This window comes from Aedes albopictus, chromosome 2 (assembly GCF_035046485.1).
Source record: "Aedes albopictus strain Foshan chromosome 2, AalbF5, whole genome shotgun sequence".
NCBI classification, from domain to species: domain Eukaryota; kingdom Metazoa; phylum Arthropoda; class Insecta; order Diptera; family Culicidae; genus Aedes; species Aedes albopictus.
The window spans coordinates 254,222,720-254,366,898 of record NC_085137.1 but is presented as its reverse complement, the minus strand read 5'-3'; the positions used below and the strand labels follow the sequence as shown (position 1 = coordinate 254,366,898).

Here is a 144,179-nt window from a genome sequence, read left to right as displayed (position 1 = left end):
ATCCTCCATCCCTCCTAGGACCGTGACATACTTAAGGCGAAACTGGAAGCATTTTCTCATTTTTTTGGTTTTTGATTTTTTATTAAATAACGAAGCAATATTTTCAAAATCGGTTTTCGTGCACATGTAGAGTATGGCTCAAGGTATCTTCTGAATTTTTTTGAGGTGAAAAATGTTTTCCATTTTTGCAGAAACCATTTTTTTGTGAAATTTTGTTCAAAAATGGTTTCTGCAAAAACGAAAAATATTTTCCACTACAAAAAAAAATCAGAAGATACCTTGATCTATACTCTACATGAGCACGAAAACCGATTTTGAAAATATTGCTTCGTTATTTAATAAAAAATCAAAAACCAAAAAGTGAGGAAATGCTTCCAGTTTCGCCTTAATGGATGGTCCCCAAGCAGGATTCCGTGCCGAACGATCCTGTGTGAACTATTTATATTGTCACACTCCGTATCATACTGGAGCAAATCAATGAATTCCAAGAACCTCTCTACCTGGTGTTCATTGATTACATTGAAAAAGCTTTCGACCGCCTCAGTTACAAAAACATGTGATGAGTCCTAAGGCGCAAGCGTGTCCCTGAGAAAATCATCGGCCTCATTGAAGCACAGTACAGGACATTTTCGTACTGAGTACTGCATAACGGTGTCTTGTCCGATCTCATCCGGGTCGTTGCTGGAGTGAGGCAAGGATGTGTATTATCACCGCAACAGCTTCTTATCTTACCGTGGAGCACCTAAATGACTTCGAACTGGCTGATGACGTTACTCTCTTATCTCAACGGAGGTCTGATATGCAGAGTAAGCTTGATGATCTTGCTGATCGCTCCTCGGCGGCAGATCTTCAACGTCAACAAGACCAAATCGTTGGATGTAAACAGGTTAACCCTTCCAGATTTACGGTAGCTGGGCAAGTAGTGGAGAATGATGAAAGCCTTCAATATTTTGGAAGCCCAATGGCGGCCAATGGTGGCCCCAAGATCGACATACGTGCACGGAACAAGAAGGCGATGGCTGCCTTTGTGAGTGTAAGAAATATATAGAAAAACAATCAGATTAGTCGACGCACCAAAATCCAAATGTTCTCGAGCGTGAAATCTGGGCTGCTGTACGCCAGTGAAACTTGATGTGTGTCAATAAAGAACACTCAACGGCTGCAGGTCTTCATCAAAAGATGCCTGTGGTATATTTTCATGCATGGCGCCTAGACTGGCCCAAATACAAAAATGTCAAAAACATCAACGGGGCACCCTCTAGAATCGTGCCTTTGGATGAGAAGAACAATCTGTGAAAGATTCAGCTAAATCGGTTGAAAACTGAGCTGGCGCAAATGAGTTGGAGGTTTGTATGGGATATTCAGTCCAAATGTATGGGAAATTGGATGACCTCTAGTCTCTCATACACCACACCGGTTTGGTGAGTTCTATTTGGCTCAGAGTTGAAAGAATGGTAGTTGATACCCCGAAGAACAACTTTGTGGAAGATCATATCATGATAAAAACTACTTTAGGTGCGGTTTCGGCCAACGAACGCAGGATAAGGACATCTTCCCCCGTTTACTCTCGGTTGTTATATGCAGCACGTGTTTGTCGGTCGTAGCTTGCGTACTACATCATAGACAGCTATGTAATTCTCCAGTGTCTCGATACACATCCACTTGTGTGAGCAATGGAAATGAAGGACAACATAGCCGCCTATGATGTAGTGCGCAAGTTTCGAACGGAAAACACGTGCTGCATATAACAACCAAGTGTAAACTGGGGAAGATGTCCTCATCCTGCTTTCGTTGGCTGAAACCGCAACTAAATTTAGTTTAATCGCAATATGGTCTTCTACAAAGTTGTTCATTAGGGTATCAACTACCATTCTTTCAATTCTGAGCCAAATAGAACTCACCAAACCGGTGTGGTGTATGAGAGACTGGAGGTCATCCAATTTCCCATATATTTGGACTGAATATCCCATACAAACCTTCAACTCATTTGCGCCAGCTCAGTTTTCAACCGATTTAGCTGAATCTTTCACAGATTGTTCTTCTCATCCAAAGGCACGATTCTAGGGGGTGCCCCGTGAATTTTGAAAACTTTTTTTTCGCGTCATACAAATGTGGGCCGGTCTAATGGCGCCCTCACAATTAAATCTCCAACAAGGAGCTCCATCGTCGATGTCATCAAAAGCCGATAGCTACAGAAATTCGGGAGCGAAAGTGCAGGTGGGTCGGGCACACTCTACGCGGGGGCGGAAACGGAATCTGCAAGCAAGCGTTATATTGAAACCCAGCAGGACATCGCAGCAGAGGCAGACCCAGAGGGTTATGGCGGCGCAGCCTAAACAACGAAATCAAGCAAGTCGACAGAAATTTGACGTGGCCACAGGTCAAGGCGATGGCTGGCAATCGCCCAGGATGGAAATCTTTCAATTTGGCCCTCTGCACCACCGTGGGTGCCCAGGACTGCAAGTAAGCAGTAAACAAGAATACAGTCCCAAACCGCTGTTATGAGGGTTGCCTTCTTCCCGTCCGAACCAAAGTACAAAGACTCTTAGACGAGAGTAACGCAATCCTCCAATGGTCGAAAACTGTGCTGGCCACGTCCTTGCGACAGCTGATGGATGGGAAAGGAAGATTAGAACTCCAAAGGATAGGTAATGGTAAGTTTTCAGGCGCACAACATATTATTCTGCCCTTACTGCGCTAACCGGAGCAATAGTGCAGTTGACTTTGTGTTTCTCCGAGATTATCAGCAATCCTACTTTAACCTCAACTGCGAGGCTAAATAAGGGTGGGGTTATCAGTATGTTGTCTATTAGCTTTAATTATAACCTATATGGCTCTTCGCATTATGCGTTCTGCACAGTGTCCTCTGTGTATCTTCGCCTCTGGTGTTCTTCAATCAATACGCAATTGGTTTTTATCGCTGCTCTTTTTTTCTTGTGTTGTGATTGTAATTTGATTGTAGTTTGATCTTGCCTAGTTTGGGTAGTGGCTATGGTTATGACAGCTCAGATCAATCTTCAGCATAAAGAACAGCTTTGGCTCAAGAACCTTACTTTTGTAGGTGGAATTTCTATGTAGATGTCTTAGCTTTAATTAATACCTATATGGTTTCACATTTTGCGTTTTACCCGATGTTTGTTGGCGGCCGGCCGATCAGGCTAAGGCCGGGGTGGCCTCTGCTGTACATAGTAGCCGCCTCCATTCCACTCGGTCCATGGCTTTTTGTCTCCAGTTCCGCACTCTGCGTAGGGTCCTCAGATCGTCCTCCACTTGGTCGACCCACCTAGCTCGCTGCGCTCCACGTCTTCTTGTACCGGTCGGATGACTCTCGAGAACCATTTTAGTCGGGTTGCTATCCGACATCCTGATGACGTGACCCGCCCACCGTAGCCTCCCGATTTTCGCGGTATGGACGATGGTTGGTTCTCTCAGCAGCTGATGCAGCTCGTAGTTCATTCGCCTTCTCCAAGTCCCGTCTTCCATCTGCACTCCGCCGTAGATGATACGCAACACCTTCCGTTCGAAAACTCCAAGGGCGCGTTGGTCCTCTGCACGTAGGGTCCATGTTTCGTGCCCATAGAAGACGACCGGTCTAATCAGCATTTTGTAGATGGTTAACTTCGTGTTACGGCGAACTTTATTCGATCGTAGAGTTCAGCGGAGTCCAAAGTAAGAACGATTTCCTGCCACAATGCGCCTCTGAATTTCTCTGCTGGTGTCGTTGTCGGCGGTCACCAGTGAGCCCAAGTACACGAATTCTTCAACCGCCTCGATTTCATCACCGTCGATATAAATTCGGGGTGGCGGGCGCGGTGATTCCTCCCTGGAGCCCTTTGCCATCATGTACTTTGTCTTCGACACATTAATGACTAATCCGATTCGCCTGGCTTTACTCTTTAGTCGGATGTATCTTCCGCCATCGTCTCAAATTTACGAGCAATAATATCAATATCATCAGCGAAACCAAGCAGCTGAACGGACTTCGTGAAAATTGTTCCACTCGTGTTTATCCCCGCTCTCCTAATTACACCCTCTAAGGCAATGTTGAACAGCATGCACGAAAGACCATCACCTTGTCGTAACCCTCTGCAAGATTCGAAGGGACTCGAGAGTGTCCCTGATACTCGAACTACGCACATCACTCGATCCATCGTCGCCTTGATCAATCATATCAGTTTATCCGGGAATCCGTATTCGTGCATAATCTGCCATAGCTGTTCTTGATCGATTGTATCATACACCGATTTGAAATCGATGAACAAGTGATGTGTGGGCACGTTATATTCGCGGCATTCCTGCAACACCTGGCGGATGGCGAACATCTGGTCCGTTGTAGCGCATTCACCCAGCTGATATTGCCCCACGAACTCTCTTGCAATCGGTGATAGACAGCGGCATAAAATTTGAGAGAGTATCTTGTAAGCAGCGCTCAGTAGTGTGATCGCGCGGTAGTTTCCGCAATCCAACTTGTCGCCCTGTTTGTAGATGGGACACACGATACCTTCCATCCATTCCTCCGGTAATACTTCCTCCTCCCAAATCTTGGTAATGACCCAGTGTAGTGCTCTTACCAGTGTTTCTCCACCGTATTTTAGAAGCTCGCTTGCTAGTTAATCTGCTCCAGCGCCAGCGGCTTTGTTGTTTTTCAACCGGCCAACCTCCTCCTCAATCTCTTGGAGGTCAGGGGCCGGAAGTCTTTCGTCCTGTGCACATACTCCAAGATCTGTTACCACGCCACCTTCGGTACTTACAACGTCGCCATTGAGGTGCTCATCCTAATGCTGCCGCCACCTCTCGACCACCTCACGCTCGCTCGTGAGAATATTCCCGTGATTATCTCGGCACATGTCGGCTTGTGGCACAAAGCCTCTGCGCGAGCGGTTCAGCTTCTCGTAGAACTTTCGTGTGTCTTTAGCGCGGTACAGCTCTTCCATCGCTTCGCGATCTGTTCATCCTGCTTGCGCTTTTTCATCCGGAAGACTGAGTTCTGCCTGTTCCGCGCCTGTCTGTAACGTACCTCATTCGCTCTCGTACGGTGTTGCAGCATTTTCGCCCATGCTGCATTCTTCTCGTTTTTTAACTGGTCACATTCGCCGTCGTACCAGTCGTTTCTGTGATTCGGAGTCGCGAAGCCTAGTGCTGTAGCCGAGGTACTACCTATGGCGGATCGGATGTCCCTCCAGCCATCGTCAAGTGTAGCTGCGCCAAGCTGCTCTTCCGTTGGTAGGGCCACTGCTAACTGCTGCGCGTAGTCTTGAGCCACTTCTACGTTACGAAGTTGCTCGATGTTGAGCCGCGGCGTTCGACTTCGACGCGTGGTGATAACAGTCGAAAGTTTTGAGCGCATGCATACAGCGGTATGTGCGAACGTTGGTTATATCCGAGAAGCATTTACCGTCGATTAGAACGTGGTCGATTTGGTTTTCTGTTTGATGGTCGGGTGATCTCCAGGTGGCTTTGTGGATATCTTTGCGGGGGAAGAAGATGCTTCGGACTACCATACCACGGGAGGCTGCAAAGTTTACGCATCGCTGGCCGTTATCATTCGATACGGCGTGCAGGCTGTTTCGCCCGATTACCGGTCTGTACATTTCCTCCCTTCCTACCTGCGCGTTCATGTCGCCGACAACGATTTTCACGTCACGCGGCGAGCAACCATCGTATGTTTGCTCTAACTGCGCATAGAACGCTTCTTTCTCGTCATCGGGCCTCCCTTCGTGTGGACGTTGATGATGCTGTAATTGAAGAAACGGCCCTTAACTCTCAACATGCACATCCTTGCGTTGATCGGCTGCCACCCGATCACACGTTGTCGCATTTTGCCCAACACTATAAATCCTGTTCCCAGTTCATTGGTGGTGCCACAGCTTTGGTAGAAGGTAGCCGCTCGATGCCCGCTTTTCCACACTTTCTGTCCAGTCCAACAAAGTTCCTGCAACGCCACGATGTCGAAGTTGCGGTGATGTAGTTCGTCGTAAATTATCCTGTCACATCCTGCGAAACCTAGTGACTTGCAATTCCATGTTCCAAGTTTCCAATCGTAGTCCTTATTTCGTCGCGTGGGTCTTTGCCGATTGTATCGAGTCGTATTTTCTCCTATGTTATTCGTAATGGGGATTTTTACGGGTGGCTTATTGGGCCTACGCCAACACTCCTGTCTCGCCGGAGGGCCATCGTACCAATTCTGTTTAACGTCCCAACCAACACTGGGACGACCACGCTGATGGGGCTACCACCTTGGATCTAGCTGGGCGTGGTGCAGCGTTTCTTACTCAGCCGCTGGATGCCAGAACAGACGCTGTTTGAGCCGCACCTCCTTGGTGAACAGACGCTCGGATCGTACCTCCTCAATTTAGCTGAAGTCAGAATGACAACAGTGCCCAGGCTGCACTACCAGCAAAGCACACAACTCTTAGCTGGCGGTCTTTGTCATCGCTTGACCCGTGGAAGCATGAGGTAGGAACTTGTGAGGACCAGAGCTTTATTGGACGCTCTCCTTATCGACTCACCGTTTTGCAGCCCATGTTTGCTACTTTCAGTAAAAGTGAAATGTCAATCTCGCGTGTCATGCCTCGAGCAGCAATTAACTTCCTCTGATGGTTTCCTGGAATCCTTATTCGATACACACATGTGTGGATATTATATCTTCGGATGTACCTGATAGAATGTGCACTAAATCGCTTTGCTCCTTTTAAATCTCCAAAGTGTGAATACTTTAAACATGTTTTGATAAAATTGCTTGTTTGCAGCACTGCCTTTCCCAAATCTTGGTAGAATTACAGTGCCGATTCGTTCGTTGGCTGCTCGTTAGATGGGCTGTCTCGATGGTTGGATGTTCACTGGTTGTGGCAAAATCCAACTAAAAGCACTGTCAATGTCAAAATCGATGTCAAAATGAGTTTGACGTCTGACCGCCGTCGCATCGCACTTCTTATATAAAAGACGTTTGTGCAAGTCTGCGAGTGTTTCGTGACATATTTCTCGTCACTTGCGTGTGTCTAAAGCATTTTGATCAGTTGTCAGTTGCCCCAACGAACAGACACGATTCGCTAATCGGGGCGCAGTCGTGACCCAACCAACGAATCCAGACTGTATACTGTCAAGTTTATTCCGGAAGTGGATCGATGCATTATAGCATAGCATAGCAAAGCATAGCATAGCATAGCCGACCGTACACATCCTGGGGTGGCTGTCGATAGAGAAGTTTAATGCGCCAGAAAAGTTGCCTGGGACTTGTCAAACATTTCATTTAACAAACTCCCGACACCTGGCCAGGTCCTTACGATCAGCGGGGATGGGGAGGAAATGTTTAAGAACTTGGCCCACTTCATAGATATCTGGAGTTGGAAATTGGATAGGATTGCCCCACGTTGGGCGCCAAATGTTACCGTTTCTGGTACGGCTCTCTTAGCCCTCGAGGAAACTCACCGGAACCCAGAGGGGGCACCGGTCAAAACCCCAGGCTGCTGGTCTGACCACGGCAGCCGGCGGGGTGGGCTCGAAAGGCCTCTTTTGGTCCTCGAGTCCCAGGGTCGTATAATGAGGACGTGGGGAAATTTTCGGACCTTATTATCTGATAGATTTGGGGGTTAGTTTAAGAAAAGTCTATTAACTCACTCTAATCCGGACTGGTGAAAGCGGTCGTCGGGTGATGCTGGTTTTCAGGCGGGTGAGGACGGTGGCCCTGCAACGGCGGTTGCCGTAAACGGGAGGCGAACGGATGAAATCGGCCAGGGGTGGCCGTCGAAGAAACCCGGCCACGTGGGCCGACGGTGTGAACCGGCGGCGGCGAGGGCTGGCGGCGAGTGGCCAACGAGGGAGCTCGGCAACGGAGATTGACGGTGGGCAGCGAGGAGAGCCACGTGGGCCGATTCGGATCGGCGACGGTGGAGGCCGGTGGTTGGAATTGGCGCCGGCGACAGCCGGTGGCGAGTGGCCAACTAGGAAGCACGGCGACGGAGATCGACAATGGGCGGCGTGGCGTGTCTGCGGCTGTGGCTAGCCAGGGAGGCGGGTTACGAGGCCAGCGGCAGGGCTAGCGATGGCGGCCGAGGACGTAGGTGGCCGGTAATGGCAAACGAAGATTGTCCAGGGGCCACTGGATAGTACCGTGAGCTAAGCTGGGCTGGCCAGACGGTGGTTCGGATTTGGAGCCAACAGCGTTCCGCGCGGCTCCGGGCGTTCTTGGAGAGGGACGTTAGATCCCCCCGAGCCACGTGTTACCAGAATGGCCGATCACTCAAGCTCCGGGGTCCACAAAGGCGAACACTGCACCACAAATTCAAAAGGCTCACTACGATGGACCACTAACGGCTTTTGGTAGTTGCTGGATACGGGATAGGTCCAGAAAAACTGGCTCTGACGGGGTCCGAAACAACCTTCGGAAAGCAGCTAATTACTTGGCTTCAACAAAAAACAACTCTTGCCAAACTTTCGTTGTTGCCGGTTTCGTGGCTCAAACACAAGAGAGCCCCTGTTCTCGTCGATTCCACCTCCCTAGCTCGGAGACGGTCCATTTTCGCCGCTGTTCCTTGCCCACCACATCCGTTGACTTTCTTACTGACAGAACGTCACCCATCAATCACCTCCCCAGCCACCTATTGGGGATTTTTGTGTGGCTACCCACTTTGGTAGCGTGTGGGGAGTAATAGGGTTCTCAAACATCACCCTTCTTCCAACGCGACAATAAGGCGGTGAAAATCGCTTGCATTTTTATTTTTTATTTATTTATTTATTTATTTATTTCTTTTCGGAAACCGACGTAGACTAGTACATTATACATATACATATTTTTTCTTATTTCTAAGTAATATAATTACGAAATACATTGAAAAATATATTTAAAATAAAAAAAAAATTAAATTTAGTAGTGTTTTGTTTTTTAAGTGTTCCTATTTCTAATGGTACGAAAATATGTTTTCAAATTTTGCCTAGACATGGTAAAGTCAATCGTTTCGCAATGTTTATTATAAGCAACCATCATGCGATTTATAGGCCCAAATTTGGCGTAGTTTGTTCGGTGGTGGTTACTTGTGAAAATATTTCGACTTCTTAATTGCCGAGTAGGTATATAAAAATTTAGTTTTGATAAGATTTCAGGCGAGTCTATACGATGCGAAACGATATCGTTTACGAATGAAATCATTGCGATTTCACGCCGCTCTTGCAGAGTTTGTATGTCAATAAGCATGCAGTGTGCTTTGTAAGACGGAAGTGGAAATGATGTCCAGCCTAATTACGATAATCAAGTCGCACAAATTTCATAGGTAGTACAGCCATAGACCACAGTTGTGAGGATTGCCTCCTTCCCGTCGGATACCAAAACACAAAGATTGGAGACTTCTCTCTGACTTCTCAACAAGACTGACGCAATCCTCCAACAGTCTGGAGTTGTTCTGGCCTCGTTCATGCGACTGCTGAGGAATATGAAAGGATGGAAAGGAGACACCTAAAGAAAGATGTAGAAAGTTCTACGACCTCTCGGGCCTAGGTGTCAAGGGGATATGGGTGTTGTTCTAGGTGTTGTTAGTGAAAGGGAACCCCAAAGGATGCGGTTGGTCAACGTTCAGGTACACCATTATTAGACTGCTCCGAAATAGTTATCTGCCCAATACGTCTTGGTTTCCTCGTCATCTTAATGGCATTTATTTGTATTACTTGATTTTTCGGTTGAGAATCTGAAATATTACATAATATTAACATTGACGCCTAATAAGCTACATATTAGTGATACGCTCGCCACAGTTACATATTTTTACAATATAATTTGTATCATACAATAAATTTACCTGAATCCTGCTGAAATAAAATATTGATTAGTAGCAAAATTGAAACAAAAATATTACATAAACATCAAAAAAGTGCATCAAACTTTGATCTTGGAATATTTGTAAACTACTGCCTGATTACTTTAGGCAGGAAAATTTCAAGATCAAAATTTGATTTGGTAGATCTTACGCCGCAACGCACCATTCTGAGGTGATCTACCCGCGTTACGGGAGTCCGGAAGTGGATCGATGCATTATGAAGATAAAACCTATCAAATGAAATGATTAGATCGCTTTGGAGAGCATCACATGTCAAGCAACATGGTTACCAAAATGGAAAGTCCACTGTGATTCTTTTACACAATATTGTTTACCATATTGAGAAAACATTCACTCAAAAGCAGTTTTGTTTTGGTGTTTTCTTGGATTTTCAGGGTACTTTTGAACACGTACCTTTCGATTGCGTATTGAAAGCCGTATGGATTTTCATGTTTATCTTACGAAAACGAAGCCACAGCTTGAATTTTCGAAAGCACAAATTTGAGGAACCAAACATCGCACCGAGCTGAAAAGTTAATCGATTGTTCACCCGCTGGTGGTGACCAATCGATCAACTTTTCAGCTTAGTACGATACTTGGTTCTTCAGATTTGTGCTTTTGAAAATTCAAGATGTGGCTTCGTTCTATATTCACCTTAAATGATTTCCAATTGGATTTATAAAATGCTCAAAACCCGACATCTTTTCTCAGCATTACGTCAAGCAGCGATTAGGAAACTTAGTATTTGTGGATGCCCCCATGCAGGAGTTTTGTTTGCCACTTTTAAAGAATCTCGGGGCAGAAACGCAATTGAGATAACTCAATGTGGTTTTCCTACTTATGGTTTTGTCCACGATAAGCCTCAACAGGCTGCTTCATGTGTATATCTGAGCTGAGAATCCGACTATGAAACTTCGTATCATTTGATATGTAACTATCCAGTTTTTATGCAACTGCGTTCCGCAACATGATTAAGTGAAACTGACCTAAGAAGCCTAAATCTTCAGGATGTTCTGTTGTCCTGAACCCGTTGTGGTATGAGCGGAATGTGTTGCGTACCATCTACGGCGGAGTGCAGATGGAAGACGAGACTTGGAGAAGGCAAATGAACCACGAGCTGCATCAGCTGCTGAGAGAACCAACCATCGTCCACACCGCGAGAATCGGAAGGCTACGGTGGGTGGGTTACGCCATCAGGATGTTGGATAGCAACTCGATTAGAATGTTTCTCGAGAGCCATCCGGTCGGCACAGGAAGACGTGGCGTGCGCTGCGACCCTTCGCAGAGTGCGGAATTATAGACGCACAGCTATGGACCGAGTCGAATGGAGACGACTCCTACGTACAGCAAAAGACAATTAGGCCTTAGTCTAACCGATAAGGTATAATGCAACGGTATATTTTGGTTTAAAACCGGAGATGATAAAGATGCCTCGACGAAATCGGTCGTGGATGTTCCGGAGAGGTCTTATCGGTTGATTTGATACAGCAATCAGTCTATCTTTTCAGGCTCAATCTTTCGAAATCATGAAAATTAATACGTCGAACATCATGTTTGGTTGAAAACTAGAATGTACCCAAAGCGGCTCTCGTGGAACCTGTCACGGTAATCCGGGGGATGGGTCAACTTCTAAAAATCTGGTCGCAATTTTGTTTCTTGTTTTTTTATTTAAAAAAATACCGCTAAAAATCGATGGCTACCCTCCTGATCCCAATACATTCCGGAATACGTTGTACCAAACAATTGTCCGTAAAGCGATCATTTCAACAAAATCTTTTTTCATTCAAATGTTGTTAATTTTTTTATACGTCAATCAAAAAGCTAAAATTTCGACCAATCATAAACTATGTAAAGGACATACTCGATAGGATCCCGACTTCTGGCACCTACTTTTGCCCACACCAGCGCACCCGAATTTATTATTTTAAGCTTATTACAAGAGCGCAAGAACAAAATAAAAATTACACTATCGTATAAAGTTTATTTCTTGAGATTTGTGTATCTGAAGTTTTGGTTCAATATTTGGGAATTTCAGGACAGTTTCCCTTAAAGCTGCATTGGTAAAAATTTGAGCGGGATTGGATAAGATTACTAAAAGTTATATCCACTTATCCGCGAGCGGTAATGGCGGCGGCGGGCATATCCAACCGGTTCGGATTTTGACGTTTCTTGGGGGAAAGTCAAAACAGTTTCATTCTCCTCCTCACCTCTTCACCCACCGTTCGGTGGCGCCAACCGATTGCGATCCCCAAGAAACGTCAGAATTCGAATCGGTTGGTTATGCCCGCCGCCGCCATTACCGCTCGCGGATAAGTGGATAGGGGAACTTACGTGTTCTCGGCAGTTTTGTTCTCTTCGTCATGGTTTTTTTTTTAAACCTGTTGCAGTAGGACTCAGAGTTGGTCTCAAATCCTTCCCAACCAAGCTGAGTTATAAGCCCAAATTTCAAGCAACTCGGCCCACGAAAACCCCTCATGACGAAGAGAACAAACCTGCCGATAATACCCATCGTCGCCCAAGAACTTTTAGTAAAACTTGATCGTTCATCGTTCAAAATTTCAATACTTCATATCCCAAAGAATAGGGTAAAAGCTCCCTTAGTGGAGGTAGTACCAATAGTGGTGGTAGTGGCAATTTAGCACTATCTCGACCAAAAAGCTTGCAAATGGCATTTTTAATAGATGCATCATACCTAATTAATAACATTAATTCAGTTTTGTGTTCAGGATTTGGCGGAAAACCTATGTTAAATAATTATTTTCCTTAACTTTTTTGCTCCTTTGTGGTAGTGTTCCTATAGTGGTGGGTCCCATAAGAATTCAATGGGATGCGCCACTATAGGAACCAATGTTAAATTTTACCTCCATAATAGGAACCATGTACCTATAGTTGGTGCAAGTAAATTATTGACAAAAACTGAAATAAACAATGGTTTTCACATTTTTTCCAGCAAATTTAAGTGAAAAACTACCGATTAACGTTTTCAGACTTTTTATTTTGTGGTCTTATCAATTTTATTCAATTATTTTAGAACAAGGAGATACTAATAGCACCACTATTGGTACATTTACCCTAGTAGATAAAATATTTTCAAACTTTCTTAACCCGTATCGGCCTGAGTCAGCGCATATGAACTAAAAATGTTGCCGTTCAGCGAATACACAACGGATTTGAATAATTTTTTGGCAGTGCACTCGTTCATATGCCTAGTTTGTAAAAGTGGAAAGAGAACGTCGGAATGGTCCCTATGGCAGGAGTTATTCCGGTGGGTTACTGGGTCAGATTAATATAAAAAGGGCTGTTTTTCGGTACACAGAGTGTTTTCCATTATGATTCGCTATTAAACTCACTATATTTTCACTACAACTTATACCTCTGCAACCAAACATTGTTTCCACACAGTTTTTGATCGTTTAGGAACTACCGGATGTGGCCACCGGACATAATCTCCGGAGGAACCTGCCACCTACTGTATACTGGGGTACACAACCATAGATAACCCATTTTTTGCAGCTCTATGTATTGACTTTAGCGGTATAGTGTCTTAGAAGATTTTGTTCCATATACTGAACTCTTTATTTTGGTATTTTCACTTTTGTGATTAATCCACCTAAAAGTGCTACAGAATTTCACTTTTTTTCAAAAATGATATAGAATGTTGGAGTCTTCTGCAAAGTTGTAGAAAAATGTATTGTTGGAAAGTTTGCCGAACAAACTATTACCTTATTTGCTTAATTATAAGAGATATGTGTCGTTTTTTTTTGTGAACGACTTTGTTATGAAATACACCTCCTTCTGCTTTTTTATCATCGGAATAACGCTCCAGGTGGAACAGAGCCTGCATCTCAACTTGAGAAGCATGCCAACGCTAGTATTTACAGCTGAGATTCCTTCGAAATTTACTGCTGTGATTCGTTCAAGGATTTCTACGAGGAATACTACAAAAATGTTCTTAGAATTTATTAGAAATTATTCTGGTAAAAACCATTAGGAACTTTTGCTGGGATTACGCAGGTATCTCTCGCTGTAGATCATCCTGGAGTTCTTTCAGCTGAAAATGCTTGAGAAACCCCAGCAGTTATTTCTGGAGAAGTCCTAGCAGTCTGTTGCTATTCTAAGACATAATTCGGAAGGAATTCTTGGAGAAATCTCTGGAGACATAGCAATCGGATTCTCTATAGATAAATCTCTGGAGGAATCCTTGTAAGAATATGTAAAGGAACTATTGCAGACACCTTTGAAGCAATCCCAACAAGAATATTTAAAATAATCCCATCAGGCATTTGTTGAAGAATTCCAAGATAATGTTTTCACAAATTTCTCTTGGATTGTCTCCGGAATGCCTGTTGGGTTCCTCTAGGAATTGCTACTGGGACTGCCGATACCATCCAGGATTCTTTCAGGGAGTCCACTTGAAGTTCCTCCCGGAATTCTTCCTGTGATTTGTCAAGTGATTTCTCCAAGTATTTTTTCATAAATTCCTCCACGGATTTTTCTAAAAAAATCCTGCAATAGCTCTTCCAGTGATTTCTCTATAGATACTTTCAGAAATTGCTCTCGAAGTTCCCTCATAAATTCCGCCTATAGCTCCAATGATTCCTTGACAATTTATTCTTCAGATTGCTCCTGCAATTTTTGCAAGGATACTTTCAAAACCTCTTCTGGCATTTTCACTAAAATTTCTTGCTGAGATTCCTCCAACGATATCAGTATGGATTTCTTTAGAAACTAAGTACCCCTACTAGGAATCCTCTTCAGATTATTTTGGGAACTACTGTTGGGATTGCTACTGGACTGCTGCTGAGATTCTTCTATAAATTGCAGACTGGAATCCTCCAGGATTTTTTCTGAGTTTCCCACCTGAAGGAAATCAACCAGGAATTCCTTGAAAATTCTCAACATTTAGCGATGCTGAAAATGCATGAAATTTCTCAAGAATTCGAAAAAAATATCAATAGGAGTTCCTGAAGGAATCTCAACAGTAATGACAGGAATACAATAAGAAATTCCTAGAGTTATCTTTCACAAATTCTCTAAAGGATTCGTAGCAGACATTTCTGAAAGAATTACAAGAGATTCTCTTGAAAAATCCCAGGAAGAATTTTCAGAGACACTCTAATAGGCTTCCCAAATCTTTTGAGAAATCCTCTTGGAATTGCTCTAGAAATGTCTGATGGATTCTCCTGGAAATATCTGGAATTTGTCCATGGATTTCTCCTAGGATTCCTCCGCAAATTGCTCCGGTCATCCTTTTAAGGATTTTCCCAATAATTTCTCTCGGAATAACCTTAGAAATTCCTGCACAGATTCATTCATGAACTTCTACCAGGATTTCTCCAAGTATTCTTGCTGAGAATTCTCAAGCACTTCTAGATGGTATTTCTGCAGTTTTCGCTCTTGGGCATCCTCCTGAAGTATTTCTAGCAGGAATTGCTTGAAGAATTCCAGCATCACTTCTTGTAGGATTCCCACCACGAAAGCCTGGAAAAGCCACAGACAGTACCATTTCAGGACCACTTTCAACAGGAATTCTCAAAGAAATTTGAAAAGGATTTCCAGAATACGAAGATAAATTCACATAAAAATCACTAGAGGAGTTCGACAAAAACCCCCGGGTGAGTTTGTGAAGAAATTATTTAATAATTTCAAAAGAAATTCCTGTAGGAATCATATGAAGTAATCTTGGCGGAAACTCAGCACGCATTCTTGAGTAATCTCCATGGTGAATTTTTGGAGGTACCTTTTAAACATTCCTGTAGCAATCACAGAAGGAACTTCTGCAGGAATCACTCACTCACTCATGTATCCTGAGCACCTCTGGGGGTACATAGGGCCAACATAAAGGATCTCCATCCTGGGCTGCTGCTGGCTTCAGCCTTGACCTGGACCCAGGTCAGGTTCGCCTTCTTTGATTTCCTTGTTGAGGTTTTGTCGCCACGGGCCCCTGGGTCTGTCTCTGCTGCGATGACCTGCCGGATTCCAATTCAGCGCTTGCTTGCAGAACGGTGAGTCGATAAGCAGAGCGTCCAATATAGCTCTGGTCCTCACAAGTTCCTACCTCATGCTTCCACGGGTCAAGCGATGACAAAGACCGCCAGCTAAGAGTTGTGTGCTTAGCTGGTAGTGCAGCCTGGGCACTGTTGTCCTTCTGACTTCAGCTAGATTGAGGAGGTACGATCCGAGTGTCTGTTCACCAAGGAGGTGCGGCTCAAACAGCGTCTGTTCTGGCATCCAGCGGCTGAGTAAGAAACGCTGCACCACGCCCAGCTAGATCCAAGGTGGTAGTCCCATCAGCGTGGTCGTCCCAGTGTTGGTTGGGACGTTAAACAGAACTGGCACGATGGCCCTCCGGCGAGACAGGAGTGTTGGCGTAGGTCCAATAAGCCACCCGTAAAAATCCCCATTGCGAATAACATAGGAGAAAATACGACTCGATACAATCGACAAAGACCCACGCGACGAAATAAGGACTACGATTGGAAACTTGGAACATGGAATTGCAAGTCACTAGGTTTCGCAGGATGTGACAGGATAATCTACGACGAACTACATCCCCACAACTTCGACATCGTGGCGTTGCAGGAACTTTGTTGGACTGGACAGAAAGTGTGGAAAAGCGGGCATCGGGCGGCTACCTTCTACCAAAGCTGTGGCACCACCAATGAACTAGGAACAGGATTTATAGTGTTGGGAAAGATGCGACAACGTGTGATCGGGTGGCAGCCGATCAACGCAAGGATGTGCATGTTGAGAGTTAAGGGCCGTTTCTTCAGCTACAGCATCATCAACGTCCACTGCCCACACGAAGGGAGACCCGATGACGAGAAAGAAGCGTTCTACGCGCATTTAGAGCAAACATACGATGGTTGCTCGCCGCGTGACGTGAAAATCGTTGTCGGCGACATGAACGCGCAGGTAGGGAGGGAGGAAATGTACAGACCGGTAATCGGACGAAACAGCCTGCACGCCGTATCGAATGATAACGGCCAGCGATGCGTAAACTTTGCAGCCTCCCGTGGTATGGTAGTCCGAAGCACCTTCTTCCCCCGCAAAGATATCCACAAAGCCACCTGGAGATCACCTGACCAACAAACAGAAAACCAAATCGACCACGTTCTAATCGACGGTAAATTCTTCTCAGATATAACCAACGTCCGCACATTGTAATTACCGGCTAGCCCCACGGCTATACCCTCTCAGGGTCGGCGGCTGCTTACTCAGGTGGACTCACTTACCTTTACCCAACGGAACCAACGATACAAAAGACTGACCCAGTACGAGAGAAACCAAGGACGTTCTCCATGAAATGACGTGGCACAAAACAATACAAATAAGCTTAAACATATTTATTATCTTAACTTTTTACATAGAGAAAAGGGGGGGGGGGGGGTTCGTTGCGGCCGATCTGGAACATTTGGTCTTGGTAGGGCGTTTAAACTTCATGCGAGAGGGAGAGAGAGGTATCGCTTCACATTTAGGGGTTACTTGCCATGTGTTTCACCGTCTTCGGACTACCTTCCGGTTGCACTCCCGATCGATGCGAATCAGCTGGTTGCCTGGCCAGAACAATGATCGGCCAGCTGGGCTTGGAACTCTTCACCGCGAATGAAACCTGGCGTCCTGCTCTCCAAACCACGTGGGACGTTTTGGGGGTATGAGATGCCCACCTGGCCTAACGGCGGATTGATGGGGCTTGATCGGTCGTAGTCCTGAGGTCCTTGTACCACTGGGCGCGTGAGGGGTTGGCTGCTCTAATCCCGATGTCAGGAAGGCTTGATATTGTTGGCTATAGCGTAGTCGGACAGTCCTGTGCTTCGGGCCACGTGCGGTGTTGGGGTTCTACTTATCCAGCGGCGTTTGAAGGACTAACTTTCACTGGCCAAGGGGGTCTACGATGACTGGTCAACCGACGTCTGAGCACTCGCGGACGGGACGGGCAACACATCGGATATTGAGCGATAGTGAGCGGGGTAAACCAGCCGGACCTCACTACCGCCCGCACCTCAATGACTGCGGTTACCGGTACCCGTGGCGTGTGGCACAACGATGGCTCAGCTCGTTGGTCACCAGTGCACAGCTCGCCGGTCAGTTTCCACCAGTCTTCCTGGGCCAGTTCGGTGCACCGAGTGTCTGGAGGTTCGTCGTCACAGTCCCGGGGAAAAACTCGTTGATCGGTTCACAACTTCCTTACACCGACAGCTTCTCAACTTCGGATCACGCTTTTTAGAAATAATTCTCTTTGCTACCACGCGAACTTCTTTTTTCGACTCGATTGGTCCCGGTAAGTGCGAACTGCTTGACCGCTAATTCTTTTCTGCCTGTTACCTCGTACCAGTACACTCTCTTCCCCCTCTCTCTCTTCCTTTCTTTCCTACTCTCCTCTCATATCTCCCTTCCGGAACCATTGACAGCTGCCCAGGTGTACCAAGTTCTTAGAATCAGAGTGTCAGTCAGTGAGAGATGTGAATCGTTCAATTCACCATGGTCGTAGTAAGGGGGTGGATGTTAGAGACAGGGGGCCTAAATTTATCGTTTAGTTGTTTTCCCTCATCTTACACAAAATGCCACGTACATAAAAACTCCTATCCAAAAAATCTACCTATCATCTCGCCTATCATTGCGACTTATTGGTCTCTTTCGAGTGGGTGTGGTATATTGTTTCCGCTTTGGGTGGTAACAATCATCCCTCCTCCAATGGAAAAATTGTCGAGCTAGAGTTTTTAGATCGGCAATTTTTCTCTAAATTCATCCATTCCTGAATCGAAGTTTTCGCGTGGTGGTTGCTTTAGGTAAGTGATTCTCCGGATCAATAGGTTGTATTATTTTTTTTTTTTTTTATTTTATTATAGATACTGCGTCTGGATTGGTGGTGTTTATTTTATCGGTGCTGTTACTATGCTTCAACGATGCTCATTGATTAGGTTGCTGTGAATATATTAACGCATTCCTTTATCCTTTTTCGTTCAATTACTTTTCCTTATTCTAGTTATTCCTATTACATATATAATAACATTCATCATCTCAAACTTTTGGGTACCCTTCCCTCATTCATAAACCATTCATTCCAATATCCATTCACACATTGCTACTTAATCTAACATAAAACTACTTTATCTAGGAGACCGTGTATATCTCCTGAGATAGTATCGATTAGAAGATTATTTACTCTTCTAATCCATTGCAGAGGCTTAAAACTGTAATGCCTCTTCTGAGTGTTTTTTTTGAAAACTGTTCGCCTTTCTTAATGAAAGGGAAAGTTTTTCATCTTTCTGCTATCTGTGACCAGATTCACTTTCTTCAAAATGATCGGTCCCTCATATTCCCTTTTATGTGGGAAAGATGTGAGCCATCCCTCTAGCTGTCAGAACTGTATCTGGTTGTCCGACAGGGCGGTTCGAGAAAAAAATATTGTAACGAACATGGGATCAAAACAAAAACCGATTAAAACACCACCACGGTTTTGTGTGGATAAAAGTATGCAGCGCAGGATTGGAAAATGGTGAAAATTAGGAGAACGGCCTATTTTGTTGGAAGGAAAACTTATTGCTGCCGGATTAGTCGCTGAGAAAACCTGATACTTGTGATTTGTTCTAGTTTGGAGATCTGAATGAGTCCTTGGAAGGAGGAAACGATGGCACCAAACGCTCGAAGTTCGCTTGTGCTGATTCTAAAGTCAATGACCCCTCGGGTTGGCATCACCACCGCAGAAGTCAATGCCCTCCGTCGAGATTGTTTATGGAGTGGGAGTTTACTTTTATGCTGGCTTGAGATGGGTTGCCGGCCATACGCCCAACGATTTTCCATCTAAGTCGGCGATTTCGTAAGACGAGGTCCCTATTTTCCGGATTACTTTAGCTGGTAGGTATTGTGGCCCATATTTGGCATTGTAGTCTTCTAAGGCACTAGACTGCTTCATGTTACGTCTGTATATCATTTGCCCAGCCTGTAACGATTTGCCGTGAGCACGGTGGCGCAGATCGTAGCGCTTAGCGCTTTCTTGGTGGGCCTTTTCCAGCTTAGCCTTAATGACTTTTTGGATTTCGCCAAATAGTTCAGCTTGATGTTTTCCCCGCTCTTCAGGGGAGATTTGAGGATTATTCTCACCGAGACGGTGGTCGGATCCCATCAAGAACATTTCATGTCCGTGTGTTACAAAAAATGGGGTGAAATCTGTTGCGGAGTGCTCAGACGTATTTAAGACGGTTTCTACCTCCGACAACTTTGTATCCCAGAGTTTCTGATCACTTTTTACGTAGGTTCGTATGGCGGCATTGACTGTTCTGTTGACCCGCTCGACAGGGTTAGCCTGTGAGTGGTATTTAGAATTCAGCCAATGCCGGATATCGAACCTAGTACAAAGTGAACGAAACTCATGGGACAGGAAACATGATGCATTATCCGTAATTAGCACTTCGGGCACTGAATTACGATAAAACCATTGGTCTCGCAGCGCCTTGCATAGACCTTTGCTATCAATTTTCCGAAATGGAACAAGCATGATCCATTTACTAAACAAGTCAACCACGGAAAGGATGTATTGGTTCTGGTTGCGACTTCTCGGGAGAGGGCCGATGAAATCTAGGGCGATTATCTGCCACGGGTGTGTGGTAATACGTTGCTCTCCCATCTGTGGGGCAAGGGCAATATTGGGGGCTTTTGTCTCCTTGCATATTACGCATTTTCCCACGTATTCCCTAACATCTAGCACCATCCGTGGCCAGAAATATCTTAACCGAATTCGACTTAGGGTTCGATCTGTCCCTGGGTGCATCGAGTTATCGTGACACTCGCGCATTATGTCGCCCCGTTCCTCTGGATGGGGAAGGATTTTCCAATCGAACCGATCATCGTGCGGTTCACTCGTGTTCGCCACGTATTTGTACAATACCCCATCGCGAACTTGAAAATCGACATATTCGTCTGGGTGTTCGGATACTTTTTCTAATAGATCTTCGTAAGTAGCCAAAGCTACATCGGTAGAGTGTGGGTTCGATTTAGAAGAATCCGAAGGTACTTTTGAGATATCTAGGCCACCGTTCGCCCCCACAGTGGCTACACTGCGAGAAAGTGCATCGGCCACCACATTGTCCTTTCCACGACGATGACGTATAGTCATGTCGTAATGTTGTAACTCTAAACACCAACGACTACATCTGGATGACGTTTTCCACTTCGCAGTCATTATGTGGGTTAGAGCTGAGGAATCCGTGATGACCGTGAAGTGGGATCCCTCAATATATCCCCGGAAAGCATCGATGGATAAGAGAACGGCCAATGCTTCCTTTTCGCACGCGTGGTAATTCCTTTGGGGAGTTGTCAGCTTGTTCGAAAAGAAAGCAATGACCCTCTCAAATCCTTCTTGGATTTGGGTTAGAATTCCCGCGACTGCGACGTCGCTTGCATCAGTCTGTAATGTGAACTCCTTTGAAAAGTCTGGAGAAGCGAGAACTGGTGCCGAGATAAGTTTCTCTTTAAGTAGGTTGAACGAGTCTTCAGCAGCCTCATTCCATCCCAGGATCTTGGACTTGGTTTTTAGCAAGTCCGTTAGGGCGGATGTAATTCCGCTGAAGTCCTCTATGAAACGGCGATAGTAATTTGCCATTCCTAGGAACCTTCTTAATTTAGTGACCGTCGTAGGCCGTTCATAATCCACTATGGATCGGATTTTATCCGGATTGGCTCTTAGGCCATCTGTTGACAAAAGGTATCCTAGGAACGGCAATTCACTAACGCCGAATCTAGATTTCTCGAGGTTAATAGAAAGGTTCGCTTCTGCCAGACGTCTCGCTACTTCCTGAAGGAGCTGCACGTGACGCTCGAACGTCTCCGATACAATGACTATGTCGTCAAGGTATACGAAGACGTTCGGTTCCAATTCACCATGTCCTAAAACTCTATCCATGAGTCGGGACAGGGTTGCTGGACTGTTCACTAATCCGAACGGCAACCTGGTGAATTGGAACATACCCTTGCCCTGGATACTAAATGCTGTGTATCGTCGGGAAGCTTTCTCCAACGGGATTTGGAGAAAGGCTTCTGATAAATCTATGGTACTCAGATATTTAGCTCTGGGTAGCTGACCGAGTATACGGCCTGGATGGGGCAAGGGATAAGCGTCACGTACAGTCCTTTCATTTATTTTGCGGGCGTCTAGGCAGAGTCGAACCTTTCCGGTGGGTTTAATTACCGGTACTACGTTCGAACACCAATCGGAGTTTGCCCTCTCAATTATGCCGATGGACATCATTCTTTCTAATTCCTCCGCCACTTTCTGCTGTATTTTTGGAGAAAGGGTGTAAGGATATTGGCGTACCGGGGCTTTGCCCCTAAATTCCTCGGCTATTTCTATTCGGTGCTCAATTAGAGGCGTAATAGTTAACCTGTCGGGCTGGGCGGTCAGGAACAGCTTTTTAGTTTCCGCAAGCTGATTACGTTCGGCTTCCGTGTATGAATTCTGGTCATGTTCGCCTGTCGAAGGAATGCCCACTTCCACGGTGGCGCAGTCCTTGACGGTGGGCCAGATTTGGAACTTCTGCCAAAAATCCATTCCAAGTATGCATTCGACTGAAAGCGTTCTCACCACCAGCGTGGGAATTATTTTGATGCGCCCTGAAAAGTTGAACGGAATGGAAAGTTGGCCCAGAACTTCTAGTTCCGACCCATTCGCAGACCTTACGACTACCGCTTGACTAGCAGGTCGCAGTTTTTGGTTGTTAAGTTTGTGGTATACGCTTTCGCTTATCAACGTCAGCTGACTTCCCGAGTCTAAAAGGCCCTTGGAGGGTCGGCCGTAGATTTTAATTTTGGCGTAAGGTCGGTTGTCGTGAGTGTCACCAATACAAATGTTGAGAACCTGGGACTCATCACTCGAATATAACTCTTCCCGAACTGGTTCCCAAAACTCGGCAAGGGTTATCCCTTTCGGGACTGGATTTACGCGTTGGGGCTCGACGGTCGGCGTTTTTGGGCCGTCTGCAAGCCGTTTTTTTGGCAGTATGGGCAGTTCTGGGTTTCAAAACCTTTGAACCCGCAAACCATACAAATAGAGCCTCGGTAATTCCTACATTGCTCTAATGCGTGGTTTGTCTGCCGACAATATAGGCACTCGTAACTCCGCGGAGGCCTATGTGCTTCAATAAGCGTCGCCAAAGTCCTCGTCGGTTTGGACGGACCCTCTTTTGGATCCTGTTCTTTCGACTTATTTGGTTGAGGAGGATGAGGAGCAGGCTTCTTGTTCTCCGTTTCATCCTTTTTCTTCGGGTAAGCTTCTTTGGCCCTTTGGTTAAAATTGGATCCCTGACTTTGACCTGGTTTAAAGGGTGGCCTGCTATTCTGCCCTTTAAAATCACCTCTCCCCGGTTTCGACTCTGAAATCGCATTCGCGGATTTTTCATTTCCGAAAACCTTCGCAAATAAAGAAAAATTGGAAGCGTCAATCATGTGTCCCGCTTCTAACAAATCCGGTAGACTAAGAATCGGCTTCCAGAGAAGCGTCTTCTTGTAATCCGCTCTCATATTCCTTTTCAGGATATCGAGTTGTTCATGATCACTCATGGGGACAATCATGGATCGAAACATACTCTCCATGTCATAATAATATTCCTGAAATGTCTCATTCCTTTGTTGGCGCCTTTGGTAAACCCTAGTGCGAACCAATGAATCGAGCTCGGGATGTGCAAACGTTTTTCGGAGTTCACTGACCAAATGTAGCCAGTTGACAAGCCGTCCCGATGCGCGCATTGTCATGTACCAGTTTAGGGCTGGACCCGTAAATAAATGGAACGCCGAATCAAATAACTCGGCTTCGGACGTTCGCTTCGATAGGGCTAACTGGGACACAAGGACCAGAAACTCATTCAGTTTGAGCCCCTGATCGGTCCCAGCGTACTTGTCTAGCTTCCACTTCGATACCGGTAACGATTTGTGGCCATATTGACCCCGAATAGGTTCCGCAGCACTCACGTACTGATGTGAGACCGGAGCATGGCCTTGATAAGGCTGATTGGGGAGAGTCTGAGGAATTTGAACACTCCTCGCACCCGGAAGGATCGCTGTGCTCACAGTCGGTCCCGGCAGAGGGTGAAAACTCTCCGATGAAGGCACCGGGCTTCTCCAAGGGTAGCCGATAGATGGCCATCCTTGATTGCTGTGTCCCGGCTCCCCCTGTATAGCAGGAGCGCTGCTCAAAAATGCGGTAGTTGGCCCAACGTAAGGGACGTGTCCCTCAGGCGTGTACCCCACACCGTATGGGTGGGAATACACAGATGTCGTGACACGTGGGAACGGGTTTGTGGTTGTAGTCGACGTTTGAAACTGAATCGTCGGGTATGCTACTGGGACTCTGTGATTAATACCAGCAGCAATTGTGGTGATTACTGAATTGTTCGGAATTGTACCACGAAGGCTAGAAACGCTCAATGAACTTTGGACACATGAGAACGGTTGTGAAAAGGTATTCGAAAGGACTGGGGCTGCAGCACTAAATTCTGGGTTGGCTGACCTTTGGGGCAAGGTCCAACCCGAGCTTCCGACCTGCGGTACCGAATGCTTGGGTATTGTCCCCGTATAAGTAGTACGGTTCGGAAGCGAAGAAGTAACCATAGAAGTCTCATTTATTGAACCCGAATCAATTGGTAAGGTTGAGTGTAGCTCCTTAAATCTCCGAAGCAGATACAGTTCATGCTCCAGAGTTAGCAGTGCTTCTTTTATATTTGTCGACCCTGCCGCCTGCAAGTTCCCTTCCAACAATCCTAATCTTCTTAAGGATTCCGTAATATCCGTGTCATTTCCTGATAATGATTCCTGTTCGTTTAAACCTGAGTTTGATGATATTTCCTCAGGGTTCCTACCTACCATTGGTGCTGCCGAGCCTTCCGTGCTCCTAAACAACCTGTCTAATCCTGCATCCTCATGTTCGGCTAGCGAAACTGCCCGTTTCCCGTAGAAGCATTCGTTCAAACGAGCTAAAACTGCTTCTTGCAAGTTGATTACTTCTACTTTCCCTTCTACTGTCGCATGTTTTTCGAGGAGAATCAATCTATTTCCTAGGTGCAACAATCTAGATTGGTACCTAGGTGGTACTGCTTTTCCTGATAATCTAATTGTACCGTCTACTTCCGCAAACTTGTTCCTGCACACCTCGCATTCTTCGGTGGGATCGCGCCTGAAATCTAGGAATGGCTCATCAACTGTCCTTTCAGCTTTCAGCGCTTCGCGAAGAGCCCGTCTCTTTCTCGCCATCGCCTCGTTATCGCTGAAAACGATTTTCCTCACCTCCAGCTCATAATCAAGTTCATCCTCGGCTAAGTGATCCACCCTAATATCATAGAATAGTTCCCGGAGCTTCTTCGCAACTAAATTTTGACCAAATGCCATTTTCCTTTAATCTTCCGCTCGATTCGCCAAACAAAAGTTCACTTTCAAATTCAAAACATTACCTAATCCTATGGTATAGATTCAATTCAATTTCGTATTTCTAAATTCATATTCAATTCAAGTAATCCTATTCAATTCAATTCCATAAATATAATATTAAATTCACTTAATTTACCTTAATCAATGCAGTTCAATGAAAAAAAAGCACATATTTGGAAAAAATAAACCCGATAATCAAAATAGTAGTATCTAGAATCACTGTGTTTTACCAAAATGGATCAAACGGATCTTCACTCTTACCCTAGGGGCGGGACAGTGCCTAATACCGGCGCTAATACTGCCTAATAAATATTAGTTTCGTAATCTTTACTCTCCACCGAAACATTTTTTGTGTAGTATGTCATGAGTTTTCATGCAACAACTAACTGTCACAAAAAAAAACAAGAGGATGAAACTCGGTTTGTCTGCGTTCTTTCTTTCGTTTGTTTAATTGAAAATATTAATTTCCATTGTTTGTTTTAGTTAGTCAAATACCATGAGCTTCAACTATCACCAACGATGATGAACCTTTTGAATACCCATGGCACCGTGCTGAGAGAAATAAAGTAGATGGCTCCATTGGATGGGATGAACAAGTTTCTATGCTGGTTCTAGATCATGATGCTCATGAAAAAGATGTGTTTCTGATGATAACCCTGGGCGTGTTGGCGGAATAATGTATTTCTGTTGTTGTAAACTTCGAAGTTTATTGAATACAAATAAACTCAATTTGGAAATTGACACTAGTCCCTTGGTTGTGTGTTGTGTGATGCATTTCTCATTTTCATTCATATCTCTGGTTGCACTCAAAGAAGGTTACGTGCTGATTAGAATTAGATTGAAAGATATTTGGCATCCTATTTAGCAGTAACAGATCTGTGAGTATTTCTATTTACGACATTCTGCACTCTAATGCCGTTTTCTCTTTGAATGCCACTGTTAGCTCCAGACTGTGAGTCCAAATGATTTTTGAACAACGAATGAACCATATGTCCTACATACATAACATAACATTACATTGTAGTGTTTGTCCTTTTATACGCATGAACTTTGTGAGTTGCTATTGTGAGGACTTTACTGTTTGGTGGTCGTGTCTGCCAGCGAGATCTTAGTTGATCCTTCCGGAGTGAGAAGGACGAAATGGTAGCGATATCTAACCATTTCTTTCGCAGAAAGTCCTATTTCTGATTGAATATGTTTCCCATACAGTGGTGAAAGCTAAACGGCTTCTTTTTGTCACATCTTGATGTTGTCATTGCGAATCAATCAAGCTCGATTGTCATGGTTTACTTGATTAAAAATTGGTATGGCTTTGGGATTAATATTTCCTAATACTGCTAATACCGCTAATCAATATTAGAGCTGTCCCGCCCCTAGCTCTTACCTTATTACATTCACTTCGACGATAAACCACAAAACATTCACGATGAACGGAGGAAGGAATCGTGAGTCTCCCGGAGCAAGCAGTAAAAATGTTCTTGGAACAAGGATATTTTTAGTTGGATCGCCAATTGTAATTACCGGCTAGCCCCACGGCTATACCCTCTCAGGGTCGGCGGCTGCTTACTCAGGTGGACTCACTTACCTTTACCCAACGGAACCAACGATACAAAAGACTGACCCAGTACGAGAGAAACCAAGGACGTTCTCCATGAAATGACGTGGCACAAAACAATACAAATAAGCTTAAACATATTTATTATCTTAACTTTTTACATAGAGAAAAGGGGGGGGGGGGTTCGTTGCGGCCGATCCGGAACATTTGGTCTTGGTAGGGCGTTTAAACTTCATGCGAGAGGGAGAGAGAGGTATCGCTTCACATTTAGGGGTTACTTGCCATGTGTTTCACCGTCTTCGGACTACCTTCCGGTTGCACTCCCGATCGATGCGAATCAGCTGGTTGCCTGGCCAGAACAATGATCGGCCAGCTGGGCTTGGAACTCTTCACCGCGAATGAAACCTGGCGTCCTGCTCTCCAAACCACGTGGGACGTTTTGGGGGTATGAGATGCCCACCTGGCCTAACGGCGGATTGATGGGGCTTGATCGGTCGTAGTCCTGAGGTCCTTGTACCACTGGGCGCGTGAGGGGTTGGCTGCTCTAATCCCGATGTCAGGAAGGCTTGATATTGTTGGCTATAGCGTAGTCGGACAGTCCTGTGCTTCGGGCCACGTGCGGTGTTGGGGTTCTACTTATCCAGCGGCGTTTGAAGGACTAACTTTCACTGGCCAAGGGGGTCTACGATGACTGGTCAACCGACGTCTGAGCACTCGCGGACGGGACGGGCAACACATCGGATATTGAGCGATAGTGAGCGGGGTAAACCAGCCGGACCTCACTACCGCCCGCACCTCAATGACTGCGGTTACCGGTACCCGTGGCGTGTGGCACAACGATGGCTCAGCTCGTTGGTCACCAGTGCACAGCTCGCCGGTCAGTTTCCACCAGTCTTCCTGGGCCAGTTCGGTGCACCGAGTGTCTGGAGGTTCGTCGTCACAGTCCCGGGGAAAAACTCGTTGATCGGTTCACAACTTCCTTACACCGACAGCTTCTCAACTTCGGATCACGCTTTTTAGAAATAATTCTCTTTGCTACCACGCGAACTTCTTTTTTCGACTCGATTGGTCCCGGTAAGTGCGAACTGCTTGACCGCTAATTCTTTTCTGCCTGTTACCTCGTACCAGTACACTCTCTTCCCCCTCTCTCTCTTCCTTTCTTTCCTACTCTCCTCTCATATCTCCCTTCCGGAACCATTGACAGCTGCCCAGGTGTACCAAGTTCTTAGAATCAGAGTGTCAGTCAGTGAGAGATGTGAATCGTTCAATTCACCATGGTCGTAGTAAGGGGGTGGATGTTAGAGACAGGGGGCCTAAATTTATCGTTTAGTTGTTTTCCCTCATCTTACACAAAATGCCACGTACATAAAAACTCCTATCCAAAAAATCTACCTATCATCTCGCCTATCATTGCGACTTATTGGTCTCTTTCGAGTGGGTGTGGTATATTGTTTCCGCTTTGGGTGGTAACAACATACCGCAGTGCGAATATAGATTCGGATCACTACTTAGTCGCTGTATGCATGCGCTCAAAACTTTCGACAGTTATCACTACGCGTCGAAGTCGAACGCCGCGGCTCAACATCGAGCAGCTGCGTAACGTAGAAGTGGCTCAAGACTACGCGCAGCAGTCAACAGTGGCCCTACCAACGGAAGAGCAGCTTGGTGCAGCTACACTTGAAGATGGCTGGAGGGACATCCGATCCACCATAGGTAGTACCTCGGCTACGAATGTGAACAGTTGAAAAACGAGAAGAATGCAGCATGGGCGAGAAAGCTGCAACACCGTACGAGAGCGAATGAGGCACGTTACAGAAAGGTGCGGAACAGGCAGAACTCAGTCTTCCGGATGGAGAAGCGCCAGCAGGATGAACGAGATCGCGAAGCGATGGAAGTGCTGTACCGCGCTAAGGACACACGAAAGTTCTACGAGAAGCTGAACCGCTCGCGCAGAGGCTTTGTGCCACAAGCCGACATGTGCCGAGATAACCACGGGAATATTCTCACGAGCGAGCGTGAGGTGGTCGAGAGGTGGCGGCAGCATTACGATGAGCACCTCAATGGTGACGTTGCAAGTACCGAAGGTGGCGTGGTAGCAGATCTAGGAGTATGTGCACAGGACGAAAGACTTCCGGCCCCTGACCTTCAAGAGATTGAGGAGGAGGTTGGCCGGTTGAAAAACAACAAGGCCGCTGGAGCAGATCAACTACCAAGCGAGCTTCTAAAATACGGTGGAGAAGCACTAGTGAGAGCACTACACTGGGTCATTACCAAGATTTGGGAGGAGGAAGTATTACCGGAGGAATGGATGGAAGGTATCGTGTGTCCCATCTACAAAAAGGGCGACAAGTTGGATTGCGGGAACTACCGCGCGATCACACTACTGAGCGCTGCCTACAAGATACTCTCTCAAATTTTATGCCGCCGTCTATCACCGATTGCAAGAGAGTTTGTGGGGCAATATCAGGCTGGATTTATGGGTGAACGCGCTACAACGGACCAGATGTTCGCCATCCGCCAGGTGTTGCAGAAATGCCGCGAATACAACGTGCCCACACATCACTTGTTCATCGATTTCAAATCGGCGTATGATACAATCGATCGAGAACAGCTATGGCAGATTATGCACGAATACGGATTCCCGGATAAACTGATACGGTTGATCAAGGCGACGATGGATCGAGTGATGTGCGTAGTTCGAGTATCAGGGACACTCTCGAGTCCCTTCGAATCTCGCAGAGGGTTACGGCAAGGTGATGGTCTTTCGTGCTTGCTGTTCAACATTGCTTTGGAGGGTGTAATAAGAAGAGCGGGGATAAACACGAGTGGAACGATTTTCACGAAGTCCGTTCAGCTGCTTGGTTTCGCCGATGATATTGATATTATTGCTCGTAAATTTGAGACGATGGCGGAAACGTACATCCGACTAAAGAGTGAAGCCAAGCGAATCGGATTAGTCATTAATGTGTCGAAGACAAAGTACATGATGGCAAAGGGCTCCAGGGAGGAATCACCGCGCCCGCCACCCCGAATTCATATCGACGGTGATGAAATCGAGGCGGTTGAAGAATTCGTGTACTTGGGCTCACTGGTGACCGACGACAACGACACCAGCAGAGAAATTCAGAGGCGCATTGTGTTAGGAAATCGTGCTTACTTTGGACTGCGCAGAACTCTACGATCGAACAAAGTTCGCCGTAACACGAAGTTAACCATCTACAAAACGCTGATTAGACCGGTCGTCCTCTATGGGCACGAAACATGGACCCTACGTGCAGAGGACCAACGCGCCCTTGGAGTTTTCGAACGGAAGGTGTTGCGTACCATCTACGGCGGAGTGCAGATGGAAGACGGGACTTGGAGAAGGCGAATAAACCACGAGCTGCATCAGCTGCTAAGAGAACCAACCATCGTCCATACCGCGAAAATCGGGAGGCTACGGTGGGCGGGTCACGTCATCAGGATGTCGGATAGCAACCCGACTAAAATGGTTCTCGAGAGTCATCCGACCGGTACAAGAAGACGTGGAGCGCAGCGAGCTAGGTGGGTCGACCAAGTGGAGGACGATCTGCGGACCCTACGCAGAGTGCGGAACTGGAGACAAACAGCCATGGACCGAGTGGAATGGAGGCGGCTCCTATGTACAGCAGAGGCCACTCCGGCCTTAGCCTGACTGGTAAGGTAAGTTGCAGATTTCGTCTCCATTCTTTCGTGATGTGTGGTCGACTTCCTCCATTTACGTTCTCGAATTTCTGCTGATATCGGTTTCCAGTGACATCGTCGATGGAGCTCAGTACTCGAAGTCCAATTGTGAGGTCACCAGGCCCGAATTATAAACTGCAGACATCGGTTGATGAAAATCTGTAGCTTTTGTATGGTCTCTGCTGACACGCACCACGTTTCGCTGGCGTGCAACAACATAGATTTCACATTAGAATTGAAAATTCGAGTTTTGATGCGTTGACTGATCTGATTGGATCTCCATATATTTCATAGATTCGGAAAAGCAGTCCTAGCCGTCTTGATCCGTGTTGACAGCCAACGATTTGGTCTTGCTGACGTTGATGGTATACCTGCCGTAGAGGAGCGTTCGGTCTGGTCGTCGAGCTTATTCTGCATGTTAGAGCGTTGTTGGTCTAGTATGCTCCATTGCAATGGACTGTCAAACTAGCCTACGATTTTATACACGGTCAATTGCCCCCACCATGATCTTGTCGATTACGATGAGAAACAGTAGCGGTGATAGTACCAAACTACCCGGACGGGGTCCGACAAAGCTCCGTTATGCAGGACTCTGCATGTAAAAGCCTCGTACTGCGCTTCCATGAGGTTGACGATTTTATTCGAAACTCCTTTGCGTCTCAGGGCGCCCCAGAGATTTTCGTGGCTCAGACGACTTAAAGCTTTTTTGTACATAATGAACACCAAAAAAAGGGACTCTTGGAATTTGTTAACCTGCTCCAGTATAATACGGAGCGTGACAATATAGTTAACACAAGATCTTCCGGCACGGAACCCTCTTACTGCCGCCGGAGAGCCGCGTCTATTTTCTCCTGTATCCGATACAGGATAACTTTGGCACAGAACTTTGAGAACAACACACAATGGATCAATGCAGAAATCACGGTAGGTATCCTAGAGGAATGCCTGAAGGAACTCTTGGAGAAATCCGCCGAAAATGTCAAGAGGAACTCTTGGGAAAATGAAGAAATCTTTGGATAACGTCTCAAGGAATTCCTGCTGAAATGCTGAAATTATTGCTGAGATTGCTCCAGAAGTATGTCCACATTATCAAATACAAATCCATTCTGTGATTTCTCCAAGGATATCTACAGATATTTCCAATGATTTTTCCAGATTTCTCTCTTTAGGAATTTCGCTTGAAATACTACTGGATATCCCTGAAGGAATCACAGCAAGAAATTTTAAAGAAATATCTGGATTAACAGCAGCACTTTTGTAGGAATCTCAGTTGCAAATACATAGGACAAGGGACTTGCCCTCTCCTTCATCCCGCTTTTCTTAGTATTCAAAAATAATTAATCAAAAAAGAAAAGGCTGCCTACGCTAGTGGTTGTTATTGCAAGGGGAATTCTTTCAATAAATTCCGGAGGAGACCTTATCATTCCAGGTATTTCTATTATATTCAATCCATGATTCCACCAGGGATTTCTCCAAGGACTCATTAAGTAAATCTATTTACATTTTCTAGTTGAGATGCAGGCGTTATTCCGATGATAAAAAAGCAGAAGGAGGTGTGTTTAATAACAAAGAACAACTTTGTAGAGCACACGAAAATTACCAAAAATCCCCAGAAAAAGATATAACGAAAAAAGTATTTTGAGGGGTCGTTCACAAAAAACGACATATATCTCTTATGATGAAGCAAATAAGGAAATAGTTTGTTCGGCAAACTTTCCAACAATACATTTTTCTACAACTTTACAGAAGCCTCCAACACTCTATCTTCATTTTTGAAAAAAGTGAAATTCTGTAGCACTTTTAGGTGGATTAATCACAAAAGTGAAAATACCAAAATAAAGAGTTCAGTATATGGAACAAAATCTTCTAAGACACTATACCGCTAAAATCAATACATAGAGCTGCAAAAAATGGGTTATGGTTGTGTACCCCAGTATACAGTAGGTGGCAGGTTCCTCCGGAGATTATGTCCGGTGGCCACATCCGGTAGTTCCTAAACGATCAAAAACTGTGTGGAAACAATGTTTGGTTGCAGAGGTATAAGTTGTAGTGAAAATATAGTGAGTTTAATAGCGAATCATAATGGAAAACACTCTGTGTACCGAAAAACAGCCCTTTTTATATTAATCTGACCCAGTAACCCACCGGAATAACTCCGGCCATAGGGACCATTCCGACGTTCTCTGTCCACTTTTACAAACTAGACATATGAACGAGTGCACTGTCAAAAAATTATTCAAATCTGTTGTGTATTCGCTGAACGGCGACATTTTTAGTTCATATGCGCTGAGCTGACTCAGGCCGATACGGGTTAAGAGAACACTTCTAGATTGAGTTTAAATAAGGGCGAAAGTAACATGAGAGAGTTCTCTTCATCGACTCTCTCTTCTTGAAATTAAAGTGACAAGATGCAAGTATTGTTGAACTTTTTGGTCATAAATCGCTAGGTTGCGATGCAATCTAGCGTCTAAGTGTAAGAGAGTTCGATTGAATTTGCATCTTGTCACTTTAATTTGCAGAAGAGCAAGTCGATGAAGAGAACTCTCTCATGTTACTTTCGCCCTTATTTAAACTCAATCTAGACTTAAAGATTTAATTCGCAATCTTGTTAGTTTATTCACTGCAAAAAAAAATGTAAAATCTGCTTATTTCGTTGACGTTGTTAATACAATGGTAACTTAGGGTACACTTTTTCACAGATTTGATTTACGTGTAAAAAAATATAAGCAAACAAGGATGGAAGAAAATCACTTCTAACGATAAATGATACACGATACGGACAATCAAAGATAGCCGCTGCTCATGCGGTAGCATGATGCGACACCCTCGCACTGTGCCCGCATCACAGAGCAATCAAAGCATCTGATGCACGCTTTATCGCGGGATCTATCGTTATCGGATCATGTTACAAGTCACGATAAACTTCATTCATCACGATTAATGCCACTTATGCACCCGGAACCCGAATTCATGACCAGGAATATTACACTCATATACATATCGTGAAGTTTCAGCAATAAGAATGCACAAAAAGTGATTGATAACCGAAATTTATCATTTCGGCTTCATGATAACGATCGCATCGCGGCCGCACATGCCGAGCGATTCATTATTCGCGGAGCATGGTTTGTTATGAATGCTTGACGACAAAATTCTATCGTTGTTGCTATGATCGCGCGATGCCTTCCAACCGCGACACATTTGGCCGGGGTTCTGCTAAACCGAACTAAGCGCCAAAATGTTTATTCCGAGATAATTAAGCTTCAAGTTCAACCACTCAGAAATAAACAACAGCTAAGATTATTTGAAACTTTTTCGCACACATGTAACTTACAAGCCTTTATTAACCATCAGAGATGAAGAAAACATGTAAATTATTTAAAATCATTGATATAATACCATTTAATTTCTCAGTACTTTGCACTCAGTTCACTCTGGCTGAACAAAAACATTGGAATATGGTTTATAGTTCAGTGTGGCTGACTGTGTTTCTTTGTTTCAGAGAAAACCAGTCGGAATGTGATAAAAAATCTCGATTTTTCAGTGTCTATGAAGTTGAAATCGATATCACTCACAATCCTTTACATGAATCTGAGAGGACGCGTAGTATGGTAGCACAAAGGTCTCAAAATAGTGTGAAATGTAAACGGCGGAAGCCCTCCCAGCTCAGCCCTTCCCATCTATGTTTTTTTTTATAGGCGGTGCATGTGCAGGCACAGAACAAGAGTGATTATGTCAAATGATGTCCTTGCATGTCCTGAGGTCCTGAGATGTGAAAATGGAGCAATTTGTGTACTTCAAATTTATACTGGTCGAAGAAAACCATGAAAATGATCTGCCAAAGTGAACTAAGACAAAAAAAAATTCGAAAATATTAAAGAGATTCGAACTTGGGTTCTTTAAGTGATAACCAAGCACGTTACCTCTAGGTCATTTTTCTTAGCTGAAGGTCAGTTGTTAAGTCTGAATCAAGTTCTAAACATTCTTCTCTAGCATGGTTTTCGTGAAAACGCCATTTTTCGATCAGCCAAAGCGAACCAAGTGTTTGATTTTTTTTCAAGCTTTATTATTCTTATTCGCCTTGTTGTTCAAAGACGGCTCCTGGGTTAAATAATCAGTATGAGGTGTATCAACATAACGCATGTATTCAAAGCCAGTTCATCTTTGTATTGCTGAGAATAAATTGATTTTTAAATGCAGTGGATTTGGTTCGGTATGGCTGACTGTGATTTGGAAAAATGGCGATCAACGCCATCGAAATCCAAATCGATCCTCTAACACCCGTATTTTTGATTACGTGTTAAATTCTCTCACAGATTGTTACTATGAGTCGGTTAGAAGTTAGAAATCTGACAGCGATGAGGAAAACATGAAATGTTCATCATTTGGACCAAAACTAAAATATTTCGCTGATTCTAAGGAATGGTTTACAGTTCACTCTGGTTGGATGCAATTTTATTTTTTTTATGTTCTGCCAAACAGAAATTTTGAATTTACTCCACGAAGAGCTGTCAGAATTACTGGATTTTTACACGAAAAGAAGATCATCATATTCTTCATCTAATGGTTAAGAAAACTCAATTTTTCAAAAAATGGTCTTTGGTTCGGTTTAGCAGAACCCCGACCATTTGGGATTCTATCATGATCACTAGATTTCCATCCTTGTAAGCAAATATATGAAAATTGTTTGATACACGGTATCTTTGTAACGAATCTGCATAATGCTTGGTCACTTGGGAGTCATAAACTTGATCCAATTTATGATCAATTGATGACATCTCAGAAAATTGATGAAAATGGATGAAATGCCAGCAAAAATAAGTTGTCGGGGGTTGATGCCGCGTAGGTTAATTATGTTATTTATTTGGAAATAGGCTATAAATAATAAATATTAAAAATCACTGTAGGGGTTGTGTGCTAGTGCCTATAGTGGACCCCTTCAGAAAAACTCAACTATAAATGCCCAAATGAACTGTTTCCAGGCAACTTCCACCGGGGGAACATAAATTACATTGCTACACAGCAGTTCTTGGCAAACAAATGATCCAGTGGCTGTAACAATCGGTTATTTCGGCACCAACATTTCAAAAGGGCGTAACTGCATTTTGAAACAAACCCCTCTTTCACATCTGTGGATCGTATTTCAATGCCGCCATGCAAATCACCGCCAGTATAGGAAAGAAGAGCAATTTCTCTGTCTAGTAAAGTTTGTGAATTTCGTGGGAAACTTAAAATATGACCCACAGATGTGAAAGAGTGGTTTGTTTCAAAACGCAGTTACGCCCTTTTGAAATGTTGGTGCCGATTTTAACTATTTAATGAATGTAAACACTTAAAAGGGTCCACTATACGCACACTCAGGGAGGGTCCACTATAGGCACCGTCGGCGGCGTGACAGGTAACATGGAATCAAATGGGGGTCCACTATAGGCGCCAAGATATTTGTAAATAAATCCTATAATGGACCCTGGTGGTGTCCATTATAGGCAACATCGATGCGTATTTTCAAATGCGTATTTCACTGGAACAATTTATTAACGTTGTATGTTTGACGGTCTTAACATAAAGAGGGGACGTGAAACTTGTTCAAAAAATCCGCTTTGGAAAAATTCACTGCCTTAACATAGCTAAAAAGGCAAAAAGGCACAGAAGTAAATTTCGATGGCTTAGGGGGTCGACTACTAGTACCCAAATCCTAATTCATAGATTCTATCACTAGAATTTTAAACGTAACACGCAACACCATTTCTCATATCATCGTCACATTATTTCATCACACTCAACGGATTGACCTATATTGCTCAGATGTCCTAAGGTTTAATGAACTGTACTCATTCATCCTTATGATAGAATATTAACAATAACATCATTGCCAAAAACCAATCCATCTTTCGAAATTTACGGTATGGATCATTGCCAAATACTATTGCACTCGATTCATCAAATCGAACAATTTTCTACTCCATCGAATCCGATAGGCTGCCGTGCCAACACTCCTATAGTAAGATCGCGCCGGGCAATGAGATACTTAGCTAGAACAGCTCATTTCTACCGTTGATCGTCTCCCCATTCGTCGAGGAGGTCGCGCGTTCGCCACGTGATGATAGCCGGTGCTTTGTGGTTTAAAATTATAAAACAACTCCGTCTCATTTCCGCTAGCATAAATCAAAAATTCTGCGTCGTCCTATCCGGTCCCAAAAATAGCCTCGTCGTCGCTGGTCGAGCTCATCGAAGGATAGCACTTCTCGCGTGTTCACACATAATAATTTAATTCACGAATATCTCTATTGTCACCCAATTGGGCCCCGAAAATCATCAATTTTGTCCTGCAAGCGTAAGCTTGTGAAAATTTAGCAACCATGCAGTTCGGGTTTTGCGCCAGAAACAATGCAAACGCATGCGTACCGAGTTTTGAATAGAAAATAACGACTGACATTACGCTCAATGCAAAGTCATAGAACAAATGCTAAATGATTGATATTTACAAAAGACACTTCAAGAATATAAATATTTGCTTTGAAAAATTATATAATAACTCGCAATTTAAAATACACAACAAACAAATTGTTGTTAAATAGAAACAGGTAACTCCTTTATATTTGTACTAAGTATTGGTAATTGGTACTATATTATGCCCTCCAAACATTGTTACGGCTTTGATGATCCTACCTACACACTGTAACCGTTCACCGACTTTGCTCGAGAAGTTTCTTAAAACTCGGTGGCTTTTGCGCCACTCTCGCGAACGAGAGACCACCCGTTCATTTGAAAGTTTGCCCGACTAATTCGACGACTCTTACCTCAAGGTCTTCCTCGAACGGCCGATGACTGAATTAAAATCCCTAAACGCGTCGAATCTACTATACAAAACGAAGGAACTGAACAATAACGGAAACTTACGTAACGAAACGGAATTGAAAACAACTACCAAACTATTAAATGATGCTGAAATGAATTTATTTAACGGTTATTCTAAACAAAAATTAAAGTATCAAAAAAAAAAACAATAGAAACAAGTACATAGAGCAAAGCAATTGAATTCATTTGAATGTATATTGTCTTTCACAAAAATGAGCGTCAAAATGAATTATGTATGTGTGTGTTTGTTTTATGTGTGTGTGATCATGACCATGGTCAACGTACCTGCGCAGGTTTTAGGCCGCTGACGGTTCTCTCTTCGTGGCCAATCGACGACGACGGTGGGCTCATCCGATTGTTCGCCGAATCAACGATGCGGAGGGGGTGTCGGCGGTCCGGAACTCTGCCTGATCGTACGTTGGCCGCACGCAGGTAGGCCGGAAGAAATCCCAACTCTCCGTTTGACTGCCAGTAATTTGGCGGGCGAGGAAGAGCACCAGTAGAGCAAAGGGAAATAAGCTTGAAGCCCAAAATAAAAAGCGTCTTTGGACGCTTTAAAACAACAAATAAGCGCACAGGAAACAGAGTGTTTGCCCCTGGCGAAAAAATCCAATATTTCGGACACTCTACAAGACTTAAAACTGGCAGCTCACTTCTGTTCACCAGCCGACTGTAACTAAAAGTCATGGAGTCAGTCGAAATCTCTAGTCAAGTAAATTTCCTGGTATTGAAGCAGTCGTCTATTCAATTTACAAACTATTATATACAAATGCGCCAAATTCAAATTGCACATGGCCGTAAAAACTATTTTGCGCCATCGAAAAAAAACCCTATAAGATACGTTACATGAATCGTCATTAGCTTAGCCTAGACACAAACAAAATTCAATATATTCAAATGAACCAACAATTTACTTTAACTGAATTCAAACTTTATTTTACTTAAACAAAATAAAAACGTCAAAACGTTACAACACCTACCATGGCGGTCGTCCATATAAAAATGATTAGGTTCTCATACAAAAAATCTTACTAGGGGCAGGGGATGTCGAAAAATCGTGAAAATTGTATTGCGTAATAAATAAAAGGACAACCTCTATCATCATGACTACATAAGCATGAGCATGATTGCTCCTCTGTTATTGCAAGGACATTTACACAAAGAATAAACAGATGATGCCTGGGACTAGCCTCCTCCTCATTGTGTAAATGCTGGCATCCCAATACTTTTCAATAAGCAATACCAGCGCCGGCCGCGTCCAAATGCAGGCTAACTGAGGATAGCGTTTATCGAAATGCGCGGCACAAGAGGCATACGCAGGACTGCCAGATTCCAAGAAACAGAACTAGCTGTATAACAGTTTCTTAAGCTGAAGTTGGCCTAAGAGTGGTTTGTTCCACTCTTGTACAACAAAAATGTTTGTTGGGTTGGCCGCCCGAGGGAAGATAATTGAGTTACAGGCGCCATGGAGAAGTAACATTCCACCTGACTCATGTCCTTTCAGGCCACGGTTGCTTCCGACAGTATCTACATCGTTTTGGTCATGCGGTTTATCCAGAATGTCCGGTTTGCGCAGCTTTAGACGAAACGGCGGAACACGTTTTGATACTGTGCTCGTGTTTTCGCACAATGCGTGAACCGCATGCTTACCACATGCCGGGAGGACACAACTCCGGACAATCTTGTCCAGAGGATGACTGCCGTTTCAATGGCTACCACCCACATCGTCTTTGAACTACAGAGGAGGTGGCGCGTGGACTCAAAGAATGCTTAGTGCATACGCGATACAAGAGATGGTCCAAGGGTTCGGAGTCGGCTACATAGGTCATACCGGTGCCCTGCGGTCGAAATCGAGCCTTACAGCGATTATATGGCCGCGGGGAGAACATCCTGGTAGGGCTGCAAAACGGTGAGTCGATAAGCAGAGCGTCCAACATAGCTCTGGTCCTCACAAGTTCCTACCTCATGCTTCCACGGGTCAAGCGATGACAAAGACCGCCAGCTAAGAGTTGTGTGCATAGCTGGTAGTGCAGCCTGGACACTGTTGTCCTTCTGACTTCAGCTAGATTGAGGAGGTACGACCCGAGCATCTGTTCGCCAAAGAGGAGCTGCTCAAACAGCGTCTGTTCTGGCATCCAGTGGCTGAGTAAGAAACGCTGCAGCACGCCCAGCTAGATCCAAAGTGTTAGCCAGCGTGGTCGTACCAGTGTTGGTTGGGACGTTAAACAGAACTGGCACGATGTCCCTCCGGCGAGACAGGAGTGTTGGCGTAGGCCCAATAAACTCCCCGTAAAAATCCCCATTGCGAATAACATAGGAGAAAATACGACTCGATACAATCGGCAAAGACCCACGCGACGAAATAACGACTACGATTGGAAACTTGGAACATGGAATTGCAAGTCACTAGGTTTCGCAGGATGTGACAGGATAATTTACGACGAACTACATCCCCGCAACTTCGACATCGTGGCGTTGCAGGAACTTTGTTGGACTGGACAGAAGGTGTGGAAAAGCGGGCATCGAGCGGCTACCTTCTACCAAAGCTGTGGCACCACCAATGAACTGGGAACAGGATTTATAGTATTGGGCAAGATGCGACAACGTGTTACGGGTGGCCGCCGATCAACGCAAGGATGTGCATGTTAAGAGTTAAGGGTCATTTCTTCAACTACAGCATCATCAACGTCCACTGCCCACACGAAGGGAGACCTGACGAGAAAGAAGCGTTCTACGCGCAGTTAGAGCAAACATACGATGGTTGCTCGCCGTGTGACGTGAAAATCGTTGTCGGCGACATGAACGCGCAGGTAGGGAGGGAGGAAATGTAAAGACCGGTAATCGGGCAAAACAGCCTGTACGCCGTATCGAATAACGGCCAGCGATGCGTAAACTTCGCAGTCTCCCGTGATATGGTAGTCCGAACCACCTTCTTCCCCCGCAAAGATATCCACAAAGCCACCTGGAGATGACCCGACTATCAAACAGAAAACCATATTGACCACGTTCTAATCAACGGTAAATTCTTCTTCCAGTTCCGAAACTGTGTAAGGAATTTAACGACCATTTGAAATCGGCAACACAAGTGGCAATAGCGTGGCGCTGCAATGTCTGTTCCCTGTGTCACTACTTAGACGCTGTATGCATGCGCTCAAAACATTCGACAGTTATCACCACGCGTCGAAGTCGAACGCCGCGGCTCAACATCGAGCAGCTGCGTAACGTAGAAGTAGCTCAAGACTACGCGCAGCAGTCAACAGTGGCCCTACCAACGGAAGAGCAGCTTGGCGCAGCTACACTTGAAGATGGCTGGAGGGACATCCGATCCACCATAGGTAGTACCTCGGCTACAGCACTAGGCTACGAATGTGAACAGTTGAAAAACGAGAAGAATGCAGCATGGGCGAGAATGCTGCAACACCGTACGAGAGCGAATGAGGCACGTTACAGACAGGCGCGGAACAGGCAGAACTCAGTCTTCCGGATGAAGAAGCGCCAGCAGGAAGAACGAGATCGCGAAGCGATGGAAGTGCTGTACCGCGCTAAGGACACACGAAAGTTCTACGAGAAGCTGAACCGCTCGCGCAGAGGCTTTGTGCCACAAGCCGACATGTGCCGAGATAATCACGGGAATCTTCTCACGAGCGAGCGTAAGGTGGCGGCAGCATTACGATGAGTACCTCAATGGCGATGTTGCAAGTACCGAAGGTGGCGTGGTAGCAGATCTAGGAGTATGTGCACAGGACGACAGACATCCGGCCGCTGACCTCCAAGACATTGAGGAGGAGGTTGGCCTGTTGAAAAACAGCAAAGCCGCTGGAGCAGATCAACTACCAAGCGAGCTTCTAAAATACGGTGGAGAAGCACTGGTGAGAGCACTAGACGGTGTCATTACCAAGATTTGGTTCCTCCTGGAAGTATTACCGGAGGAATGGATGAAAGGTATCGTGGGTCCCATCTACAAAAAGTGCGACAAGTTGGATTGCGATAACTACCGCGAGACACTACTGAGCGCTGCCTACAAGATACTCTGTCAAATTGTATGCCGCCGTCTATCACCGATTGCAATAGAGTTCGTGGGGCAATATCAGGCTGGATTTATGGGTGAACGCGCTACAACGGATCAGATGTTCGCCATCCGCCAGGTGTTGCAAAAATGCCGCGAATACAAAGTGCCTACACATCACTTGTTCATCGATTTCAAATCGGCGTGTGATACAATCAATTGAGAACAGCTATGGCAGTTTATGCACGAATACGGATTCCCGGATAAACTGATACGATTGATCAAAGCGACGATGGATCGAGTGATGTGCGTAGTTCGAGTATCAGGGACACTCTCGAGTCCCTTCGAATCTCGCAGAGGGTTACGGCAAGGTGATGATTTCGCTGATGATATTGATATTATTGCTTGTAAATTTTAGACGATGGCGGAAACGTACATCCGACTAAAGAGTGAAGCCAGGCGAATCGGATTAGTCATTAATGTGTCGAAGACAAAGTACATGATGGCAAAGGGCTCCAGGGAGGAATCACCGCGCCCGCCACCCCGAATTTATATCGACGGTGATGAAATCGAGGCGGTTGAAGAATTCGTGTACTTGGGCTTACTGATGACCGCCCACAACGACACCCGCAGAGAAATTCAGAGGCGCATTGTGGCAGGAAATCGTGCTTCCTTTGGACTCCGCAGAACTCTACGATCGAATAAAGTTCGCCGTAACACGAAGTTAACCATTTACAAAACGCTGGTGGTTCTCTATGGGCACGAAACATGGACCCTACGTGCAGATGCAGAGGACCAACGCACCCTAGGAGTTTTCGAACGGAAGGTGTTGCGTACCATCTACGGCGGAGTGCAAATGGAATACGGGATTTGGAGAAGGCGAATGAACCACGAGCTGCATCAGCTGCTGAGAGAACCAACCATCGTCCATACCGCGAAAATCGGGAGGCTACGGTGGGCGGGTCACGTCATCAGGATGTCGGATAGCAATCCCACTAAAATGGTTCTCGAGAGTCATCCGACCGGTACAAGAAGACGTGGAGCGCAGCGAGCTAGGTGGGTCGACCAAGTGGAGGACGATCTGCGGACCCTACGCAGAGTGCGGAACTGGAGACAATCAGTCATGGACCGAGTGGAATGAAGACGGCTACTATGTACAGCAGAGGCCACCTCGGCCTTAGCCTGATCGGTAAGGTAAGTAAGCGTTGCTGTCGTGGCGTTGGTTTACTGGGTTGGATCCGAGCCCGCGGTTGGAAAGGAGTCCTCGTCCAGGGCGGGGTAGGTTGAGGCCCCATGTTGGCACGTCCTTCTGTGTGCTGTCTGACAGGGCCTTACTTGCGGGAAGGTCAAATTGCTGTGCACGCGGCATCAGTTCTTGATATTTGCTGTGCAGTTGGAAGGCGTGGTGTCGACTCTGGACCACTCGGGAAACTGGCTAAGCGTAAGCAGTCTACCTTGGTGGACTCCCCAAAGAGAGTAGTCCTTGCTTTCACTTTTTTAATTTTTTTGGTAGAAGATTACCTGGACCTTCTATCCGGGTATCTGTTGAACAGATTTTCCCCCAATGGTTTAGACAAAAAGGTAGTCAGCGTATACTGCCCGGTCTCAAATAATGCGATATGTAGTAAATTAACCTTATTTTTACGAGGCATAAAACCCATTCTGTCTGCACAAAAGTATCGAAGTGTGATTTCATCACGATAATCTCTAAAATACAATAGTAAACAGAATGCAATGCAAGCCTAACTTTACAAAACACCAATGTAACAAATGTAAACAAAACCGAGATTTTCACATGAAGGGCTCCATTTTGCTAAAGACTTCTTGTTGCACCTACCACTCTGTTTGATTGTTGAAAAAGTACTCTGAATTTTTACTTTTCTGGAGGTCTCAATGTATAAGTTGCTATGGGAACAGCGAACTACAACATCGATTTTCTTCGTTCATGGATTTTGCACGTTAGGCTCGAATGGGTTTTACGTGCTGACTTGGTGTATATGCAAAAGAAAATGCGTTAAAGATTCATCTGATGCAGACATTATTTTGATTGTTAAATTTTGTTAAAAACATATTTTTCAATTCTCTTGACTTCAATCATTTGGTCCACTCTGTCTACACACTATTATCGATTGTCGTAGATATGTCAGAATAAAATTGTTCTATTTCTTCAGTTTTTTAAAATATTAAACAAACTAAATAGACACACACAATACGCGACGCGACACAAGACAACACTTATCGTTCTTACAATCGTCAAGAAAAGATTTAAAAAATTACCTTTTGTCGACCGGTTTCGGGCGAGATCTAGCCCATCACCGCAGTCAGTCGGACATTGTCCTGAAGATGGGCTAGATCTCGCCCGAAACCGGTCGACAAAAGGTAATTTTTTAAATCTTTTCTTGACGATTGTAAGAACGATAAGTGTTGTCTTGTGTCGCGTCGCGTATTGTGTGTGTCGTGAAGTTCTTACGTTAGTGCAACTGTAAAGTAAATTATGAAACTAAATAGATATGCCATACAGCTAATGTAAATCTCGATTAAATGTCTTAAATTCTCTTTTCCATATATTTTGTTACCAGGTCCCTGTTGACTTAACGCCGACCAATTCGATAATATACCCAAAAACTATTCTGCCTTTTTTTGAGTTTTTCATTAGATTAGGGTAGCGAACCACTTGGGCAGCGGCCGTTATTTTTGGCACCCTTCGCTATAACTCAGTCAATTCCAAACCAATTGAATTGGAATTTTGTACCCGGCTAGATACTATCTCATCGCGTTCCAAAAATTGTGTCAATTGCTTCAAAATTGGCTGAGTTATGGCAAAAAAGTGCCTAAAATAAGACCCCTGCCGAGATGGTTGCACTTCCCTATTAAGAATTTCCTAACAATTTTGGAATGATTCGACTGCGATTTTTTGATAACTATGGGAGTTTTTCGGCTTTCAGTCATGGAAAAAGCGTTGATACTTCTATATCATTGCCTGTGATCAGTGTTGAAAATTTCATTTCGTCAAATCTAAATTCAATCAACTACAGTTCATTTTAGAAGCTGAACCTGAGAATATGGTATATGAAAAACTTGTGCGGCTAGACCAGTTCTGGAAGAAAGTCACGGAAAAACTGCTATTTTTCGAATCTTTAAGGTAAATGTCACGGACTACCTGTGAAAAATGCCAAATGATATTCACCGTGAATATCATTTGGCATTTTTCGAAGGTAGCCCGTGACATTTACCTTAAATATTCGAAAAATAGCAGTTTTTCCGTGACTTTCTTGCAGAACTGGTCTAGCCGCACAAGTTTTTCATGTACCATATTCTCAGGTTCAGCTTCTAAAATGAGCTGTAGGTGATTGAATTTAGATTTGACGAAATGAATTTTTCAACACTGCCTGTGATATAGAAGTAGGGTAAATATACCAATTATGGCTATAGTACCAATTATTCGCCATAGTTGATTTTCACCCTTTAACGATATATATCAACAATAAAAAAAATGGGAACACCTCATCACGTTCACAAAATATGGTTGCACTCATTTCAAGTTCACATTTTGCTCAAATTATGGTAGAAATAAATCATTTTCCTTAAAATTGCGGCTTCCTTGCACCCGTTTTCGCCATAGTGTACCAATTATGGCTAATCCCATAAGAAATGCATGCAAATAGTGCGAAAAGGAACCAAATGCGGTAACACATGTTACCAAAGGCAACGTAGCAACCATAGCCAATATCACCGCCAACGTAGGATTCGAAAGCTCAAACTGACATCGGGTTAGGGTGATTCGCTAATTGTTGAACACTACCCAAATGTTGAACAGTTTCTGAATATATTATTATAAATCTTACTTAAGTAATTTTCATCCAACGTAAACGTATGATGTAGATGCATAGCATATACATGTGGGTCACGATATTGCTCTAATTAAGATACAAAATTATACATATTTTTCATCAAAAAAATTGATTGAAAATTTTGTACCGCTGATGACTCGAAAACTGCACAATTCTTAAGATTAATTTTAAGAAATTGCTGTTACGAACTAAGCTTTGCGGGCAAATCGACCACAAATATCAAAGGCACACCATAGTTATAAGAACTGGAAGGATGTCACTAACAGTTTAACATTGTTTAAAATTACATTTTCATTGTAATTTAATTTGAAAAAAATATTTTTCTTATCACATCATCATTATGCATCCATGATCCAATTGTTGAACACTGGCATAACCTACGACTGCTAGTTTTTTTTTCAGTTTACCTAACCGTACATTTCGTGGGGTTTCAAAGGCGTTCCAGGGATGTTCTAGGGGTGTTCCAGTGGGCTTCAGAAAGATTCCAGTGGTTTTCAATGGGTTTCAAGGGCGTTTCAGAGGTGTTCAAGAGAAATTCAGAGTGTTAGGGGGTCCCAGGAGTATTTCAAGGCGTTCCAGGAGGCTCAGGAGCAATCCAAGGGTTTTAAGGGGTTTCAGGGCCGTTCCATGAGTGTTCTTGGGGGCTGAGTGGGTCCCATGGGTTTCCAGAAGAGTTTCAGGGGCTTTAAAAGGCGTACTTTTCTTCTGTCGTTTTCGCTTCTAATCAAATCTTTTCAGCCATTTTTGCATCTAGTCATCTTTAAACCGATTTCAGTCCACTAGAGCTCTCTTCAAATGTTCGATTCTTTGTCATTTAAATGAATTGTCACTAGCTCGGACTAGCTGGGCACAAAACACAAAAAAAATCGGAAAAAATCCGCCAGGGTGAAAAAATATCGGATGTCGGGTCAAAGTCGGAACAATTTTTATCAAATGTTGGACCACTGTTGGACCCACATCGGGTAACTGTCGTGTCTATGTTGGGTTTGGTGGCCAAAATAAAAACAGGTGAATGATAGGTTGATGTCGGGTTATACGTCATCAATTACGAACAAAGCTTCAACCGTTCAACAATTGGCGAGAACCGTCCAACATTAGGATAAGCTAGCTTAAGGAAGCGTTCAACATTTGGGTTACAGACTTCCCATACAAATGTTCTATTTTCTCTTAGAAAATGGAATTTAAGGAAATACAAATTCAATGGGCAGTATAAGGAATAAGTAGATCTAGACGTTCACTGGATATTTTTCAACTAAAGTGGAATTATGCACGGAAAAACAAACGGAAACCAAAATGCCAGTACTAACCGTTCAACAATTGGCGAATTACCCTACTTGTTAGAAAATCTTACCGCATTTGGTGCTCCCGCATTTGATATTTGCACTTTGAATGCACACAGCAATAAATAAAAAAAAAATTTAAATGCTCCTTGCCTTAAGGAGCTGAATTGAAAGTACATGTACTATTTGTTGAATATTGAGACAATAGGAACTAAATATAGTTGGGTTCTCTTTCAAAATTGCAGTGGCAAACCCGTTTGAATTGTGGTTGTCATTGAGTTCCGTGATTACATCCCTCTATGACCATTGTTACCGTACGGTTACAATGTGTTTCATTTGACTACGAACGATGTGGGCCGGCTCAAATAGGTACTGTGTCGAGCAAGCTACGTCCAAATTGAATCGGTGGGTGGCTGATGAGCTAACGCGCCAAACGCACAGATGGGTGGCTGAACGACCGCTACAATCTGGCGTGCGGATAAAGGAAACGCAGCACCCACAACCCGACAAAACTGAGTGCTGGGAATGGTGATCAGATAGCGAGCAGCTGGAAGCTGACAGTAGAGATAAAGTGGACTTTAGTAGAGAACCAACGACGAAACCGCGAGCAAGGGTCCACCGAAGTGTGTTCTCGGACGAAGTGTCCAAGTAGTTTTTTGGAAAGCTCTAACTTTGAGACCTTTAGAAGTTGTCCCATCGATGTGTAATCCGTTCACTATTTCTCCGATAAGAACCTAAATGTTCTGCGTTGATAAACAAGGCTCGGCCACTCCCACCTTGGCGTTTTTGCTGACCAAGCCTCAGGGCAGATCCCAAACTGGCCACGTAGCTCCTGTCACGCCATCGGAGCGGTACCCCGTACCTGCCCATCGTACTCGTGGATCCCAAGATCCCTGCCTGCCTCATCCGAGCCAGCGACCATTTGTCAATGCGCAATCAGTTACTCGCAACGGCTTTCGCCGACTCCCGTGACCTTGTTCCCTCACCTCCTCGTCAGAACGCCGCCACGACCTATCATTGGCGTATCTAGGATTTTTTCCTAGGGGGTGCCTGGGGGGTGCCAGTTTGAGTGGCTTCCAGGTTGGTTTGCTTTTTTGCAAAAAGAAATACCGATCCACCTTCAACTTCTTAGTACAAAAATATCACGGGACAAATAAGCCCGAAATTTTAAACGCGCTTTATTTTAAAGAACAGTTTTCTTTGTTTTTGAAAAATCCGAACCGTTGTACTGACTTAACACTCATGTGAGGTTTGAGAACTTGATAAGTTGATTACCTATAATACATGGAATTTGTATTTTCAGTTGGAACTTTACAATCATCACAACCCCTTTGTGGATTGAATATATTGATTAAGAATACGTTTTCAGAGCAATTATTAGAAGTGTAAATCTCGGAAACTATCAAATATCCACAAATTTGCGTTTAACTTGTATTCTTCGTGACATCCTCTTTGTTTTATTGCATGATAACAACCCTTATAAAATAGTTTTCAAGAACAATTGTAAGAGTCTTTTTTTTTCCTCCCATGTTGTGGAAATTAAGCCACTGCGTCCAATAAGCTGAACTTTTGTGGCATTGAAATTGTAAAATCCGGATATATATTTGCATTTTTGGTTTGACTACAACATTAATAGCGAACTTCGATTTTTCTCTTCAGGATTCTAATTCTATGCAATAATATAATAAAGAAATTTGTGTTTTCGGCAAAACATTGTTTCGGTTATTCCTCAGGGAATATTCCCGGCAACTTATTTGGAAATTGTTTTGCAATTCATTTGAATTAAGACTTCTTTATGAAATCTCTCGGTAATTCCTTTGAATTCGGCAAATTTCTTCGGCAATTCCCTTAGGAATTTATATGTCTAGAATTTGATACTGAACACCTTTTACGCATCCTTTGAAAATTTCATCGGAAATTACTTTGAAAATTTCTTTGGCAATTCCACTAGCAGTGTATTTGTCGACTCACTTGAAGTGCAAATTTTTTTTTCGGTAATACCAATCCGTGTGGTCAAATTATGAAATTCAAATAACTCAACGTACATATGTACAGATGGGTAAATTATTGGTTAAATTGGGAAAAAATCCACAGCTCAGGTGAGGTTTGAACTCACGACCCTTATTCGCTAGACAAGTGCTTTACCAACTAAGCTACCGAGCCAATTAATGACCCGACAACTTAGTTGTCATAAGGTTCAATTCTAATCTCATCGATCTATATCATCTTCCCCTAAACCGCAAATATAACCATCTCTGTTGTACATATGTACGAAGAGCGAAAGCGATTTGTTTATTAGTTGGTATAGCACTTGTCTAGCGAATAAGGGTCGTGAGTTCAAATCTCACCTGAGCTGTGGATTTTTTCCCAATTTAACCAATAATTTACCCATCTGTACATATGTACGTTGAGTTATTTGAATTTCATAGTTTATTTGTTTTTCTTTACTTCATTAGCAAATCCTTTGAAATGTTTTCTCGGGAGTTTCTTCGCCAATTTTTAGTAGTCTTTCAAGCGATGTTTTGGTAATGTCAACAATTCTATTGATAATTGCTTTTTCAAATTATCTAATTTCTCTTCAGGCAATTCCTTTGGAAATTATTTTAGTGAAGCCTTTGGTGATTCATTCAACATTGACTCTGTGAACTTCCTCACAATGTATTCGGCAAGTCATTCTACTTTTTTTCCGATTTTCGTTGATTTTTTGGAATTTCATTATCCATGCTAGGTATTTCTTCACCAATTCTTTTGAAAACTCCTTCGGAAGTTCTTTTATAAATCGCTTCTAAAATTTAAATAGAAATTCTTTAGACAATTTCTTCAGTAATTATGTAAGGAATTCCTGCAGCAGATGATTTCAGAACATTTTGGGCATTTCCGATGTTACTTGCATTGAACATTTATTTGGGAATTTTATAAGCAAATCCTTTTGAAATTTTGGAAACTTTTAATATTACTTTAACTTCTTCGGTAATTTCTTTGGAAATTGATTGGGCAATTTTCTTAGAGATTTCCTTTGGGAATTTCTTTGAAAAAAATCTCTGGCGGTTCTTTAAAAAATCTGTCACTGCAATCACTTTTGGAATTCTTTCTAAATTTTGTTCAGAAATTCCTTTGATGATTTTGGAAAATTCTTTGAGAATTTCTTCGATTTTTTTTTGGAAATGTTTGTGTAAATTTTTAAAGAATACTAGCTGTCCCGGCAAACTTTGTCTTGCCGTCTTGTGGTGGTTTGGCAACTGTTGAGCTCAAAATAGCACCGCACTCTAGATTGGTTTCAATTCGATCGTGCTGATTTCCTTCCCAGGTCATAAAAAATCAGCATTTTGTCTATTTTATTATATTTTTAGTTCATTTTCCTACCTTTTTTTACATATAAACACAGCCACCATGAATACGAATCTAACCATGCAAGATTCATTCTGATCGGTTCAGCCGTTCGTGACTTTTGTTGCCTCAAAGGGAAGTTAAACTCATTTTTATATATATAGATATTTCGGCAATTTATTTTGAGATTGGATTTGGCCAATTTCTTTAAAAAGCCTTCCGGAATTTCTCTGGTGATTCTTATATGAATTCTTTTGGCAACTACTTTGAAAGTTCTAAGGTTATTTTGATGAATTTTTTCTGACAATTGCTTTGGGAATTTGTCAGGAAGGTTTTCGTGAATTTTAAGGATTTTTTAGAGCAAGTCCAGTTGAGAATTTCTGTATTTCCAGTTCAGCAATTTTCGGAAGCAATATATATAAATACAACTGAATCATAGAGAATAACAAAAGTAATCACGATAAAATTGCCTGAGAAAGTTGCAAAATAACTGAAAAAGAAATTGCTGAAATAAATTCAGAGGAATAGCCATTGAAATTATAGAAAAAAAAACCAAAGAAATTGCTGATTAAAAACTACCACAGAAATTTTCGAAAAAAAAAACATGCCGAAGGAACTCTCAAAGAAATGTTCTAGCGAATACGAAGGCGTGGGTTCGAATCCTACCAGAACGTGTTTTTTTACAAATTCATCTCTCAATTTGTCAAATAGCAACATACGGTGACTTCTAATCAATAAGTTTTTCCCGTTCATTCCTATAGGATTTCACTAGAGATTTGTCTAGTAATACCTCCTAGGATTTCGCTGGAATTCCAACTATTCTCGAAATTCGTAAAGGAATTCCTACAGAGATTTTTGTTGGGATTCCTTCAGCTGGATTTTTTTGAAGAAGTCCAACAGAGTACTAGAAGTAATCCCATGATTAGTTTTTAGAGTAATCCATGATTAAAAACTCAAGAGGAATTCTCAGATGAGTATTTAGAAAAATCCCTGAAAAACCCTAGAAGAATCCCAGCAAGAATGCCTGGAGAAATCCGTAAAGGGATTTTTGCAGGTATCACAGTGAGAATTCCTGGAGGAGACCTAGGAGGCATGCCTGAAACATTGGAAGCAGCAGAAATCGCTTTAGAATCCCAGGAGGAATTCCTGGATGAAAGTCAAGAAGAGTTCCTGGAGGAATCTAATGAGAAATATTTGGAGAAATCTCAGGAAAAAAAAAACCTTTAGGATTTCCAGGAATAAACACCGAAGGTACTTCTGCAAGGCTCCTAGTAAGATTTCCTTGAAAAATCCCAGCAAATTTTTGAAGGAATCCCTGGAAAAATACATATAAGAATCCCTAGAGATATTCCGGGATGTATTATAGTAAGAATTTCTGGAGGAGTCCAAGGAGGAATTGCTGAATGAATTACAGCAGAAATAGCTTGAGAAATCCAGCTGAAATTCCTGGTGGAAGGCAAAGAGGAGTTCATGGGAGAAAATCTATGAGAAAATTATGAGCGAATTTTTGGATAAAATATCTTGGATTAAATTTCCTGGAGGAATCACCGGAGAGCTTCTGAACAAATCCCAAAAAAAAAATCTCAGGAGGTATTCTTAGAAGGATTCTGAGATGTATCATTGTAGAAATCTCAGCAGAAACTGCTGGAGAAATTTCTAGAGAAACCTCATCAGGAATGCATGGGGGGAATCTAAAGAAAAATCCTTGGAATACCTAGAGAAGTCTGCTAGAACCGGTAGAGGTATTCTGGAAGAATATGTAAAGGAATCGCAGGAGGAATATAAGGAATATATGAAGGATTCTCAGAAAGATTTATCCGATATATTCCAGCCGCCACTATGCTAGGATAAATTCATATAGGAATCTCTAGAAGAATTTCTGGCCATATCATAGTAAGAACTTCTGGAGAAATTGCTGGTAGAACCACAGGAGGAGTTGTTTCAGATATTCTTGGAGGAAGGCCAAACGGAGTTTCTGAAGGAATTCCATGAGGAATTTCTGGAGAAATCTTTGGATAAAATTTCTTGAGGAATTCCTGGATGAGTTTTTAGAGAAATCCCTGGCAGAACAACCAAAAGAATGTCTGCATGAATTCCAGGAAGATTCTTTGGTAAGATCCCTGCAGAAAAGCCAGGAGAAAGCTCTAGAAGAATCCGTAGCATAATTTCTGAAGTACTACGGTTAGAATTTCTGGAAGAAGAATAGCTGGAAGAACCGCAGAAATTGCTTGAGGAATCCCAGCTGAAATATCTGGAGGAATTCCCAGAATTCCGAGAGGTATCATAGAAGTAATTTCTAGAGAAATCCTTGAACCAGGGATGTCGGGGTATCCTAAAAGAAGATCCTCTAACAAATGCCTGGAGGAATACCTACAGTTCTCCTTGAAATAATCGGTAGAAGTATACTGGAGGAATCCCTAATGGAATCGCAGGAGAAATCACAGGAAAAATGCCAGAAGAAATCTTTAGAAGTATTTCTGAAGGAGTTTTAAAGGGGATCGCTTGAAGAGTTCCAGCTGGAATTCATGGAACAAGGTCAATAGAAGTTCTTGGGGAAATCCCTTGTGGTATTTCTAGAGGATAAATCCTTGAAGAAATCTCTGGAAGAATCACCGAAGGGATTTTTAGATAAATCACAGAGAGATTTTCCTGAAGAATTTCCAGAAGAACTTCCCTAGTAGAATTCCCAGTAGGAATTGCTGGAAGAATCTTAGCTGGAGTTGCTTGAGGAGTTCTAGCCACAATTACCGGAGGAAGGCCAATATAACCTCCTGGAGGAATTCCATGAGAAATTTCTGGAAGAATCTCTGAAGGAATTCCTAGAAGAATCACCGGAGAAATTGCTTGATCAATCTCTGCAGACATTTCTTGTATGTACAACCCCATCAGGAAGCAGAATCCTAAGGAAAGTTTATTGAAGAAATATCGGGAGGAATCCATAAAGGAGGCATAGAGAAATCATTGAATAAATATAGAAGTCTGTTCATTGTTCTTACCAATATCCAAAACGGCAACACGTACAACAGTTGTATAAGTAATTATAGGTTTGTTTATGTTTTGTTTAAATGTGCCATCAATATTGGAATTATTGTGTGAAGTTTTAAATTTTAGGTGCCAGTCAAGGAAAAATTCTAGGGGGTGCCAAATTTGTTCTAGGGGGTGCCGGGCACCCCTGGAACCCCCCCTAGCTACGCCAATGCACCTATATCAACCGGCATTCGTCGTCGAACCTCCTGACCCAAGGGGTTAGGCCTCTGATCCGTAACTCAAAAACTAAATTCTCTATGGGTTGTTCTAACAGCAATGGAACCGAAATATCCGGATTCTAAACTGGCAGACACAAACTGCACAGATAGAGCCAAAAATTGATAGTTTGTGATGGCCAATATCCATCAAGAATAAAGATTGCCCAACGACATTCTTATTTGTCAGAGGTGTTAACCCGTTTTCACATATGGCCTGAAATCCGCCAATTTCATCAGATCAAGGGGTTTACAGGAATGTGCCTTGAAACCCAAATTTGATCGTAGGGGAGCCCTTCGGAACTAATGAGTAATGTTTCGAATCACGTTCCGAATGGTACCAGGTTTGGTGCTGGTTTATAATGTACTCATAACAAAGGTTTCTTCATGGACAATGATTTCAAACCTAAAAAGAAAGAAATTTTTAATCATAATGAAGGTTTCTACTTAAACACTAGCTTTGAAAACAAACAGGGTGAAAATTTTTGACAATTCTGGAGCAGTGAACTGAAATTTTAGGATGCTGTGATGCTGCAAGGGCTGTCGCCAAGATTTGTCAAAAATGGATCACCCCTCACAACAGCGTAAAAAGCTGGATAGAACCCATTTATGCAACCATTTTTCATTACATGTAGAACTCATTTCAGTTGCATAATGAACCAGGGCGGAAAAGTTGGTCATTACACAGCGCAACATTTTTTTGTCTCAAGAGCAAACTTATGTGTCTCCGAAGGATTTTGGGCCGCTGAATTCGAATCCGGGCTCAGATTTGCTCCAACACGTCACAATTTTGAGCTATACCTCAATTTACATGAAAACTTGCATGCAACTTTTGGAGAGTGACTTGTATGGGAAATATCGTACCTAAAATAAATCGCTTAAAACTATCAAATTCGATTTGGTAAAACGAAATATTTTGCTTGAGTCGTTAATCTAGATGTTAATTGACTAATTTATCCTTTGATTGGTTGAAAAAAATATTTCCATGCCTTATGGCTTGCAGTCAAAAAAGCCCAAAATCACATATTTTGTCCTATAAATTAAGGTATAGCTCAAAATTGTGACGTGTTGGAGCAAATCTGAGCCCGGATTCGGATTCAGCGGCCCAAAATCTGTCAGAGACACATAAGTTTGCTCTTGAGACAGACCAAAAGTTAATTTTTGTTACGCTGTGTTATGATACCAAAATGAGTAAGGATAAAATTAAAATTATGATACTCAATTGCAAAAAAAGTGTTTAATAGCGTCTTAATAGTTATTTATGTAACGAGTTGCAAAAAGTTGATTTTTTCAGTCAGTCGTACATTTATCCAACGAGGCTTGCCAAGTTGGATAAATACGAAGAGTGCTGAAAAAATCGAGTTTCGCAACGAGTTCCATACTAGTTATTTATGTAACGAGTTGCAAAAAGTTTATTTTTTCAGCACGAGTCGTACATTTATCCAACGAGGCTTGCCGAGTTGGATAAATACGAAGAGTGCTGAAAAAATCGAGTTTTGCAACGAGTTCCATACAAAATTTTATTTTTCATTATACAACTCATTTGAGTTGCATAATATTCATAATTGCAACCCAAATGAGTTGCATTATGAACATTATGCAACTATTTTTCATTATGCAACTCATTTAAGTTGCATAATGAACCAGTTCGGAAAAAATGTCCATTATGATACCAAAATGAGTTATATAAAATAGAAATTATGATACTGAACTGCATAAAAGACATTTATGCAATTCAGTATCATAATTTCTATTTTATATAACTCGGTATCATAATAGTATTTTTTTTCGAACTGGTTCATTATGCAACTGAAATGAGTTACATAATGAAAAATAGTTGCATAATGTTCATAATGCAACTCATTTGGGTTGCATTATGAACATTATGCAACTCAAATGGATTGCATTATGAAAAAAATCATTGCATAAAATTTTGTATGGAACTCGTTGCAAAACTCGATTTTTTCAGCATTCTTCGTATTTATCCAATGTATAAATGTACGACTCGTGCTGAAAAAATCAACTTTTTGCAACTCGCGACATAAATAACTATTCTTAAACCGTTTCTAAAGGAAATGCTAAATAAGATTCGGTGTTAAAAGGTTTTACAACAGTAAAGTATTGCTTTTAAAGCGAAATATCCTGAAAACTTAGATAGTTGTAAAGTTACTCAAAACACAAAACAGGCTTTTTATACGTCACAAACATCTGCATTCGCATTTCCCGTTGAATGTCACGTTGCAGCATCCTTCGACCACCTGTTGTTGTTGGTGTGCATTTACGCGCGCCACCATCAGCAGCTGATATTCCCGGCGCGCGCGAATACTTTCGTCCCGACGACGACGACGACTGTGACAGACGCGGGAACTGCGCACACTCGGTCGCGCGCACGATCGTTCCCTCATTCGGCACGCTCGATGCCTATTTCGGGTCCGTCTGGGGCCACTTTTATCAGTTTGGTGCCCGCTTGAAAGTTTTTAAAACTGAGCACCACAAAACTCTACTCTCAAGATTGTTTTAGTCTTCGACGGGAGTTGGTTTAGACAAGTAATAGCCTCTTCCTCTACTAGCTTGGTATATCGTGTGTGTTTTTCTTGTGGTTTTCATGGTGTTACCGGACTGGCGATAAAGCATTTCAGTGCATGTTTCAACTGTTGGCCGTTAACATTGCTGCATCGCTGTTGGTGCTGTTTTGTGCAAATTTTACCTAAGAACAATTCGGAACTGTTGTGTGACAAAGTGTTGGAACTTTTTAAAGGATACAGCAATTGCATTTCTAACCAGTAATAACAATATTGAAAAGTGTTGAAAACTCCAACTGCCACTGCCCAAGTGCTGACCGGATACCAACGAAAGGATCAATTTGAATCAACTTGACGAATATTTCAATATTGTTGCTGCTAACAGAAGACTGATTTTGTTGTGTTGGATTTTGGTGTTGAATTTGTGTGCAACGAAAAAGGATCAAAGGATTCGAAATCTAATGGAAATTTTTCTCGTTCTCTTCGCAGTTAGTTCAAGTAGAACCTAAATTAATACCAAAATCAAAATGAGTTACCCATGGGAAAAGCGTGTTGAATTCATCGTCGGCCACATGTACGGTATGTATCGAATTTGAAAGTGAATTGCAATTCAATTGTATCAACGGCAATAAACGGCATGTATGTAGTGCGACATGAAAATTTAATGAATTCTGAACACAACTGGTGTTATTAACAATAACGAACTTTTTTCTCAGATATTCGACATAAAATTGAAAAAGACACATGTGAGATAATTTTCCAGTATCTGTGATAAACCTGTGAGAACGTAGTAATCAGTGTAACAAGATAAGCACAGGGCCGGATTTAGAAATGCAGGGTTCTGGGGCTTTCTAGAAGATTAATTTTTGGTAACAAATCATGAAAATCATGTTTGCGAAACAGTATTGATGTCGTTGTGAAGGAATTTGAGCCTACAACAATTAGCATAGTTAGAAGAAAATTCTGGAACTCCCTTTTAAATTTATAGCGAAAACGAGGTTTTTAGCAGTCAGAGTATTGCATTTTGTAAAGCGTAATCGAAGGAGTGCATTTTTCCAAGTGTAACACTATTTTATTGCAGTGAAATAAAGTGAAATAAACAAAACAGTTTAAATTTCAGTGAATAAATTGATAAAATGACAGCTTGTCCAAAGAATAAAAAATCTCATAAAAACTTCAAATGCATTCTATAGAAAACATAAATTACAAACATAACATTACTCCTTGGCATCAAAAACTAAATTTCGGATAGATCATTTATAGCGAAGATTCAGATTTTACAATAATCAGGATTCCAAAAATAACCTCAATCCCGATTGTTTAATGAAAACAACGCACAGTGGTCCAGAACCCAGATTTATACGAGGAAACATGCATTCACATGATTTTTGAGACAAATGTGGTCTTCTACAAAGTTGTTCATAACAATAGGGCTCTTTTCCAATGTATATAATAATTAGGGTGGTCCATATTTTCAAAGAAATTGGAAGTTCGCTGATGACAGTTTTTATGTAGCTTTAAAATTGACCGATCTACAGATATTTCTCTGAATTAGCTTAAGGTGGTTCTAGAAAAAACGAATTTCTGGCTTTCTCTCTATTCCAAAGGCGATATTACTGATTAAGGCAAACATAAAAAAATATATTTTGCCTTGAATGCTGACAAGAAGCAGAAGTACAGCCATGTCTCAGCGTTTTTCAGGCTGTCTTCTAACCAATTTAGTTCTAGTTCTGTTATAAAAATATCAATGACAGGTGCCTTATTTTTTCCAGAAAATCTTCAATATCTTTTGAACAGAATGACGAAGCAATATACTCCGCGCACGAAAATGTGCATTTTTGAAAGCTCTAAAAGTAGTACTTTGACGACTTTGATATGAGAAATTTGAAGCAAAAAAAGATAAAACGATTGTTTTATTAGGGCCACCTCATAAAAACTATGGGAAAATACTGCGAATTTGTCCAAAATAGTTCCGTATCTGCATCAGGGGGAACCTCAGGAACTATATCTAGAGGAATCTCTAGTATGACACCTGGAGAAACCTCTGAAGAGGAACTCTTCGATCTCTGCAGAAATTGTTAGATGAATCCATAAAGAAATACTCGAAGAAAACTATAGAAAAAAACTACTCTCTGTTTGAAATTTTAGCGAAATGTAAATGAGAGAATAACTGGAAGTATCTGTAGACAAATCTCTGAGAAATCTGATGAATTTCCTAGAGATATTTGTTGAAAAATCCCTGGAGGAATTCTTTGACTGAAAACATTTGAGCAACCTCTGGAGAAATTCGTTGGGGAATCTCTGGAGAAATTAATTGAGGGCTCCCTGAAAACAATCCGTAGAGAAATTTATTGATAGAACTCTGGAGGGATTCTTTGAGCAATCACAGCAGTAATCTCCGAAGAAATCCCATGAAGAATTCTTGAAGTCTGAATATATATATAAAAATGCAGTGGCATACGTGGGACCGCGCATAACGGCGAACGGAAGGTCAGATTTGGGTCATTTTAGTTTTGTTCCGTTAATTTCACCCACGGAAGGTTTATGAGGCAGAAAACGTGGAAAAATTGAGAGTTTTTGAAAATCGATTTTCCATACATTATGACCGGGGACTTGGTCTTGGCTAGAAACACAAAACGTCAAAAAACGCAGTAGGCAAGACAAAGTTTACCGGGCACAGCTAGTTAATTATACAAATGGAAGAAAAGTGAAATTATTGCAGATTCTAACAACTTTTACATAATATGATAACAAGAGGTGTGACATTTTGCAAAAGCCGAGCGACAAGCACAGGATTTACTATAATTCCATTTGGATCCCTTCGAAAATTTATATACATGTATTATAAAATTCAATCAGCATTTAGAAAGTTGCATGAAAATCTGATATTTTAGTATAGAGTTCAAGGTTTCTTAATGATAAAACAGTAAACGCTTCCAGATCTGACACACTCAGCCCACTTTTAGTAAAATATAAAAATGCAATGGAATATCAAAGTTTCTTGAACCTCGGCTAAATTGCAGTTTTCTGATAACTCGACTGTGCGTTTCTCGGCAAAAGTATGGAAAAGTCGTGGCCATCTGAATAAAATGTGTAAATAGAATTACCGTCGACTCTATATGTCTCGATGTTCTACATTTCGATATCTCGCCCTATGTCGATGGTTTGATCGGTCCCTCCAATCTGCATACATTTTTCCTCAGTACTTGTCAATACCTCCTTATCTCGATACCTCCTTCGATGCGATCTCGTTCGTTTTTGCTCTAGATTTCTTCTCTATATGTCCAATTCCACGGGTTACTAGACCTCATTTCCTAGGTGCAATGTTTGTTGCCAGTTTTTTTTAGATACGGAGGCTTTTTTCAATCTAGTGTGCATCTCGTTCAATATCGAGACATGGAAAGTCGACGGTACCTATTGACTTTGTTAGGTTCCATTTAACTTTGTTAAGTCCCAAAATACCAACATGAACTTATGAAGGAAAACTACATGTCTTCGACAGTAGTTTCCGTATTATTATTATAAAAGAGCTTTTGCTGGAATCTTTCACCTACCCTGGGCAATCGAAATGCCAAAGGGAATTAGGCTCTGTGGATCTCATTAGCCGCTTTGCTTATATCCTAATGAGTCTGCTTCGGATGTACTGTCAGTTCACAGTTGTGATGATTCAGGAACCGCCTTACCATACTACGGGTACCAAGAATCACCGTTTTCAGGATGCTTTAGCAATAATCGCTGAATAGTGATCTCTGAATGTTAAGCTTGAATAAAACAATACACCGAGATCCTTTACAGAAGGAACTCTCTCTAAAGTACTTTTCTTGCGGAAGGAAATAACCACGCATTTTTTAACACTCGATTTCTACTGCACCAATTTGCAAACATATCTCACATTCTCTGGAGTTCTAGACAGTCTTCTAGAGTTTTGATTGTCATAAGGAGTTTTAAATCTTCAGCGTAGAGAATCCTACAACCTGAAGGCAGCACGAGGCGTACATCATTAAAAAAATAGCGAAAAATGGAGGCGCCCTCTATTGCTTCCTTGAGGAACTCCCCAGATTGGCTGCAAAACCTGTACGATTCGCGAACAGCCGACAATCGGTCAAGTATGACTCCAGCCAAAGAACAAAACTACCCAAGTAACAATCAGCATGCCTTGAAGGTTTATTCATGTTTTATCCTGGTTTTATACGAGCATGTCAAAAAGCTAGTTGTTCTAAATAAGTTTTATGTGGTAGTTTTTTACTTTGAACCTTTGGCGTTCCATAAAACTATCATATAGCTTCTGCTATAAACATCTTCAATTAAAGACTTGCAAGTAGACATGAATTGGTTTTATCACTTATTATATACCATTTCAATAAAACTTGCATTTGCGGTTGTTGTCGGAGAGATTTTTTTTGTAAACAAATACACAAAACTGTGAGGCAATGCATAAAACCAACAAAAGATTTCGTGGCCGTAACATGAACCAAAAACATGCTGTGATAAAACCGCTAGTTCTATCATGAGCTCAGTTATGACTACCTCAGGAGGGTTAGCCCTATTGGAGGAATCATCAGGGACACAGAGTTTTACCATAAAAATATGTCGCCTAGCCGGGATAATTCATGTAAATACAGAAAATTTATTACTCAATTTTATGATTTCACGTACAGTTTAAGATCAAATTAAACCATACCACACGTTTCCGTCATTTTATTATGTCAGAAAAACTACATAATGTCTTTTAAACTCCGCTGTGTTGAAAAAACCTTTTTTGCACCCAATTCCACCAAGTAAATTGAATGCATTTAACTTCCAAATTATGCATAGTTTGTGTGGCGCACTTAGTTTTTGTCATTATCACAGTCACATTCACCACAATTTTTCCGCGGTATGTCTCCTGACACGTATTAAATAGGAAAACAAATCTGAATTCCATATCTGCATCTTTCCAATCGATGGCTGGATAAAGAAACCAAGCATAATTTATTCTGACGATCGAACATTGAGAGTGAAAAATAATCAAAACAATTATTTGACAAGTCAGAAGATGGTTTTATTTAGAAGATTGATTAAACTATGATACAACCCGAAATCCTGAGCCGGTTTGCATACGAAGTCCTGTAGACCCTAATAAGACTGGGCCAACTAGCCAGAACGTGGGCTTATTGAGGCATACAAGAACTCGAGAGCATTTTCAAGTCGGCATCAATGGTTTTATGTTTAGGATTTTTGAATCGCTAAAAAACTTTGATAAAATTAAAATTGTTACTTGGGATATTCACGGCACCCATACGTCGAATTTCCTCTAGAAGCAAACGTAGACTACAGACTACACGGTCAAAGCCAGCTTTCAGATCCATATATATGGTGTCTGTTCCGGAGGTAGAAGGATGTGAATTCGGTCAGGCGGTTGAAGTCGATCTTACCGAATAAAACCCGTGCTGGTCATGCGAAATGTACTGCTTGACCTCATTGAACAATATATTTCCAACGAGTACTTCTAAAAGCTTATCATTGATAGAAGTACTTGCTTCAATATGTTTTAAAAATTGTTATTTTAATTACTCACTTTAATGTCCACGAGGATATTTTATACACTCTTACTCCCTGTCCGTGGTCATAGGTGGACTTCTATCCCCTTTACATGGTATATGGATGCCTCCTTGCTCACCATAGGTCATTAATGTGAAATTCGTCACAATCACTCCAAAAGAGTTTTCTCGCACTATTATTTTCTTACAATTTTATTCGTGACGTAAAATTATATGGGGACCCCTGAATTATGTATGGGTCCCAGGCCCTTCAGATGCGGCCCTGAATATGCCACACGAGTAACTTCGCAAACCCTGGCTCGTGCTGCCGGGGGAACGCATGGCCTACTGTTATCACAACGTGCGTGTTCAATTACTTTCAGCCTGGTGCATCTTCTTCATTATGTGTACTAGGTAGAGTAGGTACCTCGCAGAGGGATATGGATCCCAGGTCTCGGCCGAAGTACTATTTTTAAAAGTAGCGCGAAAGACACAACTGCCGCAGCTTCATAATTCGTTACAGAAGAATTCTTAATCATGAAGCTCGTCCGCTGCTTGCTTGCTGGCTGACCGGTCAGTTAACACGTCGGTCGGTTGGCGCGGCGCGGCGGATTGTTGTTGTGTGTAATTAAACTCAAAGCGCGCGCGAAAAGAATGCCGCCTGGGGATTTTCAACTGTATAAACTGGGAAGGTACCCAGAACCCAGGTACCTGCTGCTGGCTGATGCTGGCTACAACAATTTATAGGTTTACGGTTCTGACCTTCTTCCGTGTTTTAGTTTTTCAGTGGGTGACGAAGAATTTGCAGAGCTATTCTGATGCCATTATTGCCCTCAGAAGTTACGACCGGAGGCCCCGTAAATCAATCGATGAACTCTTGACATGAATGATTTTGTCGCGTGCTCGTTGCCAGCTCTAGTGTGTGGTACAAAGACGTGGGATTTTTTTTATTTACAACAAAGGGAGCAAATGTGTTTCGTTTGGTGACTAAAGTTGGCACATATTGCATCTGAATATGTTGACACTGGTATGGATAGCAATTCGATCTTTGGCACGACACAATTAGATTGGGTCAAAAAAAAAGTTGATTTATTAATGCACCAATTGGCATGCGAAACAAATTGTTTGTTGATGGGAAAAAGTCATTTTGCCATTCGCTAGTTTATCTGTCCCTAGTAAGAAATGTTTATCGACGACATCGTTAATGTTCCATAACTTATCGTCATTTTGGAATAATTATGCTCACGGACAGAAATTCGCATCGTAAATGACGGTATTCAAAAAATGTCATGACATTCTTTTCATGAAATTCCGTGACATATTCCATCCCTGGTTGTGTAACTGTTGTTCCTTTTCCAGTCCGATTGTGTTTATTCTGTTCTCAAAGTCTTACTCATTTCTCACGAAACAGTTCTCAGACCTCAAAATTTGAGCTTTATGTTTGAAAATTAAGTATCAGAGGGTAATTAACTAATTAGGCACTCTGAAGAGCAAAATTGTTCCACTATACTTTGATAATATCTCCTTCCACTTTGACCTGTTCAGATTGTACACGTCCATCAGCTGCACTCAAGAAAATTCTACACTTTCCAGTGGTTTTCCCCGGAGCTGGGTCGAACATTAGAAGTGCTTTATGCTACTTTGCATGTCTGGACCACCGATCTCTATTAGCAATGTTGATTGTATCTCATCAACGGTGCGGTGCGACGTTGCACAGGTGAAGAACAACTCCACCAGTCACCTACCTCTACCTATAGCTAGTAGCGCAACCTAAAGCGGTTCCAAAAGAGGCAATTTTCTTCTCAAGTGGCGACAGCAAGCAGCTCTGAATGGGTAATTGCAATTCGAAACGTTGTTGTTGCGTTGATTTTCTAGCTGGTGACGTGATGGCGGAAGCTGTTCACGAGGAGAAGGTAGGAGAAAGTCTCTTATTGGCGTTCGCAGAAGAAAATTGCGAATCAAATTATCACAATGAGCGGCAACATTTTCTTTTTTTTCATCTTATTCAAGAGAAAATGAAGCCGAAGGAGAGTTTCAAGAAGTCGGCGGCGATTAGGTCCGATAGAAAATATCAAACCTTGCTGGAGGTTAAGATGAAAAAAAGCTGATTATTCAGGCCTTCCAGGGATGATTATCTTTAATTTGAAGGTAGAGTTTATGGTGTAAAGGTCAGTTATGCTTCTTTCGCGATTTTTATCGCTTGTCTTCTTAAATTCGTTATAGTTGTCAAGGCTCAGCAACTTCGCTATAATGCTGTATGTATTTGCTGTATTCCACATGGTGAAAAGAGACGGGTAGAGAAAGTTCTAATTTCAGAAAAAAGTGGTTCAATACGAAGTCTCTGGATTTCTTTAGGCAAATTTCTTTTAAAATCATCTCAACTATTTCTGGAAGACTTCTTCATGTTTTGTCAGGTAAAGTTTCTAGGTGCTTCCTGGAAATATTCATAACCGATTCCCTGGGTAAAATCTGTCAGAAGTCATCAAATTGCGTTGCGTAGTAACAGAGTTATTCGTAGATACTGAAAATTGTCACGTTAAAAACTTTTATACTCTTATTCCAATCGGAGGTTGAAGTAGAAAAGACATGAAAACTTCCATTGCCGGCCACATCCCTTTCCTATCCTCTTCTCCGTTACGAGGATAGGAAAGGATGTGATGATAAATATGACATCTACTGTACGAGTTGCCAGCGACTCACCGATGACCTTATAGGGGTCAAGAAGTTTGATTATTTAGAATGTGATGATTTGGAATTCACTATAAGCGAGTCATGACTCATACAAGAAAATTCAGGTTGTGTAAGTGTAATTGAGTAGATCATGTAGATGTGTTGTAATATACAGGGGGTGGCCAAAATGTTTGGGATAGGCAACTTTTTTTCTCTCACAAAAAAGTTCAACAAGCTATAACTTTTCATAGGGTGCATCAAAAAAACTCAAATTTTGACTGTTTGTCAACCTATTATATGTGCATCATTGGTACAAATTTGGGCTCGAATGATTAATTTTTCGCAAAGTTAGAACCGTTCGGATAAAACACTATTTTTTAGACAACTGATTTTTATATTGGAGCCTATTTAGATTGAAGGAAGAACACATTTAGTAATTTTTGTGTGGTATTGTAAATTTGATTTACTTTCCTCTATATGGGTAAAAATTTCAACCCGGTGTAACTTAATTCGCCGTGAGAAAATACTACATTTTATAACGTCGTATCAATATATTGTTGATGAACGTTAAAAAAATCATTCAATTCGGTTCACTGGTTTCCGCGATATGACAGTTCAAAAATTAGTTGTCTAAATAACAGTGTTTTATCCGAACGGTTCTTACTTCGCGAAAAAATATTCAATCGCGCTCAAATTTGTACCAAAGATGCACATATAATAGGTTGATAAACAGACAAAATTTGAGATTTTTTGATGCACTCTATGAAAAGTTACAGCATGTTGATTTTTTTGTTGGGGAAAAAAAGTTGCCTACCTAAACATTTTGGCCATCCCCTGTATTTAAACACCAACGTTGGGAGTGACGTAGATAAGAGATTACATGTCACTCCGCGGACCTTTTTGCTTCAGATATGAGGCACAGGCATGTGTCCTGATGAATAAATCTAGGTTAAAGCGGAAATTGATCACTCTCTGAAACGATCAGAGGAGTACGTCGACTGTCAACTGGGAACAAATTTGCAAAATTGAGTTTAATATCATTTTATTATGCTAACAGCAAGTCAGTACATGATTCAAACATAAAGGATGTTATATTTAACATATTAGATTGAAAAAAAAAAAAATAAATATTAGCCTCTAATCAGATTTGTTTTTGTTGATGTTTTGTTTGGGAGTGCGGATATTGGCTGAAAATTAAAAACTCCCTGGGCGATTATGTTGCTTAAATGTGTGCATAAATTAACACTATGACTCAAGAAATGTTGATAAATATCGAAAGCACTGATCATAAGTAGCAAAATGAAGCGAAAAATACTGATGCACAGAGAACAGACATCCAAGTCCAGTTCCGAAACTGTGTAAGGAATTTAACGGCCTTTTGAAATCGGCAACACAAGTGGCAACATCGTGGCGCTGCAATCGGTTAATTTCCCATACTAATTTCATTTACCACTTGAAATGTTTCAATTCACCACTTACTGTGGCAATATGGTGTTTGGTGGCGTTAGTGTTTTCATCGTGTATTGGTTTGCAACCCTACTGATGTTTGTACCACTACCACAGAGAACAGACATCCAAGTCCAGTCTGAATTTTGTGTAAGGATTGTATTCCTATCTTTGGGTTTCCGCGCAGAAGACCCAGCGCCAGACTCGGCGACAAAGAAATATGTCAGCAGTCATCGGAGAGTTGGCAATCCTGATATTTAACGGCAGTCATTCGTTGGTTGTGTAAGTCGATTGCTGTCATGCGAATAGAGCATTTCGCTGACAGTACAGTTATTGTTGACAGAGTTTTTGTCGTGTTAGTGTGTGCAATTTAGCGATTTTCTGTATCCCGTAAGCCTTCGCTGGAACAAAACGTCGTGTAACCCAGCGAAGCAACGAAAATGTTCAGTGAAAAAAGCAATATTTCATCGGCAACACGAGTAGCAACATCGTGGCGCTGCAATCGGTTAGTTTCTCATACCAATGTAATTCACCACTTGAAATGTTTCAATTCACCACTGACTGAGGCAATATGGTATTTGGCGGCGCTATTGTTTTCATCGTTTGTTGGTTTGCATCCTTACTCAAGTAAGGATTCAAATCCTTACACAAATTTCTGAATGAAATTTCTTCTAGCCTGTATGCACATAACATAAGTGGAACTCTGACTCAAAAAGTTGATGCCTTTCCGAGTTCGTACGCTGGTATACAGGATTTCGAAATGTCAAATGCATTATAACATTATTGCCATACTATTTTTCAGCATGTATACCATTTTTCATTGCTGTGAAGTAAAACAAAGACCTCATAGATCTAGACTGGCAGCACGTGGAGATCTAAAATAGGACATAAATGGACTACCCGCTTTGCGCGCAGCCACAGTTGATCAGCAGGAGTAAATCAATTTAATTTTGTATGGCGAATTGCATCTAAACTTGAATTACTTGAAATACAAAGCTTTTCCCGAAAACATATTTAGTAGGCCTAATAGTGGTCACCATTGTACACAACCACTACCGAATAATGTGTTCCACTTTGAAGAATTTGCCTTTAGATGGTATTCGCCATACAATATTTTTGCGATTTACTTTTAGCGATTTTTCGCGCATAGAAGCTAGCGCCACATTGGTCGATGCGGAGAGTAGGAAAACAGCCGATGTAGTTAATTCATTGTAATAAAACATTATAAACTTAAGTCGAAAGTACGTTTTATGGCTTTAAATATAAAGGGAGATCGATATATGGAACGTGGATGTGTTATTTCGAAGGTTCCAAATGAATTTATGACAACATGAATAAGTGGATTTCCAGCAGCTATTTTTGCGCATATCTCAGATGCCAATCTTCGTTCCTGTATTCTTTGCCAAAACTGGAATACTGGTTGGATCATATGTTTTTTGTTTACCAAAATAAGTGACATTTCGGCGCCTTTTATGAAAGATATAACAGTTTCGCGTGCTGGAAAATGATACAACTTTTTCCTTCGCTCTGACCATGGAGTTCCACAACTGGCAAAAAACGCAAACCTCGACGGAACGGACGCTATGTGCTCCAGGCTTTACACCCTTGGAAACAATAAGAAACACAGCTTAGCCACAGAGAACAGACATCCAGGCTAGAACAAATATCATTCGGAAAGTTGTGTAAGGATTTGAATCTTGACTTGAGTAAGGTTGCAAACCAATACACGATGACAACACTTACGCCACCAAGCACCATATTGCCACAGTCAGTGGTGAATTGAAACATATCCTGCCTAGAGCAGTTTTATAAAAGAGTTTTATAAATATGAGCTTAAACATTTTTATTAAATGCGCTATTCATCGTTGCCACTAGCCACTCAATGACATTCATTTTTTTGACAATTAAGTTGATTTTGATATGAAAACGGCTACTTTGGAACGGCTACTTAAGGCGCCGGTGGAATACGGTGGAAGGAATATTAGGGAAAGGATATGATATCTATTTATTGAGAGACGAGCGACTTACCGGTGCCCTCGTAAATACAATGGAGTTGGGGTTTTTGTAAGAGAATGGTCTGGGAGTCAGTTTAATTAAGTAATGCGACTGGTATATTATTATTGGGATTTGTTCTGCTAAACATTTTCATTCCAGAATACTAAATTTAACACAAGTTATTTTCACGCTTTTGCTCTTTTTGAGAGGAACTGCTAGTAGCGGCACCCAAACAAACAAGACACTACAACCGCTCATGTGTGCAGTGGTTTAGCGCTACAGCTGTTCCACGATTCATTCACAAGCCACTCGGAACTGAGCTGATACAAACAATATCAGTGTTTCTCAATCATTTTCGGTCTACCACCCACTGGAGCTGATGAGTTTTTTTAAGTACTTTTAAGTAGTAGTTTATTAAAAGTGTTCTGCGAAATTCTGGGAAATTACTGCTAGAAAAATCTACACTGGCTGAAGCCCAGTTTTGTGTTTGAAAGGAATCGCTCAAGAAATTTCTTGACCGATTCCTGGCAGAAACTTTCTACAGTGACTGCCTTTTGAATTGTCATTTCTTTGCAACTGCGTACTGTGATCGATCAACGATCAACGATCAACGATCAAATCTGACTATACATATCAATGGTTGCTCCTCCGTGATTGATCTGAGCTGGTACCAATTGCACTGAGATTCAAATGAATAAGGGCTGGGACACTCCACTTATTCTCAAAGTGCAATTTAAGCAGCTCATACATTTTTTGGGTCAATAACGGCACCGGCCACGTCCTTATAGTCAGTTGGGAAGGGAAAGGAATGTTAGAGTGTATTGGTTGTTGTTACTAGAGACCGAGAGCACTCTGCGTCCCCACAACCAGCACGGCCTGGAGTATTTGTTAGACGGAAAGGATGGGAGATCTGGGAGTCACCGTTGGGTCGGTGATGCGATCCATGGAAAGGATTTTTTTTATAGTGTTCGTAAGGTGATAGATTGTGTGGTGAATAAGGTGAATAAGGTCAAGCAGCACAGCACGCTTCGATTGCATAACTTGTAGGCGTTATATACACTGTGCTGTGAGTGGAACTCGGAAGGGAGGGAAACGACTTTGTTTTCCAATTTGTTTCTGGTTCTAGCGATGGCTATGAATATATGAATATACATGAGTTGTATATGTAGAGAAGATAGAAAGAGAGAGAGAGAAAGTGGATAGAAAGATACAAAGTAGGATGAAAGGGACGGGCCAGGGATTGACCCATGACCTTCTGCATACGAATCAGAAGCGGTAGCCACTAGACCACCAAGCCCGTCACTTTGCAACTGCGTACTGTGATCGAAGAAAAACGGTTTCTTGAGCGATTCTGGCGAGGAATTTCCCATGCATCAAGATAGGCCGAAAAATTCCTTCTGATCTGCAAACAGCCCTTGAAAATATAAAACTTCATTATTGGCTTCAACAAACTTTACCATTTTACAGTGTGCTAAATCCTACTAGGGAGCCCCCCTGGCAACTAACTTACTAGGCAACACTCTCCCTCCCTTCTTCGGCAAACCATTGATTTAGCAAGCTGAGTCTGTCTATTAGCATAGATATACCTCTTCAAATGAATCCTAAATTCCTTGGGAACGATAAAACATGCGCCTACTAGACCAAGGGAAAGGGCATGAACGTGAAAAAGGCATTATTGGTGAATTCCAAGTACCTAGACCACAGTGATAGGTATCAGATTGATTGCTGTTGTTCGCCGGGTTCTCAATTTGTAATCTGATGGTGACAATTTTCTGTGCCGCCTCGAGCTACCTACTTGCCTCAAATCGGATGAAGCGAAGCACGTTGAAGGCAGGGGACTGTTATGGTCTTCTTGTTTTCTTACCCCGCATTAAAATTATGCTGCTGTGTTGAAAGATAGGTTGTCAGCTTGAGCCCTACGCTTGAGCCGCTGTTATGCTGGCTACGAAAACATTGCATTGGTGGGATAGGGATGCCAATTCCTTGGTTGAAGGTGATTTATCATAAATTTACAAGTTCAAATGTCAAACCACGAAATTCGTGGAACGCATTCGCCTATGAACTTAACTCGTTGTCTAATGGATGATTCGGAGAACACTTTACGCAAAACACTCATTGAAATGGCAAAGTGTTATCGCTTTCATTACATACGAAAATGAAACAAGAACATAAACATCAGATTGTTAATAGGACTTATTTTGACAATAATACAGCTCTCGAAATTGGCCAAAATTTACAATGTGCACACCCCACATATACCCACCATCAGTTTACATAGTAGGACAAAAAAAGCCGAGAAAAGATAAAAGCGTGTGAAATGTATCCGGGACATCGATCAGAGAGGACTGAACGGGTTTCGTCAGAATTTTCACGTTCCGTTGAAGGGTACGCGGCGCGAATCGTGTCTAGGGGTCTCACATTTCAAGCGTGTGTTACGATCTTGCTGCATATAAACATAAAGTTACATGGAAACAAACGGATTTCAATCAACCATTTTCTCCCTTTGTTTCATCGGAAATTCGAAGTTGATTCATGTTTTCAATGATTTCTTTATAATACGATGTTCAAGTAAATGTCTCAGTATTTCGTTATTCTGAAACTTTAGATTTTGTATCGATAGGTTTAACCTGCTTTAACCATCGATCAATGCTTTTCTATTTTTTATTTTCTTTTTTTTTTCTTTTATTTTATTTATTTTTTGTATATTTAGAGCATTCTGCCTTAATTTCACATGTTTTACGTTTTTTTTTTTTTTATCTGTATTAACGAGATTTTTAGCCCTAGGCTAGTTCATCTCGGGACCCACGCTTTACTTCCCTTCCGAAGGAAGAACTCACATTTTGCGAGTTTGTCGGGAGTGGGATTCGATCCCAGGTCCTCGGCGTGATAGTCAAGTGTTCTAACCATCACACCAGGTCCGCTCCACAACGTTTTTTTTGTAAGTTCAAATAAACATAATAAAATATTGGAAATATTACGAAAAGATTCAGGACATTTTTCGTACAACTCAGTTAAATTTAAATCAAATGACTTGAATTTTTAAACATAACTAGATACTATACGTACACAGTTAGAAAATATCACCGACTTCGGTAATGTTTTACCGAAATCTCAACCGTTAAGTTTGTTTTACAGGAAAAAATCGGTGAAGGTAGTAACTATTACCGAAGTTCGTTAGAGTTTGACAGATAAACGATAACATTTTACCGAAATTTGTTATTTTTATACAGAATTTCGGTAAAAATCCATTACCGAACGCTCAGCGGTTGAGATTTCGGTAAAAGTTACCGAACGCGATTAGCTGTGTATACATGTACAAAGTTATGTCAATTGGAATACAATAGAAATAGTTAATTTTAATCAGCCCCCTCACCAACCAAAGGCTCAATAATTTCGGGGTTTTGATTTAAATAGGTCGTTCCTTCTGTAAATGTGGGCACAAGAGATCACTTAAGGTGAATCACTTGAACAAGAAGGATAAGATATTTGCCTATCAGTCCCAAAAACTATTTCCAAGTTCTCCTCCTCTGGTTCATATACTACTAGGAGACTTACTGACTCGAAATGAAAATTATTCCAATTCCACATTTTCTCGCGGTTTTCGTCCATGCATCTGCCGAAGGGGAAACAGCAGATGCCACTCACGTATTCAATCAGAGGAATTAAAACAATTTAATTTACACTTCTTCGAGAAACATAGAAACTGTAGAGTGGTAGCGGTAAGCACCCACTTAAACTGATATCTCTGCACTCGTTTTCACACGGGTTGGTGTTGCCGGGGTGGACGCACGTAGAAGTACCGTAACAAGTTGTTAATGGCACTCGCAAAAAGTTCGTCGCAAAATAGGGCTGACTAAATCGGGTCCACACTGCATATCCATCGTCATTGGTGAAGTCGTTGTAGCCATTTTCAGTTCATAAGTTTAAATGGAGACCTGAGACAGCTTCCGATAGATGAATGGATGATAAAAATTGCTAATATTGCTGAATGGATGATATATTGCTAATATTTAGAAATTATAAATACACTAACGATTAACTGACATTTCAATTTGAGCACAATATCCAAAAAAGTTTCTTCTAGCTCTTATAGTAAACATACTAACAAAGCAAATAATACCAATTTTGTTGATGTTTCTGGTAAAAGTTAAAAAATAGGGCTATGTAAACTAGATGATTGAAATTTGAAGTTGCACAAAGTGGTCAAAAAATGTAGCATAGTAGAAAAGAAAAAAATCTCACAGATAAAATATTTAATTTCCAAACGCAATAAAAATTGCTGTATCGATAATAAAAGATCTTTCTCGATTGGTAAGAGTAACTTTTACTGAAATATTTGATCAAGAACCACCATTACGGGTCTTTCCAATACAAAAATTTTTGTTTCAAATTTCTCAACAAAACCAGTAGCAATAAACGTTAATATGGAGCGGACCTGGTGTGATGGTTAGAACACTTGACTATCACGCCGAGGACCTGGGATCGAATCCCACTCCCGACAAACTCGCAAAATGTGAGTTCTTCCTTCGGAAGGGAAGTAAAGTGTGGGTCCCGAGATGCCTAGGGTATGTGTGCCATCAGGGCTAAAAACCTCGTTAATACAGATAAAAAAAATAAACGTTAAGCAAACGAATGTCTTAATTACTGCTTACTGCATTCGTTTTTATGGTATGACAAGCTTTGTCATCTGAAGGATCGAATGAGTTGAAAAAATAAGTTTGTTTAGATTAAATGCGTTCAGGAAACCTAAGAAACTGTGTGGTAGTTCTTATGTTCCGTAGAAAACCTTAAAAAATAAGAAACTTGATCCCCGAAAAAATGTTGTGGAAATTCCATTATCGATTTTTCCCAAATTTTGATCAAGGCATTCCTTAGACAACTTGTTGAGAAAGCGAATGTGATAAAAAATTAGATTTTTTTGGTATTTAGTGATAAATAATGTTGAAATCATTAAAAAACACCTTTGCGCAAATGCAAATTTGAAAAATTAAGTTATTTGTTAGAGAACTCGACTGTTTTTTAAAATATCAAGACAATTGAAAGGAAATGTAAAAATATGGAGTACAATATGCTATACTCTGAAAGAAGTTGGTAAAAATCATTGGAACAAGTCATATAATTTAATAAACAAAGTGTACTTATAATTTCTGAAACAGTCTATTTATATTCAAAAAATGTATGGTCATATAACAATGTAGTATAAGAAGACTTAATTGGAAAGATCTCACCAAGTTCTACCTCGTAGGGCAATTGCACCCAGTGCTGAAAAAATCATTTCGTCATATCTAAATTCAATCACCTACAGCTCATTTTAGAAGCTGAACCTGAGAATATGGTATATGAAAAACTTGTGCGGCTGGACCAGTTCTGCAAGAAAGTCACGGAAAAAACGCTATTTTTTTTAATATTTAAGGTAAATGTCACGGACTACCTTCGAAAAATGCCAATGATATTCACGGTGAATATCATTTGGCATTTTTCAAAGGTAGTGCGTGACATTTACCTTAAATACTGGAAAATTATCGGTTTTTCCGTGACTTTCTTGCAGAACTGGTCTGGTCGCACAAGTTTTTCACATACCATATCCTCAGGATCAGCTTCTAAAATGAGCTGTTGGTGATTGAACTTAGATATGGAGAAATGAAATTTTTAGCACTGGCAAACAATAATTGACGCCGTCAATTCAAAAGCAGCTCTAGATCGCCCAAACCCTACAAAGTCCAAACTATGCTTTATTTATCAGTTACATAAGTATAGCAAATTATTTCGAAAGAATAGCCTATGCTTAGAGAAGAGAAAATCTCGGAATATGTTGTAAGTAGCTATAACGTCAACAATCGCTATAACAGCATAACTCGAAGGAAAAGCCCTTGTTTGAAGAAGGAGAAATTACCTATTGAAATGATACTCGCACAAAAATCTATGGTAAAATCAAACATATTTGAGGTAAATTCAAATAAAATGTCAATTTGTTCAGGACTTAAAAATAAAACTGTTTGAAATAAATCAAACGTCAGATTTGAAGCAACCTTTTGTTTTCAACCTTTTGTTATTTTATCCTAATGTGTTTCAGCCTTTTGTACGTAACCCGTCAATGTACATGACACTAGATCAAACGTAACTGCCATGCTCTCACCCATCACCATCACCCTCCCATATCAATTTAAACCGTCGAGACACTTGATTTATTTGGTTGTGCATGGTTTACATATTATGTTTTCAGTTCAAAACCGAATTAGCGACATTTTTTTTACTACCGCTGCGTTTCCCTTGCGTTAAACACAATGTCGGAAGTGGGGCGCTGTATTGTACACCTGGTACTCTATAAGGTACACCGGGGCAAATTGAAACGGGTGGGGCAAGATGAAACACGAAGTTTTGAAATAGTTTGCAATACAATTTGGAAAGTTTTCTTTCGCCAAAAGATTGTTGGAATCAAAAACTATGTGTTACGGCATTCAAACTGTTTACCATCATTAGATAACATGTTAACCCGCTGTTTCATCTTGCCCCACCCGTTTCAACTTGCCTCGGTGTACCTTACAGCGCGCCACTTCCGACATTGTGTTTAACGCAAGACAAAAGCAGCGGAAGTAAAAGAAAAAATGTCGCTAATTCGGTATTGATCTGAAAACATCATACAACATCATGGGAATCCCATATAACATGGGACAATAATGCGTAGAACGGCAGTATAGAGCCGACTTAATGCCATTTTTACAGCTTAATGGTTACTTGGGAAACTTTGGGCCAAAAATCAAGAAAGATGTATCGCCCTATAAACTGACATTTATTAAACTGGTTATCAAAAGTGGACAGTATATGGTAAAATATAACTTTCGTTGTATTCGCTAGGTTGCAAACAAGTGTGAAAATTTATAGGTAAAATTAGACATGAAGGCCATATATTGAACGAAAACATCGAATGCATGCAACAAATGCCGTACGACCTGAACTGAAACAGATTGGCTTGGTTGGTAGTTCATACCACCATACCAGGACTGGAAAAACTTTCAGGTACTCGATTGCCTATGTATTGTTCTGTTTTCATTCCCCGTTCTACCGATCGGTGGCTTTTTGCGGAATTACAGTTCCGTTCAAAGGGGTATCATATCTAACGTTTCATTATCCACTTTGATCTCTACCCAGCCAACCGCATATCGTAAATTGTAAGTGTGGAAAAAAATCGTATATTTTCATATATTGAATCAGAATTGTATAATAATATGTATATTTTTGACAATGATTGCGTAAAACCGCATTTCATACCAAATTAAATTTCAATTGCGATATTCTTTCATATAGTCGTCTCCGATCATAAAAGGTGCGAGATACTATCGGTATGATCGCACAGAATCGGATAGAATCGTGAAAAAACATACATTCTTAGTGTCAAGTTGCAAGTTCGCTAGCATCGTATATATGATTCCTTTGAATCGTGGAAATCGTCGTTTCACATCGTATATGAATCTGCTAAATCGAGCCTGCTACCTAAAGGTATGATGAAAATCGGTGAAATCGTATACAACTATAACAATGTTGTATATTGATCGTTTGCGTAACACTTGCGTCGTATACAAAGTGAACGAAATCGTAGAAATCGTATATTCATTTATACAGTCGCATATGATTGTTACTGAACTTTTAATAGTCGAATCTTAATCTCGGAAATCGTAAATGGTTTTGTTTACATATTTGTATGATGGAGAAAAAGAAAAAAATGTATTCATCACAAATTTGTAGGAACAATGAAGCATAAAGCATTAGACACATTTCACGCGTTACGTTTTGCGCGAGAATTACACTTTTGCTTCCAAAAACTGTTATGTTGTTAAATACATGCTAACCAGCATATCAAATGATCAGATTTTCAGAAGATTCATTTTATGCTTTCTAATTGTGAGTTGAACCTTTGTAGTACGAAAGAAATCAAGAAATATAGCGTAACGTGACACCATCGCAAAAAATGACGAATTTCGACCGAAAGACAAGAAATTTGCTACTTTCTAGAAGCAGTTTTCAAAGTTTCAGGTACTATTCGAAGAATATTGGTTTTGGTGCAAAAAGATCCAAAAAGATTCAAAAACGACAGCAAGAGCTCGGAAATATCGTTCAATGAAGTTCAAAAACCGCAGTGTAGAAGTGCGTGGAATGTGTAATTAGTTTATTATGGAAAAACACTGGATTTGCTGTTTTATAAACACACTAAAATGCACTTCCCGCACCCCCACTAGTTCTTCACGAATAAAAACTCATGAGTTGCATCTTAGTCACGAAGCAGGCGAATGCGAATAAACTCACGCCATGTTTACTCTCGGAATCATGAGTAAGCCCTTTTAGTAAGAGCTTTTCACTCGCGAATTGCTTCACGATGAGAACAATTCCATCACTGCCTACACCCATCGTGTGCTGCCGTTAACAGTTGGATGGAGCCCCATGGTTATTCACTAGAATTCAAAATGTAAAATGCCAGAGTTTGTTTTACCCCACCTCAAGGTGCATTTTGGCCCCAACAGTTTTTCAGCACCTTAAAGGTAACACTTTTATAAATTGTTTATTTGGTTCAGTAAATTTAATATCACGCGGGTCAAAAGTTAGCGGTTCGAAATCACTGAATTAGGGGAGTCCCTAAACAGCGATACCGATTAAACTTATTAAACGTCGCGATCACCAAGGAAATCTTTGATTATTCCATTCGCAATTTCATGAAATATTTCAATAATCAGATAATCATGACTTACGTAGTTATTTAATCTCTTTAGTGAATACCCTTATTGATACTTTTTGATACCTCATAAAGTATACGATTTTTTAAAGTAGTCCTTCAATTTTTTAATACATTGCTTACCTAAAGGCGCCTTTTCTTATGTTTACCCTTTTAACAAAGTAACTCTTATGCTCGGTAGTGTAACCACCAAAGCACGTTTTCACTTTTCCCACCGTAAGTTAAGTGCCCCACACAATGCATACGTTTGCGTGTGCGTGACAGTAGTTTGACACATTTCCCATGGGAAAACTGTCAAAAAAACGCAAACCTCGACGGAACGGACGCTATGTGCTCCAGGCTTTATACTACATCCACTCTCAACTCTCGATGCTCGTCACGTCGAAATGGACAGCAAACCACCATCCATTCATTATCCGGAGGAGACCGTTTAATTAAAATCCATCAAAATGATCTCGGAAAACTTCCAACAACAAGATCAGATTTTCCGTGTTTCTCCAGGTACCTACTATATAGACTGAGGCGGTGATGTTGTCGCCGCAAGTCAAATTGCTACGAAACTTTTTGCTCTCCACTCCATGCTTCCTAGCGCAGAGATTGACAAAAGTCTGTAGCTGACTACTGACTACGTTGGTGGGGCGGAGGACTTCAGAAAAAAAAACAACGCGGTTGCACTCGTAAAAAGTTGTTGAATTGGGTTTTTAAATTAAGAAAAATGTGTCGATTTTTTGTTTTTTTATGAAAGAGCACCTTTTTCTGAACCACCATGATTTTTTTCAGATTTTTAGACCTTCATTTTGGTACCTAAAAGCGCTTTCGAAGAGATTTTTCGAAATCACCTTTTGACAGCTGGCCAACTGCTTGACAGCTCCGCCCAGTACAAAATGCGACGAGGGGTAATTCGACAAATCGCTCCCATACAAACTTCAAACTGATTTTTAAATAGGTTCCCGGGCACCAAAATTCATGAAAATTTGGATTTCAGCTCAGTTTTGCATGCAGATTCTGAATATGGAATTGTCTCAACACCGCTAAAGAAGCCAATTATGAGAAACAACCACTGACTGGCACTGTTATGGAGAAAGCTGCTACTGCAGTGCATTGAATGCGCATATATATGGCGCTCCAAATTATTGGCCATCACATTATTGAACAAATATCTCAGAATTGTATGTACTTCTATGATGTATACCTATAGTACTTGTGGCGAGTACGCTACAAGTTAAGTCTGTAAATATGTTTGGTACCTATATTGAATGGCAAAGAACGATTGAAGAATGTTTTCAACGCTGTAGCAAAAATTATAGGTTCAAATTCAAGGCTACGCATCTCAAATTTCGCTCTTCAGGATTCTGGAATCATCGATTAAGTCTAAAAAAATATCGATGATTTGAAATTTTACACTGCATAAATTTCACTTACGCCCTTTGCGCCACCCCTAAATAAACGTAATCGCTCATTTTTGCACAGCTCGCTAGTTTTGACCAGAAGATCGTTTTCCACTTGCGAAATCATATCCCGAAAAGATTTTTCAAAATAAGCCTCACCCTAGTAAAAAGCTGTATAAACGCTGTAAAGCTCTGTGAACCAGGGGGGTCACAATTTGCATGCATCGAAGCAAGCCATACCGCCGACCGGCACGACAAATACCTAAATATCGTTAAAATACGCTGTTCGATTTCTGCCATGTCCACATGAAATGAAGGGGAAAGATATCAAAAAGTAGTTGAAGGTTGCCAAACGGCTCAACGGAGAGCCCTGCAAAAAAAAAACGAAGTGGATTGTTTACGAGTCTGAAAATCTATCAAAACTCCAAACTCAGTCAACACTGAAAAATATTCACCCATCGAGTGGTTTTCCCACTTGGCGGTTCCACTTCACAACCATCAAATCGAGCGAGCAGTAGGCTATGACCTCTGGCCGTATCGCGTGCAGTTTCCAGAATATTGTTCAATTGAGAAGTGCTCATCGAAGCAAGCGCGAAAGTGCGGATCTTTTTCGATTGTCGCCACCGCCGCGGCGGAATGGAGACATCAAAATCTCGTTAAAATTTCATTAGTTCCGTTGAAGTGGATCACTCATTCACAGTTCATTTGCGGGCTCTTTCCACTTTGGCACTTTGGCGGTCCCTATGGGAACGGCCTGCCCTGATCTGCGCGGAGGAACGTTTATTTTCCTCCTAAATGGAATGAAGGAACTGTGGAAGACGCACGCTTCTAGCTAGCAGCAGCAGCGGTTCCTTCACGATTATGGGAATCGAATGGGACGCATAATGCCAAATGTTTCCTCGATAAGGATGATGGGAGGAAGGACACGCTGCTGTTTCATGTTTGAAATGATGCTAATAAGCGTGATGAATTATTAGTGTTAACAAGGGAGCCGATTGGTGTTTAAAGTTCGGGGAAGGGTGGACCATGGGCGGCACAGCTCTGAGACAAAGGGGAAAATTGTGTCTTGAAGCTTTTAACACGATTTTAAATTACCCGTAACGCGCTATAGATGGTCTCCTTAAAATCCGGCAGCCAAAAGTAATGTTTTGGTTTATTTCGCAGTTGAAATTCGCTTTGAAGTCTAGCATTACATGCATCGAAGGTCCTGTCAAAATCTTAATCAAATTGGTGCATACATTACTGAGGTATGATGCAAACACCGAAAAAGTTGCAAATGAATTCACAGAAACTATCAATTTCCGTACTTTTACATGCCGTTTAGCCGCGCGTTTAGCACTCGTTGGATAAAAATACAAATATTTATTCTCTTATTCATCATTATTTCAAAACTTTTTTTCTGATTCTCTTCCCCACCCAACAGATATTGACAACAATGGCTTCCTGGACAACAACGACTTCATGTGCATGGCTCTGCGCGCCACCGTCGTGGAAGGCAAGGGCACAATCAACCCAGCACGCCTGAACGAGTACCGAACCATCATGAAGGCGCTGTGGGATGAGATCTCTGCCCTTGCCGATTTGGATCATGTAAGCATCCCTTCCCTACCTGGACATCTGTATTTACCCGCGATTAGCGTGGTCATTCGACTCATTCAACCGTTGCGTTGTTAGCCCCGAAAAAAAAATGCACACGCAACGCCATCTTCGATGGCTGCGGGAGCAGAAGGCTTCTGGAATTTACGCGAAATCAGCGGTTGCTATAATTACCCATTTGCATCCGCCGCTAGTAAGTGCGTAGTAAGCAAATTTCCCGCCGACTACGGTCGGTGCGGTGGACGTTGGCCTACCTTGTTTCACGGAGGAAGCTCACGTTGTAAACCACGCGTTTCCGGCCTGCGAAGTTCGAGACATGAAAATAAGCGAGGGTTAAGGGTAAACGCGGAAAACCAAATCAGCGTGGCTAACCCTGTCTGGTCGGGTCGCAAATATGTACGCTACGCAGGCAGGGCATGCTTCGATAACTTTTGCTGCGAGACAGCAAAGGGGTAGTACTGTGAACACATTTCTCTAACACGCTATAGGGTCATGGTGCCATTAGTAGTCCTATGTTTCCAAATTCGAAGTGATTAGGACACTGATTGATTCCGTTCTTTTTGTTATCATACGTGCTCACTTCTTGCAAAAAAAAAATACAAATAACGAAACAACCCGCTTTTCAATCTGGAAAGTGCCCAGAACAGAATCCGCTGCCCAAAAATACCCCACACAATACTTCCCTTTCGGTGTCGATTGAGGGGATGGTTCCTTCAGTACCGGCTAGCGTAAATCATTGTGTCTGTACATGCTTCTCTAGAAGTTTTTCTCACGTGCCAAAAAGGGCATATAGGGTATGTGTGCCATCAGTAATCTCACGCTCCCATATTCATCTTATTCGAAAACAAGCGATTACGGCACCGATTGATTCCGTTCTTTGTGTTTACATGGGTGCTCACTTCTAACAAAAAATACAAAAATAAGAAATAAAACAAACAGCGCTTCATTCCTTTGTTTTTCGTAGGATGAAAATGGGAGCCACATGCTTAATAAGGGAACCAATACCCTAGTATAGTTTATATAGTCTAGACTGCAGAGTTCTAGACGAAGCTCTTGAAAAGTTCCTGGACAAATTCCTGCAAGCAGGCTTGGAATGTTTCAGTGTCAACAAGAGTCGTCAAACGATTTTTACAGAAGCGCCTCTTTCAATATCATCGGATCGAGAGACGATGACAGAAACAGTCTAGTATTACTCGCTCATTTTTCGGCCATGATGAAGTTTGACATGGTTATAAAAACAATTACCAGCAAATTAAACCAAACATAAAACCTTGCTGCTGTACAACAGATGAATAATCTTCACTTCAGCTTGATTTCGAAAATTTTGGATGAATAAGCTGTTATTCAGCTATCATTATTAGTTGGGTGATAACAACTGTAATAACCAAAACTTATATTAAAAAAAGCACCCACTTATTTCCTAATAGGGTTTCGAACTACTTGGGCACCCGCATCAATTTCCGGCACTTCACAGCAAAACAAATCAAAATATCACTAGCCGCATATTTTCCAAACGCACTTTCCGCAACGGGATCCACAGTCAATGAGCTATAGAGTAAGGTTGGGCAAAAGTTCGACCCTAGTTGAAATTTCAATCTTTTTCAAAAAATCGAAGCAGATAAAAACATATGAATACCGTGTGGTGATTCTACCATCCATGAGCTAAAATTTTGCTAAACAAAGTTACGCCAAATGGCTTTTCAGTTTTGAGTTACAACACTTTTTGTATGTGTGTGTCTTGTTCGAACTCTTGCCCCACCACTGGGGCAAAAGTTCGAATCAAGTGTTTGTGGAATTTCGCTAACCGTAGCACACTATTTTGACACTTTGGTTATAGGAATACCTAAAACTTATTAAGCTACTAGTACACAGGGTCAAATATTTGTCCAAAAAGAAACCAATGCTCAAACATCTTGTTTGACTCGATCGAATTTTCATTAGTGTCAAACTGATGTTGTTTCTTGAGTTCTTTCCTTGTCAAATATTTGACCCTGTGTACTACTGGCCTTAGTATTTGATGTTGGAGCTGGAATACACTTGAAAAATTCGATCTGGATTTTACCCAAATTAGGGTTAAATTTACTACACCAAAACTTAATAGTTTTCCGCTAGGTTCAGATAAAACAACTTTTTTTTTCAACTTTGATCGATTTTTTTCACTAATTCCATCATTTTTAGAGATAGGGTAAGATAGGGTAAGAAATCAAACTTTGAACTAGTCAAATTGTAATCTTAATTTGAACCATTTCGAAATTCATTAAAACTACGTATTTTTTAGGCAAATATTCTCCCGGAAAAGATGGTAAACATCTTTCCGTAATATAACCTGATAACATGGACTTTAAAAGCATTGAAAAATGCGTTTTTGCCATGGAAAACAGGCAATTGAAAAATCACTGAGATTCCACCCATTTCCCCCCAGAGAAAGCACATTTTCGGTGCACTCGTACAGCTCATGCATTGTATCACACGCAATAAGTGAACACGTCAAATGAAAGCTTATTTATCGTAGAATCAACCAATTGAATAATATTCCGCATTATTTGTCATAAAATTATCAAATTTAAGTAATTCTTACTTGGAGAATCTTATCTTGAATTGAACCATTTGAAATCTAGATTTGAACTAGTGAATGGAGGGAGCTTCCAGTGTTGGCCTGCAGACTGCGCTAGTGGTTGCTTTGTTTACTCTTGGGCGATGGAAAATTCCAAATTTAGTTTTCAAATTCCTGAAGGATTCCGAACATAACACTGCCTAATGAAAAAGAGTTATGAAAATTAGCAGATCCATGTGATTTTTAGTTGTTTATCATGAAATTGGCTGTTGCGGGAATTGCTCGAGCTGCTGCCGCCACTAGTTCAAATCTAGATTAAAATTGGTTCAAATTATTGGGGGATTTGCTCAAAAGTGCACGCGGCCTATCGCTTCCGAAAGGTACAGCCGCGATTTTCACTCCCAGTTTACTTCATCCTTATGGGAAATAACATTGCGGCGTTTCCTACGGTGCGGCTGTTCCTTTCGAAAACGATAGACCGCGTGAACTTTTGTGCAAAGCCCCTTTTTGAAACATTTCAACGACCGCGCGGTGTTTACGTTTCAAGAAATCTGACAATATGATTACGATGGTTCAAATTAAGATTAAAATCACTATTGACAAATAATTGAATTTCTCAATGAAATATGGTGCAAATGTTAACTTTTTGCCACTTTACGGACAGCTAATACCCGTGGCTTTCATATACGTGAGACCTTATCGTAGTAAATTATTTCCATGTGGATGAAAAAATCGATCAAAAGTGCCGCTGCTTCAAAAAGCCGCAATTTGGTTCAATTCATGATTACCTACCCTAATATGTACATTTAGCAGAATTTTAGGTTTTTACCTAAGGCTGCTACATGACTCGAACTTTTGCCCCACAATTCGAACTTTTTCCCCACTATGTGTAAAATATGATTTCCAAATCTTTTTTGCTAACTTGCTAAAGATGCTAGAGCATCTTCAAACTATACCTAGTTACGTCCCAAAATAAAATATCGAACTCGATTTCATTACAATTCCATTCCATGCGTTGGAAGAACCATCACATATTACAATTTTTTGATCAAAAACCAACATTTTGTCATAACTTTTCGAAATATTGATAAATTTTCATGATTTTTGGAGTGAAAGACTCTTTTTCAAAAAGGCTTCGAACAACCTTGACACTCGGAAGAAATAATTTGAATTGAGCTCAAAAACTTCAAAAGAAACTCTTGCCCCACTCGAACTTTTGCCCCACTTTACTCTACGTTTACCGAACAAGTGCTCAAAACAACTATTACACGCAGATGAGTGCACTTCGTCAGCACAAGGATGGATGCCGAAGGGATTTCCCATTTGATTTTGCTCGAAGTTCGGCACTGGTGCCGGGAATTGGCGCTGCACTAGGTGCAGTAAACTCGTTCAAAATCAATTTTCCGGTAGAAAATCTTCACAACAATCACTGTTAACCTCAAGTTCACGCAATAAGGTATCTGACGAAAACGGGCATTTCGTTGTGAATTTAGGTATAATGCACAATTTTGTTTACCTGTAGTACCGGGAATGAGGTTGAGGATACAAAGTCTATGTCGGACATCAAATTTTGACTAGCATACCATATGTTTATCGGTGATCCAAAGTTGTAAACTACAGTGTAACATAAACGATCACACGATTTTATGAAGAAATCGATTGAGACATTTTCCTCCATCCTTCGCAAGACTCTCAAAATGGATTTCTCTGTCGTTTGATCAAACTAGGTACACAACGGCATGGGAATGGGCTGATACCACTTCTCTCCTATTACCGTGAGAATCGAGACACGTGCCGAGAACCCCGAAAACACGCTGTTTACTTTTCATTTTCTTTTTTTTTTTCTCGCAGATGGTGGATAGATTTTTTTTCCAATCACTTTTAGATCACCCAGGTTGCAAATATCACGCGGAACGTGGTGTGTACGAAGCGTGAAAATGTGCTAAACTTTAATTGACTCCAAAGAGACGCTTGAACGTTGACCGTGAAAAGACAGTAATCAAAGTAGCGTGCGACCAGTTTACCTTGACGTAATAATTTTGACCGACCGGATCTAGTATACCTTTGGAAATGCGTTGTTCATAGCAACGATGAGGGTAATTTTCATAGGAATTGCTAAGTGGTTACAAAGTAATCTCATGTTACGGTATTATGGTAAATTTTTATACAAGAGCAATCAGTTGCAAAAAAAGTAAACTGATTTCGCTACCCTAGGTGGACTGTAAATGGCACAAATTGACCGTTGTTAATTCAATAGACCAGATTCACCTCGCACATGGGTGCATTGATCTGGTCTGGACTGGAGTGGATTGATTTGGTTTATTTTTAATCCAAATTCGCCAAACCAGTATGGGGTCATTGTTTGACCTAATTGTATTCGGCGTATATGAGAATACTCGGGTTGCTTGGATGTTCTACTTGTCTGATGATCATAGTAGGCACGTCAGTGAGTTTTTGTCTGCTTATGCCTACTAGATTGAAAAATGTTGAAGCTTACTTCGAACAACACAAACGGCTGAGATGAGTCGGAAAACATTCCACCATTCAGATTTAATCCTACAACATTCTTTTTTTCTCCCCACTCAGGACGGTAAAATCACCACCGAAGAATTCAAGGATGCCGTCAAAGCTACCTGCGTTGGCAAGTCCTACTCCGATTTCCCCAAGGTAAGTGCCCTCAGAAAAAAAAAACAACAAGCTGCACACATATCCATGCAGTTCACCTCAATCATATGAATCAAAACAATTTTGAATTTATGGCTGCTTGCGAGGCAGAGCATCAAGCGCTATGAGTGAAGAAAAGACCGAAAAGTAGGCTGCTGCTCGGCGTAACCCGGAGCAGAGCAAAAGGTGCGTCGTGGCGTGAAAACCATGCCTCGTCGACGGAAAAGTATTTCCGCTTCTCACGGTGTTTTCGTAGGTCAGTTGTAGCCGCGTGGAAAATTTATTAGCTGTTGACGGTGCAATTACAACTGTCCAAACAAAAGCGGTCGGATTTTTAGGTTAAAAAGCTGGTATTTATTGTGGAGGCATATTGGAAATTATTTACGACTGCCAGCAAACATTGTACTGCATCCAAAGAATGAATTTTCTTGCTTTTTCAAGACTGTTTGACAGATTTGTAAATCCTGCAGTTTTATGTTTATGGAAGAACAAAGCAGGCGTGAAAAAATCGTATTCACAGTTCACTGCCCATAACCGCATATTTGTAACATTTGCATATTTTGCTGGTATTGAGTTAATATCGGGGATCAGCATCAAATCACAAGTGCTTTCGACCACCTGAATTAAAAAATGAAGTTTATTCTAGGATTTATGAAAAAAATACCAAGTCATTTTGTCTCATTGAGCAATGTGACCGCATAACAGTCACACTAGGAAAATAGATTGACTTTAAAGCGTGACATCAATCATACTGAGGTCTGATTTATTTTTTGACAATTCCCCCAGCATACAGGAACTGCTGTAGAAAATTTGATTGCTATACGACTGATGAAAAATTTTTTAAAATTTCAATTAATTCCTATACTATTCAAAGTTGCAACTTTGGTTTCCATTTTCTCCAATGCCTACTGTTGTCGAATGTTACTGTTATGCGGTTATGGGCAGTTCAGGTGAATTAGTTCAAGTGTACCATGCTTTGAAAGCTCCGAGAGCGAGAACTTTGTTTACAGCGTCTACCAAAGGTAGAAAATGTCACGGAATGTCATAAAAAATGTCATGACATTTTTTGAACAACTTTGCGGAAGACAACATTTTTATGGGGCCGGATCATAACGTCCATGGCCATAATGCCGCGGTTCTTTTAGCGCGTTTATTTATGAAATAACGTTAATAAATTGATTGATTGATTGATTTATCTTTATTTGAGATACTTTCAGCCCTTGGCTGGTTCGTCTCTACGTTAATAAATTGATCTCAATACACAGTAGTTTACAATTCCTAAAACTCACAAGCCTCACCTAGCGGATAAACCTAGAATAAACTACTTCACCGGATAGCTCTTGATATTCTGGGCAACTTTGCGGAAAACTCCCAATAAAAGATTCAACTTGTGCTAAGTACACTACGCATTATAACATGAACGCAATGGACCATTAAAGTAACTAAAACGGCTGCTATGAAATAAACAGATAGCGCCATCGTAGCCATGTGTGTTCGACATAGCTCGACTGCTGTCACAATGGAAAAGTACATATACGGTTACTCCTTTATTTTGATGCGGGCACTGCCAGAAAAGTTGGCGTCAGTAATCTATTCTACTGGCAATGGCTACAACGTAGAATCTCTGGCCTCCTAACAACCTTGCTGGGAGAAAAAAAAAACTAGCCTTGCAGCATGCCTCATTTTGCCACGGTCATCACTTAAGTTATTGATCTCAAAAATGATCACTGGACATTGAAGGGTTAATGTAACTTCACTGAGAATTCTTTCTGGGGATTTCATCAGCGCAATTCTATCTGTGGATTACTTTAGTATGGGAACTGCCCAGAAAATCTTGTGGAGAATTCGCTTAAAAATTCGTTCGGGGCATGCCTTCAAGGAACTCCTTCTTTGGATTATTGTAGGAGTGCCGTCTACGGATAGCTGCACAAACTACTTCCGAGGTCTTGCCCAGGAATTGCTTCAGAGGATTCCTTGGAGAAGTCCTTCTGGGGATTCCTCCTGTGGCTTTCTCCATGAATTCCAAATTTCTTTATGTATTCCTTCTAGGTGGGGACTTCCTTCAGCTAGGATTCCTTCAGGAGTTTCCTGCGAGCACCAGATCTGGAACTCCTCCCAGAATTCCTTTTGATGATAAATCCAGAAATTTGATCTAGGGATTTATCCATGAGCTCCTGGAGGATTTTCATAATAGGTACAATCATCAAAGATCGCCAGAGGAAACTCTTGGATTACTTCTAAAAAAAAACTTCCAGAATATTATCATAAGGAACTTCTAGAGGGATCACAAAAAGGACTCTTGAAGGTTTCCTGTAAAGAAGTCCTGGAGGATTCCGAGAAAGAACTCCTGGAGGATTCCAAAATGAAATAAAGATTTTCTAAGAACTTCTGGAGGAATCCCAGATAAAATCTCTTTGAACTTTTCCTAAATAAACTCAGGATTCTCAGGTAGAATTTACAGAAGGAATCCCTGGAGGATTTGCAGGAGGTACGCTTGGAGTATTCCTCAATGTGTAGGAGGATTCGTGGAAGGAAATTTTGGGGCACTTCTAGTTCGTTCTGGAGGAAGAACACAAAAACATTGATTAAAGATTTTCTGGAGAAGCTCTTGGTGGATTCTTTAAAGAAAAATTTCTAAAATATTCTCATAAGATATGCCACAAAAAGAACTCCTGCAGGACTCCTATGAAGCAATCCAGAAGGATTCTTAGAAATCCTCAAAAATTCCCACAAGGAACCCTAGAGGAAGTGCTGGCGGATTCTCAGAAGATATTCCTGAAGAATTTCTCAAAAGAAACTCCTGGAGACTTCTAGACAGAAGTCCAAGAGGATTCTCAGATGAAATTTCGTAAGAATTAACAGAATGAACTCCCGGGGGAACTCTCAGAGGAAACTCGTTCAGGAATTCCAGAAAAAACTCTTGGAGAAGTTCCTGGATGAATCACAGAAGTACTTCGAGATTTCCGGTCTTCGGTGTGTAATCCCAGATAGATTTCCTGAAAGAACACAAGAAGGGACTTTTTGAAGAATCCCAGAAGCAACTCGTGATGAAATTTTAGAATAAAATTTGGAGGAATTTCAGGATGAACTTTTGAGGAAGCCCCAGAAAGGAGAAAACCCAAGAAATTCCGAAAGGAATTTCGGAAAATAAAATGCGTTGCAGAAAATTCAGAAACAAAATCTTGTAAGAATTTCCGTAGGAACAAAACTCTGGGTAAATTCTTGTAGCGACATTTCGAACCCGCTATGCAGAATATTCTCTTTCATACAATCATGTAATCGTACTAGATTGCCTATAGGAATCTCATGAATATTCGTGCAGCAAATTCCAGAACCCCAAGGGAAAACTTATAAGCAGTTCCTAGAGATTACAGGGAAATTCCCCATGATACTTCCTAAAGATATCCCTGAAGAAACCCCTAAGGATATCCGTGAACGAATTCTTGAAGGAGTCTCAGAAGATATTCATGGCGCAATTTCTGGTGAACCTTAAGTATAATAAAAATCCTAAAAAACCTCTTGGAGGATTTCCGAAGGAACTCCTAGCGGATGTTTCGGAGAAACTCCTGGAGGGATCTCTCGAGAAACTTATGCGAAAACAACAATAGATACTTCTCGATGAACGCCAGAAGGAACTTTTTAAAATAAAGCAATAGAATGGAAGGCTCTAGAATGAAGGAATAGAAAGAGGGCCCTTCAATCAATAACTGTTGTGGTACTGAAAAACCCAGAAAAACACGAAGTTTGAAGGGTCACATCCAGCGGAAAAGTAGAACCAAAAAGGAAGAATATTTTTGATTTTTCATAATTATTTGCCAAAAAAGGAATAAAAATGGATTTGAATGCTTAAGATGAAACGGACGCCGTGTTATTTTTCCTATCTTGCCTTTCTTTCTAACAATTTGCCTCGCGTTTTTGAAGATGGTAATCTCGAGTTCTATCGCGCTGAAGATGCTGAAAACCAATCAGCATATGCACTGCAAGTGAGGATACACAATGATAAGTTTTTGATGCAAAATATGAAGTAGAATCTGAGATTACCGTCTTAGTAGCAACCGAACAATGGCGGATATTTCCTCGACCGTCTCGTTCGCCCTTAAATTGATGGAAACTCTATTAGTTAGAGCCACAACCATTTCTACCAACCATTTCTGCAGAGTCCTCGATTTTGGTCGACTATTGGGTCTTTAATACTGTTACTACTTACAAATTTCATCAATGACGCCCTGAAAACAAAATGTTGCTGAAAAGAGCAAGAATAGAGCTACTATTTGCAGTTAAACAGCCGTCATCTAGAATTTGGAGCCACCATCTTGGGTTTTGAACGGCCATCTGGGATACCGTATTACCCCGCTAATACGACACCGACTGTTGTCGAATAACCGGGGTAAACTTTTAATTCGTCAAACTGGCTACCCTACACTATCATGCTCATTGAACTTTGGCAACTCTATTTTTGTTTTTGTTTTGATTTCCGGATTTGTTATGCAACATAATTGCAACAAATATTGCGGTGATGCGAATGAAAAGCTCGTTCTTTCTACGATTATTGCCATCCTCAGTTCATTCCGGTTGGTCTCCAGCCGGTTTGGGTGTAGAATAGCACCAACTCAGAACTTCCGGAATTAGCGGCTGCAAGAGGAGCTGCTGCGGGTGGGAGTATAAGCGCAATATCAAACTGTTTTGCATTTACAGTGTACATCGCTGTGACATTCGAACACTTTTTAATTCGACATGTGTCGAATAAGCGGGGTACGAATTAAAAAGTGTCGTATTAAAACGTGTCGAACCAACGGGGTAAGACGGTATTCTGATCGTCATTTTTGGACTCCGGACATTTCCCCCATGCCAAATATACCCATATTACGTGGTTTTAGGTCCTTATACTTCATTAAACAGACGCCAACTTGAACTTGGGGCCGCCATCTTGGATTTTAGGCTGCCATCTTGAATTTTTGGCCGACATTGTGGAGTTCGTCAACCATGCTAAAGGTTACCAAAATCGGCGCAATTTGATGTGTCGCATGATGGGGTTTGGTTCAGTTTTCACCGGTGCTGGTCCGGATCATTAAAATGGCCATAACTCCGGAACGCCTTGACTGATCCGAACCATTTTCAATAGCAAACAATGTGGTAAAATTTCGGTACAATTCGTGCTAAAATCCGTAAAATCGGCCAATGGGAAGTGACTTGAAAGTGAGCAACCTTTTTGTACACAGACATACATACACACGTACACACGCACATACAGACATTTGCTCAATTCGTTGAACTGACCCTATGAGCCTGCTATTAAAAATTCGGTTTTTTTAGTGAACATTATAGCCTTTCAGTACACTTTTGTGTACGAGAAAGGCAAAACGAGACAATATTCACAAAAGGGCAGATACATAACTCTTGTTTGAAGAAAAAACATCTGTTTTTTATATGTTGTTAGCTTTCGAATGTTGTCAAAATTTCTGAAATCAGTGGTTGCGAACACTGTGCTTAAAAAATGTCGCCTTGAAAAATCAACATGGCTGCTCAATTTAATATGGCCGCTCCATTTTTTATAACGGCAAACAGTAGCTCTAGCTTTCCTACTTTCAAACAGTTTTTTTTTTAAGGATTGATTGTATGGTCTGTAACTATACAAAAACGATGATACAAAACAGCAAAAATGCAAAAACAATTAGAAAGGCGCATCTGTACCCTCCCTGGAAACATTTATTTAGGATTAACCGCATTCCACTTAATAGGTTCCATTCAAAACCATATGGTCCGATCAAGCAATTTCCCGCAATTCGAAAGGAGAGATATCAAGACCACCCCCGACGAAGCACCGAACGAAGGCACTTAACAACCGTACACATCACATCTAGTGTAGTGCTTGGAATAGGATCGTAAATCTCCCATTCTCAGCTGTTATAGTCAACAACAATCGACTCTCGAAGATGAGAACACAACCAACCGTTTATTGAGCTCCGAACCGACGCTGACGATGGCGATGCGGTTAGTGCAAAGTATGGTCGTAAATTTTCCCACAACGAAAGCATGCCTTTTCAAGCAGCCACCGAATAATGCCATCTGCAACCGCAGATATGTGTACACATTACCAGTGAACCGCCCGGACCACGTGCCACTCTTTGTTTTGGCCATAACTTTCCCGCGGGTGCGCTAGGTCTAATAGTTTTCCTAAGTGTCCAGAGTGACATGGGAAATCGGCGAAAATTTAATAATTGGACAACAAGAATGGACATCGTAGGCGGCTGATGTTCATATACGCCTACTACTTGTCCAACGACGACACGATGGTGTCGTGTCGTGTTATTGAATATCGCTAAACCATGGTAAACAGTGTTGTTATCCTCCTTCTCAATGCCATTGATATACCATTAGATTTGTCACACGAATAAATTATGCACCCATATCACCCTAAGCAAAAGGGGGTGGCGCAAATTTACATCCGCACAATAATAGAGATGGCATTATTATTGAAGGATGTGTGTAGCAACCCGGGAAAGGCATCATATAGGTATTGTGCGGCTTAAATCTGATGTCGGTTTGATAGATGTCTGTGGGCTTCTATTTGTACAGCGAAATTGATAGCGACGGGGAGTTAGATTGATAACACCCTGTTGACGTACTTGTAGTTTACATTCCAATATGAACAAGTTGGTAACACCCACGATGGCATAATGAACGTAAACGCCAACACCATCAGATTCTCTTTGTAACGAACGAGTTCCTCCCGTAATCAGTTTTGGTTGGATGTTTTATTGAAAACTTGAAAACCTTTGACAAATCTTGTATCCAGAAGCCGAATTGAAAATCAACGGACTCGAAAGTATTGACAGCACAAATTTTCAACTAGACTAGAAGAGGTTCTTAGAACTATCATAAAACCAAAACAAAAGGCATTTGGGTTTATGACGGTTCTTAAATCCTCTTCAAGACTAATTGGTCATCAAAATGTTACTTGGGTTGTTAAGTTATGTACGAACAAAAATGTTCGTTTTCAAGTGTAACGCATGCAAGGAATACAATGCAATAGCAATCAACAAATGGATGCACATTCTACAGGCGCTTAGGACAGCTTTGCTATCACGAACAGCTCGCACTGTCCATTTTGTATCGAGCTAAAGGGAGGTAGGTAACCGATAATACCAAGGGGATAAATGGTAGAAAGTCGATGTGCAATCGCACTACTATTGAATTGCAACACTGAGCTGAGTGTGTGTCAAGTCAACAGAGAGAATGATAGATAAGCAAACGTGAAATATTATATGTGACATACTCCAGCTGCTGCGTCGAGTGGATTTCATAGTTCAGCTTTTGTATCTTTAGCTGAAAGGTTATCTCATGGAATGTGATGAGAAGTTTCAAGTTATCGTTGATCAAGTGCGAAAACTACCTTCACTTGTAATTAAGTTTGAAATGTTAACCTATACCGAAGGTTTATCAAAAATAGACACTTCCTAGTACCTGTTCAATGATACCGGAGTAGTTCTAAGATAGCAATGTTGGAAGGTACAGAGTTTCTTCTTCCATCCTTTTTTTCAGTTATTAGTGTAGAATACTTGGTAATGATTAGCTATCCAAGGTTAGAGTTGACAAGACATGAAAATTTCTACTACCGGCCACGCCCATCTCCTTCGTTATGAGGAATGGGAAGGATAATGATGATAGGCTTGGCATCTACTTATAATGAGAGGTCAGTGCAACACCGACATCCTGATATGTTCCATCGCCAGTGTGATGTGATGCGTCACTTGCATGATATTTGTCATTGTTCGTTCGTCAGCTACACTGTGGAACATTTACAGTCGAGTCTCCTATTAAACGCTGCCGCCCACTTTACTCCCACCGCAATTTCTCAGCTGTCTTGCATCCAATTCAGCTGATTTTTTTTACTATAGACTCATCACATACAAAAATAAATAAACTTAATTGGTTAGAGAACAGCCTGGAAAACGCGGTAGGCGTAAAATGGGTGGTTCTGGAATTTCTGAGAGTTGTTCATGGGACGTCTCCCAGGATGTCCGCAGGATTTTTTTACGGAATCTTTACAGGACCCCGGATTTTTTCCAGAAGATTCCGTACGGAAATCCTTCAAAAATTTATCCGAAGTTTATTGAGGAATTTCTCAGAGTGATTTTCTGGGATGGGTTTTCAACAGTCTCTCCAAGGATTTTTCTGAAGAAATTCCTCCTAGATTGTTTTCCCGAGATGTATCACCTTCACTCCAGATTTCTTATATAGTTCTTCTCGAAATTGCTCCTATATGTCTTCAGAGTTTATCGCAAGATTTTATCTGGATTCCTTTCCATATTTCTCCGTGAGTTTCGTTGGTTATCGCAGCAGGTATTCCGAGAAAAACCCCTGAAAAAATCTCTGCAATAACTAGAGTTCTTTCTAAGATTCATTCAGGCGCTCCTTCTAGAATTCCTCTAGGAGTGTTTTCAGAGATTGATGTTTCTGAGATTTCTGCAGAGGCTCCTTCGAGGGACTCCAAGGAGTTCTTCTGAAATTACTCCAGCGGTTTCTTCTGGCATTCTTCCAGGAATTAAATCCGCAGAAGAAGTTTCTCCTTGGATTTGTCAAGAAGTTCCTTATGATTTCCTTTTTTGAGAATTCCTCCAGCAGTTCCTTCTGGGGATTCTTTGAAAGGTTCATCTGTGATTGTAAAAGGGTTTCTGTCTCGAGTTTCATCGAGGAATTTTTTCAGAGTATTTTTTGGATGCCTCCAGGAACTGCTTCGATGATTCCTTCAACAGTTCCTTTACGAATACCTCCTGAAGTTCCTTCTGGGATTTCTCCAAAATTTTCCAAGATTGACTTCCGAAATTCACTCTTTCCGTTTAGGAGTTCTTCAAAAGTTTTCTGGGATTTTTCAAGGAGTTTCTTCTGAGATTCCTCCTTTGAAAATTCCAATATTTCTTCAGGAATCCCTTCCGTGATTCTTCCACATTTTTTCCTGCATTCCTCAAGGGGTTCCTTCTGTAATTCCTCAAAGAGTTCCTTCTGAATTTCCCCCTGCATTTATCCCAGGTTTCCTCCAGAATTTCTTTCTATGATTACTTAAGAAGTTCCTTCCCAGACATTCTTTCAGAAATTCCAAGAATTCGTGCAGGAAAAACTTCTTGAAAGATTCCTCCTAGAATTATTTTAGGAAATCCTTCCGGAATTACTTGTAAATCGCATCCCGGCGTTCCTCTTCCAAGCCCCAAATTTTTTTATGTAATATCTCCAACAGTTTTGTAAAATTTTCTCCAGATGTTCGTCCTGAGTTTCCTTCAAAAGCTCCTTCTGAGATTAAATTTCTCCAGGATTTCCTTCTGGGAACCTCGGCAAATTACTTCTGACGACATTCCAAAAGGAACGCCATTCCATAAAGGAACCATTATAGAAGGACTCCTGGAATCCTGTCAGATGAAACCTCATTATAAATTTCAGAAAAAAAATTTCTGGAAGAATCGCAAATAAATAAAAAAAATAAAAAAGAGGGAACTTCTGAAGGAATCCTGGATATACCCAGAATAACGTTAAAGTTTTCTAGAGTCACTCCGGAAATTACCCGGAATCTCAAGAAACTTCTTGAAAAATCATAGAAGAAACTTTTGAAGAATTCCCAGAAGAAACTGCTGGAGGTATCCTAAGGAACTTTTTGACGAGTCCAAGAAGAAATTTCATGTAGATTCTCAGAACTAATTCCTGGAGAAACACCAGAAGAAACTGCTGGGGTAATATCAGCAGGACCTCCTGGGTATCCCTCGAAGGAACCTCTGAAGAAATTCTAGAAAGAACTATATCAATTTCTGAAGACACTCCTAGAGAAATTCCAGAAGGAATCTTAAACTGAATCTGAGAAAAAACCTCCGTAGGAAAATCAGAAGGAATTTATGGAGGTATTCAGAAGAAACTTCTGAAAGAATGCCTGAAGCAATTCTTGGAGGAGTATCACTCTGCAGCAAGCGAATTCTCTGGTATTGTTATACTTACCAAAGTTCTCCCAGTAGCCAAAGGCTATATAAATGTATAAAAATAGAAATAAATAAATAAAGTAAACGGCATTTTTATAGTGATGGAGACGCATGGTCATTCCATACGTATACATCCATAATATACAAACCTTGAAATTAAAAAAATGCAGCTCAAAGACGACTTGAAGATTTTTTTTAATTTTTTGATATATTGTATAAAAATAGTTAAACTTTCGTTTAAAAATATAAAAACCCGATTTAATCCACCTATGGTGAACAGAACCCTTCTTACACTTATTAAAACTATTGTTGTATTATTTGTATTTAACATATTTATATTGTGTGATGAACCAAAAGTTCTAGAAAATATTGTGGATTTGGCATCTAGTGGATTGGTTTCCAAAATCATGGACCATGGACTAAACTACCAGAAATGCCAGACACCTTCTAGAATCTTGAATGAAATTTTAAAAAAATAGTGTACATATTCTGGAATATTGTATTTTTTGTTAACTGCCAAAAGATCTTGAATCGATTAACAAATGGATAAGCAAATCAGCGAGATACACTGTGTCTAATATCTCTTAATCAGTCGAATAAATTAGCTCCGAAGTACTTGGTATTCATGATTATGGTGTAAAAAGGACAAAAATGATATATCTACTATGCTAATCAGTTTTGAAATTAGCTAGTTATTTCGGCTGTCCACACACTTATTTTAGAGTCACTTGTTCGGCTGTTCTATTTTCGGTAAAAGTTCGGATTACCGAAGTTCAGCACAGTTTTACCGAAGTTCGGCTAATTTTTTGACGAACTTCGGTAATATGGTGCTGAACATTCGGTAATCTGAACTTTTACCGAAAATAGAACAGCTGAATACGGTACTTTATTTTAAGTGTGCAGTTCTTGCATTTTTCCCACAATACATAAATTCAAAGCTTTCATGAAATTTTTACGTGCTGCGTTTTTGTCGTGCTGATTGTCAAAACTTTTATGCAATTCGACGGATAGTGAAAATTTTTGTTTGGAGATTTTTTTTTTTGAGTTCTATAACTAATTGTGTTGGTCTTGTTGGCTTGGGTAGCGTGTTTATTTCGCAAAGGTCGTCGTGTAATCGGACGATAACGTTAACGGAAGCCAAATCGGCCGGGAGTGATGGTGTGTGCGAGGAAGGAAACTTGGTTGGTGCGACTGAAAGTGCCTTGATGGTTCTGGAAAGTTGAAGTGCTGATGTGTTCTATGTTCCATCCATGACAGTGCTGCCAATTCCAGGAAATGGGTGAGATCTGGCCATTTATTAATACATTATTATCGACCATCTACATTTTGCGCCCGCTTCGGGTTCGTGCAATGGGCAGAGCCGTAGCGTGGTTCCACGGCGCCCTTGGCAAGCATCCTGATTTGCGCCCCATAGTAATGTCTATTGTTTTCATTTTTATAAAATTTCTTCAAAAGTTGTTTTGTTTTGATATTTTGGTGACATTTTTTGAGAAAATTTTTTTTTTCTCGAGAATTTCATAGGGTCTTGTAGCATTTGGGCAGGTGTACTAATTGAATTTCAAACCGATTGATTTGAGTTTTTGTATAGAGTTAGATACTGTACGTGCCTAACTCTACACAAAAAATCAAATCAATCCGTTTGAAATTGACTTAGTTATAGCGGCAAGTGCCCAAAACAGGTACACCTGCCCTTGCACCATTTGTTTCAAATTTCCATTAAAAACTGTTTTGAAAGCATTGTATTTAGTTTGTTGTATTTTAAACGTTATATTTTTTGAGATATTTTGACATTCATCTGTTTATTTCTTCCAACCTGTTTCACATGTTTTATTAGGAATTCATTCAGTTTTTTATATCACTTTTCAACGCAACTTCAATAGCTTTTTTAACAGCATACTTCTTAAAGTTTATAACTATCCTGAAGTCCTCTAAGAAGCCTCACATGATCCATTTTTATATTTCCGTGAAAAGTTCATTCAGTTTTGTGCGTACCACAGGTAGTAGTTAATTGCAAAAGCAATTGATATTGGTTGGGGCTGTTTTTCGAATTAGTTGCTCTAATAACAAAATCTATCTTATCAACCTTAACTTTCATCAACTTATGTTGATTCGGGGTTCGGGGGCACGGGAAAGAACGCTTGGAATAGCCAATAAATTATTTAAAAAACAACTTAGACAAACAACTTGTAGCCATACAGCTAGATTTTCACAGGAACCATATTTATTGTTGAGATCAAGTTTTAAAATGCAATGCTCAAGATTTTTTGAAATGGTTGATTTGATTGAAAATATATTTGGAAGATAACTTGAGACATAGTGAGAATGCTGATGGATTTAATAAAACTTCTACAGAAATTGTGATTTTTTGAAAATTTACACAAAGCTTCCTATTTTTATTTATTATTTTTTAAGATTAAATTGGGAAAAATTTAGAATAATATCTTAAAACGGGTATGAATTTCCAGGAAAAACTATTGTAAACATTCAAAAAAAAGTCTGAACAAATCTGTATATGGAAAAATGCTACAACAGCAAAAACATGATAACTGTGGGGTGTGAAAATATGTGTGTTTCTGAGATACAGTGCTTTAGTTTGAATCTTGTTAAAAACACCATACTATTCCTTCCAGCCTTTGGCCAACTTGGCGCCCCTCTGAGGCTGGCGCCCTTGGCGGGTGCCAACCTGGGCAACCCCACGCTACGGCTCTGGCAATGGGCTGATAACTAAATCGAATCAGTCAAATAATGGTGTATCTGAACGTTTAAGGATTGCGTCAGTCTTGTCAAGAAGTCAGAGATAAGTCTCCAATCTTTGTGTTTTGGTATCCGACAATCCTCATAACTGTGGTCTAGGGCTGTATTACCTACGAAATCTGTGTGACTTGCTTAATGCTTATGTTTTCTTTTTCAGTGGTAACCAGGTAAATGATTAAACCATGACAATTTCTCATACGCTTTTTCGCCAAGGAAAGCACCCCAATAAACCCTATCCAATTTCCAACTCCAGATATCTATGAAGTGGGCCAAGTTCTTGGACATATTCTGAGTAGATATCTAATCAACATTTCCTCCCCATCCCCGCTGATCGTAAGGACCTGGCCAGGTGTCGAGAGTTCGTTAAATGAAAGGTTTGTCAAGTCCCAGGCAGCTTTTCTGGCGCATTAAACGTCTCTATCGACAGCCACCCCAGGATGTGTACGGTCGGCTATGCTATGCTATGCTATGCTATGCTAATACATAAATTCAAAGCTTTCATTTAACATATTGTTAGTTTTCAAAGAATTCCTGTTTATTTGTAATTTGTTATTTATAATTTTATTGAAAACAATAACCTGCTAGTATACACTTTATATGAGGTCAGTATTATTGATTGAACTTTAATTTCCCATAGACTGGTCAAAAGCTTATGCAAGATAACAAACGAATATAATAATAAAAAAAAGGAATTTATTGAAATACTCTTCGAAAGATATGTCAGTAACCAAATGTCCAATCCAAATAAAATTTCAGAGCCTTTTACAAGGATACTGTAGCTTTCATTTGGTGCTAAGAGAACCCAAATCGGTTGTCAAACGGCTGAGATATTTATTATGATACACTTGGTCGAAAATCTCTCAAAAGGTTAACCTGTATTACTCCCAAGTACTCTTTGAAAGATATCTCGAAAACCAAATGTCCACTCCTAATAAAATTGTATAGGGTTCTACTAGGATGTTATAGCTTGCATTTGGTGCCAGGAGAACCGAAATCGGTTGACAGACGGTTGAGATATTTATTATGATACACTTGGTCAAAAATCTCAAAAAGTTTAGTTGAATAACTCCTAAGTACTCTTCGAAAGATATCTCGGTAACCAAATGTCCAATCGAAATAAAATTTCAGAGCGTTCTACTACGATGTTGTAGCTTTCATTTGCTGCCAAGAGAACTCAAATCGGTTGACAGACGGCTGAGATATCCATCAATATGCGAAATGTCAAAAATCTCTCAATAAGCTAACCTATATTATTTCAAAGTACTCTTCGAAAGATATCTCGGTAACCAAATGTCCAATCGAAATAAAATTTCAGGGCGATCTACTAGGATGCTGTAGCTTTCATTTGGTGCCAAGAGAACCCAAATCGATTGACAAACGGCCGAAATATTTATTATGATACACTTGGTCAAAAATCTTAAAAAGTTTAGATGTATGACTCATAAGTACTCTTCGAGAGATATCTCGGTAACCAAACGTCCAATCGAAAAAAAAATCAATAGCGTTCTACTAGGATGTAGTAGCTTTCATTTGCTTCCAAGAGAACTCAAATCGGTTGACAGACGGCTGAGAAACGTGCGTGACTTTTTTTTGTAACGCACATACACACACACACACATACACACATACACACATACACACACACACACATACAGACATTTGCTCAGTTCGTCGAGCTGAGTTCATTGGTATATGAGACTCGGCCCTCCGGGCCTCGGATCGAAAGTCGGTTTTTCGAGCGATATTTATACCCTTCTTATGGGTGTAAGAAGGGTAAAAAGTATAGACGTTTTGATCCAACATTCAGAAAACCGTAAAAAACTGATACTTTGATCATTTTTGCATATTCAAGTTTACTATTTGTCAAATCTAGAAATCATAATCATTAATTGATTGATTTGTCTTTATTTAAGAGACTTTCAGCCCTTGGCTGGTTCGTCTCTAATCATAATCATTTCAATCATGAGAAAATATTGCAAACCGGTCAATTTGTTCAAAAGTTTTGATGATTCGAAAATAAAAAAAATAAAAATGGCGTTTTTTGAAATGACCACCCTAATGTCGAAACAAAAAAATAAGGGTCTAATTATTATTGGTAAATATCATTCTTACCGTATTTGAGCAATGTCGGAGCATCTATTCTTTTTTCATGGTATGGCTGCAAAAGTAACCTCAGGTGAAACTTCAAAAGAAATCTCACGAGACGTTCTAAGAAATATCCCGGGAGAAACTCCGAGAAAAAAAAACCTGAAGAAATTATAAAAAAGACTACGGAAGAATTCATCCTAAGAAAGAATCTATAATACTGAGCAATAACTCCTGTAGAATTCCTGGAAAAACTTCTGGGGAAATCCCGACAGGAAGACCGAAATAAATCATTTAGAGCAATCCTGAATAAAATTCCGAAATACCTAAATCTCAGGTGAAACTTCAAAGACATTTACCTTTAAGTAATATCCCGGGAGAAACTACAGAAGAAATCTCGAGGAAATTTGAAGAAATTACAGCAGGATTTTTTGATGAAATCCCATGAGCAGTCTTATTAGAGATCACAGTCATTGGCACCTTTTCTTCGATATTCGGCTGCCTTTGTCTCTGAAATTCACAACACAAGCAATCAAACTACCGTATGAAACAAAAATGTCAAACGAATGCACTTGACCACAATTGCGCCTTCGGGATACGGTTTGGCTTTTGTTATTCCTGTCTTCTTCCACAATGTGGAGCATATGCGTGTCATATTCAATTAAACAAGCAAGAATTATCTAATGTTAACATTCATAATCGCAATTGACTGAAATCCATGCGAAATGCTAGAATTAGACAAATGTCATCGTGTCAGACAACATTGATTTGATTTATTAATTTATTTGGTTTATTGATCTTCGTCGTACCGCTCGTGTTGTGTGTAAGAGGTAACGGTAGCGCATGAACAAAGCAAGCTGACGCCCGACTGCGGCACCGAAATGAAGACTCTGGGAATATACAGGAAAAACCTCTGGAAGTAATGCCAGACTGAACTCCTGCAGATAATTTGTTACAACGCTCCTGAAAAATTCCTTAGGGAACTCTTATAGAAATCCCAGGAATAATTTCGGTAGAAACTCTGCGAAAACCCCGGTAAGCAATTCTGAGAGGAACACCAGAAGGAGTTGCAAAAAAAATCATTCAAAAGGAATCCCGAGAGACACATCCAAAGATTTTATGCGATACAATCTGAGAAATATTCTGATGTATACTTCTAGGGGTCCCGGGATAATTCTTGAAAAAAAAAACACGAACAAGTCTTTGGGTAAAATGCAGGTTTGAACTTCGGTAAATTCCTGCGAGGGATTCTGAGAGCACTACCACGAAAACATGTGAAAGAAATTCTCCTGGATCACCGTGAAAAAATCCGGTGGTAATCAGTCAGATTTGCAAGAAAGAATCCCGGAAAAAAAAATGTTTGAATGCCGAAAAAACCTCCGGGAGAGATTCAACAATAGATACCAACAAAAACACGGAAGGAATCTAATGAGAAATCCTGAAATGCATTCGAAAAGGTATTGTATACCTCAACAGTTTCGTTTGAACGAAGACCCTATTGCGTGAATTTCTCATTGGAAAAGTTATATATTATCCACAGAGAAACAGACGTAACACTTAGAACAAATTTCATTAAAAAACATCGTCACAAAAGCGCAATCGCCCAATGCTAAACGTACTGTGTTTGGCCGGGCCGCCACTAGATGGCGGTAGTGAGCAAACGTCAAACAGGAGCAAAAACGATACCAGTGCCGCGATTGGTAGATCGACCTACTACTGAATAATTGAATCAGCCGTTAAAAAGGTGATCGATGGGAAGGAAGCAATGAGAGTGTGACGTCTGTTTCTCCGTGTATTATCGTTTCCTGACCGTTCTATGGTTTTCACTAGTTGAGATCAAGGTTATTCGAGTTCCAGCTCCTCACGAACATGCTCAACCCTTGCGACATGACCTTCCAAAAAAGCATGGCCAAGGTTAGCGATCTAACCCGCAACTATCTCGGGTTACGTATTGAGTACTTCGCTGATGACGCCGGAAGCCTATTGCGACTTCGTGTTGCTTGTATAGACCTTGACGTAGACCTCGTTACTTTTCATGAAGTCAAGTGGAACCATACACTATGCTTGCGATCGAACTGCTCGTCCTGGCGATTCCTCCGGACCACAAGCTTCGGATGATCGTGTTGTTGAAGATCGAGAACTGTCTTCATGTTCTGGCCTAGCATCTGCTGTCAAGAACATGATTAGAACATGGCTAAGTGCCATCCTGTATACCTGCTGGAATTAAGTCTGGAGCCTTTCGAAGAAGTTCTCCTCTTCATGGATTCCGCGCAACTGCCTCTTCAAGGTTTCCGCAAGCCTTTACCGAAATGTGCAAACAGTTCATTAAGGAAATCGGTTAATGCTGATGTCTTCGGATTCCTCACGGTGCGGATAACCGATCATTTGAAGAAGGCATCCACAACAATCACGAAGTGTAGACCGTTGAGTGATCCATGTGGGTTCATTTCTTGGGCGAGTAGACATGATTTCAGTGGGACCTTGGTTGTCGCCTTGAAATGAATAAAGTGGCGTTTACGTCTTTTGACATAATCACCAGTTGCTGAAAAGCCCCGTCAGGGTGTGAAAGATGCGTGCCGGTTGACGCGAATGAGATCTCGGTGCGTATTCATTGTGAGGATTGCTTCGAATCGCTGACAACTTCCACTGTCAGCATCATTGAGATCAATTATGCTGAAATACTTTCACCCGTTCAGCTTGTTGAAGGTGCCCGGAATCGATAGCGGCTAGTAGTTGGGTTCCAAAGCAGCGTTCAGTCCGGGTGAGCAGTCTATAGACTGTATACACAGATTCGCACGTTTCCTCTAGGTTTTTTCATTGTGACAACTAGAGGGGGGATATTCCTCATGCTGCCAAGCGACTAGAGCCCACCCAATTCTGCTTCAATCTTCTCCATGAACGCTAACAAAACTTGTCTCTTCGGCTTAAAAATGGGCCTGGCTCCAGTCTGGGTACGGACGTCCCCAAGGCCGACTGATACGTGAGGCACGTATGATTGGCTAGTGCCAATTTTCATGTAGCTCTGACTATCTTCAGAGAGGTTACCATATGCATACGAAGGCGGGTTGGCCACTTTTGTTCACCGATGGCTCATTAGCACAAAACGAAGTAGGCCATGGAGTGTCTGGAGAAGCCAAATGCCGCTGCGGCCGGTTATCTTGCCTCGGTGGTGTTTCCTCAGATGAGGCCTATTCATTGCAAACAGGTCCAGAACAGTGAATCAAAATTCAACCATCGCGCAACAATAATGACAATGTCGCAACCTGTGTTTGTTGCGACAAACAAACCCATGCGACATAAGTTTGTCCCAACTTGAAAATAATGGGATTAACATCGTACACCACGAGTTTAGAGATTTTTAAGCCTTACATTGCGATTTTCGAACGGTAACTTCGAGTTGGTAAACACTGCAACTCTGATGAAGCTTTATCATCAAACAGTTTCGACTTTGGGTTAGCAATAATTGATTATACACGAGTTGAAAAGTACGCAACAAATTCAGCTTCCGTTTTGTCTGCAACAAAAAATTTCGAGATCATGTCATTATCTGTTACCAGTAGGGATAAAGAGTAATCGTCGCACCTTCTTTGTTGCTTGTTTTGTACCTCTTTTGTCTGACAATTCTCTTCACTTGCCCCGAACCGTCGTATTCTCGTACTCCGGGCGGGTCGGGTTGGAAGCCCATGGTATCTACATTACCACAACCTTTGCCTGGGTGTCTAAACACGCAAGCATCCCAGCCAATGCGACTGCTGACATTATAACAAATCCGGCGTGTCATGCTCCACAGCAGCTCGGTTCCTCTCGTTGGTGCAATCCGCTACACTGGAGTTGGCAAATCTCGAGGTTTCCTCCGCTTCCTTTTAGCGTAACGTCCTCACAGGCATGCCTGCTTCTTCCAGACAAAGCCTACTTCTCAGCTAAGTGCTCCATGAGCACATCCACAACAGCGGATTTGTATAAAGTACCATGCGGCTCCATTCATCAACGAGGCAATTTGAAACCGAAACACTGTTAGGTACTATCCAACAGTCGAAACTAGGAGACGATTCATGCTATTGGATCACTAAGTTACACCTCCACAACGGTAACAGCATCACTCACCAAGCACGGCGTTAAAATAGTCAATTAATTATTCCTCACAAACCTTCGCTCACTGGATTATTAAATTTATCAAAAGTTTCTCGCACTTTCCTGGCTTGCTGCGGGTTTGCTCCACTCTGCACCGTTTATTCTGAGTATGTATAACAACCGAAATCCAAGTAGGTACCATAAAAATCCATATGGTACGAGCGACCCGCGTCTGAAACAAGGGATCCCCCTCATATAGCCCACTGCAGTTTCATAGCACGGAAACGAGGAAGGGAGCGTGACCGACGAAGAAACTTATTCGATGTTTTACGCATCCAAGCAAGCCAGACAGCGCGAATCAGCTCATGTAACAAATGAACCCAGCCGGCTACATGCATTGTAAGCTGAATAGTGAATATGCACCTCGAAAGGAAATGCTACTTTCCAAAGAAGCACACTGTGAGTGAGTGGTGAGCTCTTTCCAATAGTTTTATTTAATTTTATTCCACGGTCAAGACAATTACTCGATTCTTTCGAGGACTGAGATTTAATATCCACTCCGTTCCACAACGCAGCGCGGAAGCAAGAGTTTCGACGGCGATACCGAACACGGTACGGTGGCCACAGTAGTAGTCCCAAACTCTTATAAGGCAGCCGGTGGTGATTCTCGGAGTGGGTAACCCGAGCTGAACCGCATGCCAAACCGAAAGGGAGCGCAAAATTCGAAGGAAAAGTGGCGCACACGGCTGCTGTTGTGTTCCTATAGTCATACCGATCCGGGCTAATTAAATGTGGCGCGAAGATGTGTGTATATATTAAAAATAGATTACATCACTTGCCGCCGCCGTCGCCACTGCCGCGAATTAGGCATGTTCCCAGCCGGCAGGTTATGGACCCGGGTTGCGGCCGGCGAAGGTGCTGCTAGAGCACACTCACTCGAAGCAACAATAACATGTTCATCGTCGGCTTAATAATTCGTGGGAGTTCAGAAGACATTCGATATTACAGCTTGTTTATTTCGAGGGAATTTCTGAGATGTTTGTTCTTCTTACGGTCGGCTTCTTCTATGAGGAATTAGACTCTTTTGAAGAAGAAAGATTAATACGTTGGTGTCCCTCTTGGTTGGACATCTTTTTTCTCTTGCCTTGGGTGATGACCCAAATGGGACAGAACCTGATTGTATGCTTAGGAGCATTTTTACAGTTGCTGAGAGTTCTGATTGCCAATTGCCACTCATTGCCACCACCCGGGTTGATTCTACAGTCGATCCTAATTCCAAAATTGCCAATTGAGTTATTGAGATTATTTTATAATCTGAATCTCCACTTAAAAATGAGTCGAAACCCGAAATTTTATCAGTATTTGTGCTCTTGAACTTAATACATTCAAAATTTGTATGTTTTTTTACTTCGGAGTGAGTTGTCATTTGTTGATTGAACTGTCATTTTAACCTTGGAAATTGAAACTGTTTTGTTTGTTTGATTAAGGCGAAACTGGAAGCATTTCCTCATTTTTTGTAAAATTTTATTCAAAAATGGTTTCTGCAAAAACGAAAAATATTTTCCACCACAAAAATACTTCAGAAGATACCTTGATCCATACTCTACATGTGTACGAAAACCGATTTTGAAAATATTGCTTCGTTATTTAATGAAAAATCAAAAACCAACAAGTGAAGAAATGCTTCCAGTTTCGCCTTAATCAAAACAAAGAATGATGGTATAAATATCGAGAACATCCTCAGCAAAGTGTTGCTGAGATACACTCAAACCACTTTGACTATATGCGACCCCTATATTAGCAATTCCCGTTAAAAGTTGGTAATAGTTGGTAATCAAAGATGCCCTACCTCCGAATGAACGGTATGCACGGCTTACTAGATTAAATTGTCCGACATAATTTTTCAACAGGTGGTAACTTAATGTTCATTGATTTTGTCCAGTCTGTAAAACAGCATCCGTATCCTAAAGAAATCCTGCGAACCAAACAGTCGGTTCGGAGCGTGCGGGGAACTGCCACTCACAAGAAGTGCACTACCGAAGGAGATTATTCAATTAAACTAGAAGCCGCACCACCTACCCATTTTCATGCTCTATTATCGGTATGCCAGCCAGCGTCGTCTCGGTTGATAATTAAAATAAATTTAATTGAAGGGTCAAGTTAAAATGTGTTAAAAGTCTGTGATGTAAGATTAGTCTCAAGCGGAAGGCAATCAAGTTTTATTAAATTCAATAGGGTAGAAGCTTCAGTTTTGGCCAGCCCGGAGTTTTGGCCATAGTGCGGTATTCAGCCTGTTACGATCTAAATCGACATAAATTTACTTTTTACTAGTAGATTCTAATATAATATGATGATTACAGCTGTGAAAACCATACATTTTGATTAAAAACTGGAAAAAAAGCGGAAGGCAATCAAGTTTTATTGAATTCAATATAGGAAATTTTATCAATTTTAATTTTATGTTTATTGCTGTCGAGAACTCTTGAAGATTAAAAAAAACTGTTCACGAAGATCTTAGAAAAATTGTAGGCATATTATTGTTTGCTTCTGCCAGAAATTTTCGAAGACATTTTGAAAAAAAAAATCCACAGAATTCTTAGAATATTTCTACTACAATTTTCGGGATTCAAGGGTTTGGTTACTTAACAAACTTACATTACATAAATCCCAGAGCTATTTAAGAATATTTAGAGAATCTTTTTCTCGAGATTTTAAGGCGAATTTCTGTAGGTGTGAAATTTTAAGAATGTGGTGAATATGGCCAAAATCCAAAAATTCTTTGAAAAAAACGGTAAACAAAGTTTTGTATTGTTCCAAATTTTGAGAGTGTTTTGCAAATATTCATCTAGAGCCGTAGTGTGCGGTTGGCCAGGTTGGCCGCCAAGAGCACCAGCCTCAGAGAGGCGCCGAAAAGGTCTAAGGCTAGAATGAAACAGGACGATGGTACTGTTTTCATGAATTCTGAGATTTCGCTATTTACAGTATCTAACGTTGATCATGTGTTTTTAACGTTATTCCGTATTCTCAAACATTCAGATTTTTGTTTCAATGAGCAAAACAAAATTAATATGCTTTCGAAATTATAGTAAAGTATCTTTCTGAAAATTCCCAAACATTCTTACTGGGGAATATCTTAAGGTTACTTCCGAGAATTTTCTTCGCTTTCATTGAAGCGACGTTCTTGGCAAGAAGTATTTCAAATGAAAGATATTCAGACGATGCTCTATCAGATTATATAATTGTTATTTCCAATAAATGTTTCTTTGGGTTTAAACTCTTGTAAATTTAGCAAGAAACCATTCAAGTCGTATTGACCCAAAACAAAAACTATCAATGAGTTTTTTTACACGCACATACATACATTTGCTCAGTTCGTCGAGCTGAGTTGATTGGTATATGAGACTCGGCCCTCCGGGCCTCGAATCGAAAGTCGGTTTTTCGAGCATATTTATACCCTTCTTATGGGTGTAAGAAGAGTAAAAAGGATTATTTTAATTTTTTTAAGGATTTTTTCTGGAAATTCCATCAGGGAGACTTTCAGGCAGTTATCTAGGAAAATTTTGGAAATTACTCAAAGGATTCGTCCCAATATTCCTCCAAGAACTTTATTAGTTAAACTTCCATAGTTTGCTTAAGAAATTTCTGCAGATATTTTTTTTCAAAAAACCATTCAGAGATAAATTTGGAAATTTTCTTCAAGGATATCTTTAGAAATTCTTCTAGGAGTTGACGCTTCTATTTCCCTATACCTCAATTTCACATTTTTTCCTTGTTTTCTCCTGAAAAATCAATCAGCAATGAATTTCTTGAGAAATTTCCGAGAGTTTCCTTCGGAAATTCTTATAGAGATTTCTGCAAACATATCTTTAAGGATTATTTAAAAACTCTTCAATAGGTTTGCAACAAGGTTTCCACAGTAATTCTATCAGAGATTCCTTTAGAAATCTCTGCAAAGGTTCATTCAGAAATGTCTCTGCATATTCCTTTAGAAATTCTTCACGGGATTTTTTTAATCTTGTATAAATTTCTTTAGAAATCTAACCAAAATTTTCATTTAGAAAGTCTTCTATTGATTTCTTCAGAAAAAAAAAGAAATCTCTCACATCACTTACAAAATATTCCATTGATTCCTTTCGAAATTGTTCCATATTCAGTAAAGATTATTGGATTATTCCATACATGTCTGCTAGAATTCGAATTTCCTCATAATTTCCTCATAAATTCTTCCAGGTAATTATAAGTTTGGAATTTCTTCAGAAGTTTCTCCAGGCAATCTGATTATGCCACTGATTTCATACAAAATTTCTCCGAATGTTTTTTTCTAAGCTTTCCATGGATTCCTTCAGAAATTGCTCCGGGGATTTTTTAATACAAGCATCTAGGGATTTTTTAGATAATTCTCAAGAGATTTCCTAAGAAACTTTTTCAGGGATTCCTTACAAAAAATCTTCCATGTATTCTTTTACAAATTCGTTCAGGTGTTCTCTAAAAAATCTTACAAGTATTCTTTCCGGCATGTCTTTACGAATTGCTCCAAGAACTCCTGCAAGAATACTCCATAAATTCCATTGGTAAATTTTGCTGATATATCTCCCGGATTTTCATCAGGTATTCCTTCAAATATTCCTGCAGAAATTCCTTCAGAAATTCTTATATAATTTTATTTGGTGACTCCAGCATAAATTCTTCCAGATATTCAACAAAAACTCATATAGAGATTTCTCCAGTAATTCCTCCTGGTATTCCTATACATGTCATCATTCGTCTAATGAATACTGGAGAGTTTCTTCTGGGATATATTTTGAACTTCGGAAATAAATCTCCCATTGAATTTCCTTAAGAAATACACAAATGAAAAGCATTCTAAGAAAATAAAAAAAAAACAAGGAGGGAGGGGGAGTTGGATTTGTTTCTTCGAAACACTAAAACCAAACTTTTAAAGAAATTTTGAAAAAAAAAAGAATACCTAATCACAAACTTTTGCGAATTACCAATGTCTAATCAAATATAGTAGGAGGGCAACATGGATGCTTGCTAAGGGCGCCATGGGGCCACGCAACGGCTCTGTATCTAGGAATATTCACAGGATTTTCTGTATTTTCTAGAAATTTCACAGGAAATTCTATTGGATATGAAATCAGAACTCATCATGGATTTCCTCCACAATTTCTTCAACAATGTCTATTAGAATTTACGCTAAAAACTATAGAATTTCCATTGCCTCCAGAAGTTCTGTCACAAATTCGCTAAGAAGGTCGCCAGAAACTGCTCTAGCAGGCGAGTTGAAACCTTTTATGTTTAGGTTCCTCAGAATTGTCCGGCAGTTCCACTAGAGATTGCACCAGGGATCCACAGGCAGCCATTCTTTAGAACTTTTGTATAAATAACTCAAGCAACTGCGCTACAAATTTTACTAGCAATTACTCGAAGGTTTCAACTATAAATTCTTCTTAAAATCTCTTTACTGGCTATGTAATTTCTGATTCTATGGAATCTTATGTCACAAGCACATTTCCGAAAACCATAAGTTTTACTGAATGTTACTTCAATTCCGTTTTCCCTAAGATATGACTTAAGGTGTTTTAGGCAGTTTTGTCCTCTTCGTCATGACGGCTTTTGTCGACTAAATTACCTTAAGTTTCGCTATTCAAATATGTTGGAAAAGCTATGAAGCCAATTTTGGACCCTATCAGTTTTGGAAATGATGAATAAAACAAAACTGTCGAATTACAAAAATAAGTTTTTTTAGGATTGTTCAGCTTTCCCTTTAAAATAGCATTTTTTAAAATGCAAGGTTTGGGAGTGAATTGATCTGTCATAAAGAACTTCTGGAATTTTCTCAGAAAAATCTTTCATCAGAAAATACAATAGTATGGAACTAAAAATATATATTTTACACATGTTCCCCATTTATAAAATTGTAAAAAATAAAGCGCTATTTTTTGTAATTTTTAGTTACCAAAAAAACTTGATTAATTAAACTTTCACGGTTTTCGCTATTATATGGCGACCGTAATTTAATTGCCATCTGAACGACGAATATATTTTCATACTGCAGCAGACGTATGCCAAATCGGTCCTAGTGAATATAATAATTTTATTACTTCTGCAGACGCCGCCTAACATTGTTCAGTCCTCATTGCATTGCATTCACAGCCTAATAGTTACCCGAAAGGACGCATCTCGCATGGCTACAAATGATTTGCGGTTCAGCCATTTTTTTTCCTTTTTCTTTGTCATCATGCATATGCATCTAATTTCAAGGTTTGCATAGCAAATGTGTGTTAATTTTTGGGTTCACTCTGGAAACGGCCTGCTACTGCTAGCCACCCTCAGCCGTGTTGAACTGCAAGGGGCCTGGCTACTAGGCATAACACAAATTCCGGGCCTGCTACCACTCTCTGAGAATAGTATACTCAATTTCGCGGAACTGACCAAAAATCAGAAACACGCGTTCATGACATACTGAGGTCGCAATACAATGTGTGTCAGGTAAAAAACTTTCCGCCTACTTTCTGCGATTGTGTGCCCTAGTAATTTTCTTTTGCGTTATGTCACATCAAGTAAGTCCATGTTTCACATTTGTTGACTTACCATCAAAACTTAACAAAGTAGCAAACGTACGGCAGAAAGTGTGCTCAAAGTAAGAACGTTTCACTTCTCAATTAACTATGCATGAACATGAAGTATGAACAAACGAAAAACGAAAATTTATGAAGCGTCACTGACGTGCGAGGGCTACTTTGAAGTAACTCAACAACGTGATTTGGAATGCTTGAAAGTAGTTTTTGTTAGATTGTAATGAAGATTTTTTTAAAAGGAACTCTTTCGTCTCAATGAAATAAATCCATATTAAACAGAAATAAGATCTGATGACGGCTTGGCGTCGTAAAGCACAGCATGAACGATAAAACAGATAAAACTATGGCATAATATCGAAAAAAAAAACTAATAAAAACCGCCAAGAGCGCCATCACAAACGACCACACTAACTCGTGGCCTAATTTTATGACTTCAGTTGGCGAGAAAAAATAAACTGTTATCCTGTACATCCTTTCGCATCTGTAGGAAACTATGTTTCAGGGTTGGTCATATCCCCTGAAACAATTGCCTAAATTACTGTTCTAACAAACGTATACATCTCCATACGGCTGCGTCAGCAAATACACTGGCGTTCTGTGACGTTCGATTCGCGATAAAATGCTGATTGCAGAATAGTTGTCGCAATGAATCGGGAATGGAATTTCGAGTGAAACGTTCCTAGACATCCTCGCAAGCAGAATAAAAAAACAATTCAAAACGTATCAAATTAACGCGTAACAACAGTGACACTAAAAACCCACTTTTCCCTTTTTTTTGTTATTTCTCTTCCATCCCGGCAGGCCATGAAGGCTTTCATCGATGCCCACTACCAGATGATGGACATCAACAACGACGGTCTGGTCAGCATAGAGGAGTACCGTTACAACTGCATCTCCAGAATCGCCATGGACGACATCAAGAAGGTCGATGATTCCTACAACCAGCTCGTCAGTGTAAGTATCCCGGGTTTATATGCACATCGGATCGATTCGGTGGGGACGCATGGTTGGCCATGCTTTTCGCAGAGTTGGGTGCCTATGCTATGCCTGCTTTGGTTTATGATTTTCTCATCACGGCTAGCCTGCTATGATGGCGAGTTTTCTTTAACGCCTCCAAGATTCAATTAGAGATGCAAAAGGGATTAAACTATCACCGTTAATTGAGATTTAAGTTCTCTTTTTTATGGATCTTCTGGTAGGGGTAGGCGGGGCATTATGGACACCCGGGGCAGAATGGACACCCTCAGTATTTTGAAATATGCGAACTTTTTTGAACCTTTATTGAATGGAGAATATAGTCTATTGGTCTAAAACGTAGTTTCAGGAAATAAACATTCGAAATTAAAATTATACTTGATTTTACACGAAAAAGTTGCGTCCTCCGTTTTTTGTGCATGGAAATTATAATTTTCACACCATCTAAAATAAGATTTAGTGATTAATTTATTGCAGGTCGATTAAAACCTGATATTTCTAGAACACATGCAAGTATTTTTGCTGTATCTACATGCTTAACATGTTTATATTTTCTTCTTTATTATATCAAAAATCAAGTTTGGAAATATCTTCTGCTGCCGGGGCAAAATGGACACCCACCTTTTTGAAAGAAGCGGCAAGGGAAAAATATAACCTAAATCACAAACCAGCCAAATTCTTCAATTTCAGTATATTTTCGGTTAAATGTTCACTATAGTAGCCATAGGGTGAAACAAATTGGTCAAAAAACGACAGAAGTGGAAAATAGTTGTTCTAGGCACAGCTGTACATGCCGACAAAAACAAAGCTTTATCCAAAACAGCCTGAATTTAAATTAACTGAACAAAAATGAACTACTTCGGCGTATGATTCATCCATAATAGTTGTTTGGTAATGAAATGCCTTTATAGATGTAAATAATGTACGAAATTCGTAAAAGTCTCATGGTGTCCATATTGCCCCATGGGGGTGTCCATTCTGCCCCGTATGCTTGAAGACGGTCATGAAAACCTAACATTTTTCAAAACATTTTTTGAAGTGGATAAATCATTTTTCTTCGTGAACATTACTATGCAATAGATGCTAAATAGACTTTAAAAGGATACATGTATCAAAAAACTAAACTTTTTTGACATCTTGCCAGGTAAAGTTGGCAAAAACCTTAGGGTGTCCATATTGCCCCGCCTACCCCTAATTACCGCCGCACACCACGGGACAAACGACATAAAGAATGAAACGCTTTCTTAGTTTTGCATTCAAAGATGACCATAAAATGCATACGAATAGTGTGTTGGGCCATTTAAAAAGATGGTGATATTTCGAGAATTTCTAGCCATAATTCATCAAGTTTTACATGAATTGATTCATATTGTTGTTATATACTTTGAAATACGCACAGTATCTAGCGTACACTAAAATTAGCCCAAAAAGTTTTTTTTTGGTGATTCTCCGAGCCCTGAATTACACGAAACGGTTATTCTTCAAGAGATTTGCATAGGCGATGATAATACAATGCATTTTATAATAAATCCTATGTTATGATTCTTGGAAACCCTCAAAACTAAATTTGTGTTTCTCTTATTATTCCAGGACGAGGACAACAAGCGCGGTGGAATCACCCTGCAGAGATACCAGGAACTGTACGCCCAGTTCATGGGTAACGAGAGCGACAAGTGCGCAGCCATCTACCTGTACGGCCCAATCCCAGAATAAGCCGTTTAAACCAACATTCGAAGATTCACCATTTCATCCCTAAGAACCACCAAAAAACCAACACACCCGAACTGTGCGCTTTTGCTTGACGAAGATTGAAATTCCATCAACAACAACAACTGTGCTTATTCGTCGGGCAAAGGCCGTAGAATAACAGCAACAACTACAACAACAACTAGATGAAGAATGATGCTAGAAGTGAGAAAGAGGAAAAGATCTAAATCAACTACTCGATCAAACAACATCCTGAGTCGAATACTAAAACATCCCAATCTGATTTGAATAAACAACAACAACATCAAAGCAGAAAACCAATGTTAATCGTATGAAAATTTTAATAAAAAAAAACTATCAAACTCTAGCGATCCCAACACGATTCAGATAACAGCCCGAATCACAAACACAAGAAAAGCGCCTCTTTCCGCGGACGGTAGTTCAACCGGTGATCCGTGAGAACCGCGCGGTCCCGCCTACCATTCTGTGGGACTATTTCACACGCGGCAAAAGCCACGTTCCACAAAACCATCCCAAGGATCACGGTTGCCATGATTCTGATTGGCAGAGAAAAAAAAACTGGAACGCCAACGCCCACTGCGATCGGGCGGTGGGCGCTGGTTGATTGACGGGTTCACTGGTGACCATCACCACCATCCAAGTGCACCACGTTGATCGGCTTTTTCCAAACAGCTTTAATTTTTTCGTTCGTAATTTTTGTTCTTTTGTTGTTTTGGAACAGCTGGAACAGCGGATTTGCTCGCGCAAATTCTTTCGGGCCAGTTCCTTGACAAAAAGGAAACCATTTTTTTTTTTCGTTTACATTTTTGTACATAAAAACCAAGTGAGAATCAATATCAACCGTTTAACTTTAATTGTGAAACGTTCAATTTGAGAATGATTTTTTTCTGGAAATATACTAACTATTAGCGTTAAACAACACTACATAATGTTAACGATTTTTTACTGAAACTACTTTTTTCTACTCTAATTATTATTGTTCATATATGTTACGGTTTTTAAAATGTTAGCTTTAATGTTTAAGAAATATTTCTCGCCTCCTTCTTTGAAAGTTTGAAAATCTGTTATAACATCAACAGCATGCACACCAACATCGTGCAAAATTGAGGTTATGTCATAATGTTCGTTTGTAATAATACCATCAAGATCAAGAAAATAACATCAAGCATATAACAAATTAAAGAAGGTTTGTTAGTTTATAACTATTTAAATACTAGTAATTAACTGCTAAGTGAATGAAAAGACAGAAAATGTTTAAAAAATAGCTAGGTTATGTATTTTTAATGTTACTCAGCGTAGGAATCTATCTTCGAAACAATAAGAAGAACCAACTGTTATCACTTATTTTACCGTACTATTGTAATTTTATGAAACTGTACTAGAACTTGCAGCAAAAGCAGTGATTATTTCCTGACAAATGAAAGCTACAACCAATGTGTAGACAACATCTTCGGTAATGTCAACTTTGCTACTCTTTTTGTCTAGAAATAACAACTAACTAGAGACAAGACGAAAACTAGTTTGACTAAAATAACATCACATTTTAACTATAGATAAACAATTATAGTTGCGAGGTAGTTTGTCCCATTAGTTATCCTTTAATTGCGTGTGTCGTAGTGATCCCTATTAAGAACAACAACAACAAAAACAACATCTTCAAATGGAAACAACAACAGCTGAAACCTTTTAAACTTTACAGAGAACTCATGATAAGATTTTAAATTTTAATTTTTGTTTGAATAATCACTGTTTTTTCTTCACCTGGAAACCTGATTTATCCCATAAATTAATGTAAAGAGAAACTTTGCTTAGTTGTATGATAAAAACTCGTCAGAATAATTAATAATAACTTAGAACCACGGGCAAATAACATGAATTATTTATTATCCTAGTGCATTTTTAAGGACGAAAAGTATACATTTTAGAAAACTCCACCACCTAAACAATAGTGTATATGCTTTATTCTTAAAAGTGTTCGGCCGCCCGTCCGACCCAACACCACCGCGGACCCGGCCAATGGTGCGAAAACAAACAAAAAAAGTCATAATAAATAATTTGTCTTATTTATACATTCGTATCAAACAACATCTTTTTATACACACCATCTAAAACAGGAAAAGAGAAAACCAAATTCGCTAAAAAATATTATCAACATTTGTTGTCCCGAACCATCACCGTTATTTTCATTTTTGCTCGAATCCTTTATAACGTTACACAAGCAAAAACGAAAACAAAAAAAAAACAACATCAAAACAACGATAAGTTAGCAAAAAAAGAAAAGATATTGGAGAAAATATGAAACAACCTAAAAACCGAAAAACGACTTATTTGTTTTATTTACTCCCACTGCTGTGTGGATTGATGTTTGTACAGACTGACTTGACAGGAGGATGGCGGAAATAATTTCTTTTACGTATTTGTTGTAAGTTTCAGTAAAAAAAATCGCTATATAGTACGATATTTAAGAATATTAGAACGACTAATTGAACTATCGAGCAGTAGCACTCAGAACCAAATCATTGCGATGATGATTAAAATCATCGCAGTAAGCTGTGATTCTACATATATCTCAATTGAAACTGATTAAAAATTGAGATATACTGCACCGGATGTGGTTTGCTTTTGTCCTCATCTGGATGCTAAGTTCGACAATTTTTATGGTGAACGACTTGATATTTGAGATGTACAAAACCAGCTCTCCCATTGTTTTTATCGGAGAAGTGGAAAGAAACTGAGAGAAACGGAGAAGTGGAAAGAAACTGGTTGGTTACACAGAGCCAAATATTTGTCCAAAAAGAAACTAATATGCTCTTGTTTGAATCGATCACATTTTTATTAGTGTCAAACAAAAATGTTGTGACTTGAAAATTCCATGTCAAGCATTAAGCCTCTCAGGAAAAATCAGAATATGGCGATTATCTGCCTCTGGTTTTTTATATAAGCGCGACAGTCACTAATCATAACAGCGTCACCAGATTTAAAAGTATATAATTCCATTATATAGTGGTTTCTGCTTTTAGTAGTGTTGCGTGTACGTACACGCTGCATTACACGAACACCACTTGAGTTACTGGTTGAAAATAGTAAACAAAGATCAGCTGTTCCCAGCAAAATCAAATGGGCATATTTTCAACCAGTAGATTTGCATTAGTGTTCGTGACCCCGCGCTGCGAAACCACTATGGGTTTTGACAGCAAAAACACTCATTCCACTGAGCCACTCTTGCCGTTCGTCACAAATCCATTCAAAAACATCTGTCACTTCGCGAAACCAACGTGCTTTTGTTTTTGGCGGGAACACTTTTCCTTTTGTTCTGCCTTGCGACTGTCATGCGGCGGTATGCCTTGCGAGCGTACGACCGCCGCAGGACTCTAATAAAAGATAAGCGCGACAATATGTAACCCTATGTACTTGAGGCCATAGAAATTAATAGCCTAGACACACAGGGTAATACTGTCAGTCTTGTGCATTATCACCATCATAACACAAAAAAGCCGCAACATCAACATTGCCCTTCTTCCTCCATCAACGCTACAGCCGACCGTCTCTATGTTGCTAACGAACACATTCGAGACGAGCGCATTGACACGGTGGCTGCCGCCGCAACGCTCTTTCTCTGCACAACTCCTGAGCAGCCGAACGCTTGTTTACCGTCGTTTCGACGCAAAGCTATGTCACTCACTGCTGGGTGACTCTCATCTGAAAGGGCGAGGATGAAGGTCAATTTGTTAAGTAGTATTGCATGGCTTAGCAAACACAAACATAGCACGCCCTATGAATAGAATGCAAGGCGTAGAACAAAAACTCGCTTCGGTGTTTCATCGTGTGGTTCGAAAACAAGAGACGATCGCTGCTGCTGGATATGGTTGACTTTGCATTGAACGAGGGTTGGCTTGAGTGGCTTTTGCGTGAATCGATTATGTTTTGATGGACTGCGTTTGTCGTATGAAGTGATGGTTAAAGCGAGTGTCGTTCGACATTAACCATCCTGAAACTGCACAACCCTGAATACTGTTATTTCAGATTTCATAAACAAACCCAAAATATGTGTCCACGTAAATTGTAGCAGACACCAAGAAGAGTTGAAGCACAAAGCAGAAAAAAGAAAGTAGTTATAGGAACACGAAACGAAACCCTAAAGGAAAACACTAAAAAGCAGAAACCACAACATAGTATTCCGCAAGGAAACAAGTGATTTCGGCTTTTTATAGTTAAGGCCTGTTGCGATTCAGTAATTTAGCTTTTTGTAATTCAGCCTGTTGCAATTCAGCCTTTTGCACCTTTTTGCATTTTCAAACTTTTATTTTTGAAATATCCTGACTTCGGTAAATGCTTCCTTGATAATTCCGTCTAGAAATACTGTAAATAAGCAAATTACAGATTTACGATGAAATCACCGAAGAAAATCGGTGAAATCGAAGAAACCAGGCAAATTTACAGGTAATCTTCGAAAATTTTAGCGACAAAATCGGTACCTTGAACACTATGAAAAGCGTTTGATTGGCACGCATTCAACTACACTCCCGTTCAAAAGTTTGGGGTCACCCCCTCAAAAACATGTCATTTTTTTAGGCCCATATCTCCGCCAATTTGCGTCCGATTTCAAAACCCTAGATTTCATTCAAAAGATAATAAGTCAAAGAAACTTTGAACGTGATTTAAAAGAAACTTTTTCAAAAAAATTTGTGTGTAAACTTAACCTAAAGTTGCCAAATTTTCTAAAAAATGAATATAAACTTACGGCAGTGTCGCTGGAAGTTGGGTCGACCAAATTTTAAGATGAGAGCGGTAATATGACCCATTTTCTATTAGCTTTCAACTGCTTTTTACAGAACTTAGCTAAAAAATCTAGAAAAAAAGTTATTAAGTAAATTAATCCTTGATGTCATCGACCAAAAGTTTAGGGTCACCCCTCAATATGATGTATCGGCCAAAAGTTTGGGGTCACTTTCGTAAAACATGGAACATGATTTAAAAGAAACTTTTTCAAAAAATTTTGTGTGTAAACTTAACCCAAAGTTGCCAAATTTTCTAAAAAATGAATATAAACTTACGGCGGTGTCGCTGGAAGTTGGGTCGACCAAATTTTAAGATGAGAGCGGTAATATGACCCATTTTCTATTAGCTTTCAACTGCTTTTTGCAGAACTTAGCTAAAAAATCTAGAAAAAAAAGTTATTAAGTAAATTAATCCTTGATGTCATCGACCAAAAGTTTGGGGTCACCCCTCAATATGATGTATCGGCCAAAAGTTTGGGGTCACTATCATAAAACATGGAAAAGTGATTTGGTGATATCTTCGTCATCTACAGTTCAATTTTAATTATTTTTGGCTTATTTCAAAGATAATTAACTAAATTTACGTTTGATGTCTTTAACTTAACGTATTTAACGATTTTTGTATATAAAAACGTTATGTAAAGTTAGCACATGTTACCACGCTTCAAAAAATGAGGCAACTTTACGTTAAATTTTAGTATGTAAATTTCAACAAATATGTGTGGTTCAATGTCTATGCAGTAAGTATCATTCATTTTGTTTCAAATAAGTCAAGAAGAATTAAAATTGAATGAAAGATGACAAAGATATCAACAAATCACTTTTCCATGTTTTATGATAGTGACCCCAAACTTTTGGCCGATACATCATATTGAGGGGTGACCCCAAACTTTTGGTCGATGACATCAAGGATTAATTTACTTAATAACTTTTTTTTCTAGATTTTTTAGCTAAGTTCTGCAAAAAGCAGTTGAAAGCTAATAGAAAATGGGTCATATTACCGCTCTCATCTTAAAATTTGGTCGACCCAACTTCCAGCGACACCGCCGTAAGTTTATATTCATTTTTTAGAAAATTTGGCAACTTTGGGTTAAGTTTACACACAAAATTTTTTGAAAAAGTTTCTTTTAAATCATGTTCAAAGTTTCTTTGACTTATTATCTTTTGAATGAAACCTAGGGTTTTGAAATCGGACGCAAATTGGCGGAGATATGGGTCTAAAAAAATGACATGTTTTTGAGGGGGTGACCCCAAACTTTTGAACGGGAGTGTATGAGCATCGGTTGTTTAGCAGACGATCAATATGCAAGGCGCTCTAAGGAGTGCACTGGAGTGATAGCTAGTCCGCTTTTTGATCAGAAAGTCGTTAGTTCAATCCTAAGTTTTATCTTGATGACCAAACCACTTTTATTTGTTTACACTATTTACCAATCATTCGGCATTTTTCCATCAGTATTTCAGCTGTTGAGATTACAGTAAACTACTTTTCAAAGGTCGTTTTGGTATGGTTATGGGGAAAAGTTCTTGTTATGTTAACTTTGGTTTGATTTCAGATGGATACGGAAGAGGTTGAAGGTAAGTTAAAGATAAGTAATAAAGTTAAAGATAAGTAATAAGTATTTTGTTTACATTACGCCCAATGTCTGATAGATCAAACTCTAAATGCTCCTATCTTGCTAGTTGCGCTCTTCTTCTTATTCTATCAACCGAATTTGTGAAAAACACCAACGTTTCAGGGTTGTTGTCCGGCATTCATGCATTGTAACATGTTCTACCCATTGTATCGACTTTGGCTGGCTTCCTTCTGGATACTGAGTTCGCTGAATACTTCCAAGTGTCTTCAAGTCTTCCTCGTATATGGTCCAAATCCAGGGCTCATGACCGTAGAAAATAAACGCAACTATTTCTGCCTGATTAGAATAAAATCAAAAATTGTATTATCGGATTCGTCGGAATGGCATTCTCACCCTTCAAGAACAAGCAATGTTTGTACTGCTCATTGTTGAGTCAATGTCAGAACACATTGTCTGGGTTCAATATGGGAAGCGTGTGTACTGGCCACATTTTTGTTACGCTGGTGTTGACCAATGGGTCAATAACGATTGGCGATTTTGATACTAACGTCGATCCCATTGAGAAGTAGTTAAAATAGAAGCAACTCACCAAGGCCTCCGTGAAGCAGATGGCGACGCGGAAGAAACCACTCGCTCGAAAGAAGGCGTGACAGGAAAAGCAGCTGTAGCAAGAATAGGAGATGCTTGAATTGGAACTATAGGTACAACGTGAGATGGAAGATCAGGATTTGGAGTACGAGCATAAGCTGTTAGACGCTCAACTGCTCCGTCCAGGAGTTGGTGTCTACTACCTATGAGGGCTTCGTGGTAAACGGGGTCTTCTTCTGTAGCTGTTATCCGCCTCCGTGGTGGCTGATCGAGCAGTTCACGCAGATGCTGGACCGCATGATGACCGTGCTAACAGGACGAAGGCCGGTGGTAATAGCGGGTGATTTTAATGCCTGGGCGTGGAATGGGGAAGCCGTTTCAAGAACCAGCGGGGTCAGATCCTGCTAGAGACACTGGGCAATGGGCATACTTGATGTCGACTTGGCTAATGTCGGTACCAAGAATACCTTTAGTCGAAACGGTGCGGAATCGATTATTGACGTGACTTTTTGTAGTCCTGACCTACTGGAGACGATAGCTACACTTACAACGATCACGGCGGTTCGCTACAGTATCGACTACAGCAACAGCAGGCAGCGGGTAGAGGAAAATTCTCAATTTTAGCGTGACGTACTTAATGGATGTTCCCTAAGGGAAGGGGGATTCACTACTGTGCAGTTGGCCAGCTATTGCCGATGCGCTCTTACTATCCATTAATTACGTAAGGGTTTATGGGGGAAGGGGGGTTTGAGAAATTTATCGCCATACATTTTTTTGGGATTTCATACCGTCAAGGCGCCATTCACCGTGGGGGCTCCATTCACCGTGTGCCTTCGAATATTTTTTTATTATTTCCATATTATGATTGAATGATATGACAATTTCCCTTCAATTTCACCAATACAACACTAATGTATTGTTACCATATCAAAACGCTCATTAGAAACATTTAAAAGTATCATTTTGACACTAAAGTGTGTTTACATAAAGCGGGTTTCTGCTCGTTCACTGCATTCATAGTGAAAAAACGAAAACTGCGCTAAGGTGATTTAAGCGATAAACTAAATGTAGTAACGTTTTTATTCCACCAAGAAGCAATTAAATTCACATATCAGGTATGTATTTTGCATTACCGAAGTAAGTTTAACAAGAAAGTACGATTACTCGTACTTTTTAATTGAAACAAATAGCCACGGTAAATAAGTACCCTAAAAATCAATGGTCTCCATTCACCGTGCCCCATATTGTCCCATATATCTAGAAGAAAATCGAAAATTTGAACATTCGTTTTTCTAATAAAATCTTGCAAGTTATTACTTGAAATGAATTTGAACGAAGAAAATTCCCTTGGCTGGGTTGTTTTGATCATTTTTAAACAAAGTAGAATAAATTTTTTCATACACGGTGAATGGGTCCCTACTACCACGGTGAATGGTGACCTACCACGGAATTAGGCGACCCTACTACCCTTTACTAATTGTACTATATCACCAAATTTTGTGAATTTTTTTCTACTTCTGTGGATATTGCTTTAATTTTAACCTATAATGAAGGCAATTAAAAGCGGCACCAGCAATGTTTATAAGACTGGTGTCAAATGACAGCCCTTATTTGCCCCGAATCCTCTTAGATCCACGGTGAATGGTGCCTTGACGGTACAAAAAACCTTACAAGGGGGAGAAGGGGGTGTCAGAAAATCGCTAAAAATCCCTTACGTAATTAATGGACAGCCCCTAAGCTGGAAAGTACTTACAGGCTGATGTGCCTGAGGGTTGCGAGCGCGTACCGTACTGTTTCACACGACGCGCTTTGCGTCATCACTGGTATGGTGCATATCGGACATGAAATGCTTAAAAATGCGAGGCACAAGAGACATACACAGGACTACCAACAGGGTTCCTGATTTCCACATTTCATCTTCTTCCACATTCGAAGACAGTCAGCAGCGAACGGTTCACACTGTTGCGGATGGCCCAAAAACGTGATCGAAATTGTTTTGACCATGAAAACATGATTTTTGATCTTTGGTGTCTTCGGCAAAGTTTTTCTATAAAATAAGCCCTAATTTATGGAAAAATCAGTTTTGTGATCAATCCCCCTAAAAGTGAGAAACGATTTCTATCTTTTTCATTTGTAAACCAAAAAAATATGTTTGTTCAGAGAAGTTGTAGACAATTTCACTAGAAACAACTTTGCCGAACATACAAAATTTCTATCTTTTGATTTGTATGTACATTTGAGGCGTTTTTTATGAAGCACCCCTAAAAATCAGTTTTTTGCTTATAACTTTTTCTATGAATTTTTCACGATTTATAAATGTTCTAGCAAATGTTTTGCCTTATTAAAACGCGTAACTTTTGCGAAGAAAGTATATATCTATCTCTCATATTTATCATGTTATTGGAAATTTCACTTTAAAAAATGCTTATGTTTGACATACCCATTTGTTAACTTTCGCACGTTTTCGCAGACCAGGATTTTCACATTTGAAAATATGGAACGAGTTTTATCTATTGCAAATATAGCCAATTTTAGCCTGATTTCGCCTGCATATTTAAATTTACATACTAGAAATGACTATCATTATAAATTGTGTTATTGTAAAATGATCAACATGTCAAAAAATGTACTCAGTGCTTTTCTTACATGATTTTCCCACATGAACACGCAAAAACGTTTTCACAGAATCACTTGAAGCTGCATCAGATGACTTTCCCATAAAATTTAAGTTTTTTTTTCAGATAAACAGTGGCTCTACGATACGATAGGTCTCTTCGTCAAAATAAACGATATTGTTGAATGATCTTGCTAATGCTCATAAAATTTTTCGAGTTCATGTACACTTTGCAGAAATATAAATTTTCAGAATGTTTATATAACAGTATCTAATGATTCGATTAAAATTGGGTTTCAATTTGTTTACTTGAAAATTATTACATATCTGTTATTATTAACGCATATCATTGATTAACGTCATCACTTATTTCATTGGTTTCAGTTACTATCTCGTCATATGTTTAGAGCAAAAGGTTGTTCGCATCCTACGTTTATGGTGTTCTAGTTTTTTTTTAGGAAATAGTCCAATATTCCTCATTATGGGATCAGATGTTTCAAGCAGACGATGTAGGAGATCTGTGTTAGTTTAGATTTTTGGAAACTTACGTCTATGATCCTCTCGGTAATTCCTGGTGTCTTTGTTGCGTGACTCTTGTGCTTCCTCGGACAGAAAAACATACATACAGTAACTGGAAGCAATACATTTAATGATGACAGTAATCAATGATATGTGTTAATATTAACAGATAAGTTTCATTTTTCAAGTAAACTAATTAAAAATCAATATTAATCGAAACATCAGTTGTTGTTATTTGAACTTTCTGCAAATTAACATTTTCGCAAAGTGTACATGAACACGAAAAATTTTATGAGCATTAGCAAGAGCATTTAAAAATATCGATTATTTTGTGGAAGAGACTTATCGTACTACTATGAGAGCCACTGTTTATCTGAAAAAAAAACTTAAATTTTATGGGAAAGTCATCTGATGCAGTTCCAAGTGATTCTGTGAAAACGTTTTTGCGTGTTCATGTGAGAAAATCATGTAAGAAAAGTACTAAGTACATTTTTTTGATATCTTGATCATTTTACAATAACACATTTTATAATGATAGTCATTTCTAGTATGTAAATTTAAATATGCAGGCGAAATCAGGATAAAACTGGCTATATTTGCAATAGATAAAACTCGTTCCATATTTTCAAATGTGAAAATCCTGGTCTGCGAAAACGTGCGAAAGTTAACAAATGGGTATGTCAAACATAAGCATTTTTTAAAGTGAAATTTCCAATAACATGATAAATATGAGAGATAGATATATACTTTCTTCGCAAAAGTTACGCGTTTTAATGAGGCAAAACATATGCTAGAACATTTGGAAATCGTGAAAAATTCATAGAAAAAGTTATAAGCAAAAAACTGATTTTTTGGAGTGCTTCATAAAAAACGCCTCAAATGTACATACAAATCAAAAGATAGAAATTTTGTATGTTCGGCAAAGTTGTTTCTAGTAAAATTGTCTACAACTTCTCTGAACAAACATATTTTTTTGGTTTACAAATAAAAAAGTTAGAAACCGTTTCTCACTTTTAGGGGGATTGATCACAAAACTGATATTTCCATAAATTAGGGCTTATTTTATAGAAAAACTTTGCCGAAGACACCAAAGATCAAAAATCATGTTTTCATGGTCAAAACAATTTCGATCACGTTTTTGGGCCATCCGCAACAGTGTGCGGTTGTCGCTTTAGTTTGTGTGTATGCTTGTCAGCGACGACAGCAAACTCCGGCGAACGGTGCGACGTCACACTTGCAAATTACTCATTCGTCCACATTCGCATTGCAAGCGATCGAGTGGTGATGCGATTCGTGAGTGATACGATTGATATTGTGCATACGAATTTTTGATGTTTTCGAATTATTTTCTTTGCTAATCTGGCATTTCCACAACAATACACTAAAAATGTATGCATTACATGCAGAAGTTCTCTTCTAGATATGATAATAGCCGCTTCGATCGCTCACCAGCATTCGTCACCATTCGCCATTCATTCATTCGCTTGCGATCCAAACTGCGACGAACGGCTACGAATATTCATGTCAAGCAGCCGGCGCATCGCTTCCCATTGGTGATGGGGTTGCGTGTTTGATCATGACAATCCGTTTGCTGCATCTTTCTCGATTCGCTTCAGCAAAGAGGAGTGAATATGAATGGAGTGAGGCGAATATACCGATCCTTGACTACCAGGATGCCATGGTCTAATTGCAGCGCGCGTTGGATAGTTCCACCAAAAGAAGGTGGACCCATAGGTTGATACCGAGGGTAGATAGTTGGATCAATAGGCGCCTTGGGGAAGTAACACTCCACCTGACACAGGTGCTATCAGGCCATGGCTGCTTCCGACAGTATCTACACCGTTTCGGGCATGCAGGTTCTCCCGAATGCCCTGTTTTTGCTAGTTGAGAGGAAACGGCGGAACACGTTTTATTCGTGTGCCTGCGTATTCGCACAATGCGTGACCGCATGCTTGCCATATGCAGGGAGAACTCAACTCCGGTCAATTTTGTGTAGGAATGAGTTTGGCTGGAATGCCTGGGAGCTACAGAGGAGATGGCGCGTGGACTCGGACAATGGCTAGATCAGATGCGGCACAAGAGGTGATCCAGGGGTTTGGAGTCGGCTTCGTAGGTCATACCAGTGCCCTGAGGTCGAAATCGACCCTAACAACGATTAAATGGCCGCGGAGAGGAAGTCCTGGTAGCGTTACTGTCGTGGCGTCGGTCTACTGGGTTGGATCCGAGCCCGTGGTTGGAAAAGGGTCTTCGGCAAGGGCCGAGGCAGGTGGAGACCCTACTGTCAGCAACCTGCTGGTGCAGCTGATAGGGCCTGAAAGGTAGTACCCTTGCCTTCAGCAGGTCAGATCTGGTTGCACGTAGGCATCAGTTCTAGGTGTTTTCAAAATAGTTGGGCGCGGGCGTGGGGTTGACCCACGGAAGACAAAGGGAGTGGTGAGGACCACTCGAACTTGCTAAGCGCCAGCAGCATGCTACCGCGATCGACTCTCCAAAGCAAGTAATCGATTTTCGTTGCTGCAGGCTACGCAGCTAACCTTGAGGATGCGATGTGCACTAGCCCTTCTTTGAAGCAATGTCTTCTTGGTGGTTCCTGAGAGACGAAGGGTTTGGCGACCATAGGAATGTGTTTAATGGGTCGAGGAGAGAGTAGTCCTGGTTTTTACTTTTGTTCGGGTGTCTGTTGAGCAGATTTTCCCCCTATGGTTTAGAAGGATAAAAAAAGACGCCAAACTTTTTGCAGGAGTTCGTGAAAAAGCGGGATGCAACTTAGATGGAGATGGACAGCAACGTCAATGCATTGAAGGATCTAGAGGTCACTACTCGTGGAGGTCGATCCAACTGATAATGCAGGCTATACATCTAAACCTGAACCATTGCGAAGCAGCACAACAGTTGCTGTGGCAGTCAGTCTCGAAGTCAAGTACAGGCATCGCCCTACTATCGGACCCATAGCAAATCCCTCCCGATAACGGGAACTGGGTGGCGGATAAGGCCAAGCTCTCTACAACCGGTCGTTTTCCGGTCCAGGAAATAAATTCCACCTCGCACGAGGGTTTCGCAATAGTGGAGATCAATTAGGTGTACTACTGTATCGGTCAAAGCCAAAGGTCATCGACTGTCATCGGGGATGGCTGACCTCCCGCTTCGATAAGCCGGCATTTGTGGAGCGATTGCTTATGGAAGGTAACACCTATGAATGTTTGTTGGGTATTTATTTGCTACAGATACGCGTTACTCAGCCTTTACTTTCAGCTGTAGCAAGATTTTAAAACAACGAACGAATTCCAACGCAACTACGTATACCTCAATCAGTAACCATCACTCTCTTTATTCATTCAAGAATACATGCTTAATTTGTCATACCGTTCCATGCCCTAATACCGTGTGCCTCCTAATACACTAAATTCTGTTTTTACGCGATTTTTTGTTCCGCGTAAAAAAAATCGTGTAAAAAAAGTTTTCAAAACTTTTTTTATCGGATCATCCTAAAATTTTGACAGGGTATCAAGGATGATAAGAGAGATCTCTGGTAGAAATTTGAGCCCCATCGGAAGTAAATTGCGACCAGGAGAGAAGAATCTTTCCAAAAACACATCGCGTAATTTCGAGAAAATCGTGTAAAAAAAATCGTGTAAAATAAAACCGCGTAAAAAAGATCGTGTAAAAAAAGAATTTAGTGTACCCTGTATTTAACAAAAAAAAAACAAATATTTTACTAAGTGTAGGGGTAGGCGGGGCAATATGGACACCCGGGGCAGAATGGACCCCCACAATATTTTGAAATATGCGAACTTTTTTGAACTTTTAATGAATGGAGAATATAGACCATTTGCCTAAAACCTAGTTTCAGGAAAGAAACATTCGAAATTAAAATTATACTTGATTTTACACGAAAAAGTTGCGCCCTCCGTTTTTTGTGCATGGAAATTATAATTTTCACACCATCTAAAATAAGATTTAGTGTTTAATTTATTGCAGGTCAATTAAAACCTGATATTTCTAGAACACATGCAAGTAGTTTTGCTGTATCTACATGCTTAACATGTTTATATTTTCTACTTTATTATATCAAAAATCAAGTTTGGAAATATCTTCTGCTGCCGGGGCAAAATGGACACTCACCTTTTTGAAAGAAGCGGCAAGGGAAAAATATAACCTAAATCACAAACCAACCAAATTCTTCGATTTCAGTATATTTTCGGTTAAATGTTCACTATAGTAGACATAGGGTGAAACAAATTGGTCAAAAAACGACAGCAGTGGAAAATAGTTGTTCTAGGCACAGCTGTACATGCCGACAAAAACGAAGCTTTATCCAAAACAGCCTGATTTTAAATTAACTGAACAAAAATGAACTACTTCGGCGTATTATTCACTCATAATAGTTGTTTTGTAATGAAATAACTTTATAGGTGTAAATAATGTACGAAATTCGTAAACGTCTCATGGTGTCCATATTGCCCCATGGGGGTGTCCATTCTGCCCCGTATGCTTGAAGACGGTCATGAAAAACTAACATTTTTCATAACATTTTTTGAAGTGGATAAATCACTTTTCTTCGTGAGCATTCTTATGCAGTAAATGCTAAATAGACTTTAAAAGGATACATGTATCAAAAAACTAAACTTTTTGACATCTTGCCAAGTAAAGTTGGCAAAAACCTTAGGGTGTCCATATTGCCCCGCCTATCCCTCTTATTTTTTTTTACTAAGTAACTAGCTCAAATGTTAGCATATAAAACTATCTTAAGTTAGGCATGATAAATTTGGCATATATTTAAAAACACAAACAATTAAAAATATTTACAGAATATGGATGCAGAGTACCAATGCACGGTACAGTCAGGTTTTTTTACGCGGTTTTCATTGACGCGGCCGCGAAAATGAAAACTCCATACAAAAAAAAATGCATCGTCTTATTTTTGCATGATTTGTCGAGAAATGGTGAGACTTTTTTACGCGGTTTGTTGAATTTTGAACTGAGTTTTTTTTACGCGGTACGTATCCCCCGCGTAAAAAAAAACCTAACTGTATTAGGGCATGGCTCATTTTGTGTTCCAAATACCGTGTTTCGACCAGAGTTGCGCAAAATCAGTGTAGTAGTCAGGTGACTACTGATATTGCACCATCGTCACTATCACTCCAGGCCGCTCAATATCAAAACGACAATGACAGGCAGCGACTTGATATTGACCCGCACTCTAGATCACAATCATTGCAATAGATGTGATATTTTAGTGGAGTTCGCAAAAACTCAAACTTTTTCATGACCAACATGCAAAACTTGTTATTTTGTACCACATATTAAAATATCGCCTTGGTAAATCTTCTGGATTTTTAAACGTATTTTAAAGATGGTCTATCAGTGATATCCATACACCATCACTGTCAGGCCAGTTCTGATGGAGCAAGGGAAGTGATGGTCAGCTATTTGCTTACCATTGACAGTGACAGAGTGCAACTCTGGTTTCGACTAAAACTGCAAATTGAAAATATTTTTGATACTTTTTACTTTACGAATCAATAATACAAACCTCCAGGCAACGTTTAGCACGCAGGTTCTTTTTATTATGCACTTAGTATGTTTAATACTGATGACTCAAAGGACCACCGATGCAAGTGGGCCGCATACACGGTATTAGAAACAATGCTATGTTTTATGATTTTGATTTTAACCATGGCTTAAACTTTTTAAATTCCACTTATCATACTTATTGGTAATACATATTAACGAGCCTGTATAAAATAAAGAGAAGAAACGTCAAAATTGGAACAGTCGATTTAATGTCATCCCCATAGTTCCAATCAAGCAGGAGACCTGTCAAAAAGACCAGGATTCGCCACTTAAGGGGAAAGGAAGCCGTGAGCCCGAGAATAATCTGTGATCAACCGCCGTTTTAAATTTATGGGATGAACCTGTTATGAAAATGAACTAGCTACCACTACACGCGCAATTTAGAAGAACGAGTGTTTCTTTTACCGGAAAAGTATTGATATCTGTTATTTCGGAAAAAAACTGCAAAATTAATATTTTATCGAAATCAAAATAGCAGACCCATTATAGTGTTTAGAACATAGTAAACAGTGAAATAAATAATATAAAATATATTGAGAGATCTTTCGTGCATCTACAAGAAAAAAATAAAAGAATTATGTTTATTCCAAAGTAATATTAGAACAATTCATGTTTTTGATGAGAAAAAAATTAACAATAGTAAAAATACTTAGTGCATCTACAAGAAAAAAATAAAAGAATTATGTTTATTCCAAAGTAATATAGAACAATTTATGTTTTTGATGAGAAAAAAAAGAACAATAGGAAGAATAATAATGAAATTCATATCCTAGATATGAAGAAAAAAAAGCAAGAATAATTATTGCGGATTTATTACGAAAACTGAAGAAAATAGTCGGGCATACAATTACAAAATGGTCGATACTCATATAATCATCATTTTGAAATCTGCCGCATTGCCAATATTCGATGAAATTACAGTTTCTATATACCTCCAATGAGTGCTGCATAGCAATAATTGTCAATGATCTTTTGATTTCTCTAGTCAGTCACACCGGTCAAACGGAAAAGAAAAACCACAGCCGCACTCTAGTCGTAGAAATGAACTCGATCCTTCCGAACGCAGCGTAGGACATGCATGTGTTGATGCGCTGTTGCAGGTGCGGGCGTTGCACCCAAGATTATTTGATTTTTTTATATGAAAGTATAAACTTTTGTATATGCCAAAAGATTCCTTATAAAATTTCCGATCTGATGGTGCAATTTAGAACACTGAAAAAATAAGTTCATAGCATACTTTTTGCTTTTCCAATTCGAGCGCAAACGATCCCCGCTGTAACAGCAGCATGCGGGTGTGAGGTGAGAATCGAAAAACCAGCCAGCCAACAACAAAAGCACAATGTGTTCATCTCATCGAACGGTACATTCATTTTCTGTTTCGTCGGACCGGGCGGGCGGGTATGGTACTTGCTAACACAACACGTGATGGTTAGTTGAAATGGGAGATTCTTTCAACAGTTTTTTTTTAATATGTCGGCAATAATAATATACGTTCTTTTATTGAAAGAACATCTTATTTATAAGAAAAATAATCAGTAAACGATTTTCTAGAAATGACATACCTTTTTGAATAATTTTCCATTATTATGAAGATATTGAATTTCTTATCATCTTTGGGCTTGCACCAGCACCGCACAAAGATTATTTTCTTTACAAAAGCCATTATTATTTAAAATAGCAAGATCATAAATGTAGAAAGTGATCTATGGGTGTAACTGAAAATTCGGACAAATCCAAATATTATCAATAAGAATCCCGAATCTTGAGAGATCAGAAAAATGATCTTCGTATTCATAAACGATGGAAGTTTTCTTGGGTGAAGCTGTACATTCTAGAAAAATCCAAGGATGGTCAGATAAAATCTCTAATCTTTAAAGATTAGTAAAATAATCTTTATACATATCATTGTAGAATCCCAGTTGTGGCGTTCTCACTTCCAAAATAACTCGCGCAAACACTGAACACGTCTGTATTACACAACTCTTTATTTCTGACTGCGTATGTTTTACAGGTCAACTGATACCTCCCTCAAATTCATATTTCTCTCTCTCTCGTCTATTTAGTAAAGCAGTACTCTCCCTCTCTATGCTCCCAACTCTACATCCTTCTCCTACTCTCTACAAAATAATCGAATCAATAGCAATAGTCAAAAAAAAAATAATCATGTATATCGTTTAGGCACTTTTTTTGTTCTTGTAGGACGGCTTTGTTCGGGTACTGCATCATTCTCTGAGTGGTTGACACGCTTCCGTGATGAACACGTTGTCTGCCGATCATCCTCCTTTCTCTCTGCTAGGTTCGGTGCAGACATAGGCGACGAAGTTTGAGGAAGCTCCACATCCTGGGGTTCATGGTTCAAGACGTCCTGCTCCGAGGTTTTATGGGAACCTGTGGAAGAATCAGAGGTGGTGGAAGGTAACGATGGAGATGGCCACTTTTTCAAGTGGGCAACCGGACGCCGGTATTTCACTCCGTCTTTGTTGACAACAACTGTATCAGTACCGGTTCTGGACCGTGAACTTCTCCATCTTGAAAGTCGATTCAAGCTTTCCGGACTCGTAGCTCTTCAGCATCACTATATCCCCGATGGAGATGTCCGATTCCTTAGCATGTCGGCGATGATCGGCATAAAGCTTACCCTGCATTTCCTTCATCGCGTCGTTTTCTCGTATGGTTTCGTCTCGTTGCCAATGGGGATCTGTCCGCAGGGAAGGCAACAGGTCTTTGACCGGACGCCCAGTTAGCAGTTCCAGGGGAGGTTTCTCGGTGACCGTGTGAGGGGTGGTATTGTACATATACACGTAGTCCTCCAAGCTCTTCCGCCAATCAGTTTTAAGAGCTTTGGAAATCCGTAGAGCCTTCAGAATGCCCTGGTTCTGGCGTTCAACCAGGCCATTCATTTGAGGCCAATATGGTATGGCTTTCACCAATTTGATGTTTTTACTGGCACAGAACTGAGAGAATTCTTCGCTTGAGAATGGTGGCCCATTGTCCGAGCGAATAGATTCAGGGAACGTGTGGTCTTTAAAAATCCTCATGAGCGCTTCAATCGTCCTCGTCGCAGTCGTGCTCTTCATTTCTATCACGTGAAGATACCGGCTGTAATAATCCACCACAACCAAGAAAGTAGCGAACTCTTTGGCGGACAGAAAGTCAATGGCTATCTCTTGCCAAGCCCTCTCCGGCATCATTTTACGACTCATTGGTTCAGGTGGATTGAGACCGCTAACTGCAGTACATCCAACACATTCTGTTACAGCACTGCAAACTTCCTTGTCCATACACGGCCACCACACGTATTGTCGCAAATTGCGGCGCATTGCTACGATTCCGGGGTGTCCTCGGTGCGCGATGTCCAATGCCCGCCGACGCAACTTCAACGGTAAGACGATTCTGTCCTCACGTACCACGATACCATCAATCAACCCTAATTCTTTGCTGAAAGCTTGGAATCGAAACAGATCCGATGGCCAATTCTGAGTTTTCATGGCTTCGACAACTCCGGTGAGGGTTGGATCACGTGCCGTCTCAGTGCGGATTTCTTCTAGAGTAATGGCATCCGGTGATTCTCCTACAGCACAGAGAAAGTGCTGAGATGACTCGTCAAATGGCGCATCTTCAGTAGTGCACAGACGAGATAGGACATCTGAAATGTTATTTGCTCCCTGGATATGCTTGATCTGAAAGTCATAAGGCTGGAGCCGCAAAGCCCAGCCCTGTGCTCGCGAACACGCTCGCCTGCCATCACGATACTTCCCCTCGAAAATATATTCGAGAGTTTTATGGTCCGTGAATACTGTGAAGCGGAGTCCAAACAAGTACAGATAGTACTTTTCCACAGCCCACACTACGGCTAATGCTTCACGCTGTGTCTGAGGATACAAACGTTCAGCATTCGTCAGACTTTTTGAGGCGAAGCTTATGATTCTGGGCCACTGCGCCTTGTCACGCTGGATAAGCACTGCCCCCAAGCCTACTGGAGAGCCATCCACGTAAAGCTCTGTCGTGTCCTTGGGATCGAAAAAACCTAATTGCCTCACTTTTGTTGTTAGCTCGTTGCGAAGATCGTCAAATGCTGCTTTCTGGTTTTCCCCAAAGGTTACGATTTCTCCACGAATGAATTTACGAAGCGGTTCCGTGCGGGTTGATAGATCTGGAATAAAGTGGCCCACAAAATTCACGAGCCCCAGAAAGCTCCGGACCTCCTCTTTCGTTTCCGGCAGGCGAAAGTTCCGAATTGCAGCAATCTTCTCCTCAGATGGGCGGATTCCGAGGGCATTTACTTTGAACCCCAGAATTTCCAGCTCTGTAACGCGAAATACGCATTTCTCGAGATTCAGCTTCGCATTGTTGCTCTCCAATACCGATAGTACTTTCTGCAGCCTCATGTCATGTTCATCCAGAGTTCTTCCGGCAACTACGACGTCATCTATATAAACCACGACTCCATCGATTCCCGCCAACATTTCCGTCATCACCCGTTGAAATATTTCGGGAGCGCAGTTTATCCCGAACATGAGCCGCTTGAAACGCATTAATCCTCGGTTTGACATGAATGTTGTGACGTTACGGGAATCAGGATGAAGTTCCAGATGATAATAGGCGGAGGTCATGTCTAGCCGTGAGAAAACCGTTGACCCCCGGAGTTCGTTCAAAACGGTATCAATCACCGGGATTGGATAGTGCTCCCTTTGAATCGCTTGATTCGGAAACCTCATGTTCACGCAGAGCCGTACGTCTCCTTTTCCTTTAGGAACGATCACTAATGGTGAAATCCAATCAGGTGGACCTCGAACCGGTTCAATAATGTCCTGTCGGAGCATCTCCTGAATCTTCTCATCAACCTTATCTTTCATAGGTTCTGGAATCCTGAGATATGCAACCTTTTTGGGTGGAATTGAAGGATCCACTGACAGCTTCACTTGCACATTGGGGAACTTCGGAAAAGGGTTTACAGTTTCCTCTACCTGATGGACATCTAGGCCGACTTTCAACACATTCAGCTCTTCAGCTGTTGTTTTGCTCAATAACGAACGGTTGGCCCCTTGTATGACGAAGAACTCCGCATAGGTAATCGGTTTCGAGGGATTGATGGAAATTTTGGACTCAAGAGTAGCTAGAACACGGAGGGGTTTCTCACTGGCATAAGACGAGAACTGACGATCCCCTTGAGCGTTTCGTTTAACAACATCAACATTGTTCCTCTGTAGTTCAGCCCAAACCTCCTCGGTAATTGTATTAATCGCTGCCCCAGAGTCAATGAGAAAATCGACGGGGAAACTGTTGACCAGACAAGCTATGATTCCATTGTTCCGAGGGGAAGAAGAGACCTAATGAATATAATAATTCCCTGTTATTTTCGTTTAATTCTCCAAGTTTCTTTATTCAGTTCACAAACATCATTAACATCTCTGGGATTCTACGAACCCACAAGAAACAAAGTAACAGTTCAATTTACCTGCTGAATGTCTTCCGGAACCGGACGGCGAGGTAGCTCTTCATTCCAGTCATCTTCGGAGGTAACGACGTTGGCTTCTTCCTTCGGTTGCTTCCAGGTCTCGCGACGACCAAAGCGTTTATAACCGCCTCGGCATTTCCTACCGAAGTGGCCGATCTTTCCGCAGTTATTGCAACGGGCTTTCTTAGCTGGGCAACGCACGTCATCATTCGAATGGCGGTATGAACCACACCGATTGCATTCGCCACCGGTTGGTCTAGGTCCAGACTGGAATGGCCGGGTTCTGATTTTTCCTCTGAAAGCAGTCCTTGCATTCCGCTCCAGCTTCACCGCCGCTACTACGGCTGGTTCCTCCTTCAAAGTCTTCGCTTTCTCTTTCTGCTTAAGAAGCATCTCCCTGTTCATAGCGTAGTTGGTGATCGCGTCGAGGTTGAATGTCCCTTCGAGCCCTTTATCTCGGACCCGCTCATCAAATGCTCCTACAGTCACCTGCTGAAGAATCTCGATTTCCTCCCGCTCTTGAAATTCGCAGCGTGCCGCCTGCGTACGCAACCTCAACAAAAATTGACTGAACGACTCAGATTCCGATTGTTTGAGCGTACGAAACAGTTCCAGTTCAATCCGAACATTGCGTTTACCGATGAAAAATTTACTTAACCTCAAGACAGCATTGTCGTATTCGGGAGTTTCCTTTGGTATCAACGGCACCGGAACCGGTTCAGGGTATATCTCCTCTGCTACCGGACGCAAATTGTAAAAAATGCGCTGTAATCCGCGTCCTCCTCGGGCTAGTAACAACACGAGCTTCTCGTGCTGACACTCGATACGTTTCATCTCAAGGATTAGCTCGAATGAACGATGCCATTCCTCCCATTCTCTTCTGAGGTCCGATGACTCGACTGCTTCGTTGAACGGCTGCAACGGCCAGTCCTTATCGTCCATGATTCTGCATAATCGAGAAAAATAAAATGTGATACCAGTTATCTTTCTAGCAAATTAACTCTCTGGATTGTTTACATTATGTTCTCCAATTACGAGCAAGCAAGCACGACTAGACAGAGCGAGGCAAAGTAAAAATCAAATCGCGGTGTGTTTTTTTTTTCTATCAAACAAACTGCTACACACACTGTTCTCACTACTGCAGTCATTCATGTTATGGGGGTAATTTGTGTTAGAGAGTTAGAAGCGATATCACACGCACACATCTTTCTCTCCCCGGTCGGACCTGGCCAGCCCACACTTCCACCAACCCATTCAAGTAGGCGCCGCTCTCTCTTAGTTTGGGATTCACAAACATAGTCGACGGAAACCAACGCGGCGACGCAATCGGAATTGAAAAAGTTGGGTGCTCGTGCTCTATACGCTCTATACATACATGTAGACTCACACTACCCTTATTCTCCAAGGCTACAAATTCACTCTCACTCAATCAGCGTCGCGTTGTTAGTGTGCAAGTTTATCCATCCTGCTGAGGTGTTGCTGCTGGTCGTGCTTGTGCTACACTCTTTTTCGAGTATTTTCCCCCCCGTCTAGCAGGACGGAGATCATTTATTCCATTTCGCTCTCCGCCCAGCGCCGCGTTGGTAAACTCGAATGCATACGATGACTTTCTCTTTGCTATGGCTATGTCAAACTCGTGTGTACGATCAGTGCCAGTCTCAGTAAAAAATACGATGGGTTGCACTCCCCACTATTCTACAACGTCAGCGCATTGGGCTCATAGTTGACGCTATTGTTCGGCCCCATCCGCTCAGCGTCGTGCTGGTGGACTGAAATGGCTAAAACTAGTTCTCTCCTCTTAACCTCTCTTTGCTATGGCAATGTCGGACTCGTGTATGCTACGATCAATGCCAGTCTCAGTAAAAAAGGACGGTGTACTTCACTGTCTACGAGTGGACTCTCAATTTCTCTCCCATGCTACAATGTCAGGACATCGGGCTCATGTTCGACTTTACTATTATGCCCCATCCGCTCAGCGTCGTTTCGCTGGACTCGAATGGCTACAAGTTCTCTCCTTTCGACCTCTCGCTGCTGTGGCTATGTCGGACTCATGTGTGTGCTACGATCAATGTCAGTCTCAGCAAAAAGGGACGGTGTGCTGCACTCTCTACAAGTGGACTCTCAATTTCTCTTCTATGCTACAATGTCAGGACATCGGGCTCATGTTCGACTTTACTGTTCGGCCCCATCCGCTCAGCGTCGTTTTGCTGGACTCGAATGGCTACAACCAACTATTTCCTCTCGGTATCTCCCTGCTATGGCATTATCGGTCTCGTGGAATTCCTACGCTGCGGCCGTGCCAGTCTCAGTGATGCATATACACGTTGCTACACTTACAAGTGGGCTCAATTCTCACTCTCAGTTTTTCCCTTGTTCTACTTTTCGATTTGAAATCGAACGCAAGCTTCCCTCGACTCCAGAAGAAATTCGCTCTTTCTCACGTTCCAACATGTCTTCTTCTTCTATTCTTGTTGAGCACCATCAATTTTGTGAAAGCCTCACGCTGCATTGTACTCCAGCCGCTTTTCCGCCATTTTTCCCAGGGAAATTATTACACTTTCTTGCAGCGATCTCAAATGACAAAGTTATTTTGCAAAACTAATAAAATATCCATTTCTTCGTTTTTTATACAACTTCCCCCCAATTCTAAATCCAAAAATCTCAACGTATGTGCAATATGAACATATCCCTAGAAAAACGAAAGTTTCGCGAGATGATTATGGCGGCCATTTTGCCATTTTGGTGAGAAAAAAAAAATTACTTCCAAATACATGGAAATGCACATAATTAAATCAAGGAATTCCCACAATATCAAAAAATTCACAACACGCACTCTAATAATTTATGTTCATCACTTGACCAAAATATAAGGTGCAAAAAATCTTCCCTTTCTAACTTACATCGCTTTGATCCTACCGGCTGCGCCAAATGTAGAATCCCAGTTGTGGCGTTCTCACTTCCAAAATAACTCGCGCAAACACTGAACACGTCTGTATTACACAACTCTTTATTTCTGACTGCGTATGTTTTACAGGTCAACTGATACCTCCCTCAAATTCATATTTCTCTCTCTCGTCTATTTAGTAAAGCAGTACTCTCCCTCTCTATGCTCCCAACTCTACAATCATAAGCGTAGAAAGGTTTCTCTGAGTAAAGCTAAATATTCTTGCAAATTATCAAGATGATCAGTAGGAATCCCGAATTTTGAGAGATTACTCAAATGTTCTTCATATTTATAAACGAAGAAAGTTTTCTTGAGTGAAGCTGAAAATTCTCAAGATGGTCAGTACCCAAGAATTCCGATTCTAGAAAAAATAGTAAAATGATCATCATATTCATAAGCGAAAAAAATTTTCTCTGAGTGAAGCTGAAAATTCTTGGAATTCTTCTGGGAATTCCTCCAGGAATTCTTCGGAGAATCCTGCAGGAGTTTCCTCTGGAAAATCCTCCAAGAGCTTTGCTGGCTGATTGCCTGGAAATTGCTTCAGAAGTTTCCTCCGAACACCCTAAGGAACTCCTGGAGGAATTTCCAGGGGAAATTCTGGAGGAACTCCCCAAGGAATTCCTGAAAAAATCCCTGATGATGCCCTGGAGGAATTCCCTGAGAAATTCCTGGAGGAATTATCTGAGAAATAGCTGGAGGAATTCCCATATCTATTCCTAGAAGAATTTCTGTAAAAATTCCTGGAGGAATTCTTAGAAGAATTCATAGAGAAATTTCTGAAGGAATTCCCTGAGCAGTTTCTAGAAGAATTCCAGGAGGATTTCACTGATAAAATTCTGGAGGAATTCGTGGAGCAGTATCTGGAAGATTTCCTGGAGCAATTCCTAGAGAAATTCCGGGATGAATTTCTAAAGTAATTCCTGAATGTTTCTGGAAGACTTCTCAGAGGAATGCCTGGATAAATTCCAACAGCAACTCCTGGAGGAACTACCAGAGTAATTCCCAGGGCAATTTCTGGTGAGATTTTCCGTGCAGTTTTTGGCGAAATTTTGAAGCAACTCCCAGAGGAGTTCTTGGAGGAAGTCCCAGAGGAAGGATGCCGAGGTGATTAACTAGAGAAATTCTGAGGGGAATTGCTGGAGAAGTTTGTGGAAGAATTTCCAGAGGACTTCTTGGAGGAATTTCCAGAGGACTTCTTGGAGGAATTTCCAGAGGACTTCTTGGAGGAATTTCCAGAGAAATTCTTGGAGTAATTGCCAGAGGAATTCCTGGAGGAATTTCCAGAGGAATTCCTGAAGGAATTCACAGAGGAATTCCCAGAGGAATTCCTGAAAAAATTTCCAGAGAAATTCCTGAAGGAATTTCCAGAGGAATTCCTGAAAAAAATTCCAGAGGAAATCCTGGAGGAATTTCCAGAGGAATTCCTGGAGGAATTTCCAGAGGATTTTCTAGAGGAATTTCTGGAGAAATTCTTGGAGGAATTCCTGGTGAAATTCTCAGAGGAATTCCTCTCGAAATTCCTGGAGGAATTCCTAGAGGAATTCCTGGAATTGCCTAGATGAATTGCTGGAGGAATTCCCAGAGAAACTCCTGGAGGAATTCCCAGAGCAATTCCTGGGGGAATTCCCAGAGAGATTCCTCTGGAAATTCCTGCAGGAATTCCTCAGGTAATTCCTTCAGGCATTCCTCTGGAAGTTCTTTCAGAAATTCCTCTGAAAATTCCTTCAGGAATTCCTCTGGAAATTCTTCCGGGAATTCCTCTAGAAATTCCTCCTGGAATTCCTTTGAAAATTCCTTCAGGAATGCCTCCGGAAATTCCTCCAAGAATTCATCTGGAAATTCCTCTAGGAATTTCTCTGAAAATTTCTTCAGGAGTTTTTATGAAAATTTCTCTAGCAATTCCTTTGAAACTTTTTCCAGAAATTACTCTGGAAATTCCTTCAGAAATTCCTGTGGAAATTACTTTGAATATTCCTCGAGGAATTCCTTTGAAAATTCCCAACAGTATCTCTTTGAGAATTCTTTCACGATTTTTTCAGGAAAACTCGCCAGGAATTCCTTAGAAAATTAATTTCTCCATAAGTTTCTTTGGAAATTCCTCCAGGAATTCCTGACAATTCATTTTGGAACTTGTCTTAAAATTCCTTCAAAAATTCCTCTAGGAGTTCCTCTCGAAATTTTAGCAGGAGTTTCTCTGAATGTTCCTCCAAGAATTCTTTCGGAGATTCTTCCAGGAATTCCTATGAAAATTCCTTTAGAAATTGTGTTGAAAATTACCCTAGGTATTTCTCTAGAAAATCTTCATGAATTTCTCTGGAAGGTCCGTGAGGCATCCCTTTGAAAATTCTTGTCATTCATCTGGAAATTCCTCTAAAAATTCTCCGGAAATTCTTCCAGGAATTCGTCTGGAAATTCCACCGTGAATTCCTCTGGAAATTCCTCCCGGAGTTCCTCTGGAAATTCCCCCAGGAATTCCTCTGCAAATTCTTCCAGGAATTCTTCGGGAAATTTCTTTAGGAATTCTCTGAAAATTCTTCCCGAAATTCCTCTGGAAATTCCTCCTTGAATTCCACTGGAAATTCCTTCAGGAATTCCTCTGGAAATTCCTCCAGGAATTCCTCTGGAAATTCTTCCAGAAATTCCTCTGAAAATTCTTCAGGGAATTTCACTGGAAATTTCTTCAGGAGTTCCTGTCAATTTCTTTACGAATTTGGCTAGACATTCCTTCAGAAATTCCTCTGGAAATTCCTCAAGGAATTCCTCTGGAAATTCCTCCAGGAATTTTGGATATTCCTCCAGGAATTCTTCCAGAAATTCCTCCATTCGTTTCTCTAGCAATTCCTTCAGGAATTCCTCTGGAAATTCCTCCAGGAATTCCTCGAAGAATTCATCTGGAAATTCCTCGAAGAATTCCTTTGGAAATTTGTCCAGGTATTACTCTGGAAGTTTTTTCAGAAATTCTTATGCAAATTCCTTTGAAAATTTCTTCAGGAATTCCTTCGACAAAATCCCCAAGAATTTCTCAGGAAGTCCTTTCAGGAACTCCTTAGGAAATTCATCCTGGAATTCTTTTGGAAGTTTCTCCAGGAATTTCCTTGGAAACGACTTTCAGGAATTCCTGACAATTCCTTTAGGAATTTGTCTAGAAATTCCTTCAGAATATCTCCTGGAAGTTTATCTAGGAGTTCCTCTGAAAATTTTAGCAGCAATTCCTCTGGAAATTCCTACAGGAATTTCTTCGGGAATTCTTCTAGAAATTCCCTCAGATATTGTTTTGAAAATTGCCCTAGGAATTTCTCTAGAGACACTTCCACGATTTTTTCTGAAAATTCCGTCAGGAACTCCTTTGAAAATTCCTTTAGAAAATTCCTATGATAGTTCACTCAGGAATTCCTCTAAAAATTCCTCCAGAAATTCCTCCTGGAATTCCTCTGGAAATTCCTTCAGGAATTCCCCTGGAAATCCCTCCAAATATTCCTCTGGAAATTCTTCCACAAACTTTTCCAGCAATTCCCCTCATAAATTCTCTAGTTAATCACCTCGGCATCCTTTCTCTGGGACTTCCTCCAAGAATACCTCTGGGAATTGCTCCAATTCCAGGGGGAATTCTTGGAGGAATCCCCAGAAGAATTCCTGGAGGAATTTTCAAAGAAATTTGCATAGAAATTTCTGAAGGAATTTCAGAGTAATACATTGAAAAATTTCCAAAGGAATTCCTGGTAGAATTTTCATAAAAACTCCTTAAGGAATTTCCAGAGGAATTTCCAAATGAATTCTTGGAGGAATTTTTAGATGAATTCTTCGAGGAATTTCCAGAGGAATTCCTGGAGGAATTGCTAGAGGAACAAATGGAGGAATTTCTGGAAGAATTCCTGGAGGAATATCCTGAGAAATTCCTGGTGGAATATCCAGAGAAACTCTTGGAGGATTTTCCAGAGGATTTCCTGAAGGAATGTCTATCCAAATTCCTAAAGAAGTTGTCAGGAATTCCTGAAGAAATTTCCAGAGGAATTTCCGGAGGAATTTTAAGAGGAATTCCCGGAGGGATTTTCAGAGGAATTCCTGGAGGAATTTCCAGAGGAATTCGTGGAGGAATTTCCAGAGGAATTCCTGAAGGAACTTCTAGAGGAATTCCTGAAGGAATTTCCAGAGGAAATCACGGAGGAATTTCCAGAGGAATTCCGGGAAGAATTTCCACAGAATTCCTTAAAAAATTTCCCGGAGAATTCCCGGGAGAATTTCCATAGGAATTTCTGGAGGAATTTTCAGAGGAACTCCGGGAGGAATTTAGAGAAAAATTCCTCTGATAGTTCCCTCAGCAATTCCTCTGCAAATTCGCTCTTCCATGAATTCCTCTGGAAATTCCTTCCGGAGTTCCTCTGGAAATTCCCCCAGAAATTCCTCTGGAAATTCTTCCAGGAATTCTTCCGGGAATTCTTCGGGAAATTTCTTTAGGAATTCTCTAGAAATTCTTCACGGAATTCCTCTGGAAATTCCTCCGTGAATTCCTCTGGAAATTCCTTCAGGAATTGCTCTAGAAGTTCCTTCAGGAATTTCTCTGGAAATTCCTCCAGGAATTCCTCTGGAAATCCCTCCGGGAATTCCTCTGAAAATTGCTCCAGGAATTCCTCTGGAAATTTCTTCAGGAATTCCTGACAATTTCTTAAGGAGTTTGGCTGGACATTCCATCAGAAGTTCCTCTGGATATTCCACCAGGAATTTCTTTGGATATTCCTCCAGGAAATCTTCCAGAAATTCCTTGATTTGTTCCTCTAGCAATTCCTTCAAGAATTCCTCTGGAAATTCCTCGAGGAATTCATTTGGAAATTCCTTAAGGAGTTTTTATGAATATTCCACCAGGAATTCCTTTGGAAAATTTCCAGGTATTACTCTGGAAATTTCGTTAGAAATTCCTATGCAAATTACTTTGAAAATTCCTCCCGGAGTTCTTCTGAGAATTCCTCCAGGAATTGGAGCAATTCCCAGAGGAATTCTTGGAGGAAGTCCCAGAGAAAGGATGCCGAGGTGATTAACTAGAGAAATTATGAGGGGAAATGCTGGAGAAGTTTGTGGAAGAATTTCCAGAGGAATTCCTGAAGGAATTTCCAGAGGAATTCCAGGAGGAATTCCAGGAGGAATTTCCAGAGGAATTCCTGAGGGAACTAACAGAGGAATTTTCTAAAGGAATTTTCAAAGGAATTCCTGACGGAATTTCCAGAAAAATTCGTGGAAGAGTTTCTACAGAAATTCCTAGGGTAATTTTCAAAACAACACCTGAAGGAATTTCTAAAAGAATTGCTGGAAGAATTCCCGAAAAAATTTCTTAAGGAATTGCCAGAGGAATTGCTGCTAAAATTTTCAGAGGAACTACAAGTTAAACTTCCAGGGGAATTTCTAGACAAATTCCCAAATGAATTGTCAGGAATTCATGGAAGTAGTTTCCAAAGAAATTCCTGGAGGAACTTCCAAAAGAATTCCAGGATGAATTTCCTAAGGAGTTCCTGGATGGATTACCTGAGAAATTCTTGGGGATTTTTTCGAAGGAATCCCTGAAGGAATTTTCAAAGGAATTCGCATAGGAATTTCTGAACAATATTCCAGAGTAATACCTGGACAAATTTCCAAAGGAATTCCTGGTGGAGTTTTTATTAAAATCCTTAAGGAATTTCCAGAGAATTTCCATATGATTTCCTTAGGGAATTTCCAAATGAATTCTTGGAGGAATTTCCAGATAAATTCTTCGGGAAATTACCAGAGGAATTCCTGAAGGAATTGCTGGAGAAACGAATGGAGGAATTTCTGGTAGAATTCCTGAAGGAATTTCCAGAGGAATTCCTGGAGGAAATTTTTGAAGGAATGTCTAGCCAAATTCTTAAAAAAAAATTATCAGGAATTCCTGAAGAAACTTTCAGAGAAATTCCCGGAGGAATTTTCAGAGGAATTCCCGGAAGAATTTCCAGAGAAATTCCTGGAGGGATTTTCAGAGAAATTCCTGGAGGAATTTCCAGAGAAATTCCTAAAGGAATTTGCAGAGGAATTCACGGAGGAATTTCCAGAGGAATTCCGGGAAGAATTTCCAGAGAATTCGTTAAGAAATTTCTCGAAGAATTCCCGGAAGAATTTGCAGAGGAATTCTTTGAGGAATTTCCAGAGGAATTCCGGGAGGAATTTCCAGAGGAATTCACGGTGAAATTTCCAGAGGAATTTCTGGAAGACTTTCCGGAGAATTTTAAGAAGAATTTCCAGATGAATTCCTAGAGGAATTTCCACAGGAATTTCTGGAGGAATTTCCAGAGGAATTTCCAGAGGAATTCCTGGAGGAATTTCCAGAGGAATTTCTGGAGGAATTTCCAGAGGAATTCCTGGAGGAATTTCCAGAGGAATTTCTGGAAGAATTTCCAGAGGAATTTCCGGAGGAATTTCCAGAGGAATTTTCGGAGGAATTTCCAGAAGAATTTCCGGAGGTATTTCCAGAGGAATTTTCAGAGGGATTTCCAGAGGATTTCCCGGAGGAATTTCCAGAGGAATTTTCGGAGGAATTTCCAGAGGAATTCCGGGATGAATCCCAGAATTTGTCTGGAACTCCCGAAGAAATTTACGAAGGAATTCCCGGAGGAATTTCCAGACGAATTCCTGAGGTATTTCAGAAGAATTTTCTAATGGAATTTTCAAAGGGATTCCTCACGGAACTTCCAGAGAAATTCGTGGAAGAGTTTCTAGAGAAATTTCCAGGGTAATTTTCAACACAATTTCTGAAGGAATTTTCAGAGGAATTTCCAGAGGAATTCATGGACGAATTTCCAAAGGAATTTCTGGAGGAATTTGCATATGAATTCCTGGAGGAAATTCCATATGAGTTCCTGGAGGAATTTCCATATGAATTCCTGAAGGAATTTCCAGACGAATTCCTGGAGAAATTTCCGGACGAATTCCTGGAGGAATTTCCAGAGGAATTTCTGGAGGAATTTCCAGAGGAATTATTAGAGGAATTCCTGGAGGAATTTCCATATGATTTTCTGGAGGAATTTCCATATGAATTCCTGGAAGAATTTCCAGAGGAATTCCTGGAGGAATTTCCATATGATTTCCTGGAGGAATTTCCATATGAATTTCTGAAGGAATTTCCAGAGGAATTCCTGGTGCAATTTCCAGAGGAATTTCCAGAGAAATTCCTGGAGGTATTTCCAGAGGAATCCCAGGAGAAATTTCCAGAGGAATTTCTGAAGGAATTTCCAGAGGAATTTCTGGAGGAATTTCCAGAGGAATTTCTGGAGGAATTTCCATATGAATTCCTGGAGGAATTTCCATATGAATTCCTGAAGGAATTTCCAGAGGAATTCCTGAAGGAATTTCCAGAGGAATTCCTGAAGGAATTTTCAGAGGAATTCCTGGTGGAATTTCCAGAGGAATTCCTGGAGGAATTTCCAGAGGAATTCCTGGAGGAATTTCCAGAGGAATTCCTGGAGGGATTTCCAGAGGAATCCCTGAAGAAATTTCCTGTGGAAATTTCTCCAGTAATTCCTCTGGAAATTCCTTCAGAAATCCCTTTGGAAATTCCTCCAGGAATTCCTCTGGAAATTGCTTCAGGAATTCCTCTGGAAATTGCTTCAGGAATTCCTCTGGAAATCCCTCTGGAAATTCTTGCAAGAACTCCTGTGGAAATTCCTCCAGTAATTCCTCTGGAAATTTTTCCACAAACTTCTCCAGCAACTCCCCTCAACATTTTTTTTAAGTTAATCACCTCGGCATCCTTCCTCTGGGACTTCCTCCAAGAATTCATCTGGGACTTCCTACAAGAACTTCTCTGGGAATCGCTCCAAAATTTCCTTTGAAATTTTTGCCAGAAATTGCACT

The 144,179-nt window shown here is 40.7% G+C and overlaps 2 protein-coding genes across 2 annotated transcripts; one reads left to right on the top strand and one right to left on the bottom strand.

The window, feature by feature from the left end:
• The first annotated feature begins 55,520 nt into the window (after positions 1-55,520).
• LOC109428219 (sarcoplasmic calcium-binding protein 1) lies at positions 55,521-114,596 on the top strand. Its single transcript, XM_029867293.2, has 6 exons — positions 55,521-55,588; positions 56,053-56,142; positions 78,730-78,896; positions 84,043-84,123; positions 110,375-110,527; positions 112,139-114,596. The coding sequence occupies exons 2-6, from the start codon at positions 56,091-56,093 to the stop codon at positions 112,259-112,261; spliced, it is 576 nt and encodes a 191-aa protein (XP_029723153.1). The 5' UTR covers positions 55,521-55,588; positions 56,053-56,090; the 3' UTR covers positions 112,262-114,596.
• Positions 114,597-133,243: 18,647 nt separating this feature from the next.
• Positions 133,244-134,409, bottom strand: LOC134287087 (uncharacterized). Its single transcript, XM_062848791.1, has 2 exons — positions 134,399-134,409; positions 133,244-134,327 (listed from the first exon to the last, which is right to left on the bottom strand). Exon 2 carries the CDS (start codon positions 134,321-134,323, stop codon positions 133,373-133,375), a length of 951 nt encoding a protein of 316 aa, XP_062704775.1. The 5' UTR covers positions 134,324-134,327; positions 134,399-134,409; the 3' UTR covers positions 133,244-133,372.
• Between the last annotated feature and the right edge of the window lie 9,770 nt (positions 134,410-144,179).

What these genes read in the sequence shown, in the direction of transcription:
- LOC109428219 (XM_029867293.2), top strand. Translation starts at nt 56,091, where the DNA reads ATGAGTTACCCATGGGAAAAGCGTGTTGAATTCATCGTCGGCCACATG. An exon ending in CCCTTGCCGATTTGGATCAT is followed by an intron (nt 78,897 to 84,042) that starts GTAAGCATCCCT and finishes CTCCCCACTCAG; the next exon opens with GACGGTAAAATCACCACCGA. An exon ending in CCTACAACCAGCTCGTCAGT is followed by an intron (nt 110,528 to 112,138) that starts GTAAGTATCCCG and finishes TTATTATTCCAG; the next exon opens with GACGAGGACAACAAGCGCGG.
- LOC134287087 (XM_062848791.1), bottom strand. Translation starts at nt 134,323, where the DNA reads ATGGACGATAAGGACTGGCCGTTGCAGCCGTTCAACGAAGCAGTCGAG.